Source organism: Metopolophium dirhodum, chromosome 5 (genome assembly GCF_019925205.1).
Source record: "Metopolophium dirhodum isolate CAU chromosome 5, ASM1992520v1, whole genome shotgun sequence".
NCBI lineage: Eukaryota > Metazoa > Arthropoda > Insecta > Hemiptera > Aphididae > Metopolophium > Metopolophium dirhodum.
The window spans coordinates 11,502,088-11,646,266 of NC_083564.1; the positions used below are offsets into that span (position 1 = coordinate 11,502,088).

Genomic DNA, 144,179 nt, shown 5'->3' on the forward strand with positions numbered 1-144,179 from the left:
ACGTTTTCTACCAGAAATATTGCTTCAAATGAAAAATGACAAGAGATATTTTTTGTTGTATTTTTGATTTTGTTCCTTGAGGTTCAAAGTTCGGACAGTTTAAGCCATTTTTGAGCTATTTATTTGAGTTTTTTTGTTGTAATTCGGTTAAAAACATTCGTAAAAACTTGAAATTTGGGTTTTTTACTTATATTAGCCTTACCCAGACATGGAAAAATTTTTGTTTCAAAACATTTGAGCGACTTATGAGCTTTTTCTTTTCTTTTATATTTTTTTTCATTTTTATGATATTTCCTAATTATAAATTATAGTTATAATTATATAAATTACCTATATATATAAATCGTTCTTAAGCTGTTCTTAAAACGCTTTGTTTATCACTATAGAAACGAATAAAATTAAATAAAAAAGATTCCCTCGTCCGCTCTGAGTCTTTTTATCGAATGCGCTAACCTACTTTTTTTTATAGTATATTGTTTCAAAAGCAGATAAAAAAAATTAAAAATCTACAATTTTTTTTATAAGCATTTAAAGTTCAAATATTGACAAAATACGTAAAAATGACGAAAATTTACAAATTATATTGAGTTAGAATTTCATAAAAAATTTTCTTTTTAAATCTAAGATTCGAAAATGTAATACAAGACTTGTCTACCCTTATCAAAAAAAAAAAATGTTTACAAGAAAGTCAAATTTAATTTTTTGAGCGTTTGAAATTCATATTTTTACAACATTAGATATTCACTCGATTTCTCATGTAAAGATTTTCTTATTTTGTTGTAATTAAAAACGAATGACTGTAGATACTTGAAAATTTCACTGAATGTTAATATTAGCATTTTCTATACACCATACAATTTTGAAAATTAATTGACTCTTTTTGAGCTTTTTATGGACCATTTCAATTTTTTTTTTTAATTTTTTCTATAAATACCAATAATATTTTATTTGTTGGGCCAAAAAGTGTGAAAATTTAATGCAAGGGTCCTGATATATTGTTATAATAGCAGTTGAAAAATATTAAAAATACATAGGTACAATTTTTCTTACTTAGCATTTAAACTTCGAATTTTGACAAAATGTATCAATATTAAAATTGAATTGTTATTTTTTAGTTAAAAATTTATAAAATGTTCAACTTTTATAGCTAAGGATTGACAATTTAAAACAAGATTCTACGTAAGTTGGTTATATATAAATTACTTTATTCACAATAATATCATTAAATATACTTATAGTAATATCATATGCTGGCTGACCGTTTTCGCTCAGAATCGTTTTTCTTATACAGTGATATTATATCATTGAATTCAAATTTAACACCATCCATTACAGTGACCCAATTGTAACCTACTGTACAGCAGAGCGACACCCACTTGCCCACCTTTTTTTTTACCTTGTGCTATAATTATAGTACTTTGAATATAATATTGTTAGCAGTAAATATCGTGGATACCGGCGTTAATTAGTAGTTTATAATTTACTATATACAGCATTAAATATCGATATAAACACCCTACTAATTGCGGTGACGCTTTTGGAAATAATACTGCGTGTACTGAAAGTTTTACAAACGAAGATCGTTTTACAATAAGTCAATAATACATAATAGGTATAGGTAAATATATTATTTGTAATTCGACCCGACCTCATTGACATTGAGAAATAATATTGTGTCTGTCTCCTATACCTTTTATCTATAGGTAAATATAGGTTTGATATCTAACACTTCTTTACGTTTATTATAGATAGAAATTAGTTACGCGTAAAGATCATTTTATTGAAAACTCGCGCATGACCTAAACATTTACGACTAAGCCATATTATGTTGCATATTTCTTCATTCAAACCTATAATGGACTGCTTAATGCAATAATGCTTTATATGCGTACGCTTAGGTAATTAGTTGTATTCTCGTATAGGGTATTATAGGGCTGTGTATTTGTAGAAAAATGCATATTTTTTAGTTTGTTGTAAAATTTAGATTTCCTAACGAAAAGTTTGAATTATATAACATCAATTTAAAATTGTGAAACTTTTATTTTGTATTTTTAGTAAAATCAAATTGTAATTGTACAGATTTTCTATTTTATTTTCTATAGATTTTAAGTTTTCCTTAATTTTTATTTTGTTTTTCCCGGTGCTTTTGAAAACTATAGGTACTGAAGATTTTAAATTTTGACCTCACCAATGCATCTACTAGATTCATTTTCCCATCGGACAAAATACTGAAGTTGAAAATCAAAGCATTATTTTGACTACTTATCATGTACACTGCAGGCATAATAAATAAAAAATTAAAACGAAATTAAAACAAATAAAACACACATAACTGTAAAATCAATACATTCTTTGTAGAGCTCCGAATCTAAAATATATATTAAATTAGTTTAAGTATTTCTATTTAATATTCTATTTAATATTACTTAATACTTAATACCATTGATAAATACTTAAATTAAATGTAATATTTAGCTTCATTAATACATAACAGAAATGTGTTATAAACGTAAAATAATATCATTGATGTGAAAATAAAATTTATTCAGTGAGTATATTAATATGTGTTGTTTGTTTTATGAATTTAATATATTTAACACAAAATGTTGCCAGATGATAGTCGTATATAGAAAAAAAAAATCGTGTTATTAATGTAATCATAACAATTTTATGCGTATTTGCAGACCACTCCCCCCCCCCTTTATTTTTATTGAATTTTCAAAATAATTTTAGTGATTTGAAATGTATTTTTAAAGGTCTTATGATTATTAAATTTGCAGTCCTAATGATTAGACTCAAGTTAATAATATACGATAAATAATATATTTGTTATACATTTTAGCATATGTTCGTTCACTTTAGTTTCAATGTTAGTTTTGATATTAGAGTGAATTGACCTAATATCAAACTTTTAAGTAAGAAAATTATCTGTGCTTAAACGTCGCTGATTTTTTTATATTTTCATTTACAAGCAAGATAGAAAAATATAAAAATACAAATGCTCATAGCTCGCTTGAAAATTAAAATACCGAATAAAAGCTGACGCTTAAGCATAGATCATGTTCTTAACTAAAAGTTTGATAATAGGTAAGTTCATTCTAATATAAAAACTAACAGCACACTATCGAAACTATAGTGAACGAAAATTTGTTATGCCACACGGAGACAACAATAATTAATGCATGGTTAGTGTCATCTTAAGAATATTATTTCACTCGAATAGTGTGACAAATTGTATGTAATTGCGATCGGTATTCGTAGAACCGAATCGACTCAATCTCGGAATCAACAAACACACGACTCTAGAGAATAAAGATTAGAATGCAATTAAAAATAATCCAAAAATGTATAATTAATAAACATTTAAACTCTTGTAAACGGCCTAGACGCTATGTTTAATTGAAGTATGTTTTCCAAAGTCTAAAAACGCGTTTATTAAAATAATCATAATAATATTGTACCTACGTGAAACTGGCACTACAAAGTTGGCACAATAATCTAAAACCATTCCAACAAACTGTACTCGGAGTTGTTGGAAAATTGTTGGAATTTGTTGGTTTCACGTAGCTGGTTAATATTGTGACGAGTCGTTTTAACGTATTAACACTACATTTTAAATCATCATCAAATAACGCGATCTGTCGATGTTGAAGGAAACGGGATGTGACCTCGCGGCAATAAATTATTCTCAATTCGACACATAATATTATTAATACATATTACCTAATTGTCATCAACGTAAACACGCTGAAGGTGTCTGTTCCATATAATATACATAACATTATATAAAAAAAAATCAAACGAATACTGAATTAGAATACATACCTACTCACGAATATAATATAATAATATGGTTACACGGGTGAAAATAACCTTCGTCTAGGTAGTTGTTGGTTAACTTTTCAAGTTCATTGTTAATGACGAAAATAATCCATCCGAGATGCATTTTAAATCTAAAACAAGGCCCGTTTCACAGCCACACGTATGATATTATGGTTATATAATTCAGATAACTCTGTAGGTAAGTGTTACTAACGTGTAATTACCTATAAGTATATACTATAATGCTAATTACTACAGCTAGTGGGATAAGAAGGAATTTATTGTAGGATCAATTTTTAACCAAATCTTTAATTATTATTATTATTATTATTATTATTATTTTTTTTTTCATGAAAGTTGCACAATAATTAGGTACTCATTGTGTGACCCTATATCAATAATCTTAAAAAAAAAATAACTTCTTTTTAACTGAGTTAAGTTCATATTTTTTTCAAGATGAACATTTAACTTTTTGAGATAAAATATGTATTGTTTGTTAACTTATTTTTTTTTAATGTTGACCTAACTTAACTAACGTAAGTTAATTATTTCTCTTGCCCGCCTTTGGGTACAGCACAGATTAGAAAAACGTGAATAAACAATGTTTGAATAAAGCGTGATATTGGGACAATTTGTTAATTAATCTATAAATTATTATAACAATAATAATAAATGAATCGCCAAGTGCAGAAAGGGGATAGGTCCATTTTTATAACTTTTCAGGAGAGACAAAAAACGAAATCATAGCGTGACCCTTTTCTGTACTAACTGAAACTTCCAAACACTATATTTAGCGTTTAGATAGTAGGATTTGACTCCTTTCTGCAGTAAACGAGTGCTTAATGAAACATGATGACAAAATCAAAATTGATAAAAATGGACTTGTCCCCTTTCTGCATATACGAATCAAGTATGGATACTTGAATTGAACAAGTTGTTATAGTGTTTATTACGAAAAATTATTACGTACCTAGGCTATAACACATTACAAATGGACATTTATTATACATAAAGGCAAAACAGCGCTTGACATTGGGATTCTATATTGAATGTTTTACACATAAACACAATAACGGAATAACACACCGTCTTGCATACTATTATCATTTGTTGTATCACAATAAACCGAAAATGTCAATAATATATTATGTTTATACCAAACAATACTTTGTTCTTGTACATTTTATTATATAATCATTTTTAATTACTATACTGTAAAATATCTGTTTGATGACGATATTTATAATTAAACATTTTTAAATCATATAATTAATAAATTGTTAAACTAATATTTGTCGTAGCAGTTTGTAGTCATCCATAATGTGACTTATTCGTCTCACGATGAAATGGGTCTAAAATAGTTGAAAGTGAATAAAAAAAAAAATTCAAGTGGCATTTGAAACTGCGATTAGTAAGTATAGGCATTTGTATATTTGTAAAGATTTTCTTATTTTACAACATACAATTCGTTGTGTATATTATAATATCGTTTATTACCTATTATAGGTACCTACTATATTATAATTATTTATATAAAGTTCCACTTAAACGGCGGTGCAAGCCAAACGCAAAACTTACGAGGTGGGTACAAATTTCGATTTGAAAATACACCACATGATGCATTCAAATATTGCAATACAATAACACGAAATATAATATCTATTGCACGTGTTCAGTATACATTATAATAGATGCATAATCGTCATAACCAGATTTTCAGGCGTTATTTTTTTTAAAATAAAAATCCATAATATACACGTTCGACCTTCAAAACGTTTCGTACAAAACAATATTTTGACGTATTTATTACACACGTTGTCATTATGATCAGATACAGGTCGGATAATACGTAGAAGGTATATTAGGTATTGATTATTGAACTCGTCATAGTATATTAGATATTATAAATTATGTAATATTTTTGAGTGACGATATTATGAAATGCTAAAATATTGCTAATATTATTGACTATTGTTATTTTCTTACAAAAAATGATACAATTGTAAATTGTAGTACAGTAAACTATATAGTCATAACTCATAGTTCGTAAATCGTTTAGCGTTTATACATACTGAACAACCTGTAACTGAATAAAGTTATAGTGATCGATGATCAGACATCTCTGAAAGGTTACATTTTTAACAATTTAACGCTTAGTGTTTAAAATTAAACCTAAACATTCAAACTATTTTGGAGACACTGAACTTATATAACAGTTTTTTTTAGTTTTAAAACATAACTATCTATAATATAATGTCATAGTCATTGTATGGTTTTTGTGCATCATGTATCTAATAATATACATATCTGATATTGTCAAATCTAAGATACATCAAGACTTGTTTGAATATTTTAGGAGTAGGTATATGTATTATTTTTGTATGAAATGTCCAACCAACATTACTAAACAGAGACGCAGAGTATAAAACCATTATATCTACGTATTGTGTATACATTACAATATACTCTATGACGTATAAAATCGGTGACGGTTAACATTGAGCGATAAAATAACCATCATAATACCTAGGTAGTATAATATTATATAAGCTGCAGACATATATAATGTTCTCCGTTTGTGCGAATTCTCAAAAAATGGGTAGTAGTTACTAGTTAAGGAGACGTTACAGTGACATTTGTTGTGTCCATCTTACAAGTGCGTATCATACCAAATTGTACACTCATTAAAGTGTGTTATGAGTATTTTAAGATATACAAACAATTCAAAATTTTAAAATACTCATAACTCACTTTAAAATTAAAATATAATAAAAAGCCTGTGTCATTGCCTAGATAATAACCTTACCTTTAAATTATATAAGAAATCAATTCACTCTAATTCTTAAACTAACGGAGGTAAACGTGATCCGCTGAGCAACAAAAAATTAACACAATCCACATACTTATATATTGGTCCAAAAATTTACAATATCCTACCAATAGAAATTAAAGAAAACAACTCTTTTAAGATTCTTAAAAATAAAATTACACTTTGGCTATTACAAGAACAAAATATAGACAGACTCAAATATATAGACAAACATATAGGATTACTGCATTATTTATCATATTAGTTGTACGACTTTAGTAATTATTGTTAATCTTAGTTTTATATTACCTGCATATTATATTGTATTATTTAACTACACAATTTTTTACATAATACTTTATTATAATATTGTTTTATATAAACAAAGAAAAGAAAATATATATTTACTTAGATTATTAATATTATAGTTTGAATAAAAAATTTGATATTGGCAGCAAAGGGCCTAAATGGCCTATAATGCTATAAAAAAAAAAAAAAAAATTAATATTATAGTTAGGTTATGTGAGAAATGTATATTACAAATTGTAATTATTTAATTTATAAGAACTATTTAATGTATTTATATTTCAAATTGTGAACTAATGGACCCCCACACGAACATGTTCAGTAGGGCCCATTATTTTCTTGAAGAATAAATAAAAAAAAATGTTACGCACTTGTAAAACGGAGACAACCAATGTCACTGAAACGTCCGCTTAATATTGCACCAAGTATATTGGACCAACAGTTTTTGGAGTACCTACCTCTTTTATACTACACTCCGTCATCTAAACCTCAAATATATTATGCTGATACGTAAGTTATAACTCATTAGAAACGTGTTCAAATTCGATTAATATAATATATATTGAAATTCTCAGAAAAAAAATTCGCTTCAAATTATGAAATGATACTGCACGCTGTCTTTCAATGAATGAATGAAAAACTTAAAAATGAATAAGTTAACATCATCGAGTCGTTATATAATATTATTGTATATTATATTTTATGCATATTAGGTACCTATTAATATTATTTATAATATACAAGATCACACCTGCGTTTGACTATGATATACAAGGGCGTCGAATTTATAAATAGCTATGAAGTGTGAAGTTTATTAGGTAACCTGTTAACGAATAAAAAACGAGTGAATCGTTATGTCGGTTAATGTTGATATCAAATTATCTGTATTTTAAATCTGTAAATAACAAGACAAAAAGTATAAACTTTCTCAGCTGCGTGGAAAAACAATGAACCGTGGATATGTCGGAGCGGCAATATTTGTCTACGAACACGTTTTCTTAGAGGTTGTCATCGTAACGTAATTATATTATTCGTTGGTTGATGGGGACACCTAGATAATGTAACGTGAAATTATTATATTATGCATCGGTTTCTAAGGGCAACCTAGCTATAGGTACTGTACAGAAAAATGAAAACCCGAAATCGGTCATAATATAATCGGTTGCTAGGGACGAACTGTAACAAAAAATAGGTCAGAAAAAAATAACACCGTATATGCACCCACCCTAAAAACATAATACTTTTGTTATAATTTCATAAATTTTTTTGTTTATGTTTTATTTATGTTCAGTTTTCTTGTGTGTTTATACATAATATAAGAATTGGTCCGCATGACCGTATGATGAAATTCAATGCGTCATGTTAAAAGAAAAATACATGAATGCTTTTTAGTAAATTTATTGTGAGTTAAGTTTTGAATGAAACGATTCACTACTTAGTCGTCCGTTCCGATAATATTACATATTTAGGATGAATCATATTATGTTTGGATTAAATTTAGATGTCTTATCAATTTAAACTATCACATACATAATCACAGAATTCGTTCAGCCTCTTGTCACTATCAATTTTTTTATTTATTTTTTATTTTTTTCAAGTGTAAAATAATACGTGAGACGGTGGAATCGCAATTCGCAACATACGATAAAAAAAGTACGGCGTAGTCGATAGCCTAAGCAATCGATAAGTTTCTTACAGGTAAAAATATGGTAATTTCCGCGGAATCGATTTACGCCCGTCATAGCGTTCAACATAAGTACAACAAACGTATACAGTGAACAGTAATTAATTAATTGAATATGAATATTATAACTCAAATAAATTGTACAAAAATATAGCATTATATGATAATGTATATTTTTAAATTAAATTGCGTGTTTTTATAAGAAAACGCTTACGTTTAGATGTTTGATTATAATTATCAACTTGTTTAATTTGAACGAAAATATAAAAGAAAGTGATCTAGCTATTATTATAATAATTATAATTATTATATATCAAATTATTTATAATATTTGTGTATATATAGGTACTTCTGAAGGTGACCGGTGCCAATGTAATTTTGTACACAAAAATTATTATTAACACTGACGTTATAAGAATATAACTTCGAAGGTATGCGATGTGGATTTGGCTAAAATAGTAATTATTAATTCGTCAGACATTGGTATTGCAATAAATTGTAGTACGCAGTTGCCGTAATTAGCGATTTAGCAAAATGTACACTGTACAGGCGTTCTGTGATAGCGCTCTAAGACATTTGAAGGATCTAAACTTATTTTCGTGTCTCGATAAATATCAGCAACGACCTAAGATTTGAAGGTTATTATGTTAACGAACCATTTATCATTCGTTCGCATTCGATCAATCTAATTAGTGTATATATTTATTGTTATTTAAAACACTGTATCAAAATTAATTTAGCAAAATATGTATTTCAACTTATTTATAAAAATAAAACCAAATGCGTTTGATTAAAATTATAATTAGTCAATGTCAATTCACTTTTCAAACGTATATAAATTATTCAGGTGCAGTCGTAAAATAAAATAGTAGCATTTTCCGTTTACCGTCATAATTCATGATACAAAATACTATTGTTCTAAGAAAGAGGGAGGGTCTAAATTGGCTAATTTCATTCATCTACGGATTGGCTCGTTTGACATAATAATAATAATAATATATAGGTTGACATAAGGAAAAATGGGGATGGACCATGGACCTTGGTGAATCGCCGTGTAGACAAGAGTATACCTTCTGTAGAGACGATTAGGTAGATCCGGAACAAATCTTTTTTTCAACAGACAATTCGAATTTTGTTATAACGCTGTATTTCCAATAAACAGGTTAGTAAGTTTATTCGGCACAAGGTATATCTACTTAAAATTATACTCAAGGCAGCGCGGAATGAGTATGGCTATAATAATAATATTTGATAATTATTATGTGTATCAGCAGCAATCAGGAGGTATTCGGAAACTAAAATATTGCGTTCATATTAATATTGGTACACAACTATAGTTAACAGAAAACGAATACTATTCGTTGTAAGGCGATTTCGTGGATGTTCCAGTGACGGAGTCACACAGCCATACAGTAAATTACAGGCGTGACCACTAATATTCATCTTGGGAGCCGCAAATTTATGAATCTAATTCGAAGCCGAGCCGCATTGTTGAGATATCTTTATAAAATCGATTATAAAATTGGGACACATTTATAACACTTATTTAACGTTTATTTATTTATAGAAATAACTTAGATCCGCACGAAACTTACTCAATAGCTACATGCGGATCGTGAGCCTCGTCGTGGCCACCCCTGGTAAATTATATACATATACGATTATTGTGTTATAATATATAGTATAATATGCATACATCATTATTATGTCATATACTTATATATTATATAATATATGATATTACGATGACTTATAAAGGCTATTGTCTAAAAGGCTATTTGTTGCCCCTGTTATATTTTACGGGCAACCTTCTATCCATTACCACGACAAATTTCGTGGACAAGTACCTAACTTGCTCTGATATAAAGGGACACCTTCTTGCATAAAAAAGTTTGGTGTGTATGTGAACAATAACAGCTAATTTGTTTGCTTCCAGTATAACGAAGCAAGTAGCTCGGAACCTGGACTTGCCCCGCGTGGACCTGGCTTGAAAATTTATTTAGGAGAGTTGGGGAGATTAAGAGTATAAAAATGTTAAGCCATCTGCCAGGTAAACTTGGAAGATTGTATCATCAAAATATAAATCCATCGTAAAATTGCAAACCATTTGTCATGTTATGCGCGATGTTTTATCGTTCGACAGAATGTTTACATTTAGTGTGCGGGAATGGAAACATTAAAAAAAGAAAAGAAATAACTAGAATGAGCGAAAAAGCAATTTGTTGTCAATCTTTTTATTACCTAGTAAAATTAATTACGGCGCAATGAGCGTGAATTTAGTTATTAGTTATTACACATTTACATTTTACACACATTATATCTAATAATAAATAATATCATTGACGTCAGTGGCGTTCCCAATGGTAATGGAGAGTTGTAACCTCCCCGAAAATAGTTGACAACATCTTCACTAATAAATTATTCTCAGATAAAATTTGTCAACAATTTATTTTAACTCCCCTCCTTCCCCCCGAAAAAAACTCTGAATACACCAGACCACTATCGTTATTCGTTGACGCAAACCAAATTATTTATTTATATAATGTTTAAATAATTCTATACAACTCAAGATATCATTTTGAATACAATATTATACAAATGTGTGTATTTCTGCAGTATTAAGTCCAGCTTCTCGATTTACAAAGTGACCGGATAAAGAATGGATAATAATAACTGAACGGTAGAGGTAGGTATATAATAATATTATATATTAATAAATAAATATAATAAATATTATATTAATAATATATTATTATATTATGAGATTAAGATTTTTTTAGGGGTTTAGTGTAGGCAACTCTAATGACATCGATGGTTACAGACAACAAGTTGTATCCGATATAATCGCAATGCTCAAGGAGAGCCAAAAAATCAATTTTTCCTTATAAATATTATTTTCAATAGTTAAGCTTAAGCTACGCTGGTTGAGCTTTAGTGGACAGTAAAACAAAGTCAGTACAAATTATTGTGATACATCGACGAACTTGAACTTAAAAACAACCAATCGGTTCAAAAGTTACGTCCACTTTTTTTAGTACCAGCTGGATTTTAGTAGATACGTAATTATGTCAACTTATCTTATCACAAATAAATTGACTTATGATATTTATTTTTTAAAATTTTTTTATGGAAGATTTGTGATCAAAACCGGTACATTGAACCAGAGTATCCAACAATGGGTATGTCCAGTGTCTACCATTATTATGTCCCCGGTCCCGTGACCACTAGGCCAAGGTTATAAAACGAGCAATATTTAAAAAAAAATGGAGTAATTAACTGTATAATACTAATATTTAAATATTAAATTTTAACCATAATAGTATTTATAGTATTTATGTATATATTGCATATTTTCAAATTTGACGCAAGTTAAAGTGCTATAAATAACCTTAGAACTTATGGTTTCTGTTATTTCTACACAGTTGTTTTTAAATAAAATTAAAAATATATACCATCAAAAAATTAATTATTATAATAAATTCATAAGTATGACATAGTTTTTTCTTTTATACTATTATAGCTGTCTTCTAAAAATATTATTTTACATGGTAAAACGTATGAAAAGACTAGATAATAAAATCTAAAATGGACCAATACATGTAAATAACAAATTATCAGACACTAAACAAAACTAAAAAAAAATTAATGAGCTTTAAAACGATTTACCTAATATGTATCTGTAATACCATTTAAAGTTTAAAACTATTTATTATTTATTATTTTTAAATAATAGTTTAAGACACCCTGCACTGCAGATAAATCCATTTGAAGAGCAAAAAAAAAATAATTTCAAATAAAATTATACTGTAGTATAAGCCAGAGTCTATTTATAGTATCTGTTCCAAATTTAAAAGCCCAAACAATTATTAACTCTAATAAGTTCATTAATAAAGGATTGTTCAGAGGTCTCTAACTGTTAAAGTTAAGAAATATCTATTAAAAGAAAATAACTTGAGTTCAATATATAAAAAAAATTGGGAGAGGAGCCACAGTCCTCTTCTCAACTTCTTCATATATCATATTCAAGTTCAATTTTGTTTATACTTTAGGCCGAAGCTTATCCCATGTGACCTCCGAGTCTCACCATTCATTAATGAACTTAATAAACTTAATATTTCAATGAGCTAAAAATTGCAATATAATACATATTATAGACATGTACCCATGCAAAAGGTACTAATAGTAATGTACCTACTTATTCAATTCATAATTTTGGTTATGTTTTTCTTTTTCCTTTTTAACTGCATCATTGCCCTGCGAGGACCCAGATCTCTTCCCATTTTTTTTTTGTTCACATTTTAAAGTTACCTAATTGTAAAAGTAATATCAGAAAATAAACAAAAATCAATTATTTTTTTTTTTTTAAAATAATGTGGATTAACATTTTTTCTAAATTCAAGCAGAAAAACTTATTAGGAATCTATCACTTATGTGTTATGAGGAATGTTGTGTTTAATTTCAAACCTCTTGCAACTTTGCGTTACCCTGGAGGTTTATATATACCACAACGTCAACTTTGCAAGTGCATCAAATAAAACCAAATAGTATAAATGACAATATGCGACACACAACGATAAGAATAGCTGCTATTGCCCTGAAAAAAACGTAGTGGTTGCCTAACATATATTGTGTGTCACAGGGTAGTCGCTTAATATTATAATTAAATACTTGGTTTTATATTGATATTTTGAATTATTCAGAATTTGCACGAATTCATATTAAATGAAAATATGGAAGTGAGCATGCTTAGTGAAACACAATGTATATTTAATATGTAGGTACTATGTACACCATACCCACTGTTACAATGTACCTAACTATTTCAAAATCTATAATTTAATGCACTTGAAAGTTGAATTTATTTTGCACCAGTTTTGTGATAATATTGGTATTTCATTTAATATTGATGAAAATAGAATATTTTACTTTGGGGGTTCTTTCGTGGCCTAGATATCAGAGTACTAATATGAATATAGCTGCGCATGACGAAAATTGCTTCTCGGGTAGACCAGTGCATGTAATTTATTTATTTTAATATTGAGATGTAGTCATCGGCACTCGACCATAATAATTGAGCGTCGATCACTTTCAAATACAACATCATAGGTTTCTCGTCGTTTTCATCCTACACAGATAATAAATAATACAATTGTAATGATAAACTAACTGTGAATTAAAATTAGAGTTTTGATAAAAACAAATTGAAATGTCGTCTTTGATGTGTATACATATTATATATAATATTGGCACGATTATAATGATGATAATAATAATAATAATAATAATAATAATAATAATATAAAACAATAAAACATAATAATTTATTACATCGTAGTTAATTCCTTTTAAATAAATCCTATATAGACAATTAAAACTTAAAATACTTATAATGGCATATCATGATAAATATAGATATATATTTATTACTTAAATATAAAATTATATTTCGATTGACAGGAATGAAAAACATAAATTTGTACTAGAACGTATTCTATATATATATATATATAGCACAGTTAGTTAACAGTTATATTATTAGGAAAGGCATTTTTTCGTCAGCATATATAATATATAATTTTTTACACTAGAAATTCAACAATCAATATTAATATAATACATTGGAAGAATATAAATTAAGGTTTGATCATAAGTTTCGTGTTTGAGCATCGTTCACCTCAACGTCTAAATTAAGGGGGGAAAGGATGTTAGATAGCGACGGGCCTCGGTTTCAGCTCCAAAAATTGGAATGGCACGTCCAGACTTCTGTTACAGTGCTCGACGACCAGGTGTCCTCTCCTGTTGGACGTACCCACCACAATGACAGCGTCGCCTTTTATCAGCGTGACGTCACAGTTTCCTTCTTCTGAAAATCCAATCGTTACAAAATTTTAGTAATTTGTTTTTTTATTTAAGTCGGTATAATATGTACCAGGAAAAGATTTTTTCATGATACGGCTTTGCGGATATCCCATTTTCGTGTTACCGGATATCGTATACGACCGACTTGGAGGTAACGGCGGTGGTCTTTCCTGGAAAATAAAAATATTACGTTATCGACAGTTACTTTCAACTCGATTATAACCGGTAATTGCCTGTTTAGTTATAGTTAGTTTTAAATGTGTACATATTATGTAATGACGTGTCACGTGTACCTACTGATTATGGAAACCTAGGGAATTTTACGTTACTTTTTAACCAACGGAAATTCAGTTACCAAGATCTAATGTTGGACAATGGACAGAAACGTAACGAAAGTAACGTTTGTTTGTAACGAGTTACTTACTTAATTTCGTTTGATTTTTTTCTAAGTAACGAACACATAAAGATAAAATTATTTTTGATAAGTAATTAGTAAAATATAACACGTTACAGTTTTAAGTATTCGCTATCGATAATAAATGGGAAAAATAATAATACTATTACTATACATTTCTGTAACGGGTACCTACTACCTATCTATATTATTTTAAATTTAATTCATCACATTAATATTTACTTGCACTGTACTTCTTAATTCTTCTAAATAAAATATTATCTATATTTACGGTTTTACACTTATAATTATACTTAGGTTAGGCTGGTGTTTGATTAACGATTGATAAGAACTTAGAGTACCTAATAATATTATACCCTTGTACTGATATTTTTTATAATATGAAAGCAAGAAAAGAAAGTTACTTTTCATATAAGAAATTATAGTACAACTGTACTTAAGTAACGAATAAATAAATTTTTTTCAAAAGCAATTTACCAAAAACCACGAGTTTATATGCTACCATATTTTCTCATTAATGTTAAAATCTAATCATAATTTATTGCAAGTTAAGATGAAAAGATGTGTCGGTCAAACGTTTAGTACCTACGGATTGAAAAAAACCGCGGTTTATTGTCGATTTAATAAAACTAAGCTAACAAAATATTACGTTTAGCTTGACAGCAAAAAATTATTATTATAAATGCCAATAAATAAATACATCTCAAAAGCAATAAAAATGTTTTGAAAAGAAATATTGTCAGCACATTATAACATAAATAAATATAGTTTAAATACGTGAGGTCTTGTATAATTGCTTAAAAATATTTACCAGATTCAACCCAAATAGGTTACAAGTCTGTATTATTTTCTGATCGAACTTCTCAATTTGATCAGGAGGAGGTGTTCCCGTGATGGGTTGTGGCCTGGGTCTAGTCAAAGTCGCTGTGCCGCTGTTGGTTATTCCGGCGTTGGGAACTTGACTACCAGAAGTCATTTTCCTTCCACCCATACCCATTTTGTTATTAAGACCTATAATTTAGATGAAATAAAATTATTAGTTAAGTTTAAAAGTGTGCGCATATACGCTTCTAACTTTATATAACTAACTGAGAAAATTAAAAAATAAGATATCATGTGCAAAAAAATCTAACGATAATAATATTAAGGTTGTTACGATAATAATAATAATAATTTATTATTTCATCAAAAATTAAAAAAAAACATAATTAACATGCATGTAATACATGTAATAGTGGTAATGGAGTTCTACTATTCTAAACTCTGTACTCATCATGTATCAGAAATTATTTGACAATCGTATACAACACGAAATATTGATACCGTGACCGATGACTAATATTATCGAACTAGTAAGTTGTGTGTTCAGCAGTTTCATAAATTCTTAGATAATATTAATATTGATATTGGTACAGTAAATGACGGACGGAATATCCTGAAAAACATGCTATTAAGTTACACTTAAAAAATAATCAAACTGGCTCACGTACATTGTACAATCGGGTTGGACACTTGTTGCATTTGCATCATGACTCGTTTGGTGCCCGGCCATTTTCTTCTGGTCCTCCAGCTCCTCCACGTGCACTGTATCAGTACAGCCGCATTATGATGAGTCTGCCATCGGAGTTTTTCCAGATGTTGCCTTACCCCTTCGCTGGAACACGAAAAATTACACAAGCGTGTCGTCAGTATTTATATTATATAAGGAGTGGTGGACGTGTGATGTGTGGACTATGGACAGTATCATATATTCATATTATACATTAATATTTATGAAATTACGATAGAAAAGGCGATATTGCACTAAATAACATTTTGTCATCCCAAGCTTATAGTGAGTGGTTTTTCCAATCAAAATATTGTGTTGGTCCAACCATAAATTATATTTATTATGTTAAGTTACTGCAGGGACTATATTTTAATGATATAGAATTCTTTAATCTTGATGTATTTACACAATTTTGTCAACCGAACGAACGAATATATAAGTAAATGAATGGTAACTGTGATGTAATGGTATGTTGATGTAATGTAATGGTAAATATGAATTTTGGAGCTCTGCTACGATTTGGGATATCCCCTCAGCTCGCTCTATGACAAGTGGCGCCACACTCTGCGAGGAAACGTGCGACGCGCGTGCGTAAAACATGTGTAAAGCAAATATTCACCTGAGGAAGACGTGTCTCTTGCCAAAAGCCCAACTCATGCTCACTTCGCTCTGCTTCGTGTCAATTTTGTCCTCGATGCATTTCAATATCAGGTGACAGTCTTCGGTCGCTCGGTCGTCCGTCCGCAAGAGTTTGTTGAAAGGTGCAAGCATTTTATACCTCAGGTTGAACGCCTTGTACCGCATCCGATGCGGATAACCTGGTGAAAAAAAAATTTCGTTATAACTGCAGCACGTGATTAATTCGATAACCGTTGTGTTATAGTGTATCTATTATCGCAGACTTACCTCCCGCCATCAGATTGACCGTTTCCAGAACTTGCAACGACCGTATCTGTCGCATGACTACCGCTCTGTCGAACCTGTCTGGGGTCTCAGTTGAGTTCGCCTTGATGCAACGCACGAAATGTGGTCGGGCATGCACGAGCGATCTTAGCAAGTTGTCCAGCCGCGTGTGGAAGTCTTGAGTCAACGTCGACACGGGTTCGTTGCCGTTTAAACTGGAAAAATCAATGATTTTATTGGCTACAGATTTTTAGTTCAATCTAACACAGAATTATCGATCTCAGAACGATAAAAACATAATATATTTTAGTCTCATATAGTAGGTGTATAAATATATAATATTATTATATAATTGATATTCGGGAGGAGCGGACATTTTTTCGATAGATTTATGCAAAGGGATGCAATTATGTATAAAAAATCCCGAACATATTAATTAATCAATACACGTATAATATTATATCATATATTATTTTCCTTCAATAATAAATTAGATCTAGTTCAAATTCTGATTTTTGGAACTTTTAAATATATATAACTACATAAGCAGCAGCTTGGTAATACCAACTTATTTTTTTTAAATGGGAATCGCCCACTTTTACTCAGAGTATTGTCAATCGGAAGATATTTGATATCTTATACTTGTATTTTTTTTTTCGGAGGTTAGTATAGAGATGAGCACCTAAAGACAAGTGGTTTATACAAAGAGTTGACCAATTTGTATACCGCATACTCAACAACAAGTATTATCGTTAAAAAATTAAATCGTTAAATTTTCTTATTGGCTAGCGACATCAGTCGGACAAACGAAAAACTACGACCATCGGCGCAATACATATTTTTGTTTTTGTAGCATTTGTGTGCTATATACCATTACCTTAGATAATAACTAATAAGCGTTTTATTTTTTTTGCCCGAAATATTATGATATAGTATAACTGAATTTAAACACTTATTTGTGACATAGAATGATGACATCATATTTAACTTACAGATCGGAATGCGAAGTCGGTGATATTCGAAATTTTATTCCTCTTGGTACTGTTTCTATGCTGTATAACGCTTTCAGCTCGCTCCCGAACAGATGCGTGGCGAAACCGAACGAACACGACTGCTTGTGGAAAACGGACACTAAATCGTCCGGCACTACGTCTTTGTTAGTTTCTGAAATATATTACAAAATATTTATTCGTCGGATCGTAATACATTATACATTTTCATATTCCTATACGATTTATTTCAATTAAAAAAGGTTTGGAAATCTTAGTATTTTAGGTATCTTCAAATTTAACAGAAGTTATATTATATTATTATTGTTACTTACGCAAATACATACATAACAGTTACATGTAAATATTATGTAATACAGGCACCGACCCGGGAAAAATAATTTTTTTAAAAATGGTGGGCAAGTGTGTACCGCTCTGCTGTGCATTAGGTGTAGTATGGGTGCAATAAAGGATCTTTGTTTTTTGTAAATTAAATTTTCTTCCATTAAAATTTAGGATATCAGTTTAAGTTTTAAATGATTCATGATTTGATATGGGCGAAAAATGTATAATTTTTTTCAGGAGGAATGTTTAATGATATGTACTTACTCATTATTTAAGTATTATACATATGACAATAGTAACCATATTTTTAAAGTAACCATTCTATACCTAGGAAATCCGAAGCGTCATACACGACCCTGCCGGCGAAATGTTGTATACCGAATGACCTCTGGTCCACTGACTTGGGTTCAAAAAGTCTTGGGTTGTTTCTGTGCTGAGACTTCACTTTTCTCAAATACAGCTCCACAGATCCGTTGATGGAACACTCGACGTCCAACATACTCAACAGGCCGGTTCTCTAAAAAAAAAAAAAGTTATATAAGTTATTAAGTATATAATATGTAAGACCGGACAAGTAAATCATATATTTTTATTGAGTTGACTGTTTTTTTCTTCTATTTATTTAACAAATACACTTTTACTTATAGATTTTACCTACACCTATATCACCCATATAGAATACTCAATTTCTGCATAGTGTATGTGTTATTATTATATTATTTAAAATCTTACACAGTATAATGTTTATTATATATAGGAAAAATGCAAAATATATTTCTCTAATAATGAGTTATGACTGATGAGAATTCAAAATTCAATTTAAATTGAGCAATTGAAAAATGATTGAGTTAGTTTATACCAACGCGGGTGGGTCAAATAAGTTAAGTTAGTGCAATGAGTTAATATACCAAGATCAATTAGATTTAATACGTTAACTCGTTCATGTGGGCAGCCTCAATATGAGATAAGTTGTTTCGACAAGAAATGTACAAGTACAAAAAACTTTGTTTACTCACCAATGACGATATGAGATCGATGCAGGGAACGTTGTCGACGTAATCGACTTCCACATCGCAGTGTATCCCCTCGTCGCGACAGGATTCGATGCTGGATTTGAATATGTGCGTATTGTAGAAATGCTGCATCGTCTCGGCACAAAGGTTGATGCACAGGTGTTCGAGTTGACTAGGCTGTACAAGTCGAGACATGGTGGTTATTATTATATGCTTGTGCCTGGTTAGTAGGTTGGGTTAGGTTGGATGTCCCGCGGTCGGTTTTTATTTGTTTATTTTATTATATAGGCGTAGTCTTTGTGCAAGACGTTTTGAAAAGGATTACCCAACGAATAGTGATAGATGAGTAAAGTTGTCACTAAGAAACTAAACCATTTTATTCAATAAATTTGTTGTTTTTATATTGTTATGTTGACTAAAACCGTCATTTATATTAAGTCAGACATAAAATATTAAACCAAGTTTTAATTATTTTTTTTAAAAAAATCGTTTTATACAAACGTAATTAATAATTATTACTTCCTATTCAACCTAAGAAAACCATAAACTCGCAATTTATTCCAGGACGTAATACGCGTAATAATCGACACTCGTTCGTTCTTGTGGAGCTACTAATTACTATATTACCTACGTATGTCGTATATGTAGCGATGAGACCTCAAATACGGCGAAGATGATTTCGTCATCAAATGAAAAATTCGGTGTTCATATTATGCATGTTTACATACTGTATCGAAATTGTATCACTACGTACCTTTGGCTCTTCGAACCCGAACATGTCCAAGATTCCGATGGACCCGTCCGTGGCGTGCCTAGCGATGTTTACGGCGTTGTTGAGCGCGGCCATGGACTTGCTCGACTTGGAACCGGCCGTGCCGATGGTGGACGCGTGCTGACTGGCCACCTCGGCCTGGTTATGAACCGAATCGTTGGAGTCGCTACTCAACGTGCCCAACGTCGAACCCAGTCGTTTCAGACTGTTCGCCCGGCGCACGATGGTCGCCACGGTCCTGCAGTACAACGCTTTGGCCAGAGAGTCTCTTATCGAATTGGCCTGTGGAGCAAGAAAAAAATATATGCATAAGTCAAAAGCCAGTACTTTGAATTTTTAAGATTAAATTAGGTAGTTTTTTCTTAGTTTTCTACTACACATCATACTATGTAATTTGCAACAAGACATAATACAATTAAAATAAGAATTTGTAAAAATAATCAACGATCAGTGCTTATATACAATTCAAAAAAGTTATTGTCTATATACACCGATTTATATTCAGTTTGAAAAACATATAAAACTCGTTACCTAATAAAATTCAGTGACGAATCTAAATCCGTGTATACAATTTAAATAGGATCGTTTCATTAACGTCATAATGCCGTATACTGAATCGTGCTGAATAAAACGATACCATTCTATGAATTATTTCGGTGGACTTACTGTGTTGGCGTCGCAAGTGGTTTTTATCAGTTGGGTGTTCCCCCGAGTAGTTTCGGAATGTGTCCTGGTGGTGATGCCACGGAAGAGCGACGGGAACGTGATGCCCAGTAGCCGGGCTACCGACGCCAATTCGGTCTCACCTTTGGCCACCACCTCGCCAGACCCGTTGTCCGCGAAATTGACGTTGCCTAAAAGCAGTACCGCGGCCAGAACCCTCACCACGTCCATGAACGGAATGCCGAGGAGACCTTTGCGAACGGAAAACATGCCATATTATAACGTAATGATGAGTACGGTTAACATGGTTTGGCTTTTGTTATTAAACGTTGTATCCGCATGGACACGTGGTTATTAAGAGCAGTGGACACATACCTAGGCACGACTTCCACGACTGAAATCTAATCGCGTCTTCGGCTTCGTCCTGTCTGGTGTCGCCCTGCATCAGGTACTGGAGGTTAGTCGGCGAATATCCTTCCAAGTTTAATTTCACTGAAAGGTTAGAAAGTAAACGATGGTTTAGTACAATATGAATAATATTCTTTAACTGGCTGCGAAGGTAATAATGACATATTAATAGGTATATTATATCATAATATACGAGGACCTTCGTATAATATGACCCACCTCTTTCTTCCTGAGATAGGCCGGCCAACATCTGGTAAAATATATGATAGTTCTTTTCGTTTGGCAGCGGATGTACTACTCGGGTCTGGTCCAAGAAATAACAGTGTATCTTAGTCCTGTACAAAGCACCGTCGGTCACCTGTACTTCGATAAAATGACCCTGAAAATAATATGTCACAGACCGTTAGGTATATATAAAACGATTTTTGAACGAACTTTTTGTCCCACAAATTTAAACACCATAATATTATGTGGCAGTAGTACAATGATCATTGAATACAATAAAAGTTTTGAAGTAGTTTGAAATTAGGTCTTTATGTATACTTAAAAATGTAAAAAATCGTCGAACAAATTCAAGCGTGAAAATCATCTGATTACATACGCATAGGTATATTATATTATTATATTTATCATCAGTTACGATTGAGTTTGAGTCATTATATAGAGTTGATACATTTAACGGGAAACGAAGTGCACGGGATCAGCTATATTATTATATTTATCATCACTTACGATTCGACTGGATTCCGAGTTTGAAGACGTCTTTGCGGATCCCAATGACCTAAGAACTGTGAACGCAGCGGCCAGATGTTTGAAAGCATCCGTTTCGGGTCCACCTCCGGCCACGTCGAACAACTGTCTCAACAGCAACATCGAAGCGTACGTCTTACCGGAACCACTAACACCTTAAAACAAAAGTCCCGTCTTCACAATAATGTTGTAAAAATATTTCCGTGTACAATAGGTACGGATAGGTACGTGCGTGATATTTATATTTTCATCGTATAGGCAGGTATTTAAAGGTTCAGTGGAAATTAAAAAGTGATGTGCCCTTGTGCGGAGTCGATATTAAGTTTATAATAACGTCAGGCATCAATAAACAATAATATGCTAACCAGAAAGTATGATGGCCTGCGGATATCCGGATTCAGTCTGTTGTCTGACCGCGTCCAGAATGACCTTGTGCAACTTGAAGTCTAGCGTGGCGCCTCTCATACTGGTGAGCGTCATCGGGTTGCCGATGTCTTTGTATGAGTTCATGCACAACAGAATAGGTCCCACATTTGTCTGCAACACAAAAAATTAAACTTCAAGTTTATTTTCTTTTAAATATGCTTCGAGAATAGGTAGTGAAAAAAATCATTTTAAATTCTACCGGTCGGAAAAACGACCGAGGTTCGTGTGTTTTCGTCCGACGAACGTCATAATATTTTGTATTCGAAAGAAATAGTTGAATAAATCGGAATGTAATATTATTACAACTATAGTTGGAATTTAAAGTTCCTGATCAACTCGCTGAAAAACGAGTAATTCCACGCTACGGTAGAGACAGATTATATTATAATATGATACGACAATATTATACGCGTGTGTAAAGTATATTTGTAAGTAATAACTAAAAAGTAAACATAGGATGTTGATGACTTTTGCATTTATTTTCCTTTCATCCTATAAAATGCTAGCTTAGCTAAAAATTTGTTTCATGTTTTTTCGATTCAGAATATCCTAAAAATAATTTGCATTTTTAGGCGTTTTTAGCTATAAATGCATTTTTTTGTTTTTAATGTACTTTTATTATATTTTCAGGTCAGTTTTTCATATTATAGGTAATTTTTTCTAGTTTTTGTACAATTTTGCAATCTTTTCAAATTTTAGATTTTAAAGAAAATGTATTAAGAAAAATTATTTTATTATTGTCATAACATGATGTGGTTATGTGGTTTTGACAAACAATGATAACTGACATTTATTTGTTTATTTTTTACTTTTTAATTTTTTTTTAATAATTTTATATTTTTTTTTTTACTGTAAATTGAACTTAAAATTTTTTAAGTAGTTTTCTGTATTTTTTAGGGCATTGAAGAATTTTTTGGGTCATTTTTGATACTTTTTAGGTCATCAACATTCTATCTCTAATAATAAGTATACATCATAATCACGTGTGTATAACGCCCAACATTTCGGACAAAATCTCTCTCGATTTTCCTCGCATGGAAAAAAACAACAAAAATATTATTAAGTATAGGGACTACTCTATACGCGTCGTCTATATACATATATATATAGGTTTTCGCTGCAACTGCAGCTGTACGTCATATTAAAAAAATTATTATCGGTTTGGAAAATTAATTTCTCATGGATTATTATTCTTATTTTTTGTCGTTTTCTGGTAAGTATGTATCCTTTCGGTAATAAAAATAATACACACACACACACACACACACACACACGCGCACACACACACACACGCGCGCGCGTGAGTACATATTATACGTATAATAATTCGTTTCGGCTTGGCGAATACAAATTAGGGGTTTCTCGTCAAATCCGCCGGCGTCGAATTCGAGGAGCCCGCCCTGCAGCAGCCCGACTGCATATATAGATAATTTTTATACAGCACACGCGAGTCGATGGCTTAATAGGTTTGTCCCGAGGGCAAGATCGTACAGGTATATACAACCTATATATACATTCGGTACTTTCGTACGTGCAGGTATAAGTGTGCGTGTGTGCACTGGGCGCAGGTACACCCGATTTATGTTTTTAATTTCACGTCCTATATTTACCGTATATACCTATATGTATATTGTAATTATCGTTTTATCATAATATATTGTATACCTATATACGTAGGTACGTTATATTATGGTTACCCACCGCGTCCCCCCTATAGTCGCAAAACATCCATCGGACGTCGCCTCCGGGCGTGCGTATATATACGACGAGCACGGGTAAATCGATATAAATATATAAAATATATTATATACATAATAATAATCGACAACGGTCGTATTATTATTTATCACTATACCGTCGTTAATATTATACATCCATACAGGTATAGGTCGTTAGCCGTACGTATATACAGATATTATATTAAATATTGTGGTGTATACACAGAGCGCAGGTATAGGTAGGTATACCGCCGATTGGAATTCGCTCAACCCCCTCCCCCCACCTAAACTCACACTCGTATTTACCGATAAATTATGATCACACCGCAGCATAGTGCATAAATGTACTACTTTGCCAAATACGAACATAAATTTAGAATATATTTAAATCGATCGGCGCGGTTGACGAACTCCAATTTGTTACCACCTAACATCGAATGGAGTAATCGATGCCATTTTCACGTGTGTTTCCGACGGCCCAAAATTTTGATTTCAATCTACAGACGGATCCACATGTACAGGTGTATAGTATACTCACGCCATGACAATTTGCGGATAATACTATATAATATACCAAATATGGATTTTTTTTTAATTTACACCCTTAAGAGTTTTTATGGTGCAAGTATCAAAGAATATATGACAAATGCACTTAAATAATCAATTTTATTCATTTGGATTTTTGTTGTTTATACATTCATTTTTTATTTATTTATTACCTATACCTATATCATACATATACTGTCGGTATGTGTGTATTTAATTGACAAATTTTCCGCGATAAAGAATTATTATTATGGAGACTATTGAGATTCATCGTTTACGCCGTGAACATATGGTGCATATTATGGTTTATTTTTGACCATATTTCTTGCGGGCAATGGTGGTGCCTATTACACACAATACATATACAGACACTTTTTTTGGACAAGAAATATTCTATTCTGCAGCAGATTCAAATATGATACGCATATACCGTTTGCGATGACGCGATGGTAGAATACAATCTTCGGGCGTCCGACAAACGACGCGGTTGAAAATATCAAATTTCGGAAACTGGTGATGTTTTTCCCCGTCGAAAGGTATATTATATTTATATAATATTACGACATTAAGACCGCACGGCCTGCCGGACGCAATCTAATATGATATAATATTTTAATATTTTATCGACCGCGGGCTTACCGATTACTTATATCTATGTAGGTTCTCGAAACACAATATTATCATAAGCGCGGTATTTCAAAGAACGAATTCTCGCCATCTGTCGACACCTTGACACACCCTGTACATACACGACGCGCATAGGGTGTGCGTGTGGAGCGTCGCGTGTGCGTGAGGCGCGCACATAATTATATTATTATATCGACGGTTTGACACGCGCGTTCGAAAAATACCACACTACCGTCTACCATATATAGAGTGAAATCCTCTGCTTTCCGTCGTCATCGTCGTCATCAAAGTCTGTAACCATCGGTTTTGTTATCGCGTACGATTTCGGTTTACATATAATAATGATAATATATTATAATATTATGTGAGTTCACTCGACGTGATAACGATATTATTGATCACGGACCGCCGCGCGCTGGAAAACGATTAAGGCGGTATTCAACACCTATATGGGCTATATAGATGATATAGTATAGATCCACATAAGACCGTATGTTTGTTTAGCCGCACAGCTCGCTCATAATGTTTATACACATAATATAATGTTACGAGGGTCGTACACGTCTTATTGTTTTACGAAGGCGACGAGACGATAACGCCGCTTAGGTTTTTATTATTTTAAATAGGTATTGTAAGACTGAATTTGTATTTTGTACGCGAGTGAATGCGCAGCATGTGAACGGAGCGCGGGATGTAAAAGAGTACTTGGCTATGTAATAATATATAATATTATGTCGTTATAGATATTATATGTATCAGTCTATGTAAATAATACGCCAAACTTGAGTCGGGTCCGTGTTCGAGAGTCGAGATGGCACCTATATTATACATATTATTATTATTATCATCATCGTAATGTTTCATCAATTTGTCACCACTCTTTCTGCCCCCGTACCTACAAATATTTTTGGTACACACCAAACGATTATTATAAAATGCTAAGCGTAAGCATACAACGTTTTATAGATAGGAACGAAAAAAATATTTTATTGCGCTTTACGTCATAATTTTTGCCAATCATGGTACATAAATATTATTTATTATAATCGATGTATCGATATTTAGGCAGGGCTGGTGCTTTAGAAAACTGAACAGGATGAGTGGGGTTGAACACCAATTTCCTATCATACATTTTTTTTCAGTGTATTATACTTTTATTCGAATATTAAGATTAAGAGAGGGTCGAGGCAATATAGTTGGAACAATAACAGAACAAATTTCCAAGCTAAAAAAAAAAACTACCCGGAAAGTACTTTCCATATCCCTCTACACATTATTTTAGACTTTATATTATATATGTACTAATGTACATAATACTACATAAGTTTAAAATTACAATTATCCGACGGGGACTCTAGTGACTCTACCCATAGATAATCATAATATATTCAAAAATTTAAAATGTATATTATATTATTATTATCTATGGCTCTATCCACGTTCCCAGTGGTTCTATATTTTAGTGACCTATATTTGGAAGAGGGAGTTCGGACCCTAGACGTCGTGTATATTTGGAGGAGGGGGAGTCGCCCACATCCAAAAACACTTCTGTACAAAGAGACTAAACATCACGGATGCACCTGCGAAATTCGACAGTTTCGGCGATTGTATTCCGCCATTACACGACCGGCAGCCAGAGGTCCGAAGTTTTCACACAATGAACGATGCATGTTCGTTAATTATTATTATTTGATTGTTGTATACACGTTTAAGACGAAAAAATAATATAATAACAACAATGCAATTACGCGCGGGAGCGTTATTATATTATAATACGATATTGTTCGTGTGTATTTTCCTCGTGACTGCGAGTGAACAATATAAAACAACAATATTATAATGATCCGATAATTATATATGCGTTTCTCGGTCAAAAGTTGTGTGTAAATAACGTACCTACTTATGCAGGTAATATATACTTTATACTATGTATAAATATTCGCTGCTCGTGTGATAGGACGGGTTGCGTATATCGTGTACATGTATAGTATACTCCAAGATGGGGTAAGTCCGGGAAGATTACAAAGATATACGAAAAACCTGAAGATTTTCATCCTCAAGAAATAGCTAACCATAATAATATTACGATCTATACCTACTATATACCTAGGTCGTGCGAACGACATTGCTCGGAAACGGTGTCCGGGAAATCGTATTTCTTATACTTCTTATACTTATTAGCAAATATTTTAAGGAATTCTAATGATTAAATCGCACGAAAAATTTGTTAATTCAAAAGTGGACTATACGAATGTTTAGTGTTTGGAAATGGATGCGCTCGGGACTTTTCGAACACTGCGTATATATTATTATGTCTGTATATAATTTACTAATGAAGATTGAAGAGTCGTGCAGCGGGGGGTAGCACAAGGCGCATAAATAAAAATCACGAAATCGCCACCCGCAAGAGATCGGTGTCGGTCGATAAGAGATATGAAAAAAAATCTCGCGATCCCCCTCCCTCCAACTACATCCAAACACCTAATAAAAAAATCTCTTCATGGGTAATGCACGTATTATAACATGTATGTATATAAGCACACACATACAATATATTATACTACAATATAGTGAATAATTAGTGATGACTAACAGGGTTATGGTGTACATCATAACGCGAACCAGAGACCGAATATAAATTATTATATTCTGCGTTTAAATTACGTATCGTACGATTTCGCTTAGTTACCTACTTTCAAACGTGGAAACTGCTGAAATAATTATTAAAAAATCAAGAATATAAGGAATCATACAGCTGCTTTATAGTGGTATACCGCTGTAGGTATGACGTATCGTGTACGATACCGTTGAAAAGATTTAAAGTAAAATCCTATGATACACGCCCGTGATTCACTGACGTCTCACCTGGTTCTCGCCTGGTACAAAAAAATCACGCTGTATGCATAGTACTATATTACTATAAAAATATCGCGTGCGCTCATAGGTATGTATAGGTACCCGATCAGTTCCGATGGGCCGAGGGGTTTGAGGTCTTGGGGTTCAAGTCATACTGTATTATAGGTACGCACATATACGATATGAGGTTTAGTGTATACAGAGTGCGCGTTTTCTCAGGTCTAAATAGTATGCGTAAACGTGGCTGGGTTTTACTGTGCCTGCAGATTGCGTTAAAACTGCAGTGCAATCACAATAACTATTTTGTAACTATAGACATTTAGACGATCCCAACACGTGTAGATGCGGTCTTATTACGACTCTAGTGCTGCAGCAGTGCAACATACGTCATGGTGGACATAGTAATTTAATAATATGTGCACAGAAATATATAAAACAGATAATTTCCATGATACATTTTCAAGCAAACCACGCCCACTAATAAAAGTTTCGCTAAAAACCTCGCATAATCGACAGTATTCGCCACAGATCTCTCTCATAAATTTAATACTCTCGTCCGTACGAAACTCAAGCGCAAGAATTTTGAATGCCTAAAGCACCATATTATAATTCAACCTACTAGGATCTCATACTCAACACGCGCAGTGCTTAAAATTTATACTGTATGTGGTTGACACACGCAACACGTTAGTAAATTTTAGTTTATTAAGGGTGTCTGTGACGGTTTTTCCTGTAAGACATGTTTTTGTATTAAAATCTCACCGGCTCTTACGCACGCCCTTAATATCTTGTGAAGTCCAATGGTCTAATTAAATAGTAATTTATTTATGTATGCCGAGACTTCGTTGACAAAAAAATAAAATCAATGTTTAAGTACTCACAAACATTTGAGTGGCGCAGAACCGACTCTGCAGCGCCTTGAGCACGGCATCCTCGGTCAACGGCCCAGGGAGATGGATCAGGTCACCGCCTCCACCCGGGGTCGACCCGTTGCCGCCGGGCTCGCTTCCGGCGGCCGTCGGAGGTCCATGGAACGATCGGCGGTGCGTTCGGTGGTTATTCAATTCAGTCTTTTGCTGCGTTGCCACCGCCGCCGCCGAATTCGGCGACGACGTAGCATTTAGACACTTTGCGACGGCGGTGGCAGCTTGGCCGCCGTTTTGCGATTCTTCTTTGCCCTTGAACAGTTTATCTGCGCACAATAAAAAACACATCGTAAGTATATAATATATATATACAGACATTTCATCATTTATAATTATTTGAGAACGTCATATGGTGTTATAGAGTGCGTAAAATCCCGATCCGTTAAATCGTTTATATAGTTAAATTGTTTGCAATAACTATTACCACGCCAGTGATGGACCCCGGGGGAAGCAATCGGAGCGAACATAATATTATAGGCCGGGTTGGGATAAGTATCTACAATAGAATTAGTATCTTAGACACAGTTGTATCTATTTTATACAGTTATGGGAAGTATCGGGTATTTTGTGGTTAGATTATTTTATATTTTTAGAACATCGAGTTAGGGTACCGAGTAAGGTTAGAGTAACCTAGGATCAACCTATATCATAAACATTTTTCACCTGATGATATTCAATAGTCAGTAAATTAAAATTATACTTTATTACTTTAAAACATTTAAAATCTAAAATTTATATAGGTAGACAGTATAATATTATATCAGTATTTTTACATTTTTTCTTACTCTGTATAAAAAAATATGTATATATCATACCCCTAGCGCTAACCTTGGGTTGAATCCACGTTGTATTTATATTTCAATAGCTCAAAGTAAGTAAATTTAAATTTAAATAATATTATTCAGGAAATCTGAGTTTTCATAAAATGTTAAATATAGGTATATACTATATACCTACCAATATTTGTTAAACATTTATGTAACATGTTGAAATGTATTTGTTTGAACTCGAAAATAAGAGGTATTAAAGGACTGAAATTTTTCCATATTATATAGTTAATTTTTATTCTGATATTTAAATATTTTTTGTTGAAAATTAATATAGTAGGTATTTAGTATATAGGTAGTACATAATATATTTTATATTAATATATAATATATTATTTTGTGTATGTTTATAAATCATAAATTGTGTAGGCTTAATTAAAAATATAGATAAATTCAGTATAGAAGTGTACTTTGGTTTTCATTAAGCATCTTGTATTTTTAAGAATAAAATAACAAAATAAATATAATTTTTTTTTACATGTATTTAAAAAACAAAAAAAAATGTTAATCCATATTGGTAGTATAAATAATATACGTCTTATTGCATAATTAAAACTGCAAGATCTCCAAAGTCTAAACGCGTTTAGAATACTTATACAAATGGCTGGACATTGGAAGTATATCTTTCGTAAATAGTTGTGATTGGTGATTATTACCAATAATGACCTATGACGTAGGTACTCGTTATTTTGTAAACTTAAAATGTTGACAAATCGCACAACCATTTTTACGCTGAAACCTAAATATTTGGCGATATAAAGTCAAATCTATATAATATTATTATAAACTATGATACAAGATGAAAATATTATGAGTTCATGGTAACATTCACATAACATTTTGGGCCTTTGTACTAAATATTTTTGCTAGCCCTATGGCCTATACAAAACTTCCAATAAAATACAACACATTACAAGCGATACAACTGCATGTGGTGTCCCATACATGATTTTTTGGTAATTAATATGCAACGGTTAAAATAACAAAAATGTTTAATATAATATTATAATATACATTTATACCATCAAATATTATTTAATAAAAAATTAATTTTCCTATCAAAATTTAAAAATTACTAATTCATTTCATCGGGCCCCTATACTCCAGGTCTAACATACTATAGGTTTAGTAATAGTATTTTATTGAAGTCGTTTGTTGACCAGTATAGGTTATAATGTGGTACATTGGTTCATCATACACGATAAGTCTATACAAAGATAACACACGATTATGCATACCAGGAAAATCCAACGAACCGTATTCGTGCGAACTATATTATATTATATACCAAATATCCTCGTACAAGACTACCACCGCCACCGCCGCCGCAGCAGCAGCAGCAGGTACCTACTGCAGTCATAAAACCATAGCTAAGTGTTCTTCGCAGGATGCGATTATACTTTTAATTATTACTTTACAACTCTGCAGATATTATATTACACAACCAAATTTTTCCCATAGTACTGGACGGCGTACCATTACTAGATAATAAAAGCACCTGATGATCATCGCGTTACAAAATAAATAAAATAATAATAATAATAATTATTATTATTATTATTGCAGTTGTTGTCGTTGTGTACGAGGAAATTAATTTCACAAAAGGTATAATTATTTCTATATTATGCGTTTAACAAAATGCACGTTGCCTACGTAGGTATACATATTATAATGGGTATATTATACACGCGGGGGACGGTTCACATTAATAGGATAATATTATATTGTTACGTCCGACTTTTGGTTGATGGAGCAATTACCGATGTTATTACGCACTCGAATCGCCATCATTATACACGTCGTGTTATATCGCATCATAGATAATATTTTAGGTACGGCGGTGCGATATCGGATACAGGTCTGAGGTTTGAAAAAAATTATAATCGATTCGTACACATATAATAATATTAAGCATCGATTGTCTACTGAAATACATGTAGGACATAGCAGGGGGTCGGCATGCAGCGAAAATATGAAAAGCCAATCCGGACACGACGATGACGACTGTTTTCAGTTTTTCATATTTTACAATGATGATGAAAACAATGTGGTCTAAACCGATATTCGAAGGACGTCTATCGATAAGTACGTCATAGCACCTGTACGATGATTTTGGTTGATAAATAAATTCTACCTAAACATTTTAGACTTGTAATTTTTAATGGGTTTTTTTTAAATGATTAAATGCTTTTGTGATTTTGTTACAGCTATGACGGAGAAACTATTGTATACGAACCTCGAACTTAATGTCTTACAAGTTACAACAAACATTTTGGAATTTGTGAAATTTTTAATAAACAGTAATCGGTAATAAATTTTTAGATTATGTGTACTGATACAGTTTTTTGAATCCGTCAGAAAATACAATAATACGCGTGTCGAGTCGCATCATTCGACACCGCATGTATTCGCTATACCACAGTCTACAGTATTATTACTAATATTTATTATTATTATATATATATATACGGTCTTTGAAATAATAATAATAATATAATATGTTATATGATGTATACAATATATGTACCTACAGTGTAAGTTTATCCGAATTTTAAAAGCCTCAGACGTCGTAAAACTGTGAAAGCGCATAAAATACGACGTGGCATACGTACATAATAACGTGTACGTAGAATATCGCCGTTCGTAATATGATATACAAGACATTTTTACAATTTATTTTCAAAAAGGTTTACGATAGTTTATTTTATGTTATTATTACGACGTGTTTGGCATACATTCTGTCACAATTTATCATTGAATATAGTACCTGTAACGGGTAAAGTGGGCAACGAAGTCCTCGGCAACACTGGAGGTGGTAACGTTGACTTCGATGGGCTGCTAGGTGTGGACTTACCGGTGGCCAGTATGTTGTTGTTGTTGTTGCTGTTGTTATTGTTGTTTCCGGTGTAATTCGATCCGGTAGATTGTTTGACAGCCGCCGGCTGGGGACAACCCTGGCCACCGTGCGCCGCCGCCGCTCCTTGGCCCTGGTTCAGGCTGTTCCGGAGTGTGACCAACTCTGTGCTTAGACTTCGCAACCGTTGTTGTAAGTGCACAGCTTCGTTCGAACAGGACGCGTCTGCAAGAAAATATTGTTTTACTTAAACGCTATATTTGGAATGTGAGAAATATCGTACGAAAATGTTATTAATTTCGTTTTGTGTATCATCAAAAATTTGGGCAAAAGTGAAAATGTACATTAACGTTAGGGTATACTATTAGAACTATTCATGTGAATTTTCACAATAGACTCGCGAACTATTCCATCGCCGTACATAGGACACATCTATATAGCCATAGTAAGGTTGTTCTTACTAAGGTAAGTTGGTGGTTACGGGGTAGTAGAGTCAGTACAGGGTACGTGCCCGTCGATAGTTCAATTTTCCGACCAACATTTTTTTATTATAAACAACTAGCTGACACTCGTGCACATTGTTTCTCGTAAAAAATCTGTTAAATGTTTCAAACTTTCTTCAATTCGTTATTTAATATTCGATGTAATGGAGTATAAAATTTAAAAAAAATATATATAAAAAGAAAAGTATAAATTTAGGAATAATTGTTGTTTTTATAGCTTTATGATATAAAAAATCGAAAAATATGCATGCACTTATGCAATGTAAAGAACTTTCCGGGCTTGGTGACGACAATATTATTGATGAATAATAAATGTCCATTGTTTTCCTGTTCCCCACGAATATTTTGCAAACACTTATCACTAATTTGATTATTTTATTAGTCACTAATTTTGATTTGTAACGTTGAGTTAGTTTTTGCCTCACAAACGTACTCGTAGAGCGCTGACCATTGTAAGTGGTATTCTAGTTACATAAAAATAGTGTGTTCAAACTGGTGGCTGACCGTGGAGGAGTGGTACGATATTTCCCATCAAAATTATACGATAAATGTTTGTCTTGGCTTAAGTAAAATAAAGATGTGGCAACTCTACGTTCGATTATATTATACCTACATAGACCATAAGGATAAGACATAGGATATTGTGACCAAATATAAAATTCAAAATCCTCATTTGGACTATAACGAACATAAAAAAAATTAGTCAATTCGATCTAGTCGTTCTCAAGTAATACGGCTACCAACGGACAGAATTTCATTGCTCGAAGAATTGCCTGTTAAAAATGACAACTTTTAGAAATTAAATTTTATAATCTTTTACATCAATAATTATTGCATTAAATATTTTAATTTTAAAACAATTTATATTTTGATAATATAGTAAGCTGTAACCGATAGCAACCATTAATAAACAAAAAATGTCAATTATAAATCTCAAAATCCTTTCAATAAAAAAAATTAAGATCAACTTATCGAGATAACAACTATCCTATATTTTAAGTTGGACCAAATCACATACATTGAGCACAATTTTATCAAAATTGGTTGAGTAGTTTTGGAGAGCATTGCAAACCCGTTGTACGCTTAATTTATATATATATATATATATAAGATTTGCAGCGATTGTATTTTAAAAATGTCTGGTTTATCAAAAAAAGTAGCATGTTACTCGATATTTTTCATTTACAAGGACAATATGACTCATAAATATAGTTTTGTTAATAAGTAACCACGACAACATTGACAACGAAAATCTTACACAAAATCGGTAAGAAAAACAAAAATGTATAGAGTCCAAAAAATTGTGTAAATCTATCACATGGTTTACGGTTGTTTCGATTTTTTAGTGAATACTTGTTGTGAAAATTTAAGAATTCAACACCTAAATAATTATAATATGTATATAATGAATATTAAATACGACCTCAAGCACCACGACACCGTCGTCGTCACTTGAAATCGAGCCCAGAATCGAGATTATGATCATAATAATAATAACATAAATATGTAGTAAAATTTGGTTCGATCGATTGAAAATAAAAAGCAAACGATTATAATATAATTATTACACATTTATAAATATATACATATTACTTATATATTTTACGCGAAATCGACTGCTGCTACACGACAATAATACGTTATGTATTAATCACGATATGTATATTATGTGTAAAACACAGATACCTATTATACCTATCTATAATTATTGTACTTAAATAAACGTATGCGCATAAATAATAAAACGTCCCGACGGTCAGCTGATTATATATATATATATATATATTGATGCTATATAGAGCTGTGCTTTAGGTATATCGGCACCGGCAGATTATAGATGGAAAACGTCTTTAATTTATTCGGATTATGCGGCATCGCGCCGTCGCAACTCGCGACGACGTTATTATAAGACTATTTTTTAATATATACGAACCGATTTTTTTTTTTATTATTATTATTATTTTTAATCTCGCAGAATACACCGCGTGATCCGGATTTTGAACTATGATGCTGGACGCGATATATCGACCAGATAGAACGCCTATTTATTGTATACGTTAAACCCGTATATTCGTGTGCAGTTTACAAAACTAACAAAAAAATACCGGTTTTCGAAAATTATAAATGCGAGAGATTTTATTAAAATTTCGAGATTTTTACAAATATTGAACCTACGTTGAAAATGTCCTATACATTTTTTTTTATTTACCACCTTCGAGGTTGCAGATTTTTAATAGCTGACCGCATGACTTGACTGCATTTTCTGATGGATCCTAATCAATAATATATGCAGTTAGGTTATATATTATATGTATCGGTGTATAGGTACACGTATACGTCACTACGTCATTGTATATAGTTGGTTTTCGAAAAACTCACATCAAAGATAACGGTCAATATCGGTATACTATAATCAGTTTCGAAAAAAATGTGTTCAAGTTCTCGTCTTAACGCACATTTTTTAGGGTTTTGCCAATTTCCGTTACAGAATCAGATCTTTATGATTCGATTCCGGTCGGAGTTGTTTAAATTTAAATTTCTTTTAATTTTACTACACCTCTGAATAAAAAAAAAGACTGTAGGTAAATATATTTAGCACATGGGCATACGACGAAATGTTTTTGAAAATTGTACGTTGTATGTACTGTGGTTGGGAACATAACGTAGAACGCGTATTTGTACGAATGAATTCACCACACACGGTCGCGCGGGGGGGTTCAATTCAACCGCATGTTATATAGATTGAGGCTGAATCCAAAGTGTCGACTCCCCCCTCCTCCTACATGCAACTCGTCGGTTGCACGATTGAACCCCTTGTCGGTCATTAAGTTTTATGATAAATTATCGCAACGAGTGACGTGGGAATATTACAGACGCGTGCGGTACGTGACCGGGGCGCGGAGGTCAAGTCTGCAGGACCCGACACAGGTCTCGTCTTGCTGCAGTGCCCGCACTAATCGCGTTTCTTTTCGACGCACTAAATTATCTTCTCGTACGTCGCCTACAAAACGGTATCGGAGGCTGTTATATACATACGCCGAACACTCTGCCGACAGACACGGGCTGCTGGGGGTCCATGGATTACATATATATTCGCCACCGACGCCGACGCCGCCGCAGTGAGTCACTATAATAATATTAATATAATATACGCTGCGCAGAGATTTATTACCGTCCGTAATGGCGACTATGAGTAATGATTTCATAACTTATTTTGGTTTTTAACATACGAGTATACCGAACAGCAGACGAACCGCAGCACGCAGCACTGCTTGTTATGCGGAAAATGCATTTTTCACGTTTTAGGTAGGTACTTAGGTACCCACCTTAAACTCGCAATCCGTAAATTGGGTGAATATAGTTGTGTGTTACATTATCATAAGCGTGGGATGGTGTACAGAATTAATCAGTATAATTGGAATGTTTTCCCTATTTCTGGTTAACTATTTTCATACCTGTAATACGGATAGTATATACCTACTTAGAAATAATATATCACCGATATGATATTAACATACATATTATTGTGTTCAAAAAAATGTATTAATTAAATCTGTATTAAGTCTAATCTGTATTAGTAAAGGATTGAAGCGTACATAGTATTACTGGCCATTAGGAATCGAGGAACGATTAGTATAATTTGTCCTAGGTATAGACAGTAATCGTGACATATAATAATTTTGAAAGTCCTTAATGACACTATTGAGAGTACGCGAAAATAAATTAGACCGTTTATATTCTCCGACTACCTATATAATATATAGGTATTAACAATTAGAATACGTGAAAAAATGTAAATATTGGCGTTTAAATTGAACTACAGACACGCGTATGCGTGAAAATTTGATAAATTTAGTGTGCTTCGTCAAAATGTTTGGCGGTATAATACCCGAATACCGACGGGTCGTTTAAGGAACCGTGGTAAACACTAAACTAACAAAATAATATTATGTAATAATTAAAGTGGTTATTTGTGCAACACGACGCATGATGAATACCTATAATTGATCGAATTATTAAATTTAGTCTCTGACAGTTTTATCAATTTTAAGCAAACACAAATGCACAATGCACTAATTAGACTTGACGTATACTGCACTTCAACGCTCAGAGAACGCGTCTTGTCGTCTTGTAACAACAACAACTACTACCTACGGTTGTATACACGACGTATGTATACGCAATAACAATAATATTAAGTTTATTCGTGACCCGTCTGGCGCGACGAATTAAAAAATATAATATATACTACGAGTAAAAAACATTATGTTATGCGTGGTTCGATGCCACAAGAGTCGACGGCTGGACCTAAACGATTTCGATAGCCACGACGACGACGACGACGAGAGACGGCGTTCGAGCGTGTTTTTTGACGTTCGTTCCGAGAATAGGTGGCGATCCAACGACGCGTTTTTTTCTTCCCATTATTGGACGGTAACGAAGGGAGGAGGTGAAGTTTTATTCCATAATTAATTCACGGGTCTCGTCCGCGGTCGGAAAAACGCGGACGAGATTCATTCGAACGCAAACTGGTTTGTCCGAAAACATAATATATATTTCGGTGCCCCGGAGCAGGCCGGCAGCGCGGCTACAGCAGTGGGCTCTGCACCCACTATTTCGTTTGATGAACGGGAACCCTCGTTTATTAACGACGAAAACGTCGTCTTTGTGTACTATTTGCCATTGGACGTGTGTGTGTGTGTGTGTGTGTGTGTGTGTGTGTGTGTGTGTGTGTGTGCACAGTACGACCGCCGAAAAAGGTTTGATGAATTTTGTATTTCGCGTTAATATACAATGCGCGCAAAAAATTTGCCAAAAACACGAGACACTATAAATTTCACGTGCGATTCAAAAGCCGCCGCCGGCAGGTAGGTAGGTTAGGTATAATAATCATATATAATACAATAGCCGGGGGTATAACAATAATACGCGCCTCCTGTACGCGAAGAAGAAGAAGAAGAATATAAAAAAATACCTCCGAAAAAATCTTTAGTCGCTATGTGTTGTTATTCGTTCGAACAGCATCGTTTGTTTACGAGTAGGTATATAATATTATTATTATTGCATTTCGCAAAACATGTCCACTATAGGTACCTTCGTATAATCTTATAATATAACGGTTAAAAAAATATTATTGTCGATTTTATTACTGCGTTCCTGTATACATGTATAATGGGATAATATACAATATTAAATGTAAATTAGCAGATACGCGTTTTCAGTTAATGTGCCATGTGCGTATTATAAATATATAATATGTACAGGTGGCTAAGGAAGTTATATGGCGTACACATATATAGGTACACATTGGTATACGTATGGTTTGATATCCCGTGCTCAAATCGGCGTGTAGATCTCGCATGTGGATTTTTTTTTATTTATAAGTGTCTATTAAAGTTTTATATACGCGTATTATTCACATGCTTCGTTAATGGAATTTATCATCGATTTTGTTTACACTTTGTTGTAACTACGTAGTGCTGATGCTGGAGACACGGAAAATATTTAACGAAAGCGTGTAACTAAGTACGTTACTAAATTAAAAATATCGCTAAACACGTAATTGTAAGTACAGCAAAACCACATCATATTTAGCGGTCTTCAAATTCAAACGATTTTCGAACAGAATCGTCTACGTCTATGGTTCACAAGATATAATATAATATAATGACTTAGGTTTTTGAGAACAGCTACGCGGGTGTTCCATTGTCCGTGCACCGCTCCTACACGGGTACTGTCGATAATCCCATAGGAAATCGCATTTCATTACGGCGTAGGTACGGTATTATACACATTGAGATTTTATTTTTGAAAATATTTCTATAGCAATAATTTTTATCATCAAGAACAATCGAAAATCAAAGTGCAATTTTAGTTTTTTTTATTACCTATTTTCATATATCACAATTTGTGATGAAACGACTAACTAGAGTTTTCGATTGATCGGAACACGTATCATTTTTTTTATTTGGTTTGATGCAAAACACGGACCTGTCAGTCATAAGAACAGCTGAAGTGAACAAAAGAAATTAATTAGGTAGGTATACTCTACCGCGTTATCTGCATCGATAATGAATTCTACATAATGAATAATAATATGTGCATTCGAGTGTATGGCTATCATTCGTATACACTATAGTAGACAGTGAACATAATAATATTATAGATATGTGTCAATTTAGGCGCTCCAGTAATTACCTACTGGTATGAGTGAAACTGAAAATTATAAATATGAACAACTAAGAATATCTGGCATTTAAGTGTGTGCAATGAATTCTAGTGAAAATATCACGTTTAGGTAGGTATAGCTTAACACCCAATATTAGAATAATAGGAATGTGTTTCTCTACTGTTGCGTGCTCAATCGATCAACAGTCGACGTTGTGTTGAAAATACGTGAGGTAAAAGTAATAGTAGATTATGATTTTATAATTATATCGTAGAGTCGTACTCGAATTGGCGGTGGTGTCGCAGGGAGACAGAGCTCCTCTACTATTTTTAAAATTTGATAGCACCCGCCACTACTTATTATTTTTTTTTTATAGGACGGACCTACGTTTTTTTTTACCAAATACTTAAGTATTTGTTTCTTTTTTTTCATAAGGTTTTATTCAATAATATATTTAATTTCAGTTTGATGAATCATACATTTTTACAACTAATTATTATTAATTGCTATCTTACCATTATCAGTTTCTAACAGCTATGAAATATAATTTTTATTTAATAAAATATACATTTATGGATATATAATTGATTAAAATTACTTTCTATACTTTTAATTATACTTAATTGCTAATAATATTGCAATTGGGTTTTGACCAAAAAAAAACTCATATATATTTAAATGTATTGTTAGAACTTAAAAGTGGCTATAGCTAATAAGTACTGAAGCACATATTAAAGATTAATGAACTAATTATTTGTCTGACGACTGATGGCTAAGGAGGGGGGCGATGCTCCCCCATGTGTGCGTTTTAAATAATTTTACACTTTGAACGCAGTTTTCAGATCTTAAATTAAGCTTCACTACTTAATCTAGCACTATCGTAGAGGGATGATAAATGTATTAAAATAAACGTTAATTAGAAATGTATGCAGGTTATATTTCTAAATTTCTAACTCATAACCATAAAATCGTCAAATTTACTGTCGTGAAGATGCTCGGAACTCTGTGACATAATACAATATTTGAAATGTATGGTTACAAATGACAATGTATTCGAGTCTCACGTACTCCCTTATATAGTTCCCAGTCACGGCCTTTCCTTGGGGCCTAGAGCCTAGAGCCTAGGCCACTGGATATCAATATTAAAATGATCAAATCTGTATGTTTTCGGTATTTTTATAAAGGTTTTTAGTCTGGTAAATTATAATAATTTAAAAATATTTTCAACTAGGTACGTCTGTTCAGAATAATAGATAGGTATAATTGGTTAGTGACTAGTCAATTGTGCAATCGTCCTAACAAATTAGACATTGTTAGTGTATTATGCCAAGAATACGGCTACAATAATAACCGATTTTCAACATTAACATAACGCGTATCACAACTTCGATTGTAGGAGTGGGTAAATACCAAGTCGAACCACGGTATAAAAACTATTTCCGCTACACACTGCGGGGACTATACTGCTGCAGATAGCAATATACGTACGCATAACACAAAATCACCTATAGTAATAATAATACTATTAATCGAATATTGTTGAAATTATTTAAAAATCCGAAATTATAATCTTTTGGACATAAATGTGTACGCGTAGAATGATAATACAGACACAAGCGCGTATCTGCAGGTATATTAAAATGGCTATAATACATAAAATTTCGGGGCGATGTTTTCATTTCGATCCAACAGACCGAGAAAGCCCCTCCGGTCAACATGTCAATTCCATTTCGTCGGACCCGCGAGAGATCGAAAACCACTTACTGTACAGGTCTCCAGGTCGCCCGTGTGTGTGTGTGTGTGTTTATGTATATGTGAGCGTACCGAAAATGACTAATGAGCGACGTGTGTTCACTCGACTTGCGGTATAAACTTGAAACGGTATACACACAGAGTCATAGGTACACACATGCGCACACAAGCGCGAGGAAAGGAAGGGAAAAAAGGAGTAATATTGTAATAATAATAAAACTGAAAAAACCTTGGGGCGGCCGAGAGGAGAATGGCCTCTGATTATAATGGTGATGATGAACCATGAACCTGAAGCCACGCTTATACTTATATATTATATATGAGTGTGATGTGTGTATAATGTATAATTTCGTCTGCTGCCGACGCTGCTGCTGACCTCTACCGAAAAACACATGTCACTTCTGAAAACGTACTTCTTCCGATAATTAGACCTAGACGTAAGTATAATCTTATTATATTCATTATATCAGGATGCACGTTGTTATAATACATCGCGTCGTGCAAAATATGTGTACGAGTGCAGTAGCTATAGGTGTCGTCCGTTGGATTTTCTACTGATTCAATAATATTTATATACAGGCTGATTCTCCAACTGTGATCATCATCCATATGATCCCCTTAAATAATGCTTTTATTCAAATGATTTTTGGAATTTTTTAAAAAAAATAACTAATGACCCTATACTTATTCGATTTTTTAATCATTAAGGAGTATCCATAATATGTGACATATTATATTTTAGTATATTATACATGGTTAAAGCAACCACCGGGCCCTTTTTAATGCACATTGTTCTGGCGATAATTTTTTTATTGATTTTCAGGCATTTAAATTAAAATTAATTTAAGTACTTTTAGAGTTATTAAACTTTGTAGTTTGTGTACTAAGGGTTGATGATAGTTTTACGTAAATTGATTTAACATATAGTCTAGTACTTATATTACCTGATATCTATAATACTTGGAAAATGTTAACATTTTTTTTAAATATTATAAGATTAATATTAATTAAAATAATTTTCAAACCATTATAGGTTCATATAATATCTCTTTAATTTTATTATAATGGTTTCTTCTTATCATTTATATACATAACATATGTTGTTAGTTCAGAAGCTACTTTTTCAAATTTTAATTTATATACATCAGCATTTTCAAAAAATATTTTAATTTATTATACCTTATAATAACATTATTGCAAAACCTTGTTTTATAACAAACTCAAATTATGTTAAAAAAGATTTTCAAAAACGTTAATGGGAATTTTTTGAGACAATGCGAGTGTTTACTGTTTAAATAATCACCCTGTATAAATGGTGTGAACGAGAAAAAAACACTTAAGCGCCGGTAATGATTAAAAAAAAAAAATAACGTGGTATCGGGTTTCGGATTAATAGAAGTATTACCTGAACGTTAACAAGTCCTATACAAAAGTGGGCACCTACCTATAATATTTATAGGTAGGCTGCACGCGTATCCGATGTTATATCAAATTATTATTCTCGCCCCGGCAGCTGTGACGCCGCATAAATAATATTGTGTTCTAAATCTTAAAATTTATTATATCAGATATCTACATTTAAAACTCGCTCTGTCGAAATAGCGTCGGGATATGAAATATCTAACACGTCTAACGCGTTCATATTGGAAAAACTATAACATGATTATTAACGGTCGAGGATCAAGTAACTACCCAGTCCAGATGACAGAAGTTGAGAACAATAGTTAATGGAAGATCCAAAAATGCCACAAGCCGGAAACATTAAGACTAATCACTTTGTATTGTTAAAAAAGTAAAAATAAACCCGGCACTCCCCCAATCAGTTTCACGTTGGTAGAAAGGGTGGTAAAAAAGAGTGATATATTGTGATACATATAATGGAGTGATATATTTTTGGCATTATAATTGTGTGTATTTATAAACTTTATAACATTGTAAACCTGTAAGCAGTTCTATTTGGGTGTACAATTCTGCGTATAACCAATTTTATAGGTACTTATAGGTACAATATTAAGTATAAAATTAGTTTAAAAAATGAACAAAGATGTCTCCCAGATGTTGTTACCTATAATTACTAATTAGTAGAGTTCGTGAAAATAAATGTATAGCATACAGTAATTACATTAAATGGAATATTAATGGTTCTAAATTACACTAACTATTTTTTTTACTTCTACCTATTACAAAAAAAGATGTATTAATTTAAGCGCAAACGATATTTTTTTTCCCTTGAGCATATTTTGTCTTGTTGTTACTTACTACACCAGGATGACGAAAACGTGGGTGAGTTCCGAGTGATGTGACTAACATTGGTACGGGACGTAATAATTTGTCTGTATAATATTATTGTATCAAAACACTAAACAGAGAAGACACCGTCCTCAAAGTGGTTGAACCAAACACACACACACGAGAGAGAATTAAGACGTTTCACACAAAATGAAACTGTAATAATAATACACGTCGGAGTTTCGGTCGTAAAACTAGTATTTAAGAACCTTTGGTGTCGTAGTATATAAAAATAAGGTTGGATTTTTGGGGTCCTATTGTTGTGGGCGTGCAGCAAACCCGAGGACGGATGAGGTTGGAAAAAATATGAAATAATATTATATGGTCAGCCGTCGTTCGGGGTAGGACCTTGAGAACTGTGGGACACATACACAAAAAAAAAAAAAACTAATAATCGATCCACACACAACACGCATACAAACACACACGCACATGCAAGTCGGGTTTCGTGCTGCGTTACGGGACGTCGCGAGTCAAAGGAGCCGACGGACGACCGGTGTACCCGCCACTTCAGGCCCTTGTCGAGTGATTTATACGAGCGGTTCTGCTCAATATAATATATATTATATATTATATATTGTATGTGATATTGTAATACGTGCACTCGTAAGTCGTAGCCTAAATACGACCAGTCCTCTGCGCTATTCAATATTACGCATGATAATAATATTATAACGATGAGCAACAACCGACGTGCACTCGGAAAATCAGCGTGACTCTAACGTTTGTTTTATCGAGACGAAAAAGAAAAGAAATCAAAATAGCGAACGAGCGTAGATCCGGCAGACGACAACAACGCGCAAACCGTAGACCGGAGACGACCCGTATAATAATAATATGTGCCCTCCAAACCGGACTTCTTAAAGGTCCCGTCCTTGAACGAAACCGCTGTCTGGACCGACGGAGAACACAATTTAGCATACCTAATATACATATAACGTACAAAATACGAGCATGTATATAGGTATGAACTATAAAATAATGCCATTGATAAAAATGTTTTTTTTTTGCACACTATTTTCTTTAGGGAGATCGGTGCCGCTCACATAATATAATTTTAGTAGATATAAGTTACTGACGTCTACACTTCTGCATCCTGCGCTTAATTTAATTGTAATTGTTCGGTAGAGAATACTTATGCATTTATTTTAGTTTTTTTTTTTTTAATGAAGTTGTAAATATTGTTTCAACATCATTCACATCTATTTTCGTTTTTATCAATATTTAATTTAAGAGCTCAACAAATTCAATACAAGTTACAGTTGATTAAAGAAAATGTGCGCATTTTGTTTTTGTGCATCATATAATATTATTATGCTTAAAATTTGTAGTTGTCTCATCTTTGTTTGTATACACAATATAGGTACTTACTTATATTATTATATTATTAAAAAAAAAGTACAAGACACGAATACCACACAATCCTACATGCATAAACTGCATGACGAAGTACCGAATACGATTAAATCTACTAATGGGTACTAACCATATTGGCAGAAACGGATTTTAAAATGGAAAAAATGTTTATTAATTATTATTATATAGCCATATGGGTAGGTCGTAAATATTATTTTATCATCACATTGGATTCGATAAAAATACTGATATATACAGCGATATTTAATATTTTAATAACTCATTTTGGCTCGTCTATATAATTTTGGTTTAGTTTCGTATTTTGTCAAAATGTTTTATCATAATATACCTATAACAAATCGTTTTCCACTTTTTGTAGGTGCGTTCGATGATAATATTATGTAGGTATGCTTTGTTGAAAATGTGTGATCGTTTAAAAACTAAGTTTGTTCTTGTATATCGTTTCCGTTGATTGATGTTTTGTTCTGTAACATTTATTATCTTCAAACACGTCAGAAAACCACGCTCTTTATTCCTTATTGTTGGGACAAACGTACATAATTTAAGACATCATTTTCAATGACGTGCCCTTTTCGTTTTTTAAATACAAATTAAGGCACCTGTCACGCCGCCGGGGTAAACGATGATACTGTTGTGTAATAATTTTGTCTCTTTCTCAAGGATAACGGTTTTTTTTTTACTAGTGTTTTCATTTTAACTTTTTGGAAAGAACATGTGTACCTATTTAAAAATAATATTCATCTAACCACATACTTATAATACGCGTCTAATTTATTTGACAATAACTGGCGTACGACACTAATCATACCTAGAGTCACAGAATTGGAATCCCGTATATCTCGAAACGTACCTAGACACATTACACGATGGAGAGGAATATTTAGCACAAGTCACAAATTATAGGATTGATGATTGAAACGACACAATAAGCTAAATTGGATCGCGCGGAGACTCACGACGTCGATAGTAATAATAATAATAATAATAATAATAATAACAATAATATCACAATCAATGCGACCGCATCACGACATTATCGTTACCTTGCAACTTGATCTCCGTCTCCCAGAACTTTTGTAGCTCCGTGAAGTATTTATCGAGTATGAACACCTTGGAATGGCCCACGCTGGCCATCACACCCGAATCCGGTGCGGTGGTTTATAATATAGGTAAGTGTGTGTTTCTCTAAGGAACCGCCGTCGTCTTCCGTCGCCAAGTCATCGCGATTCGCGCCGCAAGTCACTGGTCCGGATTACGTGTTTAATAATAAGTTTGTTCTGCGGCCCGACGAGCTGAAGTCGCCGACTTCATCGCAAAAAAACACGATAACACATGAAATCACGCAAAAAAAATACGCACTGGCACGTCGGACGGACACAATCGCACTCCGCGGCGGACGGACACGGACTGCGGCGGCAGCGAGAGAGCTCGGGGCGGCGGCGGACCGACGACCGCGGGAGGATTCTTCAACTATCGAGCACCGGCGGCGGCGCTAACTATCGATATACGGCGTGGCTGGCGTGCCTAAAAGGTAGGCGGCAGGCTATGGGCAACAGGTAGGCAGGAGTCGTATCTAAGGTACCCGCTCGTCGCGTTTCCATCCCGAGTCGTCTCGTTATTATACGCGGCTGTGGTCCACGCTGCTCGCTATATTTTTACTGCTACTCGGCCGCCCGCGGGGGTTAATCAAAATCAAGGTCATTCGTACCGACTTTCTCGGTTTCATTCTTTTCGTTTAGGCATATTATATTTGCTTTTCCGGAAACCGTATTTTACCCAGGCATAACAAGTGCGTTTAATATACAGAGTACTTAAAGGCAATTTATACGGCCTATACCATGATATATACCACCGCCGCCGTTACGGCACAACCGCGATGGTGCGACTGTTGACCGACGTGCCACCGTGGTCAGCGAACAAAATATTATAACAGACGCCTCGACGAAACAAAAATACGAAAAACGTGATTTTTATTCTATCGACGTTATACTTAAATACAATTTTTTAACAAACAATTCTCATACAGATAACGGCTTTCATGCGATATAGTTTGCTGCAGCAGTTCAGCAGTAATGTCGAACACATTTAAGATAATTAAATAATTGTAAAAACTAATCAGAGTTGCGCGCGTTTATTTTACTACCACAACAATGTTACAATGTGACAATTGACAAAAATTATAGTGTTCGACGTTATCATATTATATTACTACGATATTTATCATACGCGCGTTATACTTTATAATGTAATATATTATGAGTTGTGTACAATTATTATTGGTTACCTATATATGCATTCATTTTGTTTTATCGTTGAAATAAATGTGTCAATAAACTGCGTTTATAACTAATATTTATAATGTTAATTTATCTTAAACAGTATGATTCAAATAAAAGGGTACACGTGAAAACTACTAAAGAAAAAAACGAATGCCAGTTGTCAAATTTCGTGTTTCTATAGATATTATCTACTAATCTACAAATCTATGAAATATACCAATACTTAATGCTATAATAGTACCTATATATTATACTATATTGCCTAATTAAATTCAGTCAAACCGATAAAATAGTAGGTACCCAACACATTTCTTTAATTGAATGACAATAATACAACGATACCACTGTGTAAAGGATATAAAAAATATTTTGATCAAAAATATTTTTTATAAAATCAACAATTGTTATAATGTTATCAGTACAGCGACAAATTTCGCGACAGATCGACCGCCCGAACAAAAGGTATAATGTATTCGATATACAAATGATAGGTATGGAAACCTAAAAACAGACAAAAGGTTACTAAGGAATGGCAAACAGTATCAAATGACAAATGACAAATAAAGTTTATATTGTCGACTTCAATGAATTATGAATATTGTGTCTATACATATAACACTTATAGGTTATCTGTAAATTTATATAGTTTCAACTGCGACAATTTATTCATAAGATACATAATTATAAGGCTACAACAATACATATTACTGGTGCATACTACATTTAATACATTTTCGATATTAAAAAAGTCGTGATACTGAAGAACGTAAAGAAACAACGGGATTTCTGGATCATCGAACACACGTTTAATATTTAATTTATATTTTTCAAATGAATGTTTAGTTGGAGAATAAAAAAAATTCTCGTGTAAGTAAATAATATTATATTATTTTGCTTAGATAATTGATTGTTAAATAAATTACATGTATACAATTTTAAGAATTTTCCAACTCAATTAGTTTTCTATTTCGTATCCAAACCTGAATTACACAATGTCCAGCCCTACAATGAGTTTAAATTTCAAAGATAATAATTGCGTACATATAATACACAAAGTCATATTCCTAATAGGTATAGATATTTTAAAGATGAATTTGTATTAATTCTTATCTAATTACAAATTACAATAACATTTAAATTTTAAACAAGAGTACCTATTGCTTAAAATCTAAAATTGCATTATTTATTTCATTATTAATTGTTTATTACAAGATAATTAATAGTAATTCACGAATAAAAATTAAATTAATGAAACGTGAAAAATAAATAAGAAAGAGTGTTTGATGGGTAACTATAAATATGACTTCACTTAGGTATTTAACGGTATTTTGGATTACGTTAGGTATGTTAAATGTTTGATTTTGATAAAGAATAAAATGTTTTGGGGGCGCAGTTGGGGTGATTATCAATTAAGCCGTCGGATTATTAACAATAACATTAAGTGTTAACTATAAAATACTGAAATACTTGTATGGTATTATGCTGTAAAAAAAATTCTATTTGTATAAAAAGAAAAAATCATTATCATAGGATGTATAATTTGTAAATCAGAGAAGTTCTCAGAATTTATCAAAATTCTGTATACCCAATATGGCTCATTTCCTTTAAGTTATAAGACTAGTATATTATATATAAGTCAAACCGCGAAAAGTTATGATTTTAATTTTAATTAAACAATTAATTATGAACCATTTTATAATATAAGTTATAAGTTATAACTGTAGTGAAACAAGACCTATACCATCGTTTACTTAAGTATATAAATTTAATATACTAAATATGCACAAATGCATGTTACGGACAATCTTTAGGACTTTTGATCTTGTATAAGTTTGAACTTTGGTCGTCTGTCACGGTTACATAATGGTGTTAACTATCCCTAACGTTAATTTTTCGAATATAATATTTAATTTTTCATGACGTTGATATTTATTTGTCTCTAAACATAAAATATATTATGTACCGATTGGCTAAAATGGCTATTATTATATGCATATAAATATTAGTCATGCTATTGCATAGCCCATAGGTACTTTATAATGCATTTATATTCAGGACGATAATTTTATTTGAACCAGACAGTATCTTAAAAAATACAATGAATTTAATTTTTAAAACACTTATTTTTAAATGTTTGATGGCATATATATTACTTATACTTACAATTTTTTATGATAATCATTAATCAGTATTTGTTCTTAATATTTTAGGAACACTTAAATTGTTTTTCTAATCAGATATAATTACAATAAGATAATATAGACGTGGTTCACAATAAAAATTACGTTATATAAATGTTATAACTTACATTCGTAAATCATAATATAATATATTATACATATGCGGCCCGTAACGTTTGTATACATGCATAGTTAATACAATTTTTAAATTGTACAATTTCAATATATCCATTCTAATGAGGGCGGGTTTTTAAATTAGATTTATCCAATTATTTTAATCCCGTGCACAAACATATACACATTTCGATATTATGCACTACTCTGTTGCTCGGGAAAGCGTGTATATTTACTATATATGAACAGAGCAAACCTATGTATTATAATACGTTGTATAAATGCATATGTATAATCCGAGTCGACAAACGCATATTATGATCGGCGGACTCATTTAAATAAGAAACCCCCGCGCAATAAATAGCGCGATCGGAGAACTCGAATAAATTTATCGAGATCTACCTATATAATATTATAATAGTGTTTCTCGTTAAATTTGTTTGTTATTCTCGGTCCGCCATCAATATCAATCGGTAGAACGGAGCAGACAGCACGACATAAAAGAGTTATAAATATACCTACCTATATATTTCGTCTACATATTACATAAATATATTATATACAAAATGTGTTGAATAATAATATTACGTCCTATTATTATATTGTATTATATTATATGTTATTGTATGTATTCTGCACGTTATAGGTCGGCGACGAGTACAATAATTGAATGAAAATTGTGTAGGCATGCGAAATCTTCGTGATAAGATATAATATCTACATAATAAAGAATAATACAGAACCTATACCTTTTAAAATTTTTATAATTGAATACATTGTGAATGCTAAGAAGTAAATTTTATTTATTTATTTAAGTAAAACAGATAAAGAATTGTACTAGAAAAAAAAACGTATAATATAATAAACTACGTTTATGAATGAGAAGAGTGTGTATACTGTATATTATATTATGTACGCGGGGTGCAATACGGCATAAATAAAAAAGTAATCGACAACGATGATTTTGAACACTAAAAAACCGATTTAAATGTTAATTCAAACAACGCGATTGAAATATATGTTGTTTTATAGGGTATGTCTATTTATTGTGTGTGAGTTATTCGACAAATTGAAATATATATATATATTTTTAAATGTTTTCTATAATCGTAAAATCAAATCTTATTATTCATTTTCAAGCGCGTATTTTAACCAGTCACCAAACCCGAAATACCTTATATACGCAATCGAATGGATATTTCCATTTTCCATTATAATAATATTATACTATAGCCATTATAGGTATATTATTTTGTTCGAAAACACGACCATGCGATGAAAAAAAAATTGAGTTATAAAGTCTACGGAGTTCATTGGGTATAACATTTCACGTTACTAACATAGGTATATTATATCGTACAATAATAATAATTGTCACGGGCACCCATAATATTATTTTACATTGTTAAACGAACTCTGCAGCTGATGTGGCGAACATTTGGCGCTCAACAATTTTGTGACCGATTCAATAATTGCACGAGACAATTTTTTTCCCGTCGTCTCGACCACGCTCTTCCACTGCCGGCATCAAAGATTCGATTTTTTCCCTCGCCGTTCATCGTTTCTCGTTTTTTCGTCTTGCACAATCGCAGCGCGCGTATACCTAAATACAAGTCTGTCGCGGAGAGACCTCACTTGCATTCGACCTTTTCGGAATTCATTAACGGGCCTATTATATACATTATGTCTGTATATAATATCATATACTGAATAGCAGTTCCCCGCCCCGAAAACAGAAAACGAACGTTCGGTGGTGTAATAATAATAATAATAATAATAATAATAATGTACACGCAGAGTGCAGACGGGAAACATCGATGTTGCGCTGCAGGACAGCGGCGGCGGCAGTAACTATAGAGACGGCATCGATGTTTTTCGTATCTGCCATTATATACACCTGTCCAGGGCCACACATACGTATACTGTATACGAGATCACCCGACTCATGTATATATATATATATATATATGTATATCGTATACCTGTACACACGATGATATATAAATATAGGTACTCGTATATACGCGGCGAGTGGATGTGAGAATCGGTCCTGTGATGTTGCAGAGGGGGAGTCGGGAGGACGGTGGGGACGGCGGCGCACAGACTCCTATAGCCGGGTACGAAAACAGGTTTTGAACAAACAAGAAATAAAACATAAAAAAAAAAAAATAATAAAAATAATAATGAGAAAGAGAACATAGCATAATACCTGCGCCTTGGGTATTTCTTCGAACTCTCTTTCACCTCTACCACGGGCCGCCGACGCCGCCGCCTCCGTGACGGTAGAACCGAATGGAGAGAAACACCTTATCTCCTCCCCACCGGCCTTTCCTTAATATAATATATATATATATTATACACATATATATATATATATATTGTATGTGTTGTGTATACGCGGGGAATGTTTATACTCGTATAATAGGCATACACGAATATCGGATATACATTATGTGTATGGGTAGGTACGTCGTATACATAATACATATATATATATATATACAGTACGAGTTAGTAGCCGTATATAATATAATAATATAATACGACTGTTTTTACTGCATTGGAGAGCCTCCGCCGAGAGAATTATCGACGTGCCACTACTACTATAATAATAATAATATATAATGTACGAGCGGCAGCCTCCTACTGGGACGACTTAACGGTTCGTACTTCGTAGCCGCGACTTTCGAGGCAATCGCGGCGTTCGTTTTATTCCTCCCGCGCGTACCGAACACCGGCAGGATCGCGTTTGACGACGACTCGTCGTGGCCTTTTTATCCTTATACCAGAGTTATACCTCAACGCGGTAACCTGTACCTGACCGTTTGGCCAACAAGTAAGGTACCTGGGGTGTATACATAATACTATATTCAATATTGTACGTAACCAATTATTTACAATCTTAACCGCGTATTTTAATTGATTTCCCGCCGTCCAAATGATGTAAGTACAATCCGCCGTTTCGGTGGTGCTTCGAATCACGCAAATCGAACAACCGTTCCAACGGCGTACGTCAGGTTCAAGCAAAGAAACGACTATTATAATAATATTATTGTTGTGCGAGAGGCTTTTGCCCGCCCGGTCGAGGAAATCTTCGTAACGGCCGAGTCTCCGAACAGAGAAACGACTTCCGATCGGACGAGATTAATAAAAAATATACAACGCGTAGAAAATATTATGTGTAGGTGCGGTACACACGGCGAATAAAATAATGTGTAGTGTGTACGGCAGGCGTACTCGGGTACGAAATTGATTTGCCGAAGACGGGTGTACGTTTTATTGCCACATAAATAACGTTTTTGCACTCAGCCGTGGCCTATTATACGTCACTTAATAATAATAATAATAATAATAATAATAAAATTGATAGATGCGCCGCGGTCATCGGTTAATGAACGAAAAACGGAACAATTTCGTTTCGTTCTTGCAGAATGTACACATAATGTTATTATGATATCATGCTTTCACGAGGATAATAATTTCTCACTAATATTATTATAATACCCCCCCATACGAGCAGAAAACCGCTGCAAGTCGTTACGCGTCGGGTTGTTTAAAACAATATTATTTTGTATTCGCTCGCGTCGTCGTTATTATTATCATTATTATAATATGGTGTTATTAATCATTATCATTATACACATGTATAGGTACGTGCCCGGCGTGATGTATAATTAATATCATTATCCGCGCATTTCGAACACGCATGTGCATAATATATAATATACCAGGTGTACGTCATGTATATTAAAATAATATAATGTGTGCGTAGAGTCGTAGCAGTAAGGTTTGTGTAAATAAAACGCGACTCGTGCGACACGCGCACTGCGAAAAGCAGCAGTCTCTGGCGATCTGCCGATATAGAGAACTCCAGTCGTCGGCCGTACACTTAATAATACAGTGTCAATTTTTAAAAAAATACATAAAATCAGTAACTTAACAACTGCTCGAATAATATAATAATGAGCATGGATGTGACTTATTTGGAAGACACGTCAAATCACTCAAATAGCAAGACCTCGGAAAACGCGACTGATGCGTTTCGTCTCGCTGCAAGTACACGAAATATAATATTTATGAATCGTTTCGCCGCGATGCACGATTGCACCTTACGCTCTAGCAAACGGTTTCATCGAGAAACGAACGGCCACTGCACGACGGGTGAGAATGAAAAATTCGGCGATGACTGAGTTTCCTTTGCACCTATCGCGATTGGCTATTGATTGAGAATAGGTATATTACTATATTATCGTAAACAATATAGACAGCAATCGTATCGACAACGGTCCACGATGTTAACGCGGTATACTCACAAACAGCGATTATTTCTGTCATCTGTCGATCAGTCGGTGTCTTCCGCGATAGTGTGTATTAAATATAGCGTGGTGTACTGGTGTCTGATTAGGCGTCGTTTATGCTGCGGGCCGCCGCCCACAAAATGTGACCCGCGGAGTATCTCTATATTTTTTTTATAGAACCGATTTTTTCTACAAACAATTTCAATCATTTCTTTCACTTTCTTTAAAACTCTCTTCCGACCAGAAATCTAATAGGTACAAAGGTGTAATATGTAATAAAATAAATACATACAGGCAGATATTGCACTACTGCAGCAGTGTTATTTCATGTAAAACGTGTTAATTGTACATCCTCAACAGTAAATTCATTAACAACTCGGACCAGAGTTAATGTTTTTACCCCTGTAAGATTCCGGAAACTAAAACTACTCTGAAGCCGACGGAGCATGGTGCTCGATATCTTGTCTTCGGAAATCTAAAATGTTGCTAAATAAATACAAATAATATACAGCATTTTTTTGGTCTAGTATAATATAATTCGGTACCGGGTACAACAAGTAGTAATTATGAAGATACATTTGAAGAGGCGTGAATTTTAGCATCAGGGCCTCGAAATCGTAATTACGTGAAAAGGTTCATAACACATGGCTCATTGTATAGTGAACAGCATATTATACTGCAGGTGCGTTTATGTGAATAAAAATTATTCGTTAATAACGTACAGTTGGTCATTGATATCACTTCTCGTGGCATAAAGTGTGGACCCCAGACACCTAATATACATATTACATGGCATAATGTATTAATATCCACACGCCATACACCCGAACACCGCCCACTAATATACACAGGGAGATTCACTATCTCCAACCATGCTCACCCCCATTTTTTTTACTTTAATAACGATTTTATTCATATTATGATTTTTGGAATTTATGAGTATACTTGAAGGTTTTATTTTTAAATAATAAAGTTTTTAATCATAAAACTTAATAGCTCGCACAAACTACTCGTTCAAATTTTGATTTAAATGCACAAACATTTTTAAAAAATCTTCTGCTGAAACAATTTATATAGTTAAAGGAGATGGTATAAGATACTCATCTGAAAAAAAATAAGTTTGAATGAAAAATCTTATATTTGGATCTAAGAAAACTAAAAATTCTAATAACCTGAATTTGAATAAACAAATTATTAAAGGCGTAAAATGGGCAGTTTGTTAACACGGCGAATCCCTCTGTACATATATTTATATAAATATATAGATTATAGGTATATAATTATATATTATTGAATAATTGTACGATTTTTAAACATTCAAATCCAGGATTCTGAGTTAACTTGTCACACGCCGTGCAATAACATAATATGTATATTCTACCGTCACATAAATACATAATATTATAATGACGCGTACAGGTGGTAATTTAATTCTTCCGACATCATCGACCGCTGTGATAATACGTATAATATTATTGTTTCAGAACATAATATTATCGTCGTGCGTGCGCGGTTCACGTTTTATAGAACGAACAACAACTATAAATAAAAAAAGGCCACCCGCTGTTTACGCATTTTAATATTATAATATATAGGTGGTACACAATAATAATATTATCGTGTACGTGAGTGTACAGTATGTGTAGGTAACTATTCCTGCTATTTCCTGGCCACGCGTGTACCTCCATCTCCGCCGTCATCAAAATAAAAAGTCATCGTGTTATCAATGTACGTCGCCGAGCGGTGAGGAGACAGGTATAATACACGCGATATAATATACACAATATACATAAGTAATATAACGTATTGTAAAAATTCCCAACGAAAGGTTTTAGTGTCGATCTTTGAGCGAAGAGTATAATATACCGATATACTAAACATCAAATCCGACCGTAAAGCGTATTTCTCCAACATCAATAATCGTCTGCTGCAGCGTACTATATAGCGTTCTAGAATCTATAGATGATTCATACCATAGGTATCATCTATCTGTCTATCTATACATATATAATCAAACCTGTCCCGACTGACTGGCTGACTTACTGACTGACTGATCAACGTAGAGCCTAAACTATGAGATAGCTAGAGACTTAAAATTGCCATGGTACTCCGACCATCATGACGCGTAAGAGTGCATTAAGAAAGGCATTTCCAAAATATTTAAAGAGGTGCTCACACCTTTTAAGATTTTAGGTTTTAAGATTAACGATGGAAACAGAAAAATTATTATTGTTTATAATTAGTTGCGATTAGTTACAAATTATAATAGTAATCGAAGAAATACGTATTTTTTTTGCGTGTAAATGGTTGCTATTGATGAAATACTTAGATGCGGTAAAATCATGCATAAAATAGACACGTTTATAGCCTCGAATAAAGAAATTATACAATCTTAAAACAAATACGAGAGCTGAATGTATGTTTGTAACATATATACCTACTCAAAAACTACTCGACTGATTTTGATAAAAATTTCAAACTGTTCTTATAGATATCAGAAAAGTTTATAGAGTAGTTTGAACGATGTTCAAAATATTATACCAAGTGCTATATCCACCACAGGAAAATTGTCTATCTCGATCAAATTAGTTCACAAAGTTTAACAATTAATAGGTTATTCCTTGAGACTTAAAGTATCTAAAAAATATACAAGCACAATTATTTATATAGATATTTGAAGTTCAAATGAGGACGAAATTATAGATATTTAACCAAGAATATATACTTATTAATAATCGCTTTTTGTATACAAAGATTTATTAATGAGTTCAAATTTAACGTATACCATTACATTTACTTACTTTTACAGGGGTGGACTGGGACACAGTCGGCTCACTTTTAATGAAAAATAAATTGGCCCTATATCATTACAATCTAAACCTTTAGAACTTTATTTTTGACTTTTGGTTACTCACCAATCACCATAATCAACAGGTGATGAATGTTTTTAAAATTAAAATGTATTTTTTAATATTAATTTGGTGATGTAACAATGATGTAACACTAACTGACCAATTACTAGTCTGAGTCCCGGACGCATATAACAGACATTAAACTGTAGATAGATAAATACGTTACCGACGTATCGAAATCATACATTTTTTTTAAATTTTTTATTAAATAAAGTTTCACTGACGAATGTCATCTTAGCTTTTTGTTCATTAAATACATTTTTTTAACATTTGAAAAATAGATAACAATTAGTAGTACATATTACTTATTAGTAATAAAATATACTATCGGCTACGTTTTAAAGTATTTACAAATAAGAAGAAAATTAAAATTAAATAAATAATAATTATAACAACAGGTCGTGTGGGCGTCGAAATCATAAATAGTGCGATCAACAAATTATGAATGTATATCATGTATAAATGTGCACTAATATAATTAACAAAATTACCTAAAAATTACCATAATTACTGCTCAAAAAACGTAAAAACTGAGAAAAATGCAAAGTAAAAGTATAAGTTTCAAATTCTTTAATGTATGAAACGAATTTTGTACTTAAAAATCATTGTAGAGGACTTTCTAAAAATAATGAATTTTGCATTAAAATTAGGGCCCTATAGTTAAGTAGGTATTTAAAGTTTGTTTAAGCGGAGTGGATCATATTGGTCAACTAGTAACTGCCAGGTGTTCTAAATAGAAGAGGTCCTAAAAAAATGGTCAACAATAATAAAATTATACCAGGTGGATTATTTTGTACCAGCCCGAGAAACATAATATGACACCAGCCCCACTGTGCAATTGCACAGTAGCACAGTGGCCCAGTCCGCCAAGGTACACTCGACACCAACTTGTATACATCGGAATGGTTACCCATCTTTCCCACTTTTTAGTTTATAATCACCCTGTGTTACTAAAATAATCTATATATATATATATATATATGTAAATGAAGATTTGTAAATCTGATTTCAAACGCAAAGCATCAGGAATAGCACCGAAATTTGGAAATGTAGCACTAAAAATCTACAATGCTTAAAATATGCAACATATAAAATTGTATAGGTACCTACTTGTAAATCTTGGATACATAGGAAAATTTAAATAGCTTATCCTGCTCTTTTAACTGTTTTCTATATAATAATTATTAGGTACACAAATATTATACTTAAATGTGTATTTCCATAACTATTGGGTTTTTTATTAACATTTTTCTAACGAATTTTTCTTTTATTTTCTTTTGATAATTTGCAATTTGTTTTTTTGTGCTTTCCAAAAAATGCAGTACCTACATCTAGAATAATTATGGTTTGCATAAACGACGAATAAATACCATAGAATCAGAGCTCTGCTTAAGTCATTGTAATTTTGTCTAGCGAGCATAGCCATGACCGTATAGATTACGACCATAGACGTATTACTCGTGAAATATTAACGCCGCCGTACTACCTATGTGTGTTGTGTTCATTAACTAGGTACCTAACATACCTACCTACCATCTTAATTTTTTTCTACTGGCTAAACCATAATAATAATAATAATAAGTAATAATACTACTTCGAACTATTCATTACGCGTATGATTAACTGTAATATATAACATTTAATAACATGCTACCTATAATACTCGACCGATATAATATGATATACCTATTACATCCGTACTCGTTTTGTACTTTGCGCGTTGTAAATACGTTTACACAGGAACCGTCTGGTATATATTTTATGTATAATTCGTACATAATAATAATAAAAATAACAACGTTAAAAAAAAACTCATCGTAAGGAAATTTAATATCAAGTGATACTATACAATGTAATGTAAGCAGCGTATTATTAAATCGATATTATTATGGAATAACGATCATTATAATATAATATGTATATTAGGTATATAATCTCGAATCGTGTAGGTACATATTATACTAAAAATCGAACGAATATGCACCTTTCGCCTTTTGTGGTACCTATACAAAACAATTAAACACGGTCAAGTACGATTTTTTTTCGGTTTCTATAACCTATGCTGTAGTATTCAAATTTATCGGGTTTCTGCCGTTTCTGTTTTTTTTCGTGGAAAAGAAAAACGGTCGTCCACCATTATATCGGTGGCGGGCTGCACTGTCGTCGACCCAAAGGACTTTAACGACGGGTTCCAGCTCCTATATCTGCAATGCTACGTGTATGGTAAGTGGGTTATTGACATTTCCAGAAGGTCTGCGCGGCGGCGATATCACACAGTGTCCGCGCACAGCCTTCGGCGGCCACGGCTAACTGGTTTCCACGACCCATGTGTGTTGTTATGTGTGCTATTACTATACATTATTTATTATTTATTATTTTCCAAAACGAGTTTTGCGGATTAGAAAAATGGGCCTAAAACACGATTATCCGGGTACCGTAATAACGTAAACGTAAAGGGGATTTTTATCCGTCGGAAAAGGTGTCGGAAAATAAATAATAATAAAAACGTGTCTGCTGCCACCGCTGAGTCGTTAAAAGAAACGGAAAAAAGATGCAAAATTGATAGGTAACCTACGTAGTCGTACACAGACCCACAGTATATTATAATAATATACAGTACCTATATATACCGTACGCTCGCGACATCACACATACGCACGTCTTGTTCACACCCGGATGTGTGCGGAATACTGTCTTTGAAGTGTTGACGACGATATTAAAATATTATGTATGTACGTAAATATTACTATTTGTGTGAGTTCGCTCGCAAAAAGTGATAACCGACAGCTGTTGCCTGTAGTTTGTGACATCGACCGCAAAGCGTATCTTTAGAAGTCCTAACTAGTTGTATACGTTTGCTACACGAATCGCAAGTTCACTCCTATAAAATGCGGCGATGGTCGCTATATATTATAATATGATACACTACGAAACTCGTTTCAAACAGATGCCCATCGGTTTGATTAATTATTTTATTATTCGTCTTCCTCGACTTGTGTGTTAATGGACAATGTGTATACAGTATACAAGATATACAGAGTGATTTACCAAGTATATTTACCCCGTTTGTTTCTTCTAATACATAAAGATTTTATTCATATTGTAGTTTCTGGAACGTTCGTATGCGCAAGAACCATATTTTCGAATACGAAGATTTGTATACTGTTTGTCCTGTGACACTACTTTAAGATTTAAGGATAATATTATATAATTTGTCAAAATTGTATGGCGAGTATGATAACTATACTAGATTAAATATGACATATATTTTATATATTTAATGTAAAACCTTTTTACTTGGACTATTACATTTTGTATATCTACAAAGTTTAAAAACTCAGCAACCACTGGTTCAAATTTAAATTTAGATGCATCAACATTTTCAAAAAATCGCATTTGCTCAAAAATGTACAGTTTACCTACAAGCTTATAATTTAGAAAAAATATATTTGTATAACTACAGGACACTCCTTAAATGAATGGTTAATACAATAATTTTTATAGTATTTAAAAATATTGTTTTTCAATAGGAACCTACGTTTTAAGTCTTATAATTGTCTGATTATAGAATAAAAACAGGAGATGGATCATGCTTGGTCATTCAGAATAAATAAAGATACTACTCGAAATTGTATATAGTTAAAGGATTTAATGCTGAGCGTAAAGTTTATATAATATTATACGAGTATTACCTATATGTATATTGTAGACGATATGAGAACGTTATAAAATAATGTACGCACTAATAATACAGTAATATACAGCTGATGTATTTTGAAGACCAGCCAAATAAAACGACCACATACTAGTGTGTTTTTTTTCTATCTCCTGCTTATTATGTGGAAACGATAGTACCCCGTGTACGAAGGTCGTAGGTGGGGGGCTGGGGGGCTAGGGTGGTGTCTCAAACACCAAACTAGATTGAGATTTAAGCAACCGTAAACAAAATCAAATCGGTAATTATTTTCTGAAAAGAATAACATATGATAATATTATATTTATAACATATACAATATAATAATAATACTTAAACACATAGGACTGTTTATAGATATTTTTATTACTATTATTGTTTCGGTTATGAGTCATACTATGAGAACCGACAAACCCTTTTTGTTAAAAAAAAAACATTCTCTAGACGGGTAGGTTTCCTGTAAACACGATTGTCTCGGATAGGACGTCTTCAAAGATTGATTTTACGTCCAACTACACAAAACTGGTTATGTTGAATTTTTAACGTATATTTACACATTACATATTATATTATATACATGGCATGAATAATGTGTGATTAAAAATGTGCCACACATAAATTAAATTAGATTTATGTAACGTGAACATTTGTCTGAAGTATAAACTTATCGAAATTTAATATTGAAAAATCGTTGACACTGGTATTTTTAATGCAACGAAGAAACCGAATTGGACACAAAAGGTCGACTAGAATCCACGGACACGGTGTTTCAGGGCACTTGTCTCACTTCTCTCGTCTAGGTAAAATATAGTGATGGATTATAGATTATTATTGTTAAATATTTGGAGATGCTTCACAGCATTCGAAAAACAATCTTGAATGAAGCGATGCGTGTAGATAAATACTAATCAATTAGTAGATAACTGTGACTTGTGAGTATAATCAAAGGTGTGTAAGTTAATCAAAAAAATTAAGTTGAGTTAGATAAGACAAGTCAACTTTAAGAACGTTAAGCTATAAATTAATATGGAGAAAAATATTAGTTAATTATGTATTCCTATAAGGAAGTATAATTACAATCAATAATGTGGGTATATATACCTACCTAATATTAATATATTATAATTTAGACGATCTTATATTATTATTATTATAATATACGTTACTTTTAAAATCACAAGTAAATATTTCTTAGTATTACTTTGTGTTTGTTACATATACTTTATGATTATATTGTATAATAATTATATCATAACTCAAAATTTAAAATCAGCTGAATGCTATTTTTTAACCTCAATATTAGTACAACGAGTAAAAAAAAAATCACGAACATGCTTCGTAATTGAAAATCTCATTTGCCACGCGACAAGATATAGTTAATTAAAACTCCTCAGTGAACTTTGGCTCATGAAGAGAATATACAATTTGGACTTATTCCAAACTAAATAAGTTGTAACTACATTAGGTGGAACGACCAATGCATATAATAAAATACATAATATATCTACGAATAATTACAATTTACAGGTGTATGAGCAGTGTCACCCGCAAACTTAAATTAATGTCAGTGTGATTTTTGACGCTGAAAATTTAAATCATATCTTAGTTTATCGTATTAACGCAACGATACAATTTTTCCAGCTGTAAAATAATTATTGATATAGGTACCTGTTGTGTCGAAAGAATAAATGAGACATGTTTAACGGTATCAGTTCATAAAAATAATAATGTACGTCGGACTCAAATAACCAAATAAATGTGAAAATACGTTTTTAAATAAATTAACACCCGAATACGATATTAATGTTCATAAGCTAAAATTTATGAGGCAAGTTGTACATGAATAATATTTAAATTTAATGCCATAATGCCTAAACATTATTATAAATTATAATTAATATTCAACTAAATCTGCTGATACTTAACAGTTGTTTCACTCGTCGTGTCGTCGTTTATAATTTCATAGGAATAGTATATTATTCTACAATATACAATATCATATTAATATGTTATTATCTAATAATATATTTGAATATTATACATTGGCGTTAAAAATTACATTTTGTGAAGAAATCGGTGGAATTTTGTCTAATGGAAAAACGTAAACGGTATAAGTACCTAATTTTATTATTTATTAATTTTTTTATTATTTGCTGAAATCCGTTTGGCGGACACAGTTTGAGCAATATATTTCAATAACTATTGATCTGCAGCGAAATCGATGAGTTTTTCACCGTGGTGGTGTGTATACCTTACAGGCTTACAATTATTATTGATGTACTCTCACACGAATGCGCTTTGACACGCGGTAATGTATTTTATGGGGGTATTAGAAAAAAAAATCCGAACGAGAGCCGAACGATCTTATTAATATTTAACAGTCTCTTTGTGTTTGCACGTAGGTATCTACACACACACGTTATATATACGTCCGAGAAATCGCAGGTTTAAACGGAAAAATAAAAACCGGTAGGATGTGTATAGATGTAAAGTATATAGGTACGCGTAGTACACATAGCGCATAATATAGTATATTGTTCGCCTGAGGAGACCTAAGTCGTACAATGACCATATAGGAGTGCATATTATAATAATATATTGTACAATGTGTCTGTATACAATATAATATTAGATATGCGAATGGCGTTTGTGTGCGAAAAGTCCATTCTTGCTTGTATAAAGTAGCCTCCACTCTGGGGGGTTGAAATAAGGGACAAATGTCCCGGGCGGAAAAATTATTAAGAGTGACATTAAAATATTATTGTTGTAGAGATAGGTTACGAAATACTAAGTACATACAATAAACTGCGTGTGTGTTTTTCGGATTATTCCGTATACAAACGTTGAGAACTATCTGAGATCTCCTACCTATGTAAGTGAATGGAATCAGAAACCTTTTTTCCATATTGCGAATGCGGAATTTTAATGGTATAGTTACAATACGTCTATCCATCTCATTCAATTTTAAAGTTATTGCGATAGTCAATACATCTACATAACAATTTTTACTGTCAGAGAATTAATTTTTGATTAAAATAACTATTTATTTCCATCTAAGGTTTGAATCAAAAATGATTTCTCAGCGAGATTTATCATCTTCCAAAAACCTGATTTATGTATATCACGTGAATTTTGAGATTTTAGGCGTGATTCCGGAGTCTGTAGATTTCAATAATTTAGTGCCATCCTAAACTAATCGATCTTGGAGACGACTATTCTCGTGGTATATATTTATTATTGAAATAAGTTAAAAATTGAATGATATAGAATATAGATGTTGTAATAAGTAGGTGCCCTTAAAAACCCTTCGTTCGCAAAACGCGAAATAGGTTTTTGATTCCACTTACTGTACGTCACTAACATGGTGAGACTTTGTATCTCAACTTTGTACGAGATAATAGTGGATAACCTGAAACACGTTTTGAGTCGGGTGGTGTGGCTATATTATATAAATGGCGTAATATTACTATAAGTGTATACTATTATAGACAACCTTAAACTTATTTTTAAAAAAAGTCTCCAACATCATGATATTATTATTTCGACAGTAGATAAACTAATGAAAAATGGGGGGGTTTATTTTCTCTTTGGCCCATATTATACTCTGTAAACCAGTAATTCCCAAAATGTGTTCCGCGGATATAATATACTTGGGAAAAAAAAGTTCACCTAAATAATAGTTATTATGGTATAATATTGCTAAAAAATATTGGTTTAACAAATATTGGGATTCCACGAAACATGAAACTTTTACTCAAGGGTGCCGTGGTCATAAAAGTTTGGTAACCGCTGCTGTAAACAGTATAAACGTGTATGTAAGCCTCGCAATCCTTGCAATCACCAGTCTGTAGAGGTCGTGGAGGTCGCAAGTTGGAGTGCTCGGAAATCGCAGGATCGTGGCAAAACTACGACGGCGCGATTTGACTGTGGGTCGTGAGATTTATTATGAGAATAAAGAAAACGTACACTTTAATAAAATAATATTATCATAATAACCGACAAGAAGACCAGGAGGAGTAATGACGTATACACGTAATATAAGCTGGCGTTCACACATCACACTCTCCGAGTCACCGAGATGTGCATTCTTTGATACAATATATGAATATGCGTGAATATGTATACGTTCACTATGTGTATATTATATGATATACCTACGGCACTGCATCTGTCGCTCTCCACCCTCCACTCATTAGTACCTACACAGGCCTGTGAAGTATTCATTGAACAGCGGGCGTTGAGGGGATACTAAAATACTATATCGTATGTATTGATACGCTTACTACCAACAGGGTTATACTTGGACCAGTTTTAAAATTTAATTAGAAATTACGGAATAGCAAAAACATTTGAGTATGATTTCATGCTCTACAGAAAGGGGCCAGGGATGCACGGTCTCGGAGCACATTGATTTCCATCTCTTTTCAAAGAATACTTTACACAATGTTTTTACGAAAAGTTATTGCAATATATTATTATGTATTATACTAAATGTTTTAATTGCACATTTGCACTTGGATTGTATTTAACTACTATCTCAGTTGCCAATATTGTTCGACTGAACGAGTATTTTCTAGTTGACATGAATACAAAATTAGTGTGGAATAAACCAGGCACAAAAAAATTTACTCAAAATCTCGGACTGAATTTATCAAAACGTAGTTCTACGTGATAATAATAATAGTTATTAAGCATGATAACAAAGGTTGTGATTTTAATGTATTTAAAATCCCTAAAATTCAGTTTGAAATCCAATAAAAAGTAAAAAATTATCAAGTTTAAAATATAAGATTCAAAACTAACGTATTTATAATTAGACATATTTAAAGGACGTTATGAGAATTTCATACTACCATTTTTTTGGAGAAAAATAAAGTTATAAACTATCTATAAGGTTTATACTATCTTGAGTTTTACACCGATAATAATACAATTTTGAAATTATATTTGAATATTATTATGAAGTCTATTTTCAATTGTTATGAATCAGACCTAAACAAGTTCCAACATACCTATTTGAGTTTTACACATATAATAATTTTGAAAACAGATTTATTTTGTTGTTAAGTAAATTTTGGATCCTTCAGCCACATGTATTATTTCTAAAAAGAATAAATCTCACTTAAAATTAAGAAAACAATTTCGTATTTTTAGAAATTTCAACATGGAAAAAAATAGTTTTAATTCAATGGATTCAAAATAGACTTCATAATAAATTCAAATTATTATCGGAGTAGTAGACTCAAGTCAGTACGTATTATATAGGTCTACACATTTTGCTCCAAAAATGGTACCTAAAGTGGAATCCCCAAGAAATAAGCTACAAAGTTGTACAAAAATCTAAAAAAAATAAACTTTTGTACATATCACAGCTGTAATTTGATAACATATAATATACATTATTAAGACGCGAAAACCAAATCTTTTTTTGACCCAAATCTGCTACCAGTTTGTCGGTCAATATTATGGTCTGCTCTCCACCCGCGAGTGTCAGATCTATCTATATTTATAAAATTTTAATCGATTTCGAAAGCTTCACGACAGTGTGGGTTTCGAGTCAACCGCCGCAGACACGACACGGAGTTTCGCATACATATAATATTATTTGTATCATAATATTATAGGTGTATACGTTTTATGGTCTCGAATGTTTCGATATTTAAATTTTCATTACATCCGATGCGTATCTGCAAACGTAATATAATATAATGGCGTGTTTGTGTCGTTATAACCGGGCGCATACACTCGTTTATAATGCGCGCACGCACGCACGTTTAGACGTCTCCGCGAACATAATACGCGATCACGACCAAATATAATATTATGTTATTACATTATGTAGAGTTTGTCGCGAGCGTTCGATTTTTATTGATTTTACCACGAAGATTTCAGGCATTCACCGTGGTACACATTACACGTTTTCATCTCGCATCGTCCAATTGGAGGCACATATTATAAAATATTATAATATGCGGCGAAGTTTATCTATTAAAATTTTCATTTGTATAATCATTGATTATTAATACTATAGTATTCATAATCAACGGTAGGTATAATATACGTTATATAATACACTTCACGCACTGACGCACTGAGATTATAAAGTCTTTTAAACAGTCCATATATAGTTATTACACATTTTTTTTTTTAAATCGAAAAAGACACAAATACATACATTATTATTGAAAGTAACATTTTCGATTATCTATCTCCTTTAAGCAAAGCTTGTGTTGGATAACGAGAGTTATTATATATATGATATAATTATTATAATTATAAAATTTAAAAGATATAGAGTATAGGTTCTAACTTCTAAGTAAATACAAAGCTAAATAAATAAATAAAGTTTAGAAACATTATTAAAAAAATTTACATGATAAAGAAAGAAATATAAAATAAACATATATTAGTCTAAGATACATGAATAAAACCTCATAGATTAATATTTACTAAGCTTAAAATGTACACATACTTTTATTATAATTATATTATGACCTAACATAATAATATATTGGTTATATTGGTTTCGATTGAAACATTTCAAACGTACCAATATAGCGTATTATATGTTATACATATTGTAATATGCACGTTATTAATTGTTGGCTTCATAAAAATATTTGTTTATATTCTTTGAATAAAATTATACTTACTTCGACTGTCAACTAAGCCATACTACAGTTGTAGTTGTAAGAAGTATGTAGAAATAAAAATAAAAATATCAATATTTATTATCGGTATGATTTTATTTAGAAATGTGATATTGTATTTGCTTCAACTATTCATAATAATATTATGTTTATTTAAACAGATTCAGCGATACGGGTGCTTGGATAATGTGTCCGCCAATGAATATTTTAAATTTATAAAACGGATGACATGCGTTCAGAGGGGTACAAAGTGAATGTACAAAGCGTAAGACGTCTTTAATTTGTTCTATGTATACAGCAATAGATCTACTTTTTATATCATGCGAGTTCACTGCTCATATTATAAAATATATTACTTGATCAAAAACGATTTCGTTTTGTTTTCGGTTGTTCGACACGACACGGCGCACGAAGGAAGGACAAACATAATATATTATCTGCAGGTATAATAATAATAATAATAATATATAAACGTAACGCAATACCTCCAACACAAAAATTATTATAATATTGATGTCGCTGTATTATGTTACACGCGCGTTTACCAAAATCGTATTCAAGACGGTAACGAATAAAAACGACTTTGAAATGATGATAATATACACGGAGAATACAAATTACCGTTGATGGCATAGTGTTTTAATTTGACATCGGTTCACATGAGGTATAAATCTGTTACGGCGAGGAGAAATTTATACACAGATATATTTGTCGAATCTAATGATACCCATTTCGTACTAATCACGTCTTCGCTGGAATGCGCTTGATGTGCTCAATCGTACACGACGTAGGTACAACCGCAGCTTCTGCATTATACCCATATACACTGCAGTATTGCATTATAAGTAGGTATAAAGTATAATGTTATTATTATGACGCAGTACTCGCAAAGATATTATTATTATTCCATCTCGTTTCGATACCCGAGGCTGATTCGTTAATTGCTCACTCTTAATCCGCGTATATTCAAAATGTTGGTCGGTATACAAGTACAACAGTTTCGTACACTGCGTATGGTTTGTTTGTTTGTTGCATCGCAGGACGCAGACTCCGAGTGAGTTCGGGCCGCAGACGGCACCTGAGGATATAACCAACGAAACATCACCTAATCGCTCGCATTCGTGCGACAACAGTTGTTGTAGGCACCTATAGACACTCATTCAAAATCTAACTGTTTCGACCGATATATTATGACTTTTTAAATACAATAGGCATGCACCACGTTAGAAACACGAGGTGAACACGTAGGTATATAATGGTAAGTATATATAAATACCTGCCAACCGATATTAAAACCACAGCATAGTGTGCGTGCGTATACAAAGGACATCGTCACCGCTGGTTCGTTTCTTCTGTATTATAGTCTTCGGGTTTGTTGAACGTATACCAACGAATGAAGACCCGTATATACATAATATAACATTATATGCGCACGCGTGTATATAATATATAGGTATACAGTGCATATATAATATAATATATACGTACTGCACGTACACATTATAAACAGCGGTTAATTTATTATGTAAATGGCAACGGTATGCGTATGGGTTGCGTTCACGGAGCATTAGCTTGTCCCCACCACCACCACCACCACCACCACGCCGTATAATATCATTCTATCGTCCACCCTGTATATTATTGTATATTTTGTGAGAGGAAAAAAAACCCAGTGCCTGTAAAGCGCACACAAAGTTCTCAGTTGTCGCAGCGCGCACGGCATAGCGGTCGGTTTTCTTTATTTATTTTTCTACTACTCCCCGACTTGTCCACCGACCGGAACCCACTGCTGCAGCATCACGGTCGTGTTTTAGTATACTATAGTGTGTGTTGGTGTGTGTACATACACTAAGGTATATATTATTATTACTATTATTATTATACATACACCACTATAATACATGCAGCATACGCACATATATAATATTTTAGAAGACACTAGGGGTTCGTAAAGACACGAAGAAAAGCAAAAGACATACATAATCCGACACGCGACTATATAATATTACGCACCTATATAATACATCACGGTTAAAATACAATTGCCGGTAAAACCAAGGTTTTTTTTTAATTTTAAATATATATAATATTTAACAAGCTATTCATAAATACCGAACAATAAGTGAATGTGATGAAGATATAATATTATAAATAACCTATAAGAAAAAAATGTTGTCCGTACAAATACAGTAAAATTATAGTATAAATAAATGCCAAGAAATAAAATGATCAAATCAAATACAACAAACATTGGTCTACAAATCGTATTTAAAAAATACTTTAAGATGATATAATCAAATAATTAAATTGTTTTATAGGTCAAATTAAATTATTTATATATTATTATTGTAACATTGGAGATGAACGCATTTAACTACGTTGTATTATTTTGAAATGTATTGTATTCTTATTTGTAAAAAATAAAAATTATTATTATATTATTATATTTTATGGATTTTGAAGGACTAATGGAGATCTCTTTAATAAATCAATAATGATAAAAGGCGTTCTTATATTGTACTTTGTACATCATTCAATATATTATAACATGGAATAAATTTGATAGTTTGATATATTATTAGAAAATAAATGTGATACCTAATAAATAATAATTAATTTACAAACGGAACTTGTTGTGTGATATTGGTTCTAAAACGTCATCTAAAAAATGGTTTTATAAAACTATAACAATGTTGTTTAATTAAACTTCATAGGTACATATTATACATTATTATACTTGTGAGAAATACCTATAATACATTATTATTTAATTAAAGAGTTTTACTTGCATTGTATTTGATATGGACGTTTTATTTTTTGTCATATGTTTATTACTTATGTTATACAAATGTTGTAAAATAATTGTATAGGTAACTTTCAATTTTTATTCATATTTTGTACTTTTACCTTAATATATTGTTTTCCTAAGATATATCAATATTGTCGTATGCAGAAGTCTTAACCAGGAAAGAATCATTCGTAGTTCGACAGAACAATTTAGTTTGTATATCCTATAGAATTAACCAATATCAGTATAAATGTATAATACCAATATGAGTAAAAGTCCGAAATTCGTGCGCATTCACAGACAGTAGTTTAACCTAGAGTTTACCGGTATTTGTAGTTTTACCGTAACATAATATTTTAATATACTAGGTACGTATCTATCATTTGAAGAGAAAAAAAACATCTATTATACAACCATCAGGCGCATACGCAACGATTAATCAAATTTTTCCAATTCGATAAACAACCCCACACGCCTAAACACGCGTTGTATTATATAGGTGTACACTGTACATATTATTATAATGTGGTCAAGTGACGACTATACGATTTTTACAAGTATTCGTGTTTAGCATAACCGGATGTTTTGCGTGGAAGGCAAAAAAAAAAACAGTTCGTCAAAAATTCGTCTTCTGTACGTAATATAATTTGTTAATGTATATTCTGCCCGGTGGCATCGATTGGAATAAATATCTATAACAGTGCCGATTAAGGAGGAGCGAACGGACTGAAATTTTTAAAACAAGGCGTACGCGTCATCGGTTCCCAAATAAAGCGTTCTCGGCGAGAGACAAGTTCTGTCCATTAAGAATAATATAGCCAACAGCTATAATATAATACACGTTATAGTACACCAGCTACCTATAGCCTATACCTACACCGAATATTGCAAACGAGAGCTTCAAAATTAGAGCAATATTGTTGAATTTGTATTACCTATACTCGTGTAAATCAATTTGTATTAGGCACTTACCATTTTATAGCTTATAACTCATATTTATTCAAGTGATCACTAATTATTATGTTTATTGACCGGGTATAACATAATACATGTGCATACATAAAATTATAATATTCTGAAAACATACACTAATTCTTTTTTTTGTTACCGATAATCTTTTTAATTTAACAACACAATATCCTTAGTATTTCATAGCATTGCCAATAATAATATTTCGAAGATAAAATTGTAATTACTATACAATATACTACTTAAATAATTTAATAAGTATACTAACCTATAGGTTAAATATAACCTTAAATTACTGCGTAGTAAATATACAGATGGAACTGCGATCTATATCTATAATATAACAAGTATAATATAGGTACTCACTATTGATAATATTAATATTAATTTAAGTATTAAAATTACAAAATGTATAATATATAGTTTTAATAGAATGTACGAACGTTGCGGTAATGAGCTTAAAATACAATAACATATTGTTATTGAAATAAATATTTGTTTTCAAACAATGTATATAGGGTTATTTACAGCAGCTTACGTGTATACAATTTTTCGTATTTAAATTGCACAAGTTTTGAAAATAATGTAAATTATTAATTATTTCAGATAAACATTATTAAATTCAATCGATTTTAAAATAATATGAGAGCGCTAAATTTAAAATAAGCCATAAGAGATAGGTATACTAAAGAATACAAAGTATTACTTAAATCAGCATAATAAACACAGTTTTATAAATTAAATGTTAATAAGTAATACAAATAAATTAACATTACTTAAATAATTTATTTAATGATAAAAGTATGGTAATAATGCGAAAAAATATATATTTATTAAATTAATTTTCTTTTTGCTTCTTTATTATATACTATTTAAATGATAAACTGTTTAAGGATAATTTAAATAATAATAAATTTTAATTTAATGGTATCTAATACGAATTACGAATATCCATAAATTACCAATACAATTTGTATGTTTTATGTTTTTATATAATATATATATATATGTTAAATATACATATATGTTAAACTAATTTAATCACTTTTAAACTGGTGGTATAGATATTAGATAACAATTTTTTCAAGTCGTAGGTAGATATTGGTGTTATTATTACTTTAATAATAATATGTGCTTCAGAATTTTTAAATTATTCTCACAAGTGCGTTACGAAAAATTTTCCAGCTGAGTTCATTTATTGCATATAAAACTGTTGTTCAGACTAAAGTCATCTATTATCTAAGGTCAATCATAATTCAAACCATGCACAATTACCAATGACCTTTATCTTTCAACGGTTACTCTATACATATTACATATATATAATTATATAGGTACTTTCTTATCATGATTAAAATGTTTGATATCGTTAATATCATTATTCTTATAATTTTTTATGCTGGTTTAAACTAATAGATATTAAATTTTTTTTCATATAAGTAGTTGCAAGATTATAAACTAATTTTATTATAATATTCATGTTCATTAATTTGGATAAAAATACTTAAATGAAATTTGATAGTAAAATATATTTTGTAGTTTATAATTTAAACAGAAATATCAAAATGCAATTCGTTCACCTAATAATGATATTATTAGCTAATGAAAAAGCTATTTGCTTAAAAAAATTAATAGAAATTAAAAATTAAGGTATAGGTACCTACGTTCAAAAACTCCGATAAAAGAATAATCTACATATTATATATTGTTGCTGCAAGTATTAAAAAAATACTAATTATGAATTCAATCGTGTTGTGTAATGTTCTATAAATACTTTGTTAACCTGTTAATATGAAGTTAAAAACATAATTAAATATTTGTAAATATGGACAAGATATGCAATAGATACAATTTTAAAAATTGACCATTCTCACTAACAAATAAAATGTATTATAGTTCATCGATTTGTAATTTATTATAGATAATATATTTTTACGTAGGGATCTATGTTTTTCAATTTTTCGAAGTAGTTTTATTCTGTATCTTTCTAATTATTAACAAAACTGGAAAGTAAAAAACAAAAACTGAATATAAATAGTCAACTTGATTTTCAGTATTTAAATTATAATGGCAAAACATATCATACATATGCAAATATTCAATATTCATACAATGTATAAATACATGCAACAAAAACAACTATATGTTAAAAAAGCTGTCAATTTATATTATTACTTATAAGATTTTTTTTATCGAGCAAAGATAAACCATACATTTGAAATTTTGTTTGTATACTATTATATGATTGTTTTTATGAAAACTAATACAGCAACTACTGATCGTTGTCAACTATAATCAACAATTAATACAATATTATACAATACGTCATAATAATCCACAAATAAACACATTAGAAATAAACCATGGAACATGGAAGCCATTGTTGAGTCACTGTGTTATATTTATATTTACCTTAATGATAAATCATTGTACATCTACGATTACGATTAAAAACGATTCTGAGCGAAGACCGGCTGCCAGCCAATATTTCTTTATATATTGTTTTTACGTATATTAATAATAACTAATAAGATAAGTTAAACTAATTTCTTAAAAAAAAATCACATATACTGATATACCTAATATTATATACCTACCAGTGGTGTGAATTAGATTGGGATGTAACTTAAAATTAATCCCAATATTTTTAATTAAAATGTGTTAAAATTGTGTATAGTAAATTTAATAATAATATACGTAGAAAAGAAAAGTTTAAGTCCCTACAAATAGTATTTTTTTATTAGATTAAAACTAAAACCGTTATTTTTTGTTTAAATAGGTATCCAATTTGCTTAAAGTGGAACTTAAAATATCTATAAGAAAAAATTTGTGCATTTGTATTTTTAAGGTTTTTTGATTCTTGTAAAAACACTTAATAAGAAATTGTGTGTTACATGTTCAATGTTAACTAATTAAATTAAAAAATTTATACATTTTTAACTACAAAACATTTTGAATAATTTGATAATTTTGTCAAAATTTGAAATTCAAACATTTATAAAAAAATTGGTCTTTTATATTTTCAATATCTTAAACTTCTATTAAGTTTACCAACTCATGCTTGTACTATTAAATTTTCAAAGTTTTTGATCAATACCTACATTTTTTATCAACACTAAAAAAAATTTAAAAATTACAAATTGCTTAAAATCAGCCTAAACTTAAAAATATTGAAATTTTCATTGTGCATAGAATATGATAATTTATGGAATATCATAAATTAAAAAATAACGGATGAATCATAATGCTTAAAGTTTCTACGAATAATATTTTTTAAGTAATAAATCAAAGAACAAAAATAATTTTCAAAGAAATCGTTATTTTATGTGTATTTATATGTATCCAATGCCGTTACAGTTTTAACTTCAATCGGTCATAAAAAAAACTTAAAAGAAACATAGTCTCTTTAAAAAATCTCAAATCCCCGTTGGAGCACTACACCGGGTTGGGCCTACTTATAAAATAATATAATAAATTATAGTAGTAATAATAATATTATAACGTATGAACTTATATAGCTGGCGCTCTCTCTGTAACATTTCAATGGTTAATTCAAACCAGTATAAGGAGAGTTAAATGGATTGTATCCATTTTATTTTCACGGCGTACTTATGTACGCAACATTAATCAGTTTCGTTTATACAGTTCAAAATTATATAAATAATTTTATTTGAATTATCACATTTAAAATAATTGGTATAATAATCTTTTCGATAAAAAAATATAGAGTGATTCACCAAACAAGATCACCCTTATTTTTCCCTTTAATTATGAATTTATTTAGATTATGATTTTTGGAATTATTAAAATATAATATAATCTTTATTCAAATACCATATTTTCAAATTCTTGAATTTGTTTCGTACTACCCAAAGGCTGTCATGTGGTAAAACAATCTTCAGATTTTCAACGAGAAACCCCCTTTTTTACAGTAAATTTCTTAATAGATATTTTTTTGTTAAACATTTTTACTTATTTATCTAATTAATAATTCAAACGAGTCGTTTTTCAGTTATTATCCTTCAAAATTGTATATAAATTAGATGTTATATTGGTTTTAGTATTTACTATACCTACTTGGGTCTTGGACCATTTTTACAAATTATTAATGTCGATGGATTAATATTAATCACTTAAATGTTCAAATAACCGTAGCCCCATGTCTTCTAAAACACTTGATCATGGATCATTATTTTTAGTACACCAAGTTAAATAGATAACTCAAAAACTATTCGTTGGAGATTTGATCTAGATGTGTTAATATACTCAGAATATTTACTCTCTAAATTGTTTATCGTAAAAAGGGGGAAGAGTTCTCATTTGAATTACAGAAGCTTGTAACTCCACAGTACATTTTTTAAGTAGTACAACAAATCAGAAGAATTCAAAATTATGGTTTTTATAACTACTTTATAAATATTTAAAAATTCCAAAAATCAGTATTTAAAACTACGTTATTGAAGAAATAAAAAAGGGTGAGTACCTAAGCTTGGTGAATCACCCTTCATATAAATACTAAAATGTAATACGATGTATGTCACTGTTTTTGGTGGGGTGAGTTATCTTATTAAAACCCATATTTACATCGCTCATTAAAAAAGATTCTAGGTGGAGTTGTTTTAGAAGTTTCTTATGATTAGTTAGGTCTTAGGTATATTGAAAAAAAGACAAATTAAGAAACTAAACTGAATATTTTCATAAATAATCACTAGTTTTTAGTTGACGGATTTCCGTGTATTACCTACTATTATGCGTGTTATACAATTTTTTTAAGTACATAATTCATTAAAATTAGAAAATATAAATACATTTTTAAAGTGATATTTTAATTGGAGTATATTTTTAATGGAACATTATTTGTATGTATTAAACCAATCTGGCAATATACTGTAATAATTGTAGGCTGTAAATCTGTAATTATTGTTATTATAGATGCTACTTATAACTAATTACTTATTTGTATATTTAGTATATTATTTTCCTATACTTTGGCTATAAAATAAATTGAGCTTATGCAGAATACTATACATGTTACATCCATAGTTTCACTGTTTCAGTATCTCCATCGTCCATGGGGAAATATAGGAATAGCCTTGCTTTATATTTCTACAATAGTGGTATAAAAACTTAAAAATTAAATTAATGACCCATTAACCATTGATGTTTTATATCTAATAAAAGCAAGTTATAAGAAATTATATTTGTATATTGTTTAACGTTAAATTTGTTTTCAATTACAATATCGATAAAGCTGACGTATTATAATATTCGATGATATTCTTATAAATCTTCTCTACTTAAAATTCGATAATGAATAAATTAACTTTAAATCTCATAGAGATGGAAATAAGGAGCAATACTTTTTCTAAATTATGATTGAAGGGACAAAAAAAATAACTAGGTACCTATTGATGCTATGTCCTTTTATATAATATCAAGAATAATAAATTAATATAAATAATTATTTTTTCAGTTTTTACTTTTTAATAAGTTAAAGTAAAAAATTGTATATTTTTATTTTTATAATACGTTTTTTTTTTTTTAGTTATCTATTCAATTTAAGATTTTTTTTTAAAACTCCAATAACAATATTTTTAAATGCATAATAACAGTATGCATCACACACTTTTATAAATTATTTTTTTTTAATTCAATTTAACACCAATAGGTATTGAACAAGCCTAGTAAATATAGGTTGTAAAATGTTTAACATTTAGTTTATTTTTAAAATAAATACTACTAAACCAATACGGATGATTGTTGGTATATTTTAAATAAAATAACGGAAAATATATTTTGATTATTTGAATATTTGATGATATGCATACAGACATAGTATCTGAAATATGTTATCTTTTACCAAAACACCATCGTAAAATAATGCAAATAATATTTATTATTCAGAATATTATTGTTTAATAAGTGTTAAATAATTAAATTATATAATTAAAATATAACAACTAATTAATAATTGATATTACATAATCGTATGGTTGTAAATTGTAACCAAAGAAAATAATCTGACAAGTTAGGGTTCCCACGGAGATTAAAAACAGTGAGTTAATGTATAAATATTCATAGGAAACTATTATACATATACTGTCTACTAACAAAAATATGATGATTTTAACCTACAGGTTTCTACTACCTAGCACAGTATTATAATAATTATTATTTTATAATATAAAGTACACCTTATTATTTATAATAATTTGATAATAATCATTGACATAATGAGGGTTATAGCCCTTCTGATCACCCTTGCCACTATATTAGCACTACGTCACTACCAATTCGACTTAAGTAATAATCATTATTATATTCTAACATTTTACAAACATTATTGTATGTAGTTGTATACCAGGAAATTATTAACACCAGAGAATTGTATTATATTTTTGATTTATTCAACAGAGTGTATAGTATTCCTAATGAACTATTTTAATCGATCTTATCTAATTCGTGAGCTAATCGGTGTTCTTGGTGCAATGGTGTTGTAGCATCCTCAGCGTTTTAGAGCTATAGCTTGTTATAATTATTTATAAAATATTAACAATTACTAACCAACCATAAGGTCTCAAAAAAATTATTCTTAATATTAACTAGATATTTTTGAAAATAAACAAAAAAATTAAATTAGGTACCTAATGTTGATTGTTGAAGTATAGTAAACCCATTGTAAAGTAGTTTTTATTAAAGTAATATATTATACCAATAGTTGCACAATTTATTAAAAATATGTTTTAAACATATATTTAACGTTTTTGATCATCAATGGTCAATAATAATTATTGATCTTCAATACAATGAAGTGTTTTCATTGTAGGATAATACTATAGCGTATTGGTACAATACTATAAGTCAATTTAACAAAGTACATAATATGTATCTATAGCATATTCTGTACAATATATGTACAAGTGGTACAACAAAGCCGTAAAATACGATACAATTAAATAAGATATTAAGATGGGACATTTTTCATTATGTTAAACTAAACTGTTTGAATTTTCTAATTACATTTCTGAAGTGATATAGTTTTCTATAGTATACAATTATATTACTTAATAAAATTTAATATTTAGGTAAATATTTTTAATTGAGTAGAGTATAAAAACAAAACCTAAATTTTTTTTTTTAATTTATAAAATATGAACATTATATGAATACGTTGCCAGTAAATTATATTTTATGATATTTTGATGATATTATGATACTATAATAGTCCCTAATCCATGAAAACCAGTTTTGTACATAATTTTAATCATGGAAATACAATAAACACAGTAAACAAACGGTACGACCACGGTGGAGCCTTTGGAATAGTAAGTTAAAAATATTTTATGACATGTGTTCTTTAGGAGTATTATTCGTTGTATAGAAATGGATACGGGTCAACCTCACACATGCACATAAAACGACATAACTGCTGTTTAATAATATTATGCGAAAATCAACACGAGTGTAATAAAACTACTTAACTCCTCGAACGCGTAATAATATTTCGTCAGAAAATCGCGTGTAAGCATCATTAATATTATATGTATTCATGTATTCTATATTTTTATGTGTACACGACAACTGTATATAAGTACCTGATTGTCGGCATTGCAGCAAACTCGTTCTTCCCTGGAACTTGCAAAAAAAGTCCGGTCGTATGTTGTAGGCGGCCAAAAAGTGTCGGCACAGCGCGGACACGTCGGTGGCGGTGGCGGCGTCGGACCGCAACTTTTGGCGATGCTCTGGTCGCGGTCGTAGCCTGCTGCTGCGTGTCGGTCGCGTCGGGTTAGGCGGCGGCGACAGTGCAGGTCTCCCACGGTCTTCGTACTTCTGGTCGGCTAACAGTATGGATTCGTATCTGACGGCGCACGGGGACATCTGGAAAACGTTTGTCGCATCGTACACTCTATAATATTATAATATGTTCAAGTATCATGCGGACATTATGCAATATAGTATTAGGACGTAAATCGAACGGAACGACGTCGCGGCCTTAAAAAACAAAACAAACAACAGACTATATCGATGGATAACAATATATAATGTAACGATGAAAAGTGAAACGTCGCGATGATAAGACGAGACTGAAATGAGTGGGCGAACGGTAAAATATATAATAATATCGTATATAAGTAATATTGTGGTCGAAAGCTGTACGTCTTAGCGCGTGCGTGAATCTGAGTACTGAGTCACTGTGTAAGTTGTGTGTGTGTGTGTGTGTGTGTGTGTGTGTGTTTGTATGTGTGTGTGTGTGCGTGCGCGTGTGTACGTATACGTCGGGGTAAGGGGTTAATAGGTTACACCCATCGTCGTACAAAAACGCACGCCGTTTTTTTTTTTTTTTTTTCTAATATGTTATTTAGCGTATATCGTTTTTAATAACAGGCTATGATCTCGATGGAAAACTGAAAACCGGTACCGTCACGAACGACGGACGCTATATTATTATACATGTAGAATATTGTATGTAATAGGTACCACGAGATTTCACCTCCCGCACAATACGCGCGAGCGAACCGCGTCGTCCGAATCGGTGTTTCGATCCATTGGGCAACGCTGCAGTTTATTATAGACGATTATTTTCACGGTATCTATACATAGGTAATATCGCTACGATTAATAATCATTTTTCGACGGAGGTACACATATCGACGCCTCCAAATGTGAGTTATGGTCGCCGGTTTAAACGATATAATGTGATAAGTATACACATGTATATTTTTATTAAATGATTCATAAAATCACGCTTCCCCTTCGTTTTGTATTTTCTTACAATTGAATGGCCTTGAACAACAATTTGTAGAGAGCAATATTTTCTACTAAACAAATTGTTAGTATAGGTTTCTCGTTTTCAATTACGTCGCAGACAATTTTTAACAAAAACAGTAAAATATGATCAGCATTTATTTTGCGAAAAACACTGGTTTAATCATTTGCCATCAAATCAACGTCAAGCTATAATTATTCTAAAAGCCTCAAGTATCACAAGAGAAAAAAAACATCACTTAGAGATTATTATACTGTTTTAAAACTTATTGCGTTAATAAATAGTGAAAACTGAAAAACGTAAATCAAATGTAGAAGTAGAACACGGTTTTTTGTAACAATTGTAGCGATATACTATTTTTATTTGTGAGTACAATTTCTTAAAAATATAATATTATAAAATATTCAGTGTGATGTGTGAAAACCTATTGTTGAACAGAATAATATTAATCTTTATAGTGGGCGCGCCTCTCCACATTACGTTTAATACAATATTTTCAACACACAATGACACCAACTCGTTCATTGTTTACCTTAAAAGTTAAAAGTACTTAAACGCATCTTATATTCATTAATATTAGTTTTACCGATAAAAAAAAATTTACCTATAAACATTAGTTAAAAGGCCAAATTCAGATGTTGCTAGTAAGATTAGTTCTTATAATATATTGTTTGCATGTGGAGATCTTTCTAACATAATTAAACTATAAAAATCGCATATCGTTATAACATAGGTACGCACACAGATTTTCGAAATTGTCGCAAACACACATTTTTAGCGTTATTAAATAAAATACAGAAGTAGAGAACACGTCATTGTAATTAAAATGGATAACAATATCAATAATAACATATCATATTATTAACCTTACCTAGCTTATGTCATTGATAATATTGATTTAATTATATAAAAATAGTTGTGACCGCACTAGATGTGCTAAAACATTTCGTAATTACTGATAAAAAAAAATAACAAAAACGGACAGTTAATGGGACATCGCGAGACATCGCCGACAAACTCACTGCGGTCGATACAGCCGATAATCAAAAGCCCGCGACAACAACGACGATGTCAGTTGTAAACGCGTTGTTAACGCTTATTATACTCGTGTATACGGACTAGTCTATGAGGACAATACTTGTAGTGTCTTGTATACATGTAATAATATGTAGGTAAAATAATTAATCGTGATAATATTATCATAGGTCATTCACGGGCGATATATTATTCTTTTAAGTTCGGGACCGATGTAAGATTATAATTTGTATTGTACTATACACACGTGCATCAGTGACACATCATTGTTGTGGTAGACGTAAAAGGGATCAATGGGTTAAGCGATGTCAATATTTTTCATACTATAATTTATAATAATACAGTATATCCGATTACAGCGCGGGAGAAGAGAAAAACCGGTACCCTCACTATACGTTTTACATTCAAACAGATACTAAATTATGAATGTAACAACAGTCCTCGCGTCGTTGTATATACGCATTATTATAATAATATAATATAATAAAAATAATAGACGAAATGACGGGCCGAATAACTATCATAACATTTAAATAGAGTAGGTAGCCGTTTACATAGGTACCTATTATATTTTTATTTGAACTATTTTTGTTTTTACTGCTCTCGACCGCGATGAAAAGCATATTAGGTAGGTTTACGTGCAGGTCTGATCGGTTCGCGAATAAGAAAATTTAATATACGGTATACCTGTGCGCGTATTAAAGTATTGCGCATTTTAAAGGTAAATTGAATCTACCTACCGTGATAAATCTACTCAACATATCGGATAAAATAATTTAACGATCGTCAAAACAACGAGTATAAAATAGATAAATGATGGGTGTATCGTTTTAAATAGCCATAAGGCCCATAACTCAATAATAATATGTTGATGGAAAATAGTATTGAAAAAGTATTGAATATTAAAAAAAAAAAAAAAAAAAATTTGGGTTACCAACTACCTATACAAATTCTAACTATTGCGTATTAAGATGTTTAACGAGAAATAAACACACTCGGACGATGATGACTGACGAAGACAAAATATTATCGCCTGATGAAAGTTTTCATTACATTCCAGGGACTGCTGCAGCAGATACGTTATTTTAATTTATTTCGTAATGGTTATGATTTCAAAAACTACGATGTTTGAAAATATCAGAAAATACTGCTGTTATCTCCTGTTTTTTAGTCGAAAAAACTAAGACGTGATAAACACGTCCAACTAGATTGTTATATCTAACCTATTTGATGATACCGAATCAATATTGTAATAGGTACATTTTAATAATACATACAAACGTATTCACTAGCGTATTTACGTTTCGAATACTCTAGCAATAACCAGTCCAGTGAACTAAAATTAACAATAAATTAATATTCAGAATTTTTTTATTTTATATGGGACTTCCGGAAATATTACTTTTGGCCTGCAGAACTGCGTAATATTTCTACTTTTTAGACACCACGCCTAATAACAATATGATACCATTATACCAATATCTATATTATTATTGTGTCAAATCTAGGTACCTACGCCGAGTAAAGCAAAGTCTATTAATCAGTATTAAAATTCAATTTGTTTTTGTATATACTTATGTAATAGTGAAAAAATGATATCATAATATCATAATATATTATGTATCATCTTATAAAATGAATGAAAAAAGCTGTACTTAAGTATACTTAAATAATATAATATGTCATTGTTATAACTATACATTTATTCGAATTTCGTTCCGAAAACACAGTAATTATATAACCATGTTGTGATCCATGCCTTAATTTGCTAAATTTATATCATTTTTATCTTTAACACACAGCGCCGATGAGAAAAAAAATAAGTAAAAAACCAGAATGTCATTATCATATTATTATGATGTGTATTTTAAATACATATTCACTTTATACAATAATACATAATATATGCTATGGGAATAAAATATAATATTATCATTGGATTTCAGTACACGATAAAAGCGTATACATGAGTAGCGTATATAGGTATAAGTGTATAACTGGTTTTTTTCCTAATTCAAATAATATGTAGTATATACCGCAATGAAATATTTGTAAAAATTAAACGGTTTTTAATACAATCACTAAAGTATGAATATATTATAATGTGTATGTTTCTTGTTGATTTATGTGACCATAATTAAGGAATATGCATAAATGCTTATTTTATAAATTTAGTATTATATTATAAGAATATTAAAAATATATAATTTTTTTTAGTAGGTATTGTATTAAGAATGCCGTGTTCATTAATCCATCAAGTCTTGAACTTTTAATTCAGTGTAGCTTAAATATTTAAAGTTTTGGTCTTTGGTGGTTTCATTGTTCATTCATAACCAGATTGGTTTCATGCTGAGATGAACTGATTAAAAAATCAAATCTTTGTGTTATAAAAATAAACAAACGACAAACTTCAAAAAAATTCTCTAGAAACAAATTTAAATTACATCGTATTCGAACTTTAGGTTTAATTTAATTTTTTTAATTTAAATTTTTGTGATTGTAAAAAAGAGATTGTGAAAACGTATTTTTGTTGGAATCATAGACCACACCTTCTTGTTAGTTGTTTCAAAAGACATAATGATAACCATAAATTTGGTTTGTAATGTACATGTACATTTAAAATCGAAAACTTATTTATTTTGTAGCGTTTTTAAAATGTGTCGTCTGTAAGAGATAAACACTTTAACTTTTGTCATTTGTTGGGGTTTCTAGGCTTTATAGATTTAAACAATAAAAATACATTCGAGATAGACTTGACATAATATAATATAGGCAACGTAGCCGGTTCAAAGTATACTAATATAAATATATAATATGATTATCTTAAATTTATCAGGTGCGTTACAACATTTATTGTGTTCTTATTTCTTTTATAGGAGCCTAATTTTATTTGTTTAAATATTTTGTTATTAAAAATAAATAAAAATGATAAATTATTTGTCGACTATTTTGTAAAATGTAAATAAAAACGGGTTTTAATATTTGTACATTGAAAGAAAAATCATACGTTTGTTTAAAATAAGTAAGTTAATACCCAATGAAAATAATTCTATTTGATAAATTGACTTATTAATTCACATATAGCGTAGGTAGGGTAAGTGATAAGATTTTGACGGATCTCAAAAACCAGTTTAGTTTTAACCATCGGATTTTAAGATGACTTAATCCCTATTTTATTGTTGTCTTCAACAATTATTAGATGAAATATGAATAGTTGTATAAATTAAAGTATATTATTTTGATTAACGATACAATTTCAAAAAGTTGAATTCATAGAGATTAAAACATACTAAAAATACATACACATCATGTATGTATATCATCAATAAAATTTGATGCGTGTAATAATAAATTAAAATATAATAAACTATTTTACATGTATTGGCAAAATCAGAAAAATAAAATGTTAACAATTCATAACAAAATTAGTTTGGCTAAATTTTATTTAACATATAAAAATTATGTCACATCGAATATCTATTATAATATTATGTGTTGACATAAAAATATGCATACAATATAATATATGCTTGTTGTATTTCCGGTAAAGGACTGACGGCTCGCGGGTCGTTTAAGTTTGGTATCATAATAATTGGTGTAATAATAGGTGAAAATAATAAACTTCTGCCTATATAATATTATCAAGCAATTTCGTAAGTAGAACCAATGAGTAGGTATAACCAATACATTATGAAAGGTTCATTAAATTATTATAGTGTACGATATACATTGATACCTCGATTGATACATACAACGTTCATCGTAATCGAACTTTCATATTATATTATATACAATTTTATTAAATTTAGTAATCTGATTTTCTTTCAAGTTAACTGCTTACAGTTGTACACTTATGTACCTATAGATATATGATAATTTAAATAACTTTATAGTAAATTAATTCAATAGACTTTTCATTAAATATTACTGTATAACATATTAACATTCAAGAGGTACCAGCGTTTAATTAAGATTATATACTCTCTAGTTTCTACTGAACTCAAACGATTACTTGAATATTTTATACTTAGAAACTTCGGAAAAGTTGATTTTTTTTTCAATAATATAACTATAAATTGTCGTAATTTAATAATAATAACAAGTCAACGATTATTTTAAATCCTAAAACTAGACTAATGTATATCTATTACCTACACTAATACAATATACATATACCTTTATTTGAAAAAAATAAAAATACATTTAAGTATACCAGTATTATACAATTATAGGTCCTTATTTTTTTCGCATAAAACTGTTACTATGTAGGTACAGTTTTACACAAGGCATAACTCTGCTTTTATACGACAATTTTCGATTAAAACGTTTAAATTTACTATTTATTATTATTATATTGTATTATAGGGCATTAACCGAGGTTAATACATATCCATACTAAAAATATTTGAGCAGTATACTATTATAGAAATCGATTCATCGGAACATTTTCAGTATCTATACAATAATTTGACATGTACCTAAGACGATTGCAAGTTGTAGATATATTTATAAATTTATAACCTACGAATCATGCAACAAGTCTTCTTTGATTTTAATTATTAACAATCTATAATTATCTACGGCTTGTACATTACCTATATAGTAGGTGAATACGATCACGAGCGCAGGCATCCTCGCGATAGTTCGTATATTATTATTATACGAGGGAGTAAATAATAATGTGTCGTCCATCAGAACATTAAACGAGACCGAGTTTAGAATGTTACGCCGAGAAAATAAACACAACTTTTTTTAAAATACAAAATGTTTTCCCCTCTGCGGGGTCGCACAGCTCACTGCGCGGACTGGCGAGTACAATGCAAAAACACTGAAAACTACGTGGTACACATTGAAATACAGGTATAACAATATACTATATAATATCGTGTTTACTAGTGTATGGTGTGTACCTACATGATAGGCATTGCAGAGACCGGACGAAAAGACGACGCAACGGCAAACGGTTATCGTCATAGATAGCAGCTGATGGTGCGGTAGCATCTGTGTCGGCGGCGGCGGCGAAGCGACGACAGACAAGAATTCTGATGTCGTCGCAAGTTAAAATTTATGGATACCGCGGTTGCTCCCGATGTCGGACGACCAATTTACAAGAACAATGGATCGAAGGACGCGGTCGCTATCGCTCGGGTTTCGTGCGTATCGACCGTCGCGCGGTGTCTAAAAAACCGATAAATAATAATAATACTAAAACTACTACTACTACTACTGAGCGCGTATATCCATTGTTCGGGACCGTATATTATAGATCCTAATGACGGCTACGTCAAGACAGTCGGTGGCGGTGTGTGTGTGTGTGTGTGTGTGTGTGTGTGTGTGTGTATATACATAGAAATAGCTGGTATATATAGGTACTTATATAGGTACTCCTGCAGCACCGGGAATATAGTGGGACCTGTGCGGGGTTGACATACGAGAGGGGAAAAAATACGGTCTTAAAATTATTGCGCATTTTTTTTTCCGCTCCGACATAAACCAGTTCTCGATCCGATTTCAAACGACGGTTTATATGCAGCGCGCAGAACCAAACGTAAACCGTCTCCGATTCGCCATCACACGCTGCACAACTGCATATACTCTCCTCGGTTTATATTATATTTTTATTATTATTATTGTATTATTTGAGCGACCCCCACGTCACGTCCCAAAGGTATGCAAGCTTTTTTTCGTTTTTGTTTTTCCATTATATTGTCGAACAACGCTCCCGCCAGACGATCGGCCGGCCGCGGCTGTCGACGGGATAATATTAATGACACCGGGTCACCGCGAGTCCGACAAAAGCCGCCTACAAATTATCGAAATGTTATCAGCTTCAAATATCCAAATCGAGCTGTTATATTGACCGTCATCGTATTATAATAATAAAATAATATAATGGTTCACATCGACCCCCTCGCGTTCGTGAGACTCGTGTGTTCGGGCAACGCGATGTATAGGTACGTATAAATAATATGATGTATACATTGATCTCCCGGACGACCATTATATTGTATATTGTTTTTTGAGGTATATGTGTATATCATTCAATGAACAATAACTAAACTATTTTTTGATTATCAATTCCAACAAATGGAGAATATCACGAATAAATTACGAATCTTTTCGACCTATCTATAAAATATATGGCTTTGAGAAATATGAATCGTAACTATAGTACGAACATTTTTCTTTTGATGGTTACCTAACACCAAGATAACATACGACCATTTCTTCTAAATATTAATCACTATTAATTACTATTTTTATAATACTACTTTAATTAGTGAATATTAGAAAGTTCGTAGTATAACTTATTAGTATAGGTAAGTAGGTAGGTACTCACTTCTCGTTAAAGAAGCAAGTTTATACAGTGGTATGAATATTAAAATTAAAAAATTAAACTAATAAATGTGTCTTTGCATTCGTTTTCTCATGTTAATTATGTATCGTATAGAAAGTTGGTCTTAAATAGCTGCAATAATTTATTTTTAATTGGAAAATTAAAACAATTATGCATTGTCTACGTGAATTTGAATTTTTCATTTTTCGTATAAGTTTCCAACATGATATTATTGTTATGTTATATTAACTACAAAATGAAATTGAAATTTAATGACGATATTCCTTAAAATTATGAAAGTTTAGTTTTTGGTATCTAATTAATCATATAGTTATATAAACGTATTCTCTTAGCATTGTAAATATTATGTGTTGGCTTATGAGTTATAAATCATAAACAAACTGACTTGACATTTGGTAGTGGATAAGTATGGAGCTATACGGGGTGAATCACCAAGTATTCTCACCTCCAATTTTTTTCTTTAATAATGAATTTATTAAAATTCTGATATTTTAAATTCTTAAATGTATATACTCGATCATATTTTGAAATTCTTAATTTTTTTGTATTGCTTCAGGAATGTTTGTTATAATATTTTTTTTGAAAATTTTGATGTAATAGTACCTTATTCAAAATTAAAAGCCGTAGTTACAAATTACAGTTTTTAGAAATTATTTATGTCGGTAGATTAATATTAATAACTAAAATGTTCAAAAAAAAAAAAAAAAGCCCCCATATCTTCCAAACTCGTTATCATCATGAACCTATTATCCTTAATAGTTATTAGTTAGTACCTACTATATATTAAATAATCCAAAATGTAATCATTTCAATTTTGATTCTGATAGCTACGTCAATATTTTAAAAAAATTATCTACCTATCAACTTACAGTAAATAAGGGGGTTATCATTAAAAACTCAGAAGTTTGTATCTCAACATAACACTCTTTCAATAGTAAAAAATCTGAAAAATTTAAAAAAATGTAGGTACATTTAAAATTTCCAAAAATTAGATTTTAAAAACTACATTATTGAAGGAAAAAAAGTGATGATCATGATGTTTGGTGAATCACTCTTTATAATAATATAATACAAGTCTAACACCATTGTAGAGATTTAAGCACGGATTAGAATATCGAAACCGGATGAACTTTAAAACACTCTTTAGAATTTTTTATTTAAGATCAATAATAGATTCATACGAAACAATGAAATATATTTCAAAACTGCAGTTGTTGTGATATGCGCGTAGGTCATAGGCGTTTGTTTGCCATTGTAAGAAAGAAACGGCGATTGTTTTTTTTCCGGAAAATATTGTATTTTTATTGTTGCATTCCTTGGTGTTCCTTAGTTCCTAAGTTTACGACAGTCGTTGCCTAGTCTAAAGAACACGGACGTCGTGTGACGTGCCCATGCGGTAGGCCATATTATAATGTTACACGCATATATATATATATAGACGGTTCAAGCGCGCGGCATTATCACGAGGTGCGGGATGTTAACCCGCATGTTCCGCGCGTCGACCGGCGGCGGCATAACTATACTGTCATGTAGGGCTCGGGAACATGCGACGGCGGATGACCCTACACGATCTCGCGTATGCAAGAACGAGAATTCGGAAATTCCACTGCAACGGTCGTCTGTATGATACGCAACGTCGCGGTGACGCATCGATCGATCTCTCGGACCAGCGACCATATATTACTATAATATAATCTGCAGGCCCGTCGCTAGGGCACAAGCGAATAATGCGAGGGCGACAAAATCAAATAAAATATATCGGCAAAGAATAGTGGCATTAAAATGCCCATTGCTTTAGGGCGAAATGTATCGAACGGTGGGTTTAATAATCTGTCTACTAAACATCGATCTTACCTGCTGTATGGTGTGTCGCACCGCAGTCACAGTAGTTGCTACCGTCGTCTGAGTCGCCGTCTACGCGATAACAACAACAATATCCTCAGTGGCGTTCGCGGGAGTCGCGGGCGGATTTCACGTGTCCCGCGGTTGAAGAGCGTGCGCGCGCGTCGACGACAAACAGCTGATCGCGCGCGCCGAGCACGTCGCCGGCCGGTGCGCGTTTCGTAAGTAGTAGTAGTCGTAGTAAAGAGCGGTGCGCCGTGGCCCGGCCCGACTTTTCCGCGCCACCAGTGGCCAACCGGGACCGGCCCGCAAACCGGTTTTCCGCCGCTGCTGTGGTGTACATAATGTAGAAGCGGAGGAGACGTTTCGTGGCTTCGACCGACCGACGCCGCCATCTGTTCTCTGCCGCTTGTCCGCCCGGACACCAGAAAAACGTCAAATGGGTTGGTTTTCCGCGTAAAACAAAAATCTGAAAAACAAGAAGAAGAAGAACCATCATATTATTATTATACAACTGGACGACGACAGACGAAACGGACGTCGTGTATTACACACGAAAACGCGTGATATCGATCTCCAGTGTATAAATCTTGTTATCGCGGTTGGCGAACAGCTAGTATACCGTCGAGAGTATTATAATGTACTTTGGTATTTTTTTTTTGAACAATTTATGCGATAGAACCATAGAATAGATTAAATGATGTGATAGTAGCGATATACGCCGTGTATTGCGTGTACCGCGTATAAACGCGCGTTGGCGAGCATAGCTGCTACCTCGCGTATATTATACGCCGCGCGCGAAACCGGTAGATCCGTAGATCAAAGATCTACTTATAATAATATTATATTATACAAAACACCTGCACATGTATGCGCCACACATCACACTTATTATACTATGCAGACGGCGCTTATCGCGGCCGGTGACAATAATATTAATACATAATACATAATATTATTACAGTCGACTCACGGTAACTCGAACCTTGATAACTTGAAATTCTCGATATCTCAATCAAATAAAATTCCCCTTCAAATAACAATAACACTTATGCCCATATGCATAGTCAAGTATGTGTCACATAAATTGACTATGCATAATATTATGAACATTAATATTTAAAATATAATCTCGTTAACTCGAAAATTAATTGGACGAGTTTTCGATATTTCGAATTTTCTTATCCAACTTTAATTTTTAGTACTAAAAATACGTAGTAGTTCATCAACACGTTTTGTAAAACTCAACCGGCAACCATAACAATCGTTTTATGTCAAATGAACAAACAATTATCTAACCTTAGACCAATTCTTCAAAAATGATAACTCGTAAGTAGGTAGGTATGTCATATTATGTTTAAATGTAAATTTGGATCTTTTTGTAAGCTACATACTACAAATATTTAAAAAATAAATGAATACTTTTTTAAGATATTGATAAATCGAAATTTTTAGTAAATCAGCTTTTTTTTGTCCCCCACAAACTTCGAGTTACCGAGTGTCGACTGTATTATTATTATTTTAATATGTATCACTCTTGTGGGCAATGAACTCTGTGCGGACGTCGTGTCCTACGTTTTTCGACGTTTCCAACCTGCCTGACATTTTTTTTACACACGCACACGGTACGCGACGTGTTTTGTTTATCGACGAATTTCGTGTTTATAAAGTGTTTACACGGTTTCTCGCCGTATAAAATGTCATCACGACGACGTCCCGGGATACGTGAATGTATACGCGATCATTTACATGGATTTCGGAAGGGGACGGATTTCTTCGGGATTTTATTACTGCGTGATGAAGTATCGTGCTGATACGTATAATATTATTATGTTATATTTAAACTCCTACAAAATGTGATGTTTTCGAAACATATGTTTTTTTCAGAATATTATAATTTATAATAATAATAATCTACAATATAGTATTATTGTATGCGACAGACGTACCGCGAATAGGTTTCGAACTGAACCGACGGTTATATTTTAAACTACTGTTATTTGGGTTTTCGGTTTTGATAAATATAATAACAATAATATTAAAACCATAAAATAAAATAAATTATTATTTATGATTTCAAAAATCAAGATAATTGATATAGAAGTTAACAATGTTTAAGAACGTCCGTGGGATGATCATAATTCAGAACCTGCAGGATATATTTTAAAATATACATTTTCTTATCTAACGTTTATAATCAAGTTACATCTTATGGGTTGTGATTAATTAAACAACAGTAGACGATGATTACATATAGGTATAATATACCACTACGGTAAATAATAATATACAAAATAATGTGTTCATTTGTATTATGACCCTATGGGCCATATGTGCGTGTTGCCTCACAGTATAATTTCACCGACCATTATAATATTATTATATTATGCTGACAATTTATTACAAAACGGTTTATTTAGTATTTTCATGGGATGCAAAATGTATTTATTCTTGAAATTTATAACAAACGTTTTTGAAAAACTGCTCGGCATGTAAATATTATCTTTATATTCCCTATACAGGTGTATTTTTTTCACATATTTTATTACAATTATTTATAGTGTTATTGCCAACGGCTATAGTTAATATTAATTTACATTTGGTGTTGTCACATTAATTTATTGTTTTACGTAAAGGACATTATTTATTCAAAACATCATAAGACTGTTAAATTATAACAACAAAATGTGATATTTGAATAAATAAATAAATAATTATTTGATCGCTAAAGGAATATGTAGTAGACGATAACATTTTAGTATTTATAGACTATAGTTTTACAACGAGTATAATATAATTTAGATTCGATTTTAACGTTGTATTTATCTGAGGTAAAACATGATAATATTCACTATAAATATTTACTTCAATTGATTTAATAATCGTTAGTAAAAAGATTGCATACTATAAATTATAATTATTATTTAAGTATGTTTTTTTCTAATCCAATATGACGATTTATAGGTTACCTTAGTTCGAAATCGTTTCTTCAAATTAACGTGGTAACCCGTATACACTATAACAGATCTATATAGTTGGGGTTAATTTTATTCGAGTAACCATATAGGTAGGTAGTTAAGGTACTGAATTGAAGAATTGGTGGGAGTGGTTTGCGCTTATGAAAGCTATTCACGATATGACTCTAAAAAAAACATTACTCATTTTAATTATTCCCGATACGGATTTTTAAGCTTATTTATTTTGAAATGCAAAGCCCGCATTCTATTTTTTACCGAATAAGTTATAATTACCTACTGTACTTTGTATACTTTATACTTACGCAATATATAATACCGGCAAACAGTTTGATTATTTAAATGGCTTAGTACTTCCAGTATATGGTCTCATACTCATAGTGTCCTATTCGCTGTTGCTACATCGAAAATCAAAATATTAAATAATAGAAAAGTTGGAATAATGTCACAATAAGTGCCATGTGCACCTAGTTATTATAAAATTTTAATAATTATATATACCGTGTATTGCTGCGTCATTCGTAAATTACAATCGAACGCCGAAATGGGTGTATTGCAGCCAATCACAATATAATATTATTAACACATTGACCGCCATAATATGATACCCAAAATTGGCTCTCACCAAACTTTGTCCTCGCCGCCACGGGTTTTTGCCATAGGTATTAGGTTTACTAAAATACAGTTTGACAATTTAAACAAATATTGATTAAAAAAAAAACGAATTAACATATTTGCAAGCTTGTGACACCTACTGAAAGTGGCAACACTGTAGATTTCAAAACCCAAGAGAAAATACTGATTATTGAGACCCAGAAAGCCAGGGGTATCGGCTGAAAATTATTTAACTCTTAGTAATTTGTTGAGACTCAGAATTAGGTCTCATGGCGGCTATAAGCCATATTTTGCGAAAAACCTCGTGGCGCTCAACGTGACACTGTCGACGTTGAATGTGTTGATATCGATTATCGATCCTCTCGCCTGTCCACCGTCTACCAAACACCAAACATCAACAATATTTTATAATCAAAATATTGTACACCAAATTATAACATGATCGATTAATTTTTACAGTAGATACGTTATGTGGTACTTATGTATGCTATAATATATTTTTAATTGCGTGTAGACGATTGTATATAAATATTGTACGGTATAAAATGTACACTATTATGTGGCATGTGCAGAGAGTACCACCACTGGCCATTGGCACAAAAGAGAAAATAAACGTATTAATTAACGCGGCGTCAAACATACATGTCATGCAATCAACACATCATGCGGACGTTCGAATATCCCTCTTTGGTTGAGGCAGGGCCGCGGGGGTGGTGGCGAGTGGCGTTAGGGGATGGAATTGAGTTTATTTAAACAAGAGTGACGAATAATGGTGACCTACTTGCTAAGCTATGGTATTTGTCTATTAAGGTAGGGTTGCGGCAAGAGTGGAAGCGAGTGGCTCAAGTGGTTCGAGTGGCATTATAGGGGATGGGATTGAACTTATGTAAACGAGGGCGACGAATAGTGGTAACCTGCTTGCTAAACTGTGGTATTTATCTATTAAGGTACGTTTTATCTGCAGCGTATAGCGTGACCACCGGTCCGGACATACGCCGGCGTCTATGACCCACTGTTTGACGCTGCATAGAAACCGTGCCTTTATATAAATTTCCGGTCCTATTTTTGTATGGAATTCAGGCATTATATTATATTTTTATAAATGTTCACTATTACAATCGAGTCAAAAACAAAAGAAATTTACGATAAACCAAAAAATATGTAGATCGATATAATATCTATACATAGGTACTATCTTGTACCAGCGTTTATATAAATATTTTAACAAAATAACTTTTTAAAACCGATTCGAAACTACAAAAAAAAAAAAAAAACTAACTTTTATAATTAAATTAGGTAAATACATTTTAAAAATACACTAACATTTATTAGTTTAGGGTTTATTATGATTACTTATTTATTTATATGAAAATATAAAATTCGGAATGTATATTCTGCTGCTACTCGCCCGGATAAGGCTCTATGTGTTCTAAATATTGTTAACTATAATAGTGCTCTAGTCCGGTCATAATGGAATGGACAGTTCTGGTAAATTGTAAATGAGCCAACACAATTTCAATCGGATTATAAGATTCTATACACGTAGAAATAATATTTAAAACATATTATTACCTTTACCGGATAAACCTATGCGCGTAACATAATATGAAAATATGAATAGGTAACTACGACCTATACTGCAATAATAATAATAATATATTATATTTACAATAGACGGTATTATAATTTCATATAAATATAAATGCATCCAAGTCTATACTAGTTTGTTCGCTTATTGTTCTATATATAAATATAATGCTTTGTCCGCATTATGTATATATTATACATTTATACTTAATCATAAACGTTTTTTTTCTTTTTCAGTAGGTAAGTATTTATTTACATTGCGTGCATTATACGGGGTGTAACAGGAATACCTGACAAATAAAATAACTTTTGTTCTAATCAATATTTTATAACTTTTTTTTTTATATATTATTTACAGATGATTACGTTACACGTATAGTCAGTGGCGTATCAAAGATTTTGTTTTTTTTTGGAGGGGGAGCGTTTATTACTCCTATGTTTATGTCACATCATATGCTAACACATCTGATTTGCTATGGGTAGCAGAACCCTTTGCCCCCTTTCAATCCACCACAACGAATAGTAGGTATAATATTTTCAATTAATTTTTTTAATAGATACTGAAAATAAAAAAATTTAAATCTGATATAATTTTTTTTTTTAAATATTCAAAAAGGCAAATTTGTAAATCTAGTTTTTAGAAAAAATTGTTATTGTAAAAACAATTATTTAAGTAGGTAGTGTAGTTTGTATTTTATAGATTTTTGAAATATAATTATTAATGTTATGTATAGTTGATCCAGAAAATGACCGAGAGCAATTATTGGTAATCATAATATGTAAAGGTCATTTTAAGCTCAATATTGGTAAACTCCCTTAAAAAGTATCCTATTTAGCTGTCTTTTTCTTTTTCTATTTCGGGTAATCCTCATACTTACGCGTAGACGCCTTTAAGCGTAAATCGTGTCGTGATCTCATTTACAATAATATCTACAATAATGATTGATAAACATAGTCATAACTATAGAATATTAGAATATGGAAGTAAACTGCAGCTGATATTTAAATTATTATTACCTACCTATAACAGTATACTAATATATACTTCACGATAACAATATTTATAATTCATATCAGAAAACAAATACATATTTTAATTTTCTTAACGTCAACTGCAGTGCAGAATTGCATTACAATGCAGCGATCACTACAGTTATTCACGACGCACGACTTGAAAGTTTAAGTATATATATATCTATTCCGGTCTGGATAGCACCAGCGAGTTACCGAGTTTAACTCGATGGGTCGGACTAATTTTGGTATTATATATTATTAAGTATTAAACTGAATCGTTCTAACCCATTTTAATAGGTTTTGAGATAATAAAACTTCTAAAGCTCGGTGGGACGGTACGAACTTTATTCGGCACCGTTACTTACATCCATTGGGAATTAGAAAACTAGCTTTCAATCATAATACTTACCACTTAAAGTACCTAACGCATAACCAAATATACCATATTATGATGCAGTATCGATATTCGATACTAATAAGTAATAACTAATAAAGATTACGCCAATATCAAAAAACACTGGTAATTACCTGGGTCCTGGGTACTAGGATTTATAGGTTACCTACTAACTATAATGTAATTCACATGCATCCTACTGTACGAACTTAATTACTTTAATACTGTAATGCTGTTTTTTTTTATTTATGTTCTGAAAACAAAATAATACAATTATCCATGTGTACAAAATTCAATCCTGGTGATATTGCGAAACGTAAAGTAATTTATTATTATTTACATAATATTAAAATATACCTATAGCAAGGCAAGGAATTGTAAACTAATTTAAACTGTGGATTACAAAAATGGATATATCTATACCTACTGAATATTTAATGAATTGTTTAATGATAAAATATTTAATAAAAATATTACAATTGTGAATATAATATGGAAAATGATTAATAAAATAAGTGGTTTTTTTCAGTTTTCGAGGGTCAATGGTTACATACACGTGTGGTATATTGTAATATGTATTGCATTAAGCATTCTACATGTTTTTTTTCGGAGTTCAAAGTAAAATAGCAGGTTCATTTTTGTATATAATTATTGAACTTGGCAACTGTTAAGTAACTTTACACGTTATTTGCGCCATTCGTACATCGACATAATTTGTTATTTCTCAGAAATCATAGGTGTTTGAACAGTAGACATTTGACAGTAAATAACTCATCTGTGTCGGTCAATCGCGCGTTGCCGTTGGCCATATAGAATATGCTAAGATGCGGCATAATTCGTAATAAACATTATCAGCATACAGTGTTGTAATTCATTGGTAGGTATAGGTATGTCTTTATTAGTGGGAGTACATATTTATAATACCTAATTAATAAAACAAGGAGTGTTTTGTTTTTTATCAAAATACATTACATTTCTGGAAGATTATCAACTTTTTCACTCTGAGCCCCGAGGACGTATATGTGGCAATAATAATATAATATTTTCAATTTTATTTGGGTATAGTCACATGAAGTGTGAAGATAAATAATTGTCTGCGCCCGAAATGGATTAATATTTAATTATCCATGTGTATTTTCCCATTCATAGAAGTCGTATTTAGTTCTTCAACTATAAGAATTATATTGGAAATATTCGTTTGTCTATAATACACAATATATTATGTTTATAGTATACTAGTGTGTGAATTGAAGTCGTAAATAATTTTTTTTTATTAAGGGAACTTTATTAAACATTACAAATCATATAGACCACTCTGACCTATATCTGACGTTAAATATAATATGTGACCAAAATAATATAAATTTAAAAAATAGGTTAATACAAATCAATTGGAAAAATAAAAATAATACAATGAATATCATTGTTTGCATAATTTATAAACTCACGATTCTATTTAATTTACCAATCAGTATTATAGCGGTGTAAATATGATATCGGATATAAGAATTTGTTTATCATTTTAGGGCAATTCAATTTAAATTTGAAATACACATTATATAGTTGGAATACTATTACCGGTATATGATGATTAGAGTAAAAAAGCGAATACATTTGCTTGTTAAAAGTTAATAATATAATTATCAACATTAAAAATATATTAAACAACCAAAATTTGATTTTTTTTTCATGATTTTAGTGATAATCTATAGTAGGTGGGTATAACCTAGTGATAAATGCCTACTATATTCCTATATTCATGAACTGCTTATACCATCTGTTTCACTTTTATATAAAAATATTGAAAAAATATTTAAATGTACGTGGATCATTATAGATGTTACATACATCAAAATATATGCATATATTATATCGTTTATCATTATATATTAAGACATATTAAAAATAATGAAATATTGTATTAGATAAAACCGAACGTGTTTTTAGACGTGTTGCGTTAGTAATATTAAGTATACAATCAGTAACTATACCTGTATTTCGCTTCTCATTGTATTTCAAAATGATGATTAGTATACGTTGACTGTTCAGCATGTATAGGTACTTAATATACATAACAAATCGTAAAACATAACTTCTTAAGTAAAAAAAAGAATAGATGATCGTAATAAAACAAGGGTTGTACTCTTTAACCCAACCGTCCCAACCACGTCTACGCTATTTACATTCTATAATCACGATGTGTTTCACAATTAATAGTGATCGTTAAATATATTATAGTATAGTATAATAATATATAGGATCTATATAATATATATGCTACCTGCAGTATTCTGTAGTTATATTGTGTAGTTAAATAGAAAGGGAAAGGGCTTTTTTAAAAAACATTCTAAGGTAAGGTGTAACGGAAGAGAATACGTCTTATTAAAATATTACATACAAACATATAGCTATATAATATGTGTACAAATATTTGTGGTCTTAGTTATTATAAAATATCCAGATGCTTACTGTATTTTAAGTAGTAAAATGTACTATAATAGTATTTACTTAAATATTGTTGACGAATATATGACGATATAGGTATATGGTAAGCAGGTATAAATACGCTATGTATTATTATGTAATTTAAAAAATAAAATAAAGAAAACGTATAATGCCTAGTTAAAGGAACATTAATATAAGTTTAAAAGTAAAAAAAAACGGGGGAGTCGCTCTGCTATATGTATAGTAGCAAGGCGTCGATTTTATCTCTTCATTGAGTAAGTTACTGTAATGGCCAATGGGTGTTTTAAATTTGAATTCAATGATAAATCATTGCATACAAAAAACGATTCTAAGCGGAAACAGACCTATTATCACATGATACCATATCATATGATAAGTCAGCCACAGTTAATTTTTAAGTTACAACAGAAATTGATTTCGCATATAAATTATAAATTCATGTTATTCCCTGTTATTAATTTTTTGTTTTTTTCTTGATAATTTTAAAAAGTGCTCGAAATTTTACTTCTTCCCTCACAAAATAACAACTCGATTCGAAAACCTACGACTTAAATGATGTTATACAATAAGATACAATAAGTGATAACGTTTACGCGAAAAAATAATACTATAAGACAATTTAATGATGATTTTATTGCCCAAACTGTATTTTCAAAATGTTATTAAAATTATTAAAAATGACTTAGATGATTTTAGCTTGTTTTTATTGTAATATAAATTTGTTTACTAGGTACGGGTACTAAAAAACGATTTTCATATACATTACTTATTACTTTTACTAACTAATATTTGGGCTAGGAGTATGTCGAGTAATCAAATAACAACTTAATTATTAATACATCACATATTTCGTAGGAAGTATATAAGGCATTATAGTGTATAGTGTATTACATAACGCTTTGTCTTACAAGTATATAACGCGTATAATGATAATCATTATTAAATGAAGTCTTACTCTTTACGCTTGCTTGATAATTTTGATACCTAGATCATATAAGTTGATATGGCTAATGGTGATTTCAGTGTTGTAAAGTGTCTGAGAAAAAGTATACAAATATTAATATTTGTTTTTATTTAATTGTTTTCTTAAAACTATTTTTTACAATACAACGAATAATAGTGTTTACTGAAAATTAAATTTATTGTATAATTGTATCTAATTATTCTCTCAATATTCGAGCCAAATTACATTTGCGGCAGTAGGTTGGATTTTTTTTAGCAACGTACATTATATTTGAATGCCAATACATATTATGCAAAATCTACGCAGAATACGACTCATAAAATTGTGCAAAACAAATTAAATTAGAATTTTGGCCTACTTAAATATTGAAGATAATGTACGAAACTACAAACTATGCGTATATGGTGTCCTCGGAAATCCCACACGTTGGTCGATATTATTGGTAACTGAGACTACAACTGTAATAAATGTGCAAAAAAATATCAAATTAGAACGAATCCTTCGTCGTCGTCGTCTTCGTCTGAACGATATCGAGCGCGAACAACACTCGGCGTGGGCTGCATCGGGAATAAAATAATAATATAATAATTATTGCTTTACGAATGCGCTGCGTTGGGCTTATCGGCCGCGGTGACCAACCTACAATGCCGTTCAAGTATTCGTGGTTGACCGGGTCTAGGTTAACCAGGTATATAGGTACACCCACCGGCGGCGCAGAAAATAGTAAATACGCATCTATACATACTCGAATGAATAAACATGATATAATTAAGGCGGCATATTGTACGTCGCCTCGGGGCCACCAGCGGTCGTCTTCGCCATACTGTAGGTAATATACGTTTGTATTTTTTTCACTACTCATTTCGTATACATTTATTATACATAGCGCCGATGCGTAATTTATATTAAACTTAATACATTACGTACACAAATGTTAATATCACGACAGTTATACGAATCTGAGAAAATATTGACTTTCGACACACATGCCGTTGCAGTGCACACAGCACGTGTGACATTAGAAAAATATGAAATCACTTTCGCGATAGCCGATAGACTTGAAAAAACAATGTTTATGGTAAAACATACACAGTGCATCTATACTATCTATATATACGTCTAGTCTATAGGCACCGCCGCCGTTGGAAGTTAGAACTAACTGTAAATATACATTCGATGATTCACCAACCATGCTCACCGCTTTTTATCCTTTAATATTACATTTATTCAAACTCTGATTTTTGGTTTTTTAATATTATGCTCAAAGGCTATATTTTTAAACACTTAGATTTTCATGCAGTTTAAGGAGTGTCATGTAGTGGTACTTATTTTTTTTATGAAAACCACCCTTTTGTGTAAATAGTTAAGTAGGTAGATTATATTATTGAAAATGTGGATGCTTTTAAATAGAATTTCTAACGCGAGTACCTTCTGAGTCTTTGTGTATTAATGATAATTATACGTTTGTAAGCTATGAGGGCTATGAGGATTTGAAAATTATAGGATTTAATATGAATTTATCAAATGTAATTTGTAAACATTTTATGGTAAATTGCAAGAAAAATCGATTCATTCAATGATTCGCTAAAATATAATGATCCTATATCATGGGCCACTAAATCATGTATAAAGGGCCATTAGCTCACTATTGACTCTTTATCCTAAGTGATTGTTTATGTCTGGTACAATAAATGATAATGTAATACATTATAGCTAATTCGCATGCATTGCCCAACGTTTTACGTACCTACGACAACGTTTTGCGTGCGTGTCGCCGTCGCGCGCATTACCGCCTCGTCGCGTCGACGTGAATAAATGCTCGTAATTATAATATTATTATATCATAATATTATCTCAGATCCTTATCTCTCATTGACTGAAAGGCGTGGTTTTTGAAAAAAAAAAATTAAATGCAAAATATGACCGCAATATGTTGTCATTTTAAGTATAAACTTTTATGACCGCAAGACTATATGGGTTTCTTAACTGGCTATAGTTAATATATTGACGAGTGATGAAAAAATGTATTTTACATCATACCGGTCAAGTCGTCGTCTACACGTTTTCATAACGGAGCCATATTGTCGCATTGGTACATCTTAAAATCGTTTAGTTTTAATGGGCTGCTAATATATTATGCATAGGCTATTAAATTAATATATACTTACTAATTTACTACTATACCTACATTATTACTGTTGCTAATTTAAATTTGTACTTGAGACGTAAAAGTTTAGTCTTAGCACAATGTACATATATTTTTATTATACGCGTATATAATCAGGGCTCCCACAAGGGGGAGGGGGCTGTTTGACTTGGAGTTCAGATTTACTGAATAATAACGAAAAATCGAATTTTCCGAAGAAAGCAAGTGTCCATTGGTATGATCGGAGTGCTGACCAATTAGCCATTTGTTACTTCACTATTAATATTATTATTTTTCGTAGATCGTCCCGCGTGGAAATACTATTGAGTAGTGGTGCGGAATTGTTTAGAGATTTACTTTTACTCGTGAACAGTTGTAGTGGTTATAACAATGCATATAGTTACATTACATTACGAAAAATATAATATATAGACCACATACAATTACTACGTTTCCATAACAAAAACTACTCGTGTTGTTATCTAACCCTATGTATGAGTTGCGCGAAATCGCAATATGTGCTTTTAACGCCACCCTGCAGAGCTGCACACGTACATAAATATAATAAATATAGTATACATATATACCTACATGTGTAAGTATACTCGCATTGATAATACGCCTATTCAAGGATCACGCAGTCTCCATCATCGTGTTACGTGCATGCTATTTTCAATCTGATTTACGATCCTTTATTATACTGTAGCTCCCATAAAATTATGATTAAAATATTATGTTACAGTCGGATACAGTAATAAAATCGTAAAACTGAGATATATATATATTATACATCGTGTCAAACCCAACTTAAACTATTAGTATAACTATACGTTACCTACCTACAGTTATAACTAAATATTTATATATATTTACACCTACTCGGACAGTCATATGCTTGCAGAAAATATTTATTTCATATTATTTTATTTTATTCCTCTAGGTGCTGCTTTAATTTCTTTCAAACAGTGCAATTTACTGATATTTAGTACCTATATAAACGAATAATATACGATCTCTGAAAGACAATGGCAAAATGTAATGAATAATGGCGGACCGTAAACTTCCTTACATTAATACATTATACATAATATGTTTACAAGGTACCATTAGTACCGTGATTCGGAATTGTACCTGTACCGACCAACGAAATTAATCTTAACTTTACGGCTATACCGTTAATGATCCAAAGTTATGTCTTGTTATTATGATTAATATTGAATAGGTATAGCTCCTTCCTAAAAAGTATTATAGTATTCTTAAAATATATTATATATAATTAATTGCATCGTCAATAATTTAAAAAAGTTCACGCACGCGATTATTGATATGATAAAACTAATATTAAATATTTAAATATTAATTATTATACAGATTGCTCCAAAAATGTTTGAACATCTTGCATAATATCACAATAATTTTACCTCGTCAATATGTAAAATTATAATAATATAAAATGCTATAGTAGTGTCAAATGGGGTGAGTAATTTTATTTTACTAATTGTTTTATAGTAAAAGTATATTATGATGGAGTAAGCATTCACACAGCAAGAGCACCCAAATGTAAAGCTAATCATTTGTATCTAAAGAGTAAAAAGGTAAAATATCAACAACCTATTTATATGTATTAATATATAATATACAACATTAATATTTTTTTTATTTTTATTAAAAATAAAGATAAAGGAGAATATGTTTAATAGTTTATTTTTATTTGGATGTATCTATTAGTTGATACTTGTTTTTATTAATAAGTTGTGTAATTACTTTTTAAACATTTTTTTTTTTTGCTTCACCAAAGTTCAACCCTTTGTGAGCTATGACGACTGCCATAACATATAAAACAAATAATTATTTCTTTTTACCGTTTAATTTACGCAATAGTTTGGAACATGGATATAATTAATTTTTCCGAAAAATTATATAACGACCATATTATTTTACTATAACTACCTACTGTAGTTGTAATTATTTAAATTTTTTATTATAATATTTGTAATAGCCAGTAACACATAAAGTTCATAGGTTACTCACCTATAATAAAGTAGACCATATTATAATACATATTTTCGTAATCACTAATTATTATCGTGTTTGCTGTACTATAATTACAATCTACAGACTACAGAGATTCGTGTAAAATAAGACAAGGTATTCATAATTTGAAATCAATTACAGATATCTGAACTATGCAATATAACTTACTATTAATAGTTTCGTAAAAATTATTTAAATACATGGGGTTTTAAATTATAATTATTTAGTTATTTATTTTTAGAAAGTGCCAAACAAATATTGTAAGTATATTAGATAGGTACACTCACTCAAATTAAAACTGAAATCAGTTTTTTTCTCATTTTCAAATTAAAATAATTTATTACAGATTGCGAAAAATAGTTGAATAATCCTTCATTTAAAACTAGATGAAGATTTTAGGTATTTCATATATATTGGTTTAAGTTACCTTATAATAAAAAGTATTAATATTTTTAAATTTTTTTATTGAATTAAATCAATCGATTGCACCATTCAAATGATGATATTATATGGTGATGATTATTTCAAGTGGAATGTGGAAACATAATTGTTTTAATCAATAATGTATTAGATAATATATAGGTTGTGTATGTATGGATTGCCGAATCGTAATATATATATATTATATAAGGCTCAAGCAGGTAAATATGGTAAGTACCTATGTGATTTAAAAAAAAAAGTGATCGAATAGACATTATACCCGATCGGGGAAAATCAGAAAAAATCTTCGGGCAGTGCACGACGGTTGTTGCACAGAAAAATAACTCGCGGCTACTTAGTGATTGCATGATTTTATTATCATTAAGTATTATCGTTATCGGGGTCGTAATAGGGTTCAACGAAAGTGATAATGTGCTATTATAACTGGTGCGCGAACATATACGGTGGCGCTTGGTCGCGGTCGTCGGGTTCGGATCGCTGCTGTAACGATGGCATTGGATGATGGCAGGCTCCGGGAGAAGACCTTTCGCCATGATGTCCGAAAGATCTATATATACGGACAAAGTGCCTATACGATATGTAATAGGTCCCCACTGGTTCTGTCCATAAACATATAAAAAGCAAACACTTACGGCGATTTCGGTACAGTGCGTTTTCTCGGTTTAGTCTTGCTGCAGTATAATAATATTATAGTCGGCCAAAATCATAATACTTCTGTAACTGTGGTGGTGTCTGCGGGTGCAGTTCATTTTTGGTATCGCCGTCGCGGTTGCCACGATCAAACAAGATGGTAAGCACAGCTTAATAACACGAACCTAACATTTTTATAACATTTTTGACATTCAAATTATATGGTGTAGGGTTATGTTGTATACATTTTATTCACAAAACAATTATAATATTATAATTATAACTAATTATCACTATTGTAATTGATAGGTACCTTTTTTAAATTTAAAATCCCATCTTATATTGTAGTAAAATCTCAACAGAAACATTGTTTTATTTGATTTCGATTGTAAAAACAATACTTTTTCTCTAGGAACTTCTTAAGTATAATTAGTAATTACTAATTTACAATTAGTAGGTATTACTCATTGAGTAGCGATACTACATTACTAACTGTAATTAACTGTACTATTGTTAGACATATAAATTATTTATAACTCATTTAAATTAATTTTCTATGTAATTTTATATTTATAGTTACAGTTATTATGAGTTGTAACTATATAATTTATAATATAATGTAATATGTACAGTAAAATCCAATTTAAAAATTGTAAATTTTAAAAGTATTTTATTTTTCCTTATTTATTTTGAAAAAGTTAAATTTAAAATATTAAACATTTCTTCTATTCTAAAAGTAACTTCTAACGATGATACAATTATTATTACAAATTGTTTACATAAAAACTTGTAAGGCTTTGACAGATATTTATACAACAAATATATGTTTGGAACTTGTAGTTGTCATGTATATTATATGTATAATAAAATTAAAATATATAATCATGCACGATGTACACAGTACACATCACTGTTAAATATAACGAACGAAATACAATTCAATCAATCAATGATCGGTACTTCTATATAACATTCATATTACAAGACAAAGTTTATAAAATTATGTACCTATACCTACCTACCAAAATACCTGCAATTACATTTTATATATTATTTTATAATATATTTGATTTTAATCCTCCAAAGTTAAATTTTTTAGAACACTCATATATTTAAATAATGTTAATAATATAATATGCAATAGCGAATTTCCAATAGGCACATAAAAATAAATGATAGTTTAATTTTAAATAATAATGTCTTTCCAATAATTTAAATTTCTTAAGAGCATTGTTAAAATTTCTGTATTAAAATTACACTGTTCTAAAATTGTAATTTCATTTATTTTGACTAAGTGTATGTATAGTTTTTTAGTTTCATAAAAAATATAGTTGGTAAAAAATATATACAAACTAAAATGGCAATTGATTGCAATTGTTAGGATATACAAAAACATTTACTATCGTCTATTTTAGAATTCAGTAAAATACTAAAATGTTACTTTTTTATTACACTTAAAGTTATATTAAACAATATTATACATTTAGTAGTTTTTATTTTGTTTTTCTTTGGGAACAACATAACATTGTGTATCTATATATAATTAATTAAATGTAACTTGTGCTGTACTTGTACTGTGATATTTTCTGAGGTTATATATTATTAAGTATAATATGTAATTTTTTTTTATTTCTCATTAGATACTTATTCACAGTAAGTTTCGCAATAAGTGTAAGAGCTAATAGTTGGTATAGGTTTGACTATAATTGGTATATCATAGACTAAAATAAGTCACCCGGCGGTGAAACTTTTAAAAAAATAGATGGTTAATTACCGAAGGTAATTTTATCAATACCAATCATTATTTTAAAATTTATCTGCACACCATAGGTAAGACAAGCGACTAAGTGGATTTCTGGGAATATTATTTGTGTTGAGTTTTTCTATTGAGTGGGTTTGACCGATTTGTTAAACGGGATCGAAAACGTTTATAGATGGTGGATGATTTTTTTGGAAATGGTATTTAGTATTTACATACTGACTTAAGTGTAAACGTAAATATGATTGGATATGGAGGGACTACTTGCAGTAATCAAACGGTGTGTTGTTAATTGTCATTATTGAACTTTTTTGTAGATTTGGGGGCATCTTCATACTTGGATGCCATAAAACCTTTAGGCAATAGGAATGTTTTGTATGAGATTAATTTACTTTTTAGATCTTTGAATTTTTATTCTGAAAAAAATGATATGTAATTTACATAAAAAAGTTTGAACCAAATAATTTGAAGCTATGAAATAATATTGATAATGGTTAAAATGTCTAACATTTAATGAAAGTTAAATAGTTGTTTTACTTTACTATAGGTAATAGGTATTAGATAAATCTTTTGTTATAGTTACAATTGATAGAAAACTATCTGTATCGCATTTTGCAATACTACTGTAAATGATTATTCTAACATAAGACTGTTATCTAATTAAAATTAAAATTATTATTAGTATTTGTTTATTGCATTTTACTATTTTATACGTTCTTTTATCAGCCATTCTAATAATGATATTTTACTACTTCTCACTATATAATACGTTTCAATAATGTATGATTGATTTCAATTGCCAAACAATACAAATGTCATTAGTTATATCATGTATAATGATATTGTGAAAGAAGTCACGTCGTGCAGATACAGGAATATTATAATAGCAATCGTATTAATTCGGTAACTCATGGAAATTGATTGGTTTATTTATTATTTATCTTAAATTAAAGAGTTCCTGACCAGAACATATATGCCAAATTTTCGTTATTAGGCAATGGAATATTGTTTCGTTTATTTTGTCTAATATAGTTCGTGTGTACTTTCATATGTGGGCAATGATTATGTAACTTTGTAATTGGGTGTATGTGTAAAATTGGATCCAAATAATATGGAACCATAAAATAACAAGAAATTAAATTTATAAAAGCAGAGAACCACAGGAAAAATTATTAGTCAAGTGAAGTTTTTTAGTATTCGAAACAGACGATGGTTCAATTAGCCAACATGTATTTGTTATTCATTATATAATAAATTCGATGTAATGTTTTATTTTAAAATTACAGACACACAAAATAGTAAAGACCAAAGACGATACTATCAACCTATGTATAAATATATGAAACTGTTATGATTTTTAGTTTAATAAGTATATAATATGCTTATACCTATTTCATTTTTTTTTAAATTATGGTAAACATATTATTAAAAATGAGTTTAAATATTAAGTTAGAAATTAGAATTTCAATAAAATTACGTAAATTATATCTATTTACTTGTTAACTACATCATTATTAAATAATAATTAATTTTAAAATTAAATAGTACGTCGACACGATCTGAAAAACTGAACACATATGTTCATAGACAATAAGTTACTTACATGTTACAAGTTACTGATGATTCCAAAACAAATTTTACAGATACACCCATACATAACAATGAATATCAAATTTTAATGCTATGGAAATACTTATATTATTTAATAGAATCAGAAATAACAAAATATTAGAGTCAACTTACTTGGCGTTTTGTTATGTTGTGTTTTAGAAATACGTACGCCGAATAAATAAAATATTTTTTTGATGCCAAAAACGGAAATGATATTCAAGATAGTTCGGGAAAAACGCATTCTTTGTTTGACAAAATGTTGTCATCTCTTATACGCTCGCACATCATAATAATGTGTAACACTAAAGTATTTCATTATTTATTATGTCCTTATTCGTCGCGTTTTTTTTTACGCAACAATCATCTTTTCTTACTTAGCTACAAATAAAACGTGTTCTACTTATGTATAATTTCTCGTTGGGCAATCCATTCTATACTTCTTTGGCTGTAATCCACTATTAAAACTCCACGAATTTTGTTCAACCACGATCACACATAATATTATTACAATATAATAATCAATTTCAAAGAAAAATATGTACGCATATGTTTATCAAATTAATACGTAATATGCGTTTACTTAAATATTTTGTTATGACTTATGATACACCGCATGGCCTGAAATGTACCTATATTATCAAGTCGACTATAGTAACGGTTTAAACAGAGGTTTACAGCCATTATTATTGACAATGTTTGCGAGTAATGATTTAATCGCAAGCAGATTTCACGTACGTAAGGCTATTATGAGTTAGTAAGTTACACGACGTGGGTACGTACATTATGCTTTTATGTTAACTTTTTTGTCTTAGTGATATTATATGTATCTAATACTACATATTATATATATATAATATATGTAGATCAATGGACTTTCTTCTGCAGATTTAATTACGTCAAAACCATTCGTTATGCTTATTTTCTCAATTGAATTGAAATTATTAGCAAACACAATGCGGAGAGCTGCACCGCATGCGGACGGTCGAATATTTCGACTTTTATATTATTATGTATACGTATTATGAGACCGCGATAATATAACGGACGAAATGATAAACCATTACGTGAACGGTCAATTGAATGGCTCGTGATTCCACTATTAAGCTTTTACTTGTATAAGAATATACAATTTAAAAGACACTACCGGTAACAAAAGTGCTCGCGATTATGAACAATATTATATATATATATATAAACATAAATATAAATTTACTAGGTATATTATAGTATTGTAAACGATGAATGCGTTTCCCGGCCGTATTAATACGTCGTTATATCAAATACGACCGCGGTGAAAGTGTTGAAGGGGTTAACGCGTTTGACGGAAAACGAAAATCATATTTTGAATAACAAAATCTACGAAATTTCGTGTTCAGAAACGAACACACGATTATTCGATGACAGGTATACCTATACCCTGATATAACTGTATATAATGCGCACGCATATAATGGTACAAGTCTTCGGCATTCTCTGTCTGCGCGTCTCTCAAAGTACGATGACCAACGAAGCGCACCCTGCAACAAAAACGCGATCTACGGTCAAGTGCTGTTTCTCTCTCTCTCTACTGTTCAAGTCTTACAACCTTGCGGAAACCGAAGAAAGTCTGCACAGCGAACGACCATATAATGTTATTATTGTTATAATATTATAATATATAGCCAGCTTACCTCACAGCTCACTACATCAGTACCCGCGTTAAAGTCTTTCGGATGAAACGGTCCGTGTATGACGCCAAAACGCGTTGATGGGCGTGTATACCTACATAATAATATAATATTATAATTATATAACACTATGGTTATAACCACGTTGACCAGTCTTTGCCCAGGACGACCTAACGAAAGAAAAATCACTGACCTTTTAAAACACAAACGGTGCGTGCACTGCGGGAAAACATAATCGAATGCGTTAGGCACTTCCTGGAAAAAATAAGTCTAATTTAATGACAGATACATTTATAATGATTTATATCTAACAAGCACGAGAATAAAACGTCATGGTACATTATATATTTTATGTAGCTACACGTTTAAAATATTATGTTAAATCCGCCCGTGATAAATCTTATTTTATTATAGGTGAGCGCACGTTTTTGTTCTAAAATCGAAATTTTCATAGTGTATTGTTGTATAACATCGTTTAATCTCGTTTGTATCTTTACGTCAAATTTTGATGAACGCACCGGCATAGTCGTCATACTGTACCACTAGAAAAACACGTATCTTTCTCATTTAATAAATTATTCCTCACAGTCCTTACATAATATTATTAGTATTGTTCATACAAATATTTCCACACACACACACACACACACATTTTAGTATTTTATGCTTACGAAATATACATTTATCGACATATTTCCCTTGCATTAATATATTATTATTACTAAGTTCTTATATTCATTCTGTCCGATCGTGTTTATCTCACTCAATATACCTATTATATAGTATTATAATATTATGTTTGCCACTCGACTATTTAGTATACGTGACGGCCACCACTACACATTTTCGCCATATATCGCACAACCACTTTAACTGTTTGCAGATCTGAGCACCTGTATGTATGTATTCAGTCATCTTATTTTTGCCAATACACATTGAATCACAGCAAATATAGTGTTATGATATATTATTATACGACATATACGCACAGAAAAAAACTTTCATATATATATAATAGTAATTATATTATATTGAGTTTAACTAGTTTAAGTAATATATAGGTACCGATGTACATGCAGATCACTAGAACCTATAATATGTTAAAAAGAATTTTCATCTATAAATGGATTTGCACATCGTCGGATTTACTTTTATAGTAATAATAATTATGTAAGCACTGCGCTTCTATGTTTAATGAAAATCAATAAGCCTGACGATGAGAAGCCTGAAAATGTATATTTATGAATAAAACTACTGATGAGGTACCAATAGGTAAAATTGTTTTGCACGTATATAATTATTAATTGTTATTAATGAATAGTTTTTTTTGCTATAAGGCAGAACAGTAAATTTAATTTAAAAAAAAGTCTGTACGTTTTGTGTTCTAAAAATTCTGTTTTTAATGTTGCACATAAATAACGGTATACTTGTACTATTTTATCAAACATTTTATGTCTATTATCTAATATTTAATTTTTTCATCGGCCTGCAGTTTAATAACTTGTAATTCTTTAGTAATACCTACTTAGAATGCTAAGGTATCCTACCTCTTAAAATAGTATTTTTGCATCTGATCGACTTAATATTTATAATTCTAAATTATTATAATATTTTTTATTCGTGACATAACAACATGATTATACACATCACATACAAAGTACAAACATATTTTATCTACTCATAATTTATAGTACATACGTTTTGTTATTGTATAATTTATGTAACATCATTATGAAAACACGTTCCCATGATATCTTTATTGTTATGACTTATGAAACGTATGTTCCAACTATTTATTATTTAGTTCATCAACTTATAATTTCCAATACATAATATAAGACTTTCAAAATATTAAACTTATTATGTTTTATACAAAAAATATATTATGTCACACTAACATAATATTAGTTTTTTTTGTTTTTAAGTTATTAAATTATACACTTATAAAATGTATACAAAATTATTGAAATACTCTATTTATATAGTATATACTAATATTGTGATAGAATTAAGCGAAATAATGTATTATCCTAATTACCTAATAACATAAGCCTAATTGATAAACTAAAGATCTTGCGGTAAATAATAATATTGTATGTACCTACTAGAAGTTACAACTACATTATACACCTAATTTTAATTATTCTAAAATACTTTTATTCAAAACTATTTTAAATAAGTGAAAAATATTTCAAAGTAGGTCCTTGACAATTGACACCCACTATTTATACCTATATAATATACAATACAGTCTGTACAAATTACAAGCTACGATTTGACCATAATAGCTATCGTATGCTATTCCACCCAAACGGTATCTAATTAATAACCATGTGTTTATTGAATCACTTAGGTTCGGTCTTAGTTGAAACATATATTTCAATTTTAAAGTAATTTTTTTAAGTATTCGTTAAACCACATATATCTTGTATCTATATGTGTTTATTTTACCCATATAATTAAATCATATTAACTCGAGACTTGACCTAAATATAACTTTGAGTCTTACAGACAATCAAATCTATTAGGTAAAGTAATATTTTTAAAACCATGTTTATGAATTCAACAAAACATTATTATTAGCTAATAAGTCTAACCCAAAATCTGAATTATCATATTATAACACACTGTTATTCAACATGTCAGATGTCTAGAGTACTGTAGATTGTTGTAGTACCTACTGTAATACACGGCTTTCATCACTAAGTATCAATAAATACCATATCATACAAATCATTATTTTGATTGATTGTTATTATTTCATTGGTATTATTCCTAGAGAACGAATATAGTGATTGTATTATTTATTTAAGAATGGTCACTTAAGAGCAACATATTGGCGGGAAAAAATAATATACACTTGAATAATAATTATATCAAAAGTAGTACGTTAACTCTGAATTCATTTCACTACATAGGTACCTGCCAAACTTTTTTTTCACATGTTCGATGACTGCGTTATCATTATTTCCCCATCCCCTCATGCATTATATACCTATCCTAACATAGCTATAGGTTATTTATTTATAACTTATACGCACTATTATTTATATAAAAACAATTTCATTGTTATTATTACTTCACTGATTTTAAACACTAGAATAAATACATATTTTATGCGAGTATACAAACGTTTATTAAATTGTAGCAAGATTTATTGCCGTTATACTTGGGTAAACCAGAGAAATTCATCGAGTGGCGAGTAGCCATGTTTAATATGTTAATTAAGGTTAAAATTTCTATAGGCAAAAATATGCACAGTGGTCTTAGGATGTTAAAGAAAAACAATAGATTATAGAAAATATATATGTAGCATTATAGCGGTATGTATAAAAATTAAAATCTGACTTTATAAAAATCGTTGGGCATCATATTATAATATATCATTCGATTTACTTAAATTAGGTAGGTATGTAATTACCTTCCACATGCCTATACTTTATAATAAATACAAATTGTATACCTAATAACTTATCGTATATCGTTATATCGATAATAACATTGCATTAAATACACGAATGATATAATATATAACTATGAAATATATAATTTTTTTCAGTTGCTAGTGAAATCCCTGTTAGTGGCGATTGCATCAGTATCGCTTGTAGTTGGTTTACCGACTCCAGCACCAGAAAAGTCTTTACAGCCAGTTCAGCGTCAAAAGAAGCAGTAAGTATAAATAAAATAATAATACTATTGAAATACTTTGAGAACCTATTGTCTTGGAAACAGTCATGTATCTACATATTAGTATATTACATTATTATATGTATCTTTGTTGAGAATAATCCTTAAATTGTGTATAGTTAAAATTATATTAATACATGATATCTTTATGACTTAAATATTTATAAATTATAATTTCATAAAACTCCATTTTGAAAGAGAACTATGAAAATGACCAACATCAATATATTATATCTCATATTTTATAAAAATACTATATTATAAAATATTAAAGTAGTTTTTCTTAGGCATATAAATAAAAATCTCGCAATTATTGATTCTTTAAAACTATCGATATTATCTACATTTAAATTCAATATTGTTAACATTTTTTTATGTTTTCTATTTTAGCGCTGATAGTGGATATGGTTCAGATGTAGTTGGTTATGATTCTCATCATCACGAAGAACCACAAGGCTCCTGGAAAAAGAAATTAACTTGGAAAGAGGAATGGAAGCAAGAATGGAAAACCATCAAGCAAGAGGTATGGAAAAAAACTTGGGAACAAATTAAAGTCCCGATATGGAAAGAAATCAAAGTTCCCGTCTGGAAGGAAATAAAAGTACCAGATTGGAAAATTATCCAGACTCCAGTTTGGAAAGAAATTAAAGTCCCAGTGTGGAAAGAAGTTAAAGTACCCGACTGGAAAGTAGTCAAAGTGCCCGCATGGAAGGAAGTACAAGTACCCGTATGGAAAGAGATTCAAGTACCTGACTGGAAAAAGACCTATGTACCGGAATGGGTTAAAGAATACGTTCCCGGATCCAAGCAGTTAGGCAAAGACCAAAATGGATGGGAATATATTGCACATGATTTGTGGAAAAAAAAACTCATATGGAAACCAATTTGGAATAAGGTATGGAAAACTGAAAAAAAACAAGAATGGGTGACAGAGAAGAAACAAGTATGGAAAGAAGAGAAGGTACAAATATGGAGGACAGAAAAGAAACAGGAATGGATAACCGAAAAGAAACAAGAATGGAAAGAAGAAAAAGTACAAATTTGGAGAACAGAGAAGAAAGAAGAATGGGTAACTGAGAAAAAACTTGAGTACAAGACCGAATGGAAAGAACACAAAGTTCCAGCTTGGAAAGAGATTCAGGTACCCACTTGGAAGAAAGTATACAAGCCAGTGTGGGAAAAGGTTTGGGTAGAAGAACATCATGACCACCATGACCACCATGAACATCACGATCAACATGACCACCACGAATATGGCGGTGGATACGAAGATCAACAAAATAATTACGGTGGTGGTGGTGATAGTTATGGTTACCATAAAAAATGATTTATATTTCACCATATCCATTGTAAATCTTTCTTAAATATTACCTCTCCAGTCAATGTGTTTTTATGCCAACCAAATGTAAATATTTCTTGCTAGTTTTATGTATTTTTTTACTTAATGTGTTATTTGATTTTTTTATATATAATATAATATAACAACGTTATGTTATCAACATTTATTACTGTTTATAATTATTTATTATTTTCGTATAAAACGAAAACGCCGTAATATGAAGCTTGTTACCAGCAACATATTTTACACAGTCGTAAGGAGTATCATGCAAAATACATATTTAACAATTTTATTCACTAGAGGTCGTACTAATGTCGATAGTATAATAGTATATGAAATAGCTATCAATGTCAAAAAAAAAAAAAGAAATCTATTAGAATAAAACAACAACTACACAAATTAATTAATTAGTAATTGGATTAGACGCGTGTAAAGAGAGCGATTATTGATTATTCCATATCCATGGTTTTTATTACTATTAAATATTAATTAATAATATTATGAAAGTATAAAAAGTGGTGATACTAAGAACCAGGGTTTTTGTATAGGCAACTTACTATGCGCTTTTATCCTCAACATTTTGAGGCGCTAAAACAGAAATATATCGTGTAAAATATAATTTATAATTACGAATATAATGTACTGTCCCATTGTCGGGTAGTACTATTCATGTTCTTAATTTTATTTACAAAAGTTAGTTCAAAAATAATCTTAGTTAAGAAATAACTTAGTACCCTTTATAAATACCACTTGTGAGTTAGTGAAAAATATTTACTTAGCAAAGTTGAATATAAGTAAAATCTTAGTATCGTCTATAAATTTGGCTATATGTCTTTTAGTAGAAAATTATAATTGTAATACATTTTCAATTGGAATTTACTAGTATGTTAAAGTATGTATAAAGGTGAATTGATAAAATAAAATAATAATATTCACGATTGTAAGATATTTTTACACGTATATAGGTAATATATTCTTTTTTTAATGGCATTTAGTATAACGGCCAATCAGCATCTTCTTAAAACTGATATATTATATACATAAGTATATAACTATCAAGACATTCCTAACATAGGTAATAACATTATAGGTACTTAAATATTATTGTTTTACATCTTTGTAGAACACTTGGTGTAAAAACAACAAATTCCGATACAATTAATTACGTCATAACCAGTAGTGGTTTTAACTTATAACTTATAACATAATACCTATAGTGTTAACTTTTAACTTTTTCAATATAAACTTATTTCACCTTGTTATAATAAATGGGTACTTAATTTGACTTGTAATGATAAATTAATAATTTATAGTATTACATACATAAAATATTAATACATATAAAGGTATTATTTGACTAATGTGGATCATACTATCGTAGTAAATTAATAAATAATATAATAATATAACAGTTCTGGCAAGTTACAATGACATATATTACTATTTATTATTGTAATTTGTAATATTTAATGATAATATGTGTACATTTCGCTTGTTTCAACACTTTTTTTAATTCAATTATTATTTAACAGATTAGAATGATAATGTTTCAATTGGTTCTTATCATTATTATAAGTATAACTTATAACTTATAACTTACAAGTATGTAACTAATGCATTAGCATACATATGATTATATAAATTAGTTCATATGAGTATATGACACGTCTAATATTTAAAAAAAAATTTTAATTCTAATTATTATTACTTGATACTGAGTACATTTGCCATACCAACTACATAAATAAATGTATTTAAAGATTGACACTATTGTATTAAATATTTCTGTGTGAATATTATTTTTAATTGATTAGGTAATTATTGTTTAACTCATTAAAATATTAAATAATTTTTCAAAGTTATTGGATAATAATAGTCAATTAGCATAATTATTAGGTATTATATTTTGATAAATATAGGTATATAAACATCATTTCAACAGATATTTTTCTACCTATCACCATACCTATTAATTAAAATTTAATATAAATTGAAAATTTCACTATAACAAATTTCAATGAACACATTTTTGTTTTCGTTAACAAACCATAATATATTCGACAATAGACCTAGATTTTAATAATTTCAAAATGTCAAATAGGTAATACCATATTATACAGTTTCGACTATAGATAAATTAATATTAGTTTTGTCAAAACGTAACCGATATGTCATAACATATTATTTTGGATTCGTGAACGATTTCGTAACAACTATGAATTATTCGACTACTTAATGATTGATATTAAAAATCAGGAGGATCCGTAACGCTCACACCTATGACCTCGTGTGTTTCTTACTTTCTTTGGATTTTTCCCGAGTGGGCACTACACGCCGACGTACATTTTGAACACGACCATTATATAGAGCACACCGAGCACACTAGTCCCAGACTCACCCGTTCGTGGAAGGAGAGTAAATAAATAATAATGTTTTACTACTAAGTAATAGTCAATAGGTACATTATACAACGAATAATAAATGTGTTGTTATTACGTTTTGTTGTTGTTTCGAAACAGGTTCGGTCGGTTATTCATTGGGCACCCAACATCCGAGTACGTAAATCCGGCAACGGTGACCGACGACAACTTACTACAGCTCTAACATTTTGGCGATAACCCTCCCCCCCCTCCCATCGGTTAGTACACCATTGGTTCAGACCGTAAAGTTTCAAACTATTTCTAAGAGTTCGACACTGATACACACACGCAAGCTAGACGTAATATATCTACTTAAAACGACGGGCGTTGGCAAAAACGACGTGTGGTCAAAACTCTAATATTGTATTGTATAACGATATTAACAATAGGTAGGTACCGTTGGATTGCTCTTATTCACAAAAGTGACGCAATCGCTTTAATTGTGACTTGAAACAGTTGTAAAACCGTTTACAATTCAAATAATCAGATTTAGATGAGAATGCCTAAGGGAGAACCCATTATAACTAATATATAACATTTAGTAGGTATCCAGTTGGACAGAAATTAATTATAATTTCATTCAAACGTGTTCGACGCTGAAGCGAGCAGTCCAAAAATCCAAAGAAGATTAAACGAATAACTTATCATAATATAAATAAAACACGAAAACATTTCGCCGAGTCCCTCAGGAAGCTAGCCTATTTTTTGAATATCGGAGAATTCCGATTTTCCACCTGTTGTAGGTCATAAATACTATTTATTTATTTTTTCTATTTTCAATGTAGGTACCTAATAAGAAGTAATGTGAAAAAAATAATTTATCACCGTACAAATTCTGTGGTCTATGTATAATGATACATATTTTATAACAACTGTAAACATCGACCAAGTTCAAGGTTAGCTGCTCTTATCCTTGTACTATGTTTAATCAAGCGCTCACGATTATATTATACTCATTACATTTCAGTTATTTTTTTAAAAATCTTATCATGACTTCTAAAAAAATACATACATCTCTGTGAGTATAATGACGACTATATATGATTAGTAAAAATATAAGTTTTATTATTACGGGTAAATACCTCCTATCATATTATATTTTATTAATCAATTTAGTATTCAAGAGTCGATATCGTTACCTATTCGAAATTGGTGATGAAATTTTTGTTCGTATCGTTATTACGTGTACGTATCGATATGATTACATTTTATGTGCATAGCGTACCCATAGCCATTATAATATTACGCCAATGTATTGCGGTTAGCCAAATATTGATTAAAAATGACTAATCAAACGCCGCACACACAGTTAGAAATCTGTCGTTGATTCAACACGCGTTGGTGTCAATGTCGTACACAGTTGTGTGTTGATTTTGAGCTGGGAGGAGCTTGGTGTTGAATTCACATTAAGCGATAGTTAAAATAACTACTACTCGTTGCTATAGTAAGACTCATGCCTCATAGTGATTAGTGGTGAATACAAGTTCAGTTGATATTAAGACAACTACAAACTGTGTATATCTTAACAAATAAAATTATGTAGATATGATATTTACTATATTTAGTACAACATTACAGCAGTTTTAAATTAACTTTTATTTGAGGGTAGGTTGAATATTGGTTATTGTTATCTCAACTTAAGTTACTGATATTTTGTTAAAGTTTGTAAAGATGTTGAATTAACAAATGGTATTCTTAAAACTACCTAATGTAATGTTAAAAAATGTTAGACAAGCAAAAAAAATATTTCGGCGGGTAACAAATTCCATCAGCCCTAGACGGGATTCGAATCCACTACCTACGGGTTATTTAACTATCTACCTAACGCCTAATACCACCAGCCTACCACCTACATTGATATGCATGATATTTCAGTGGGTATATAACTGTCGCATAATATATAGAAAAAAAATATCTTAATTTGCTTTTTATGGAATAAAATGCAAAGTTCTATGACTATATTTACATACTTTATACATTTTACCTAAAATAATAATATTGTATACAATTAATGTTTTCATACATTACTTTGCCAATAGTAATATATTTTATTTCACATGTTATTAAATACATGGTACCTACATTTATTTACTTAAAATAAACAAACATAATATTATAGGGTAGGTAATAAGTATTAATAACTATTGTAGAATAACAAAATAAAAAAAAAAAAATAAGAATATTAATATAGTAGGTATTATTTAAAAGTTTTTTATGCACCTGACCTCAATGAGGCATATAGTTTACCATTGCCTAGAACTCTGGCAATGGTTGGCGTTGTATCAGGTAATTCATACATATAACACCCAATCAGTTTTGAGTTTAAATTATTTTTTATTTCATAGGCACAAAAATGTTCATCAAAACCAACAGTCAACATTGGCTTTATTATAAAATAAGGAACTCTGGTTTCATTGACCAACATTTTATAGATTTCCCCAAATAAACAGCCTCCAGCAGCAGAATTTATTTCTAAAACTAAAAGCATATTTTTTTTTATACATCAAACCTTTATATTCCAACCAAACTGGAGAGAATGAATTACATTTGAATTCTGGTGGTAGATTGAAAATTATATTTGATGGAAACTCAATAAAAGGGGATACTACATTGGAACCAGATGAATAATTTAAGTCTGGTTTTAAACCTGAATTAGATAAAAAGCGACTGATCATTTGCAATTGTATTTTATTAGATAATGTATGACCTAAATTAATTCGATTAGATACAGCATTTGCAATTGCTTTTACTGTTTTATGTTTTGCTTCAAATCTAATTGAAGAAGTTAATTTGCAATAACAAATTAATGTGAAACTGGCATTAGAAATAGTTAAATTTAACACGCGGACAAAATAAAATCAACGTAAACTGTAAACACACGAGTCACGACAATTTTGTAGACACACAAGTACACAGCAATTACAGCAGTACGCCAGTTGTACAACACAAAAGTAATATTATCATGTCTACCAATAAACTATAAATATCATAAATGAAAAATAATAATAATTTATAAACATTGATATCAGTAGAAATTAACCGATTAATCGTTGGTAAATCTATATTTATATTCAAAATAACATTTATTCAGTCCGGCCCACGAGAGTCCATACTACTAGATTCCCGCTATTCGGCAACATGCCGATGCGCAGCGACGGACGCGTTTTTAGGTATGGACTATGGACTCTCGTGGCCCGGAGTATACATAAGTGTATTTTTAATCGTACATACTATGATGTAGAAATAAATAATAATGTATTTAATTCAACAATAAACTGATGTTTTTTTAACTATAAAATAGTGGATAATGTAATATTCAATGATTCATTGTTAATTTAACTCCTATACTGAATGCTGAATTGAGTAAACGTATGGTGTTCAACCATGTGTATTTCATTCTACAGACATTGTTGTTATTTTAACACTCCAAAGTATATAATTTACAATTTAGCTGATTGACAAATTCAGTAAAGTGTTAAAACAACTACAGATTTCTAACTGTGCATAATAACATAATATACGATAATATACTCACGAATGACGCGTTAGTTAACTACTTGTCTAAATGTATTATAGTACTATAATAGTACAATGCAGTTGATACGTTTAGGTCTAAAATTGGTTTAAAAATTAGCCATAGTATAATGATCGTTGAAATACTCTATATTATAAAAGCTAAGGCTTAATTGCATAAGTGTTAATAGTATACTATTATATATTATATTAATTCCTATTTCCTAGCGCTCTGTCACACAGTTACTATCTATTATATTATACCTACATATATCGTGAGATTTTAGAGTGGACGATACAGGAAACAATTAGGTATGAGTGGCAAGACCGCGTGTTAAACATATTATGAGACCGGGTATACTATGACTTATAATTTATGTAGTTCAGTACCTAGTAGAGCTGAATGTTGATAATAAATTATAACTTGGTATGCATACCTATACGAGGAACCTAATAAATGTATTATTCAGTGTTAGATCAAAAAAGTTATAATAATATACATTATATTATTATAATTTATAAATATACCTACCTACATGACTTTTTCATATGTATTATGTACACGCATTTTCGATTTATCTATAAAAGTACCTAGTGATTTGTTTGCCAATTAGACAATGTTTGCGAAATCTTTAAAATCAATTATATTCTTCACGGGTAAGAATTATACAGTATATATTAAGTTATATAATTATAATATTTACGAACATGGTAGAACTGGTATGTAGCTTGTAAAATATTTTTGGTTATCACATTTCACCGATTCATGTCAATATATATTATACCTACTGCAAATGGGTAGCTTTTCGCATTATTGGTTAAAAAAAATATAGACAAAAAACTAAGACTCTAAGTTCTTCCAGATTATCATGTCAAAATGTAAAATAACTCGATTGGTGTTAACACTGATACTCACTACATAATACTATAATATTGAAGTAACTCTTAATGTGAATTTTATCCAGTAGATAGGTACTCAGATTGAATATCAGAATATCAATTGTCATTCGTCACAAACAATCAATGTTGTAGATTAGCCACTATAACAACTATAACACTATATTGTTTTATCTATAATTTATTATTATAATTTCAAAATTCATTATGAAATCCTAGTATAAAACAGGATAGTCATTCATCATTAGACACAGTTCATATTTTTAGTAGAATAAAAAAAGAGTAATTTTGTTCAAAGTATTTCTATACATACTACTTAACTACTGATGAATCCTTTTTGGGTAGTTTTTAATTCTAAAATAAATGAGGAAGCTATGAAAAACAAATCAAAAAAAAAATTAAACATGTTTTGTTAATTATTGTTACACTAAGAATACAAATAAAATATTCATATGCCATAACATATACCTATAGTAAATTAAAATACATATAGCTCTCCGTTTATTTTATCTATTCACTGGTTACCGACTTACCGTGGATGATGCCGAAGTGTAATAATACATTTTACCTCGAATCACGTATATTTTAGGTGTGCATATAATATGGACAAAGGTATTATATTGTCCAGACGTCCCGGTGAATCGAACACCTTTATCAGAATATGTTCAACAAGTATAATAATTAAATTATTAAAATTCATATTGCATAATTTGATCATTTACATTATCTGTCTGCTGTATCCCCCATTTTTGTCATACTTATTTATTTTATTATTTCCCTACATTTTTTTTTGTTTTCCAAATTATTATGAAAAGCACTGTGACATTTTACTTAAGACTTCCCAAAGTACTAACTAAATTCCTACCAGAATATATATTTAATTTGAAAATCCAAGCATTTTCAATGCTCCAAAAGATGATGACAGATCCACGAAAATAAAAACTCACATTATTGTAAAATAAATACATTCATCGATCCGCTCAGAACCTAAATTATAAAAGTACTAAAATACAAACGATTTTCAAAGCTTAAATAAATGAAGAGTCCAATGAATGTTATGTTTAAACCCGGTGTACACATTGAATATATGAACTTTCAACGTTTATAATAATGTTAATACATTTTACTGCTATTAGTTTTTTTGTATTATTAATTATTATTATTTAAAAATAAATGAAAATCGATACGTCATAATAGCCAATTAATTAATGAGCTTTTTAAAATTATTTATTTTTTAAATGTTCAATTCTTATTATGTATGGTGTGCAAATAACAAACAAGTTAGGAAAGCTCACTCTGCGAGTGTGCTAAATTTCCGGTTTCTAGACATATTTTAATACGACGCAATAAATTATAATTCCATATACAATTTATGTACAGTAGGTAACTATGGACAATAAATAATTACCTTAATATCTACAATCGTAACTATATGTATTGGTAACTAACGGACGAACAGAAAGGGTATATAAGGTGGGTGTTCTTAACATATGTTTATAGAAACCTAAAACTAACAAACAACCATTTTGTGATTAAATAATAATAAAACTAATGATAGGTACATACTAAACAAGTTAGGAAGTGCTACATTCCTGGTCTCCAAACGTATTTTAATACAACGTAATAAAGTATAGTAATTATCCAAGTACAATTTAAACAAAATTTGGTAACCTAAATAATTTAATGGTATATTTTGGCTAGTATGAAACTATATTAAATATTTATACAATCAGTAATTATCTAAATATCAACAATCGCAATTAAATATCTTAAATTCTTAATACAACAAATCGTAATTCAACGTAACTATGTACCTATACAGTAACTACGGACAATTAATAAATATCTTAATATTATTAACAATCACATAACTATGTACCTATAGGCTATAGGTATTCAGGTACTGTACTACCTTACGGACCGACGGACACAACGAGTATACGGTGTTCTACTATTCTAAACTTTTGTTTAAAAACCTAAAACCAAACTTTGTATATTAAATAATAATATAGAGCAATAGTTAAAGGTTCCGTTTTAGATTCTGAGCGGAACAATGAATGTATTGTTGTACAATAATGTATGTTTTTTTTTTGGGGGGGGGGGGGGGCAGTAAAAATTTTAAATGCTTTGTAAAAATACAGGTCTACAACTGTAAACAATCCTGACAAACAATGAATTTGACACATGCCAACTAAATAACAAAGTTATTTATCTGTGTTACCAAGGTAAATCAAGAAAAATAATTTGATTATTATTATTATTTTCAGCTAAAAACTTGTTTAGAAAGAGCGATAGTGTGGATATCGAATACTAAAATTGGTACAAAAACCTTCAGGGGATTCAGAAAATTCGGTTCAGTAGTTTTCCAGGTTAAACTAAAAACCACTTACTACCTACTTTATAATATAATTAGCTATCCTGCTCGGCGTTGCAGCCCGTGCCAAAAATTTGTTTTTTTTTATAAAAATATTTTTTTGTTAATAGATAAATATTGTTTACTAAAATGTTCAAATCATCGTGGCCCCTACCCATAACCCATCATCTAACAAACCCATTATCGTGGACCTTTTATCATTAGTGCACAAAGAAAAATCGTCTAACTACTCGATTGAATTTTGATTTTGATACACTAACATATTCCGAAAAATGATCCACTAAATAATTTAAAGTAGAAAAAGGGGGTTCTCATTTGAATAACAGAAGTTTATAACTCTACAGGGCAATCCTTAAATAATACAAACTATTTTAAGAATTTAAAAATATGATATTTTAAGTAGATAATATGATAAAATTTCCAAAAATCTAATTTTTAATCATTGAAGAAATAAGGGGGTGAGGATTCTTGATGAATCATCCTTTAAAAGTAGGTATCTCTATACCTACTTTTAAAAATATTAAATAAAACTATCATGAAATAATCAAATATTTATTTAAGTAGACTTTTAAACGAAGTGAATTAAACAGTACCTATCTATCAAAAGATAAAATAAACCGAAACAAGAAATCGCCGTTTGCATAAAAACATTCTTGTTCTGTGTTGAATAAATTTCACTGTAAAATATATTCATTCAATTATTGTTAATTAGTACTCAAGTATTATTTTATTCTATAACATTAGTATATACCTGTAAATGATATAAACATACCTATATAAAGCTTTCACAAAATATTTTTACCAATGCGTTACTTTAGATAATTTAATGTGAAAGTGTTATTTTTTTTTTATTTACAAGTTATGGCATGTTTCTCGCGTACCTACCTATATATATTACATTTTTATTTCCGTTTTGTATAATACTATAATCATCAATTCCGTTTAATCGACAGTATTGTTTAGTTATTAGCATTAGTTTAGCTAATCCATTAGGTACTAATATATGGAATAAAATTATAGCTAAGATATCTACAGTAGAATTGAAATTTAATATGTATTTCATTATATAACTTACTATATAAGTATACTTACGAATTACGATAGAAAAAAGAATTAGCGCGTGCTACGCACAAACAAGGCATAATAAAATTTGTTATTTATTCATAAGCTATATAAACATTTATTATTTACTGACTTAATAATATTATGATTGAATCTTCGAAATTTCTCTTAGTACCTATACTATTTGAAAATCATTATTGGAACTATACAGTAGTTAAATAATAAATACTAAAGTAAGTTTAAAAAATATTGTTGTTTCTCACCATTTTAAATATTTATAGACTTACATTTTTCCTATAAACTAATGGAACCTCGTCTGCCATATTTTTGGTAAGAAAAATGTCTATGGGCATAAAAAATTGTAATATATTAAGGTAGCCAATAATGTAATATTAGGTACCGAGGTACCTAATATATACATATTTATTATTATTTTATGTAGGTATAATATTATGATCTATTATCCATGTCAATTTGCCAACCAAGAGAATTGTGTAAAAAATTAATTTCATGGCACGAGTCTCTAAATTTCTAATCTGATGTAGGTGATATAGAAGTGGGGTCAACTTAACAACACAATATTATTGTACTGATAGTGTAGTTTTTGACTGTGTAATTAAAAAGTTAATCGGAATACAGGATTGAATATAGGTCAACCATGATGTTTTCCGTCCAGTGTCCACCCATATAATCCGCATCTCCGATACTCCTTCCAATGAGTTGTTGGTCTGGTACAGCCTCCTCTTCCTCACTACGCTGTTTATTTCCTCCCCGTTTACTATTTTTTCACTCTACCGTCGTCTGAATTTTTTCGTGATGGTAATTTTCCGAATTTATTACTCTCAGCCTAGAGATTTTATTGCTTTTTGATTTCAAGTGTCATGCTTGATCCAAGTGACGCGTCGTGCACTAAACAACTCGCACTGTGCTGCTGTGTCTCTGCCGTCAATCGTCCACGTGGTGACCTGCAGATCCGTCACCTCATACCTGTGGACTGTGCAGGTATTGTGCTTATAGTAACTATATCTATACTGTTGCAGTGTTTTGTTTAGCCTTTCGTACGTCCTAGGACTCGGTATACAGATGTACGCAAAGGCGAAGTAATATATTATTTCGCAAAATACCAAAGCAAATAGCTATAGGAAAACGTGCACGACGCAATTAGTGAGAGTAGGTATAAACCTACACCGCGAGCGTAATATGGTAAGCACATTGGATAAAAGCAATACCTCTGCTGCTACCGGGTTACCACTGTGGCACTGTACGCAACGATCGTGTGTATGGATCCATTTCAGAGTGTCTATTATGCGCACGTAAGTACGTACTATCATTGGATATGGTGTGTGTGTGTGTGTGTGTGTGTGTGTGTGTGTGAGTATATGTGATTATATATTATATTTATATACCTAGGTATGTATTATGTGCGCGTGTGCGGTGACGTAAGTCGCGACGACAAAACGGCTGGAGGGCCTTCGATTGTAGCGAAGATGACCATCGGTCGCCGGCCTGTAGATTTGCAGTGATTTACGGTTTGTTCAGTGATATTATACGCAGTTGGGCACTTAGAAGAGACGCATACGGCATGCCTCCTAAAGCGCACGATACGATGCAATCTCGACAGCGGTTGATGCGCATAGTAAATCGACGAACGCATTTTTATTTCATTCTACATCAAAAAGAAGACCTTTCTTGAAGTCGTGCGGGATTGCGCAACACGGCAGTATTTCTGCAGTGCGCATTATGCCGGACATTCCAATAATACTTTCACACGGTGTACATATAATAATATCATATATAATTACAATTTGATCTGTATAGGTACATACTATAAGTCTATGGACGTATCCGGGCGGATGAATTATTAATATTATCATTATTATAAATGGGATCGTGCCCGTCAGATGGTTGTGTACTTGTGTCAGATACCTAACGTTATAGTGTTTTACTAAAATATTTTTGTACATATTATTGTGTCTCAGCGATTCGCCAAGCACGCTCATCACAATTTTTACTTTAACCATGCATATTATATAAAAATTCTGAATTTTACGATTTCTCGTGACTTTGGCTTAAAGTTCAGATTGTCAAATACTGCAGTATACCTAATAATTACATCGCATCGACACGATATAATATTACTTACCTACTGAATGCCCGACATGTATACGGTTTATTGACATAATAATATTTTATTATATCATGCGTACTGGTATTACATATTAAATCATTATAGTCTAAATCGTACAGCAGTGGTCAATACTTGTGGGTATACTCGATGCAACCTAACGAGAACGACGCGTAGGTATACACTCACAAAGTTATTATGACTGATGTCGATGGCTTTCTCTGGAAACCAAATTTCCCGCGCCAAAAGATTCTTCTCGTCGTCAGTAGTCAAGTAGTGTATGTATAATATACAATATATCATATGCTATATTATACATCACACCGCAAGTATATAAAATTGTAAATACGTACCAAATTACCAACACAATACATATTATACCGGTACTGTGATATTATATGTTATCACGTGGCCACACGCGTCGAAAACGATCATTATTACGTCAACGAAACAATTATAACAACAAAAACAATTAACAATGATTGAATATTATATTATATGTAGTATAATATGGGTCCACAATTCACGTCGAAACTCTAGTTTTATCTATTTAATATTCTTACACGCCTATAATATCCGCCTTCTATTATATTATCTCTCTCGGAAACAACTAGGTATACATTTAGCCATTTATAGGATGAGTTATTGTCTTCCTATTATACATATTATTATATGCGTATTAAACAGTTTTACAACTAAACTATCTAAACTAGTTGCTAAATTATATACATACATACATACGAATTACGAGCCTAGTGCAATATGCCAATCATAGTGAAATATATATTGTAATAGATAGTGGTGGTTCGTGTTGTTACAGTGGAACTTTTGCGCATTGTCATTGTGGCATCAATGCATCATTATTATTTGTTACACACTTAGCTCTCTTGTGATCCACTTAAGCTATTAGACAATTGTTTAATAGCTTTGGTACATAATTTACACGCAAATATTCAGACATGTCTAAAATAAATGCCTTCTTCTTAATCTTCTCCATTTATGATATTATTCAAAATAATAGGTGACTACCTAGTATTTGTTAGACTTTATTTTTGTAAATATATCTACATTTTCAATTTTAATTTTGTATCACATAACATTAATACTGCTTAATACTTATAATAGTATTATAAAAACAGCAAGAGGTCTTACAAATAATTTATAATGTACACTGTAGGTATATCTTGGGAATATATAGGTACATAATAAACCAGAAATTTAATTAAAAATTATCCAAACGGTTAAATTCAAGAATGTAATTACATTTTTAATAAACATTAAATACATGTATAATTATATTTATTTAAGCATTAAATCATTAGATTTAAGACCTATACTATAGGTCCTATAGTATTCCCATTTCCCATTGATGTATACATAATAATATATGCAATGGTATTACGTATATTTTTAAACACAATTAATAAATTAATATTATTCTAACATTTATAACACTAAATAATGAATTATAATAATGTTTTAATAAAATATATTAATATAATATTATATTCAATGTTGTGAATTCAAGTTAAGTATTTATGTTGTATCGTATAAGTAATTATTAGGGTGTGGATTTGTATGTATTAAAAATTCAAAAATATGTACATATATATGTATTTAATTTTATCCAAATATGTAATTAAAAATACAATATATGTAAAAAAAAGGTTTTTATTCTTGATAAAAAAATTATAAAATGAGTATATTAAATAAGTACGTAAATATAAATTATACAACACTAAATTATATTATTATTTTATTAATATTAATTAGGAATACAAATTAAAAATTAAAAATTACAAGTATTCATTCATTGGAGTCTACTTCGTCGTCAAGAAAACAGTTAACAGTTAATTTATATTGTTTAATATGAAAACGCTGCTCATTTATCTCAGTGATCACTTAGACACAAGTTACAAGCCATTTAATAATTTGTTTATAGTTGTTATACACCTCGTACCTACGTATTTATTAGCAATACTATTCGTAGTTCATAGTTCACAGCAGGGGCGTATTTAAGGGGAACACATGGGGTCCTTGCCCACCCATTCACCGCCTTTTATACTTTTTTTTATTACTGATTGTATTAACCTCTTACCTCAATTATTAATTAAATGTTATGTTCTTATAAAACACGTGTATTTTGGTTATTTGGTTATAAATTAGGAAAATTTTTACAGATGGAAAATATGAGTTATAAATATGTTTAATTTAATTGAACCCCTTCCCCTTCCCCATAATACATGTCTAAATTCATCCCTGGTTCACAATATTCAATTTATCCAAAAATTATGTGCAACGAAACAATTTGGGTTTAGAAAAAGTCGATAAAATCAACGAAAGTTTTATGCACATGGAATAATTTTAATCAAACATAATAATATAATAGTATGCAGTATTTAATGGCTAATACATAAACTCGCGTACTTACATCAGTTTACTCGTTGTCGTGTTAAACATAATTAACTCTTTCAATTCAAAACTAAATAATTATATGGATTCTATATTTATTAAAATGTCTAACCATCCGAGATAAATCATATAAAAACAACCATAATTTATTCATTGGAGTAACTTTAAAGCATAATAATATTATCATTATTAAACTATTATAAGACTCCGAGTCCACTTATTGCGTAATATTTTATTATGTTCTATTGCAACTATCGGTCGTACCTTCACATAGCTTTTACTTTTACAATCCAATGTACCTAAATAAATTAAATTCTTCTTTTTTATTGAACATTTCTCGAAAAAAAAATATTATCTTTTTTAGCTTCAACACTTCATTTTTACTTTAAACGTTTTTGATTAATTCTGCAGTGGAAGAGGCCACCGGCGACCCATTCTTTTGTCGACATTTTAATTTGTTTGTACACACTAATACAATTTTTAAATTTATTATAAGTATTCATATTATAGAGTGTAATGATTACGATAACATGGACGACACGGTATAATATATTATAAATAATCTTAATAGTACTAACTACTAGTACATTCTTGCACGATAGGTACTTATAAATTATAATTATAAATTTCATAAAATGTATTGGTACATATTATTTAATAATGGTCGAATTCCATATGTTTTTTCATATATTATTATAGTACATTATGTTAATGCCTAAGTCGAATTATCAATAAGCAGTATTATAATAACCGTATAAATTACCAGTAAATATTATTAGGTTTGCTTTCTATAAACTCTCATTCTACAACCGAGCTGGGATGATTGTACTCCCCATGCTGTTTGTTCGTGCTGTAGTATCAGTGGCGGTCAACTGATTTTTGTCAAGGAGGAGGGTATAGGGCTGATTTTTTAACATGCACTATTTCATTATTAAAAATATAATTTATAGTTATCAGATCGCAAACATTTAAAAAAAAGGTCATGGGGATCTATCGGTCTCATCGCCCCCCCCCCAGCTCCCCTCCTTGTTTGACCACCCCTGTGCCGTATATATAGACACATACAGTTATATTATAATAAACTGCGTGTGAAAAGTCAGAGTTTTAAATAAATCTCTCCCGCGATAAGACCTGAACCGTCTTCGCGCCGACCACACCAACCACTATTATGGTAATAAAATCCGTTCTACATATTATCATAGAACAATATTATATTTAATAATCGACGTATATATACACCATGCCTACTCAATATTATGTGTTATATCATGCCGTGTGCCGTATACCTGTAAGAATTCCCCGTGAATAACCTCTCCCTCTCAAGGTCGTTCGTCGAACGGTCACGTTTTCTGTCCAAGAAGAGCGCTACATCCAACCGCGACGGTGCAGTGCGTCGTAAAAATAGTATAATAGTATATATATATATATATATATATATATATATATATATATATATATAAATATGACTACATGTATTACCCTGGTGTATGTGTTAGATGTGCACGGCGTATTATGATACACGTTCTATAATAGTGCTAATAGCCTCGATCGATATCTACAACTGCAGCGCAGCCGCGGTTATCTAATCTGCCAAAATCACGGGCTGGACGTCTCTTGTAATTATTATTATACGTAAGTATATTATACCTATATACTTACTTATTATATTTTCATAACAGAGGCGGCAATTTTTATTTTTACGTTTCAGTTACACGGCATAGTTGCGTAACTTTACCGTGTATAACGATCTACGGCGCGGCCTCTGCATTTATATACTGCATCATGTATATACCTACATATTATTATAATATCTATCCTTCCATACACTTTTACGGCGCGCGTGCTCCAGAGAATCATGATCGCTTCTAGCTGTACAGGAAGTGTCTCGGGTCTTCGAGGTTTGGCGGGAAAAAAAATAACGCTATTTTATATTCTTACTTTTTTTTCTTTAAAAAAATTATGGCGGCATCGCTTGTGACGTAATTCGTATATATTGGTTTTTTTTCCATCCAAAACGCCCATAGTCATCCCGACGGTCGTCTGCTGTGGAGCAGATTGATCAGTGAAATTGTATAACTATTATTCCCCCCCCCGACCCCCCACACAACCCATTTACTCATTTATCGTATTATTTTTCTCTTAAGCCAAATGAGTATGGATATACTGCGTACCTACAGCCGATATCATAATATTATGCTATTGTCTTTATTGGAGTATGTAGTTACAATCAATTCCTACACCAACGATTAAATATTTAAATGTGACACAACAGAACAATATAATATATGCCCACGAGTATACACAATATACTGAACAAATCTTTATTAAATATTAACAGTTGCGTAAGCCTATTTGAAATTAAATAATGTAATAACTAAATTATTACCGTAGGTATATTTACAACATTATTCACAATAATAATAATTGTCCGTTTAAGTTTCTATTGAAAACAAATTTAAAGATTATGTTGAAGTTTTTATCACCGAATATCGTTTTAATATTCCATTACATAAAATTGATCATATTTTAGATGGTGAAAATTGAAATATGAGGTTTATGACGTATAGTTAGTCAGTCTTCACCCCGTCATACACCCCGCAGAATGGTTTTAAATAAAATGGTTAAAATATAAGTTGGTTAGTCATTTTGGTTTCAATGCTGATATCATTTACCTAATGCAACTCCTTTAGTTTTGAACATTGATGCAACTAGATGCAATTTATAATAAATCCGGCATATATATATTTTTGATCGAGATATTTTTTATAACATATTTAAATGACGTATTAAAATTCAACAACTGAAATCATTATTTTGAAGTTCAAATTTACGTTTTCTGATCGAGTTGTTCATCCAATTTATCGGTACTTATTGAGAAATCAGATCTTGGACGGATTTTAATTGCGAATAAATTTCATGACTACGAGTATTATGTGATTATAATTAAACAGCATTCGGAAAGCTTGCCAAAAAAATATTTCATAAAGCCACACTCTTAAAACAGCAAGTGATTTTTGTTTGATATAAACCACTTTGTGCACACGTCGAATAAAATATCTGCGAAAACACTACAAGCATTTTTTCACTTTGAAAAACACGACAAGGATTGAACGTGACATGCACGTTTTTGTAGGTATTTAATATTCAAAATTTGTTGATTTGGAAGCTGTTTAATTAGTTATTCATTACCGCTGCATTAATAATTAAACTCTACTTTCTCAGTAGTTACAAGTTTACAACAATAATCGTTTGTCGATACTTTCCAACTAGCTGTGCATCGGACCGGTTGAAAATACTGGAACTCAAAAGTACTTATTGTTTATATGATCATGTTATACTCACTATCTACACAAATAAATATTTATTTTCACAAAGTAAACTCGATATAATGTTCATATACACAATTTTCTATGTGTGTATTCAATCAATAGATACAACCATATAATAATGAAAAAAAATAAACTTGAAAAAATTAGACGTCCATTAAAAATTTTCCAAAAACAAAATTTAAAATTAACCAATACAAGTACTTATTATTAGTATCCTGGGTACTTAAACAATACCATATAATATAGTCATATTGTGTTTATAATATAGGAAATACAATAAATTTATTATGCTATAAAATATGTAACAGCCTAATGATTGTACTTGTTCCACAACTTTCTAAAATGATTTAGAATTATTATATAGGCAGGTACATTAGTTAGGAATAGATTTGAATTTATGACTTATTTCTTATTTTTTTAATTTTATATTTTGACTTATTACTAATTAGCAATTATCATTGAAATCACGCTACTGTAAAACGTAAATTGTTTAAGACAAAGATCATGTACTTGCAATATAATAACAACAGGGTAGCTGACCGCATTGTAATCATTTAAACTTACATAATAATTCCAATATCCCCTGCCAAAACTCTCAAAGTTTTTATAATAATTTGTTTTCTGAGTACCTACGTATAATAATGGGTGACAATATTTTCAAATAATGCTAATTGCGGGAACGTGATTTGCACCATTTACGAGTAGGTATATCTAAGGTTATACCGTTTTCTCATAAGTCATAATATTTGTAGAAAGTTTTAAATTCACTATATCTGTAACGTAATCGATGAGAATCAAATATCAATATTTATACTTATACAATATATTGATATTGTTCGTTTTTTATACACTAGTAGCATAGTATAGTAGTCCGTAGATGGGCATGAGTTGCCAACTTCAATATATTTTGATCCAACAACAATGGTAAATTATTAACTCCTACATGTGATATAAAATACAATATTCTCGTCGAATTTAAAATCGTTTCAATAACGTTGTAATGTGCCAGCATACGTATTACAATATTTATGGTTTGTTTACAACTATGATATACTATGATTATAATTAATGTTTCAAAGTAGGTACCATTCTTCAAGTAGTAACATTCTTTAACGAAATACAAATCTTCTCTGTGGCTTGACGGGGCGCAGTGGTTGTAATCAGTCGCTAAATGTGATCTGAGAGTAAGCACCAGCCGCACCCACTTGTTCCAGGATGGGTGACCACTCGGGTTCTTAGTGACAAATCCTATAGCCACACATACACATTACACACACGTGTCCAAAACCAACCGTCGTACCCTCTCCCTGCACAGTAACAGACTAATTACCTAAGTTATCAAAGCCTTAAATAATTTTTACAAAAAAATCATCTTTAAATTATACACCTATTAGTTAGAAATTTCAAATAATCTTATTTACAGTTAATATTGTACTCTAATTTCCGATTAAGATGAGAAATTAAAGTTTATATCTATATATTGTTGTTGTACAGGTGTGGTAAAGCTGTGTTGGTAACACGTTAGTTAACTTGTAATAATGGTATTCTGGCCGATCAAACATACTTACACACGTAATATCGATTCGTACCTATATGAAAATAATACATTTAAAACAACTAATCAGTTAGTTAATTTTTACTAAATTGAGGAGATAAACTTTTATTTGTAAAATATATTTTAAATTTTTTAATTAATATAAATATAATGCTTATTCGAAGTCAACTGTCAAGCAGATGGAGAAAGCTTGATAAATTAATAAAAGGTTCTATATATTATGTTCTGGTTTTTTTTATGTAAATTTAAAGTTCAAATTTTTACCAAATTTAATAAATTCACAAAAATGTGCTAACTGCCTATTTTGTAATTAAAAAAATACCTACTTATTCAATTTTAAATTTTTACAGCATAGGCTTGACATTTTAGTAATTTAAAGACGGAGTACACTCGACACCTATACTGTAAAGTAGATCGGTCAAGTTACCTACTTGCCAACTTATTACATTTTTACTTAGGTAGGTATAAGTATTTAAAAATGTTCTTTTAAATCTGTAATTTAAGAAAAATTACCTGTTTAAAATGTACATAAAAAATACCTATACAATGTAAGAAATAGTCAAAATAAAATTGGATATAACAACTGTTCTACGGCGTCTACGCGCCATAACGAACGGATTTATAATTTGGTCTGCGATGTGCACGACTAAATTAAAATAATATGTAAAAGTCATAAACATCCTAACTCTTGTTTATTCATAATCGTGAAACACAAAAAATATTTTCTTGAAGAATAATAGAGGTCGGGTTAATACCGTTCAGAAGCCAGAAGCATGTTTGATACTTATTATAAGTATATGCAACTATGCAAGTAAAAAGTAAATTGGTATCTAATTATCTAACGTATTTTTATTAGTACGAAACCCAAGTACTGAAGTACATTATAATATATTCTACAATCAGCAATATAATTTTCGGTGACAACTGTGCGATTTAACTACGCCCAGCGCCAAAAGACACGTAACATAATATTTTTAAATGAAATGAACAGTCATATCCCAATCGGTTGTCATTAGATGATATTACGAAACGCAAATAATATCTGATCGTGCTCACGTTCAGCGTTACGTGTTGACTTAACTTGTGTTTTTATAACAATAAATACTCCGTATTACGGATAGGTTTTATGATTCAATAGTTCCGAATTTATCAGATGTTACCACTGTTACATATATTATATTGACAATGACAAATAACAATGACGTGTACTGATCGAAAGAAAATAACACACCGAAAAACAGTTAAGGCGTAATTAGCGATAACAATTATTACTATTACTTTGACTTGCCGGTGTATTATAAATATTATTTATAAAAAAAAAAAACAAATGTTCATCACATACGACGAGAGTATTTGCAAATTTAAAGTAATAAAAATAAATGACTGTAGTTGCAACAATTATAAAAACCGTTTAAATATGATAGATACAACAACATAGTGTTATTATTTATTATAATGACTTAAATCGAATGTTAATCGCCGTGAAAAATATTATATAAATAGTTATGACTTATACATTTTTTAATGTCTTGTCCTTGGGGTGAAGTTTCATCTCCTTTGGCATTCTTTGAGCGACCCGTGGTCGAGTAATAGAGTGTATAGCAACGACCTTGCCAGTGAAAGTTGTTGCAATACATCATAGACTATGTACCGGTATACGATAAATACGTACCTATATACATATAAATACTATTCACTCTATACACGATCATAATATTATTTTTCGCTGTTATTTAACAGTTTTGTTTGTGCCGTTTTAAATGACGTGCGCGTGAAAAATAAAAAAATAATACACTTTCGCGGTATGTTTACAAAATTAGTCATCTTTTATTTCATTATTATCGTGATATTCTGTACTCCCGAGTTTTAATTGATTTATTTACATATAATACTGGACGGCATTTAAGTAAAAAAAAAAAACAAAACAAAAAGTAACTCAACATCAAATACAAACAGTTATTACTTATTATATAAATGCCTCTAGGTCATATTTTCTATGTAAATATGTATGTAGAAAACATTTGATCGAATGAAGGAGGAATAATATGTAAAATTATATACTCAGTAGTTCCGTTAAGACATTGGTACCTAACTAATATAATTCGATCGTTATACACGAATAATCAGAGTTCGTAATAATATTAATAATTTAAAAGTATAGTCGTACCTATGGAGAATTTTTGCATTGTCGTATTATAATATAGTTATGAATAATTAAATTCGTGAAGCAATACGGAATAATAATGTACCTATATAATATCATGTTATATTCAAGTCGAATATATTATTGTCGATCGAACACTTAAGACAACATTTTAAAATTATTATAATAGATATTGTATAAAATATTTATATATTTTTCAGTTTTAGGAATTAAAAAATAATATACCTAATCTACGATATTATAATCACAATATTATAATATATTATATGTCTTAAATTGCATATAATAGTTTTTTTCACTAATAGATGAAAATATATTAAAACATCGTAAAAACGTTTATTACGCACGTCCCATTAAAATCGAAAAGTAGTTTTTTTTTAAATAATTAAAATTCTATAATATTCCTTCGGCGCAGTTGCGGACAGCCGATTACCGCGATAATAATAATTACATAAATATCCAATAATAATAAATTGTTCCTATGTTTGTAGACATATAAGTACCTATAGTAATATGAAATTTATCATATTATACAATATGGAATATTATTTACACTTGTTGTTTACACAGTTGTTTTCGACAATAATAATAATAAAATAATATTACAATGTTATTAACCGCATTGTTAATGTTCACGTGATGATAATTCGTGTGGATAAGCCGGCAGTTGGCATACTTTTCGGGCACGGCGGACAGTTGGAACATACAATATTTCGTAGTGACATAACTGTAACGTTGTCATAGTATACGGACACGTACCAGCTAGGTTGGACAAACGACTAACAAGTATAGGTACGAGAGTATTATGTGCTTGGCAAACGTCCTGTGCGAGCACATCATGCAAGCTATACGGTCCGCCCGCGCGTCTGTCGGTCCCGATTGAGACTCGCAGCAGTGAAAGCGGTCAAACGTATATGTAATAATAATAATAATAATAATATAACAATAATAATGTATATAAAATATTATATATATATACTATAATGTAACGAAACACACTCACGGTCGTGAATATCAATTGGCCGTTCAAAGGGGGAAACACTACCAATACAATATTAGGTACCTATCGTCGGTGTCGATTTCCTAGTTTACTATTTCGTAACGCGTCTACGGATATGTGTATACTAACCTAATGTCATTGTACATTTTATACGAACGTAATTATAAATCGCGAGTGCGTATACGTACCGGCTCAAGCCGATCGAAAACAGAAATGCATCACACACTTAATATGAGCAGAACGCGTGTTGTGTGTGCATCATGGAAGGTATGCCAGTATAGCGTTCGGGTTTACGGAAGTCTGCGGTGCATATATATTATATACTTAGATGCAACGAATGTGCTGCCGGTCATATAATACTTACACTATTGTATAGGTAATATGGGTGCAACCGCTGCAACCGTTTGTGTGTAGATTGTAAGTAGGTACCTAAATTGTTGGCGTGTAACACTTATATAGGTACTTGCACCATCGGTACTATAAATCAAAAAACTCCGTGCGTGTAGATAATCGAGATTAAAGGTTTTGCACATTTTTAACATTTTCGACCAAATAAATGTCGTTATTTTTTGATACCTATAGGTTCTTCAAAAACGATTGAACAAAGATACTTGAAATGTTCACCAAATATTTATATTAACATTTTCTATGCATAAAAATATAAAATTTATTTTTTCTAAGACGAAAAGCATGAAATACAAGCTAAATATTCAAGGTTCTTCATTAGTTGTCCATACGACATTTTAAAAATATCAAAAGTAGATATATTTTTTTTTTTTTAGATGTTTTAAGTTTAATATCTTGTTTCTTCAACGGTTTTAGTTATTTCGTTGTTATTCAAAACGAATTTAAAAATATTTAGACTAATTTTAGCTATATTTATCTATAGCACATATTTACATTGTTCTACTGTGCGTCGGTATTGACTTTTTAAATGAATAACAATAATATTAAAATAATTATTATATAATATATTCCGATGTTTATATGGAAACAATTAGTTCAACTTACCGTCGTCTTACTAAGATTTGTATAAAATGAATCATAAATTAGTATCCTTAGAAACAGAGGCTAATGAGCAGTGATGCTCTTGAATCAAAATCGTTTTTCGTATGCAGTGATTTATTATTGAATACAAATTTAAAACATAAGCATTGAGTCTATTACCGTTAGGTAGGTACCTACTCAACCTACTAACTGATACACTTAAAACCTACTAAATATCAAAGTGACTTCCCCGGTTTTCCAGACTTACAACATTGATGGTATATACTAGTATTACCGTTATATAACATTTTAGTATCCGGTATTTTCGGTAGGTTCAGAAAAAATAAAACCGTTATTTGATAAAATAGTGCTGTAGGGTTCGTCCGAATATTTTGGCACTATGCGTTGAAATTAATGATATGTATAGGTATACTATATTATTGTCTTTGGTATTTGAATATTATTGATGATATCTAACTCGATTATCTAAAATTGAGTCTTTCAATGTAAGTGTACAACACACTGGCCACAATATTCTATAGGTGCTCCGTGGCCTACAATCTATATATAGTACAGTGAATTTTCCATATTACGAAGTCTCATGGAGCATAAAAAAAAAATCGTACTATAAACAATTTCGTTAAATATAATTGAATAAGTATAGGTATATATCATAAGGCCTCGAATTTAAATACTCCTTAAGTTTAGGACAAAAAAATCAAGAATTAGAAAAAAATGTCTTGGAGTATATTAAAAATTCCAAAAATCTGAAATTGGATAAATTAGGCCCTAGAAACCGAAACAATATAATTACATATTTTCTTGACCGATTTAGCGTTACAGATACGTTACCATATCAACTTTGTTGATCCATTATTTTTGTAATCATAATTTTTCAAAACTTGTTTATGATTCAATTTTTATCCGTGCAGCTGAGAAAATATTAAGTAGCACGCTACGTTTTTTTCGTTTGAAAATTGGTAAAGCCCACAGTCTACACTTTCTGACTTATATTATAACATTATTTTATTTGAAATTTATTATATCTAATATTATCTTCGAATAATCATTTTAGTTATGCTCGGGGTTTCGATTTTGATTAAGAAATTATTTTGCCCATCCTAGTTTTAATTCAGTTACAGCACTAAGTGCAGTTATAATGTTGCGCAATGACGTCTCGGCGATCCATGTATCTTTTCACCTGGTGCATTCGCTAGCCTCGTAATTTCTGGTCCGACGAAACGAGTCCCTTGAGGACATATTGCTGAGTTGTTTGCACCTTACAGAATCCGGTGAAAAATAATAATAATAAAATAATAGAATGAACTAAAACTATATATTATTTTAAATATTGAAATGGTTTATAACGGTGAGCGGTGACATGAGGGAGGGTTGTCAAACATATAATATACGTTATACATAATATACGTTAAAACATTGGTATATAATATACCGATCATATATGATGCAAATTGAAAAGTTAATAATACACAATTTAGTAAAAGATAAAATGATATATTTAAAACACAACCAAACGACAAACACAGCTTGTTTAGAGCTTATAAAATTATCAATAAGTCATAATTAATGTTTGATAAATTATTATATTGTTACGTATCTACCATTTACTATTTTATTATTATGGCAAATGTTTAGTCTTAAAAACTAGTCGTATGGTTATTTTCTCTCGGAAAATGTTTAAGAGATTATAAAGATTAATGATTATGAACAGTATCATCCGTTATCTATACTATTTCAATTTTGGGTTAGGTTTGTTTAGGTTTTTTTTTTAATTAATAGGTAGTACAATTATAAAGAACATGTGGTTACGTGCATCATATTTAATAAAATAAATAATAATATTTTTAATTGTATATGAAATTGAAAAATAAATATTTAATTTAATTTACGTATTTTGTATACGTATAGGTATTATACGTTTATGTACCTATTTAATTAGTAATTAGGTATTATTCAACTCTGTGTTATGAACTCTGTAATAGGTGCCTATTATGTAAATAATTTCGATTTCATTATTTTTTAATTATATTTTGTAGGTATACGAGTAATTTATAAGGCTATGTTATACCCATGTTATTTGGTGAGCTAATAATATAATATAATGTTATTTTATATTTTTTCATTTATCCATTTGTATTTTTAAAACTTCTTCATTTAACATACATAATATTGAAGATATACATTTACTGTTTTGGTATCTTTTAATCATATGATCATTTCATAACTTACTATTAAGTTAGGTACCTAAGGAGTTCTTTTTATAATTTTAAACCGCGATGTACTATTAATTATGATCATTGTGGTTTTATGTAGGTACGGTTGATTGACTTGAATAGATAATTGTACTCTATAAGGTCATCTAAGAAACTTTCTCTGGATTCATTATAATATACAGTTTTTAAGTATTGTACTTCATTAAGCAATTCATCACTTAGTACGTAAATTATTTAATACAGGAAAAATAATAAAATATATCTGATTTATAAATGTTATTATAAATTATAATATTATACCAATAAATTTGTGTTTGTAGAACAATTTTATTTTCTCCACAGTCCATGTTAAATTATGTTAACATTAGACAAATAATTACGTATGTTTACAAAAAAATTATACGTAATTATTTTAAAACAATTTAAAAACATCACTTTAATGTACAAAATTTGTAATATTGTTTATTTTTCCCAATAATTATACATTATATAATTTTTGCCAAATAAGAATAATATGTAACTATGTAAGTACCTTCAAAGCCAGTTGTTGTGGCCATGGGGTCAATTTCCTTACATAAAAGATAATTATTGTTAGGTTTTATTTGCCCGAAGCTATACCTATAGTACATTCGATCCGGAAATCTATGCCAAGTAGGTAATAGGTAACAAAAATGGGGTCACTTTGGTAAACGGCTAACAAAAATACAACATTTTATTTTGATAGCTATACCTACTATACGAGTATATTATATTATATACCATTAATTATATATAATTAAATGCCTTGTGAGCTAATCATCATTTTACCCGATTTTGATTATACTTGAAAACTTGATTTATTTTAAATACTTCAATGAACTCATATTTATGTGAAACAATTTTGAAGAATAACAAATGCAATTTAATCTGAACCCTTCAAAATATTAATTTTTCCTTATTATTTATTTTCCTTTTTATCGTTTAAAAATGATCTCTATAAAATATAAATGTATATATTATTACGTAAATAATTTTTTTTAAAACAGTAGTTATCAGTTACTGCTTAATATTATACTCATTAGCTAGGAATAAAGATAGAATTTTATAAATCACTAAAAAACAGATAAATATATATATTATAATATAAGGTACCTTAAATATTGTGCAGATATGCGTGCTAAAATTATACGCTAAAAACAATCAATTACCTATCAAATAAAAATTACAATATTGAATATTATTTACACAAAAAATGATTAATTGACGAAAGTTAACAGAAATAGGAATGACTAAAACACTGAATATAGATCATTTCGTGAATTAAAAATAATTGTAGTGCGTATATTGACGAAATAAATTACAAATAAAAATAAAACGGAACCTAAGTGGTAAACGGATGAGGTTGTATGCAGAAAATTGTAAAAAAAGTCACAAAATTATACATGCGAGTGTTTCAACCAATAAAGTTTCATTCTACAAAAATTATATGGGAAATGTGCCATTATGATCGATGTAGTCAATTTCGATCTCGGAAGAATCCGAAGTCGGCACACACGCCTACAGCCGCGCTGGAAACATAAACAAACGATGATGAATACAGATTACAGGTAAGTACAATATGGCTGGTTGGACTTGGGCGATGCGGGGAATAATTTTTTTTCTCTCCAGATATAGACGACCTTGGGTCCGGTTAATTTATGTGCGTTCGAAATGGAAAGTAATAGCGGAAGAAGAAAATAATATACGTATATAATATTATTCGACGGTATACTAAGAATCTCGCACGTCTTGGATTCGGATGGGCTGCCTGAACTTCCTAAACATATTATTTACAGGGTGATTCACCAGGCATGCTCACTCCCGTTTTTCACAAATATCGCAAATCTGATTTTCGGAATTATTAAATACAATTAAAAACCATACTTTTAAATTCTTGAGATTGTTTGTACTAGCTGGTACTTAAAGAGTGTCTAGTACAAACTTCCGTTTTTTAAATGAGAACCCCCACCCCCCTTCTATTGTAAATTATTTAGCAGATGATTTGAAAAACAGAAATTTGTATCCCTCAAATAGTCCTTACAAAAATCTTAAGGTTTTAAAATATGGTCTTTAAGCGTACCTACCTATTAGATATATACGAGTATATAAAAATTATAATAAAAATAAATATTTAGTATTTAAAAATTCCGGAAATCAGATTTTAATAAATTTAATTATAAAGAAAAAATGGGGGAGCATGCTTGGTGAATTATGCTGTTCCATACGACGATACTTATTCGCACAAACCCAAATGGCAAGTTGTATGGCTTATAACTCAAGAGCACACACCATATACTAAGATATAACAAGTTTAAAAAACCAATTAAATATCGAAAATTTAACTTTTATAATTTTGAGGAATGTCCTTATAGGTCAATTTCAATTGTATACATCGAAACCGAACCCACTGTAGCAGGCACAAGTCTGCAGCCGTCCACAGCATTTCCTGTAACTACACTTGTATAGCCGGTATACTGTATATACGCCTGCTTGTTGTATAATAACTGCAGCTGTAGTAGTAATTTTATTATTTTTTATTTATTACTATTATTATTATTTTTTTTTTTTTTATAGCTACGCGATCGTTAATGTATATGATACCAAAATATAGCGATAGTATAATCATATATTATATACGTTACATTCGACCGCGGCTTAGGGGCGGACAACGAGATTATAGGACTGCCGATATTGCGCAACTAAAATATCCACGATGCTGTATAATAATAACAAATAACTTAAATGTATTTGGCCCGTTTCACCGCCACACGTATGGTACGCTGGATATCCATAGATAATATAAGAATGGATAGGACATTCCTATACCAGTTCCATATGGGGCTGAGTGCTTTTTTGGGGAAGAGAGAACGTAAAGAGAGAAAGACGATATGGGGCTTTTTAAGGTTATGTGCAAAACTATGTTATTAAATAATAATGATAACATTATAGTCAGTTATATTTAGATATTTGTCGGTTTGTATTTTGATTGTTGTGCCACTTGTGCCGGGAAAATTACTCTAAACTTTGTTAAATATTTAAAATATTTATTATTATTTATCAATTATCATATCAATATTATATAACCTTAAAAATAGTATCACTAAAGTTTCATATGATAAGTTCTTATGTCCTATCCATTCTTATATTATCTATGGGGATATCACACTAATCATACACTCGTTTTTGGATTTAAATTTTTACCTACATAAATTCGTATGCCCAACAAGGAAAACACTATACCAAGAGTACCAGCACAACCGATCAATCATCGTGTGTCAAACGTTGATAAATTTTCCAATAACGATAACTCTATATATCATAACAGTATAGACACTATAGATATATAATATCTAATACGATATGTTTGCAACGTATAATATATTATTTTCATATTATAAATATACTTGCACGTAAATTATAATGGGGTAATAGTCAAACCTCTGCGGATAAGAATGAATATTCTTAGGATTCTCGTGAATCCTATTTGATTACTCTCGAATAAATAATAAAGTCGACTGCGCTGATATAAAATTTATGATTATCTATAAGTAGCAAGTACTTACGGGCTCTGTACATGTAGGTAGTGATTATATATTAATATATTATATAGAGTGAGCTCCGTGAGCAATTCGTTTTACACAAAAGCAACGAATCGGAAACAGTAAATAATTATTATTTTAGTACACTCCGACGAATTGTGGAGAACAATAATTACTG

General features: G+C 30.7%; 2 protein-coding genes across 5 annotated transcripts; one reads left to right on the forward strand and one right to left on the reverse strand.

Moving 5' to 3' along the window:
* Positions 1-13,920: 13,920 nt before the first annotated feature.
* LOC132944531 (unconventional myosin-IXa) lies at positions 13,921-89,253 on the reverse strand. Of its 4 annotated transcripts, none has more exons than XM_061013928.1 (19): positions 89,056-89,253; positions 78,637-78,919; positions 32,981-33,292; positions 29,342-29,652; positions 22,653-22,824; positions 22,270-22,442; positions 21,757-21,916; positions 21,505-21,621; positions 21,133-21,380; positions 20,449-20,748; positions 19,698-19,871; positions 19,009-19,198; positions 18,340-18,511; positions 17,351-17,562; positions 17,064-17,262; positions 16,386-16,549; positions 15,707-15,906; positions 14,551-14,650; positions 13,921-14,484 (listed from the first exon to the last, which is right to left on the reverse strand). In XM_061013928.1, exons 2-19 carry the CDS (start codon positions 78,917-78,919, stop codon positions 14,327-14,329), a joined length of 3,645 nt encoding a protein of 1,214 aa, XP_060869911.1. In that variant the 5' UTR covers positions 89,056-89,253; the 3' UTR covers positions 13,921-14,326. The 4 variants fall into 4 exon arrangements, with proteins under 4 accessions (XP_060869911.1, XP_060869912.1, XP_060869909.1 ...); XM_061013929.1 differs by lacking the exon at positions 89,056-89,253 and adding an exon at positions 85,758-85,859 and having other exon boundaries at positions 33,068-33,292; XM_061013926.1 differs by lacking the exon at positions 89,056-89,253 and adding an exon at positions 85,758-85,859.
* A 15,025-nt stretch (positions 89,254-104,278) lies between these two features.
* LOC132944175 (uncharacterized) lies at positions 104,279-114,538 on the forward strand. The gene is made up of 3 exons (XM_061013394.1): positions 104,279-104,469; positions 112,906-113,015; positions 113,424-114,538. Exons 1-3 carry the CDS (start codon positions 104,467-104,469, stop codon positions 114,358-114,360), a joined length of 1,050 nt encoding a protein of 349 aa, XP_060869377.1. The 5' UTR covers positions 104,279-104,466; the 3' UTR covers positions 114,361-114,538.
* Positions 114,539-144,179: the final 29,641 nt, after the last annotated feature.

Bases quoted from the DNA above. Each gene is read 5' to 3' on its own strand.
- LOC132944531 (XM_061013926.1), bottom strand. From the start codon at position 85,844: ATGCTACCGCACCATCAGCTGCTATCTATGACGATAACCGTTTGCCGT. The intron at 22,443-22,652 runs GTTAGCATATTA...TTTTGTTTTAAG, and splicing joins GCAGGCCATCATACTTTCTG to GTGTTAGTGGTTCCGGTAAG. The intron at 18,512-19,008 runs GTATAGAATGGT...AATATATTTCAG, and splicing joins TGACGCTTCGGATTTCCTAG to AAACTAACAAAGACGTAGTG.
- LOC132944175 (XM_061013394.1), top strand. The intron at 113,016-113,423 runs GTAAGTATAAAT...TTTCTATTTTAG, and splicing joins GTTCAGCGTCAAAAGAAGCA to CGCTGATAGTGGATATGGTT.